Consider the following 144,179-nt stretch of genomic DNA (forward strand, 5'->3'; position numbering starts at 1 on the left):
GTGTGCAATGGCTTTCATTTTGCTTCTTGCGTCTATCACACACGGTTGGCTCTAGCAAACCATTGCCTCCGAAATACTTTGTGGGACAGAAAACCCTCACCACCCAATTCAAAAAAGAAAAAAGAAAGCCCTCGCCATACCCACGTTACAAAAACCCTCACCCCCGCCCGCCACCCCATGCCTCCGGTCCCCATTCACACATGCACAAGCTCCTCCGCGTCTATGCATGGCACCGCCTATCACGGCGGTAACCACTTAGCTTGACGCCTGCCGCCGCCGCCAGGCTACCGGCAAACCCCACCTCATTTCGCCACTTCTGCTTGCCGCCGCCTATCGCCATCGATTTTCTCGACGCTGCTCGCGGTCGACCCAGCTCCGCTCGGTTGGGGAATCTGCCATACTGAGGTTTTTTTTCTCATGGATGACATGGTAACTAATTTAATGAGATATTATCTCATCCCTCATCCTAGTTCATCTGCGTCCTTTAATCACCCGGCGGAAATCACCGTAAATTCATTTTTATTCGTGCTGATTTGAGGGTTTTCTTTCATTCATAGAGTGTACAGTGCGCCGACACTTCAGGACCTTGCGACCTCTGCCAGAGATTCCATCTCACCATACCAGATGACTTGAGCATGTGCGTGGTATGTTCAATCTCACCCTAAATCGGTTTGCATGGCCTACTTTCCTGAAGATATTCTAAATATTTCTACATTTGGATAAAAGGTGCCACATGCACCATATACGTCAAAGGGGATTCCCCCCCTCTTCTTTCTATATTAGGCAAATTAATGATGTATTGTTCTTTTGATTACTCTCATATTTCCATGACATCATGTTTACCCTATCTATTTAATTGTAGATTTTTGTCCTTCGATTTCAACTGCTGTATAGTTCTTTCAATTTGGGCCCATATTTGCATGGTACCATATTTTCTTTAACAATCCTACCATTTTCTACAGCGCATCCTTGCTATGCAACAGATTATGCAGTGCACAATTTTTCCCTTTACATAGATCAAGGCTGCAGGGATGTCATACTGCACACAAACCATGGATTTACAATCGCTGCTACTGTATTACTTGATGAACGTGGTGACTCCTATTTTGGCGCTGGCTTTTGGAAAGAAATTTCTAAGTTTTTTGTACTGAAAGCTGGCACTAAAATTGGACTGCACATAAAGGCCTGGTCATGAGATATATGCTAACTTCCCCGACAAAATCATCCATCTTGAGTTTGTTCGAAGTAAGTTATCTTTTCAACTATCTGCATGTTGACTTACCCAGCAATGTTAAATGAATTGTGTAGTATTTAAGCAACCAATTGTTATTCCCTTTTTTTTTACTATATTCCTACCTAATAACTTCTAGTACCAATACACTTTTCTATTGCCCTGTTTTAACTAAATATTACCTGCACTCTAATTTCTATCAGAAAGCGCCGCTGACAAGGAGACTCCGTAGGTGGAGAACGGGCCTGCCAACAAGCGGAGGCGGGGCAAGCTAGAACCGCAAGCGACTCCAACAGGCATAGACTTCATCAGCAGCCTCCCCGATGATATGTTGACAGTCATCATCTCCCTCCTCCCAATCAAATGTGGGGCGCAGACAACCATCCTTTCCGGGTGGTGGCGCCCCCTATGGAACTTCACCCCTCTCGACCTCATCGACACCCACGAGCTCTGCCATGGCTATCACAAAAGCTTGGATGCATTCTCCAAGATCCTCGACAATCACCCTGGCCCAACCAGAGGCATTGGAATGGGCAAGTTCCGTTCCAACGGTAGGGACCGAGCCAAGCTTGATGACTGGTTCGGATCCCCGCCCTAGATCAGCTCAAAGAGCTCACTTTTGATGATGGGCATATGCGCTCGCTGCCAACGTCCGCGCTCCACCTTTCTCTATAGTTCCCTTCAATAAGTTATTTTCTTGCTCAAGTGTAACTTGGCTAAGAGAATCATTAGTGGAAACAAGAGTAGTGCTAGAAGCAACAACATTGGATTTAACATCATTATTGTTACTACTAGAAGAAGAATCTTTCTTATTCTTGTTGCTAGATTTTACTTGTGGCATGTAAGTAGACAAGAGTAAACGCTTGGCAATGTAAGAAGAACTTTTCTTGCGAAGATCATCATTGATTGCTTTTAAGAACCCATGCTCTTGCTCAAGGTTGAGCTTTTCAAAGCCACTAAAAAAATACACTTCCGTGATGATACGTGTTTGTCATAGTAGGTTGCGTTTTTTGTCATGCATGTACATCCATGACGATTTTATGACAGAATCAAGATAGTCATACCTGTGCTGTCGTAGAAGTGCTCCATGACATTACCAAAATTATCATCACGGAAGTTTCCACTTCCATGATGATAAATCGCGCGTCACAGAAGTGCTTTCGTTAAGGGTGACCGACACGTGGCATCCACCGTAACGGAACGCCGTTAAGCTATCGGGTCGGGTTTTGGATCCGATAACCCGTTAACAGCCCCGACCAATGGGGATTTTCCACGTGTAAAATCATCATTGGCTGGAGGAACCACGTGTCAGGTCCGCGTTGGCGCAGGTGTCATCCACTCATTAGACAGAAGGCGCCTATGATACGTCGACACGTGGCACGGCCCAACCGAGGCCCATTCTTGTGAAAAGGCCGACCCGTTTGACTTGGTCAAAAGGTGGCGGGCCGGCCCATGGAAAGCCTGTTAATGGCCTGTTCACATATAGCCCATTTACAGCCCGCTAACCCAAGGCCCGTTACGCCCTATCCGAATTAGGCCCAGTAGCGTCATCTGGGCCATCCAATATGCTTCCAGCCCGTTTTCACTTCTGGCCCATGTATGGCCCATGGCGTCTTTCGGCCCATATGAGGCCCTATGTAACTCTTGGCCTATTAACGGCCCGTGGTGAAACTGGCCTGTAATGAACAGTGTATCACTTTACACTCATTAACGGCCCGTGGTGAAACTGGCCCGTAATGAACAGTGTATCACTTTATACCCATTAACGGCCTGTTATTCCGTTGGGCCGTTTCCAGCCCATGTTATCTTTTGGCCTTCTCAGAGCCCATTTATTCTTGGGCTCATTTCCAGCATTCGTTTACTTACGGCCCGTTACTGTCATTTTCTGCTTGTGGGCCAAATTTAGCCCGTGCTTACAGTCGGCCCGTTTGTGGTCCGTTAATACGTTGGGCCGTTTTCATAGCGTCATCAAATACGGCCTATTAACGATGGCCCATTATGGCCGGCCCATGAACGGACGATTCCAACTCTAGCCCGTTTACGGTCATAATGCGGCCTGTTATTGGCCCATGTTTGGCCAATCGATCATACGGCCCGTATAAGGCCCATTGATGATACGGCCCATAGAAGGCCCATTGTTTCTACGGCCCGTAGCAGGCCCATTGTTTCTACGGCCCGTAGAAGGCCCACTGTTTCTACGGCCCGTAGAAGGCCCACTGTTTCTACGGCCCGTAGGAGGCCCAGTGTCACTACAATAAATATTAGCCCATGGGTATTATGGCCTAGTTTTAAAAAATAGGTTATTGCAGCCACTAGCAAACCACGGAAAAAGAAATGCACTGACTACAAGCAAACAAATAAACAAGACAACAAGGAAATAAATAAGCAAGCAACTTATGCTAGGCTATCAGGGCTATTACACATATTACATCCACTGGACATCAAAGTTCACCACCAGTTGCACAAGAAAGTACGCATCCGAATTCTGCAGGGACTTCCTCAGTCCTTCGGCTTCTTGCCGCAGCACAGCTGACTGATGCCTTTCAGCTTGTAGCTGAGACTGAAGAAGCCGAAGTGATTCAGACAGCGAGTTCGAAGAGCTTGTGCCAGCGGTACTGGCCAGTAACTCGAACACTACATCAACGCAGGACTGTGGGGTTTTCTCATTGTCTACAAGATCGTTTTTATCACCTTTCTTGGAGACCAATAGGGTTGTCTCACTATCTTGAACCTTATCTGCATTACTTTCTCTACCATTGCATAGTGGGGTGCTCTTCTCCAATATTCTGTTTGCATACTACAAGAGAAACAAGCAGACACATCACAGGTTTAGCTTGTAGTATACTTTGGTAAACCGGTTCAGTAGTAAGGTGGACAGGATAACAGCATGAAACAAACATATATCTATGTACTATGGTCACTGTATTGTCCATATCATTCTAGTTTATGTTCCCTAATCAAGATAGAGACACAGTTCAACTCATATATTTTTAAGACACAGCAGCATAGACAGAATATAAGTGTGAGAAACTACACAGCATTGGCAACACTTGTAATGTGCATCACAGGAGAACATAACTGTTTATACAACTTAAACTAGAATGATACTGCCATCACCCCCTCCAATTCAAATGGCTGATAAACATGAAGAAATTGAACGTACAGACATTGTATGATAGACAGATGTGGTAATTCACATATATGTTGTCTAACCAAACAGGACAACATGACATAATTTCACATATATGATGCCTAACTAAACAGGACAACATGACACAATTTCACATATATGATGCCTAACTAAACAGGATAGCATGACACAGTTTCAGATATATAACAAGATATAATGGCATAATTCAACATATGATGAGTACCTAAACAGGATGAAATGACAAAACTATATGATGTCTTTCTAAAATAGGTTGGGATGAAATAATTCACATACATGTTGTCTAAGTATACAGGATGGCATGATATAATTGACATAATTGATTCATATATTAAGCAGCTGGCACTCGCATGTATGATCTCTAAACTAAGCAGATAGAATTCAATATTGTGCATATGATGTCTAAACTAAGCAATGCAAGACACCATATGCATCATATGAGAAATATAAACATTGCAACTTAGAGCATACACCTCAGGTGGGATATAGGACTGGTCATCTGTCTCTGGATCCTCCTCTGAGGAGCTCCCTGTAACCATCGAGATATATGCTTCAACAGGTACCATTGCCTGCTCTGAACACCTTGTTTTCACTCCAGATTTTTCCATAACCGGCTCAAATGGCTGATACACATGAAGAGTAGTTCAATATACACAGATTGTCGACAAATGGAATATGTAATGAAAAAAAAGATGGCATGAGATAATTCACATATATGATGCCTGGCTCCATGGTGGTGCATAATTCACATATATGATAACTGGCTGAAAAACATGGCATTGCATAATTCACATATTTGATATAGAAAGCAAACATGAGGCATTCACACAAAGCATGTCTAATCTAAGCAGATGGCATGGCAATGCAAGCCACCATATGCATGATATGAGCAATATAACCCAGACAAGTTAGAGCATGCACCTCGGGGGGGGATACGACTGGTCATCTGTCTCTGAATCCTCCTCTGAGGAGCTATCTGTAACCAGCAAGAAATCTGCATTGACAGGTAGCACTGACTGCTCCGAAGACCTTGTTTTCACTCCAGATTTTCCAATGACCGACTCAAATGGCTGATGCACAGGAAGACTAGATGAATGTATAAACATTGTTGACAAATGGAATACATTATGGAAAAAAATATGGCACGATACAATTCACATATACGATGACTGGCTAAATAGGATGGCATTGCATGATTCACGTATATGATGCCTTGCTAAAGAAGATGGCATTGCATAATTCCCATATACTCCCTCCGTTCCTAAATATTTGTCTTTTTAGAGATTTCAAATGGACTACCACATACGGATGTATATAGACATATTTTAGAGTGTAGATTCACTCATTTTGTTCCGTATGTAGTCACTTGTTGAAATCTCTAAAAAGACAAATATTTAGGAATGGTGGGAGTATGATATAGAAACCAAATAGGTGGCATTCACACAAAGCAAATCTAAACTAAGCTGATGACATATAAGATGTATAATGTAAGCAATGCAAGGCGCCATATGCATGATATGACCAACATCAGCATGCCAGGTTAGAGCAAACACCTCAGGTGGTAAACAGGCGTGGTCAGCTCCTTTTGAATCTCCATCTGAACAGTTATCTTCCTCTGGAATACAATCTGGAAATGCAGGAGGGGGGCCCACTTCGCCCACCATGGAGCGACGTCTGCATGACATTATATTCCCACGCAGCGGTCTTCTCTTTTTCTCTACATGTTCAGTACGATTGTGTACAATATCTGACATGCATAATAAAAAAAATAGTTAGATTTTGTAAGGCCTAAGTGGTGCATGCAAAAAACATGACTGATGGTAGCAAACGAGTGGATGGATTCAAAACTAATGATAGCAGGTAGATTATAGCTTCAGTTTAAAAAGATAGACAATGGATCATCTATTGTTTGTTTCCCACCCAACATGAACCACATAGAAGACCCCAGATGAACCAGATAGTAGACAGATACTATTAGTTGCTGGCTCGATATGAGACCTGTGGGCAATTCAAAACTCAAGTTTGAACGATAAAGTAGCAGGTAATAATAACCGATGTATAACGTAAGCAAACACGAAAGACTGCGACCTCTCTTCCGGAACTGTGTAGTCCTCAGGTTCATCTGCTCAGTCGACGATGGTAATGCAGTTGGCGTGGCTGCCGGCAACGGGGAAGATGATCTGAGGCGGCGAAAGAAAGTCTGCAGGGGGATCTCTGCTGCAGTGAACGCTTCTGTCGATGGTGCACCTCAGGTGGGGTGGATGACGGCACGGCAGGAGTAGGACATAACACAAAGAGTTTTCTTTGACGCCTATCTGAAAATGAAGTAAATCTGTAAGGGCTCCTTAGAATTGGAGGATTCTATAAACGCAGGGACAGGAAAAACACATGAATAGGATAGGAATGCACGTGCAAAACAGAGTATTTGGAAACATAGGATTTCAGTCAACCTGGGTGTTTGGCTCACATGAATTGGAAGAACACAGGAATGGAGAAACGTGGTCAAATTAAAGTCAAACCACGTGAAAATGAAAAAAATAAGAATCTTATTATGCCAGTAATGCAATTAGTTCTGTTCTTGGTGCATATTAATTTGAAAAGGACGTCCAAGTGAATAAAATTCCTACGTTTTTTCTTCGAAAGAGATAACAAAGGAAAAAAATCCTCTAGTTTTGCTTTGCTCCACTCCTTCTAACAGATTTGCACGAATAGTAGTTCCATAGCAAAGGATCCCTGAGGGATCGACATGAATTCAGAGTAACAAACTGAAGCGACGAGTGTACAACCTCTTTGGCATAGCCTTGTGGACCTCAACATCATTGGGTTGGACGTGGAGGATGGTGATGAGGCTGGTGTGACTGTCGGAGGTGGGGAAGAAGATACGAGGCCTTTGGAAACGACGCCGAGGGTACTGCTCCGCTGTGATGGACGGTTCCGTCGTTGGAGCAGCTCCGCTAAGGTGTACGGCGACGAGGCTGAAGCTGGACAAGACGGACAACGTTAATCTGAAGTGGGACCCTAATATCATCTGCAATAGATGATCTAAAATACATCACCAAAAAGAGCTAGATGTAAAACGCATCAGCCGCGCCATGGCCGCTCCGACAGATGCTGTAAGTACTATTCACTCTGAACTTAACTGAAGAAAATGAACTTTACAGTCGAAACTGAATTTTACTGTCGAAACTGATTGAACTAGTAACAGAGCATTGCAGGAAGAAATGAGAATGAAATTCAAACATCTGAGCGTAATGACTCGGCCGAGCACATCGAGAAACTTAGATTTCAAATTCATGTAAATCCAAAACTCGCCTAGAAATCATGAAACTTGGCATGGTGTCATGTCTTGGCACTAACATGTTGTGGTAAAAAATTGGGCCGATTTGGAAGCTCGTGGTTCTAAGAGGGAATGTGCCACCTTTGAGTGTGAAACGATATACGCTGCCCCCCCCCTTGAGTTTCTTAACAAAGGCAACATAGAACTACATGAGTGCCCTGTTAAATTTTGGAATCATTCTGGGTTCGTTTGTCGTTTTTTATACATTAATTGAGTTTCTGGTCATTTAATGTGCATAAGTCAAATTGGAACTACAAGCACATGCTCTCGTGCACCAAAGTTGGTTGCAAAATCACATTTGTATCCTCGGGTGAATTTCTAGGTCCCATGCAAGAAATGAGAATAAAATTAAAACATCTGGGCATCGTGGCTCGGCCGAGAACATTGAGAAACTTGGTTTTAAAATTCTTGTAAATCCAAAACACGTCTGAAAATCATGAAACTTGGCATGGGTGTCATGTCATGGTACTACCATGCTGTGGTAAAAAAATTGGCCCAATAGGAACAGATTTTGGTATAAGCTTCTTGCCAACCGAAGCTTCTCTCAAGAAGGCTCGTGGTTCTGAGAGGGAACGCGCCACCTTTGAGTGCGAAACGATATACGATGTCCCCCTTGAGTTTATTTACAAAGGCACCATAGAACTACATGAGTGCCCTGTTAAATTTTGGAATTATTCCGGCTTGTTTGGCCTTATTTACACATTAATTGAGTTTTTGGTCATTTAATGTGCATAATTCAAATTTGAACTACAAGCACATGCTCCCGTGCACCAAAGTTGGTGGAAAAATCACATTTGTGTCCTCGGGTGAATTTTTAGGTCCCGTGCAAAAAATGAGAATAAAATTCAAACATCTGGGCATCGTGGCTCAGTCGAGAACATTGAGAAACTTGGTTTTAAAATCATGAAACTTTGCATGGTGTCATGTCATGGTAGTACCATGCCGTGGTAAAAAAATTTGGCCGAACAGGAACAAATTTTGGTATAAGCTTCTTGCAAATCGGAGCTTCTCTCAAGAAGGCTCGTGGTTCTGGGAGGGAACGTGTCACCTTTGTGTGCATAATTCAAATTTGAAATACAAGCACATGTTCCAATGCACCAAAGTTGGTTGAAAAATCACATGTGTGTCCTCGGGTAAATTTCTAGGTTCCATGCAAGAAATGGGAATGAAATTCAAAATTCTGGGCGTCGTGGCTCGGTTGGAAACATTGAGAAACTTAGTTTTTTAATTCCTATAAATCCAAAAGACACATGAAAATAATGAAACTTGGCTTGGTGCCATGACATGGCACCAACATGCTGTGGTAATTTTGCAGTCCGATTTGCGAAGGCGCACACATTAACAATCAACAAAGTCATTTTGGAACAAGTGCTGTCACGTTACAATCGGAAACACAAGTATTATTGAAACCGTGGGCGTTCTACTTACTAGTACCATTTACGTGCCGCCACGCGTCCCCATTTTTTATTAGCTAGGAGGCGCCGTGCAGGGTAGCTATTTGAGTACGAGAGGCGTGCAATCAGACCCCTGTGCATGCTTATCGGGAGGAGAGCCCTTTGACCTCTATCTGCCGTCCACCTCTCTCCCAAGGTCTCCATTAATGGCGCCCGAGCCTCTGTTTAATGGTGTGGCTATGTCTCACTCGACTGAGATTTAAGAGAGAAAAAAGAAAATCTGAAAGCACGGATCTTGATGTAAGATCCGACGGACCTATATAGCATCTACTGCGACTTTTAGCAAGACTGATGAATATATAAGGACGATTAATTGTCTTACATAATTAGAAAGATAATTAAAAAAGCCACATGCGGCTACGCCCGAAATACACATGGGCAAAAGAAGAAGGAAGACAAGGATCTGGCTCGCTGATCTCTACTTTCTTGATGCGTTGCTGCAGGCCGCGGGAACTAGTCTCCGCGGCGAGCGGCGATGAGCTCTTGCGTGTCCTCAAGACGCTGCTTGAGAACATCCACGGATTCCTCCATCATCCTTTGGCGCTCGTTGCGGAGCATGTCATTCTCGTCCATAAGTTTCTTGACGATGGCGCCGGTCCTCTTCAACAAGGCACTGGTCTCCTCCTGCTGGTCTGTACTTCGGACGATCTTCTCCGTCAGCAGGTCGCGCTCGGCCCGGAGCCTCTCATTGCCCTCCCTTAGTTGCCAGATGACGCCGGTAGCCTGTTCAAACGAGGCTTTCATGTCGTCCTTTAACCTCGCCTAGCCAAAGATCTGATCCATCTGGCTATGGACGATCGCATGCATGCGCCTGTAACAGTCGTCGCTAGCCCGCAAGAAATTTTCCCAGGCCGCCGCGGCACGGCGGGACATCTCTGCTGCATTCGCGGCGCGGCGGGACATCTCTGCTGCTTCCGCGGCGCGGCCGGACCAGTCTGCTCCATCGATGGCGCGGCGGGACCTCTGTGCTGCTACTTCCGCGCGGCGGGACATGTCGGCTGCTCTCGCAACGAGGCGGGACATCTCTTGTGCTTCCGCTTCCATGCTCGCCTCTCCCTGGTGGCAATCTCTCGACCCAGAACTCACGCTGGCCATGGCAGATGCAAGGGAAGGATGCTGAATGTGTTTTTGTGGATGAGGAGTTGAGGAGAAATGTGCAGTCATCTTGGCATACTAGTATTTATAACCGAGTACTAATACGCTCCTAGGTGGGAAACCGTTTAGGTTGTGATCGGTGTGAACATGTTTGCAATTCAATATAGCGTGGTACTAATACGCTCCTAAGTGGGAAACCGTTTAGGTTGTGATCGGTGTGAACAGGTTTGCAATTCAATATAGCATGGAGTAATTTGGAATGTGACGAGACACAAGCTCAAAATTTATTGACGGTTCTACTAGTTTCGAAGTGCGTCACTATTCTCGGATGGAGTAGTTCTTTTTCTACTCCCTCCTTTCCGGTTTTATAGGGCTTATCTCAAAATTTTAGTTTTTCCATTTTATAAGGCTCAATTTGGTTGTTCCCCATCACATGTTCAGATTCCAAGGTGCATTAAATCATTGCATGCAAGTATTAAGAGAAAATTGACCAATGCATGTACTTTATGCATGCATGCATTGCAATTAATGCATTGATAAACATAATTTTTCTAGAAAAACAAGAGCATTAATTAGGTGCTTTTTGCAAACTACAAAAAATATTCCACCACTCACCATCTTGGTTGGTGAGATTTTTGAATTAAGCCCTATAAACCGGAAAGGAGGGAGTACTGCTGTGTACGTGCAATAACTGGCACCGTCATATACATATCTTACGGTTAATGGGGCGTTCGACAGGAATAGCCGCGTGGCGAGCTCTATGCTAGTATTTTTTTCAGATGCATTAAACCTATCTCTCGGGACTTCTCGCACGCACCATCGTGCCACCCACAAAAACTTGTACTCTGAGTTTAGTACGTTATACAGGAAGAGAAGAGGTGCACGCACGCACCCATCCTCTCACACACGCGTTTGTTTTTTCTCGTAAAGGAGGATGATGACCCCCGGCCTCTGCATCTGGGAGTCACACACGCATCTGTAGCTATGAATTGTAGTGTTCTCAACCATCCGATTGGCTCTATCATGGATGTACCTATATACTAAAACATGTCTAGATACATCTATATTTTGAAAAATGGAAGGCATGTATTGTGGAACGGAGGGAGTGCTTGTCATCAAAATGGATAAAAAGGGACGTATCTAGAACTAAAATACGTCTACATACATCTCCTTTTATCCATTTTGATGACAAGTAGTACTTCTTACTCAAAGGAACTTTATATCCAACAGACACAAAATATCCGTTCGACTGTTCGAAATTACTGATCTGATGTCGAAGTAATTCCTGCATCGCCACCAAAACCCACCATTTCTTAAGCTAAAGTAGACCGACGTAATCCCTATATTAGCATATTACTAAGATAAACAGAAGGCACTGTAGAAACATTTAGGACGTGAGCTTGTCAATCTGAATGTGGAGGGACACCAGCTTAGCCCCGGCCAGCAGCTTGGGCGGAACTGTGAAGAAGGTCAGCTCCTGCACGTCGACGTCGCCGGGATCCTTGCTGCTTGTCACCTCCATTTCCACCTTGACGGCGTCGGTCGTGCCTTTGGGCTCCCCCGGCGGGCCGTTCGCCCACAGCTTGGCCACATAGTGCGGCAGTGGGGTGATAACCCACAAGTGTAGGGATCGCAACAGCTTTCGAGGGTAAAGTACTGAACCCAAATTTATTGATTCGACACAAGGGGAGCCAAAGAATATTCTTGAGTATTAGCAGTTGAGTTGTCAATTCAACCACACCTGGATAACTTTGTATCTGTAGCAAAGTATTTAGTAGCAAAGTAATATGGAAATAAAGGTAACAGTAGCAAAAGTAATATTTTTGGCTTTTGTAGTAATTGTAACAGTAGCAACGGAAGAGTAAATAAGCGAAGAACAATATGTGAAAAGCTCGTAGGCAATGGATCAGTGATAGAAAATTATGCCGGATGCGATTCCTCATGTAATAGCTATAACATAGGCTGACACAGAACTAGCTCCAGTTCATCTATGTAATGTAGGCATGTATTCTGAATATAGTCATACGTGCTTATGGAAAAGAACTTGCATGCCATCTTTTGTCCTACCCTCCCGTGGCCGCGGGGTCCTAGCGGAAACTAAGAGATATTAAGGCCTCCTTTTAATAGAGAACCGGAAGAAAGCATTAGCACATAGTGAATACATGAACTCCACAAACTACGGTCATCACCGAGAAGTATCCCGATTATTGTTACTTCGGGGTTGTCGGATCTGAACTCCACATAATAGGTGACTATAGACTTGCAAGATAGGATCAAGAACACACATATATTCATGAAAACATAATAGGTTCAGATCTGAAATCATGGCACTCGGGCCCTAGTGACAAGCATTAAGCATAGCAAAGTCATAGCAACATCAATCTCAGAACATAGTGGATACTAGGGATCAAACCCTAACAAAACTAACTTGATTACATGGGAAATCTCATCCAACCCATCACCGTCCAGCAAGCCTACGATGGAATTACTCACGCACGGCGGTGAGCATCATGAAATTGGTGATGGAGGATGGTTGATGATGACGACGGCGACGAAGCCCCCTCTCCGGAGCCCCGAACGGACTCCAGATCAGCCCTCCAGAGAGAGATTAGGGCTTGGCGGCGGCTCCGTATCGTAAAACGTGATGAAACTTTCTCTCTGATTTTTTTCTCCGTGAAACGTAATATATAGCATTGGAGTTGAGGTCGGCGGAGCTCCAGGGGGCCCACGAGACAGGGGGCGCACCCAGGGGGGGAGGGCGCGCCCCCACCCTCGTGGACAGGGTGTGGGCCCCTGGTCTTGATTCTTTCGCCACTATTTTTTATATTTTCCAAAAAGTGCCTCCGTGGATTTTCAGGACATTCTGAGAACTTTTGTTTTCTACACATGAAACAACATCCTGGCAATTCTGCTGAAAACAGCATTAGTCCGGGTTAGTTTCATTCAAATCATGCAAGTTAGAGTCCAAAACAAGGGCAAAAGTGTTTGGAAAAGTAGATACGTTGGAGACGTATCAACCCCCCCAAGCGTACACCATTGCTTGTTCTCAAGCAATTCAGTTGATAAACTGAAAGTGATAAAGAAAAACTTTTACAAACTCTGTTTGCTCTTGTTGTTGCAAATATAGCCAGCATTCAAGTTTCAGCAAATATTATGAACTAACCATACTCACAATAACACCTAGGTCTCACAATTACTCATATCAATAGCATAATCAGCTAGCGAGCCATAATAATAAAACTCGGATCACAACACTTTCTCAAAATAATCATAACATGATATAACAAAATGGTATCTCGCTAGCCCTTTCTGAGACCGCAAAACATAAATGCAGAGCACCTTTAAAGATCAAGGACTGACTAAACATTGTAATTCATGGTAAAAGAGATCCAGTCAAGTCATACCCAATATAAACCAACAATAATGAATGCAAATGACAGTGTGCTCTCCAGCGGGTGCTTTTAATAAGAAGGTGATGACTCAACATAAAAGTAAATAGATAGGCCCTTCGCAGAGGGAAGCAGGGATTTGTAGAGGTGCCAGAGCTCGATTTTTAAAATAGAGATTGAATAACATTTTGAGCGGCATACTTTCACTGTCAACGCAACAACTATGAGATGGCTGTATCTTCCATTCTACATGCATTATAGGCAGTTCCCAAACAGAATGGTAAAGGTTTATACTCCCCCAACCACCAACAAGCATCAATCCATGGCTTGCTCGAAACAACGAGTGCCTCCAACTAACAACAGCCCTGGGGGAGTTTTGTTTAATTATTTTGATTTGCTTTGATCTTTTTGGATCATGGGACTGGCATCCAGGTTACCGGCCCTTTCTCGTGAATGAGGAGCGGAGTCCACTCCTCTTGAGAATAACCCACCTAGCATGGAAGATATAGGCAGCCCTAGTTGAAACATGAGCTGCTCGAGAATACAAAACAGAATTTCATTTGAAGGTTTGGAGTGTGGCACATACAAATTTACTTGGAACGGCACGTAAATACCGCATATAGGAAGGTATGGTGGACTCATATGGAACAACTTTGGGGTTTAAGGAGTTTGGATGCACAAGCAGTATTCCCGCTTAGTACAGGTGAAGGCTAGCAAAAGACTGGGAAGCGACCAACTGAGAGAGCGACAACAGTCATAAACATGCATTAAAATTAATTTACACCGAGTATAAGCATGAGTAGGATATAATCTACCATGAACATAAATATCATGAAGGCTATGTTGATTTGTTTTCAACTACATGCATGAACATGTGCCAAGTCGAGTCACTCAATTAATTCAAAGGAGGATACCATCCCATCATACCACATCACAATCATTCTAATAGCATGTTGGCACGCAAGGTAAACCATTATAACTCATAGCAAATCAAGCATGGCACAAGCGACTATAATCTCTAAATGTCATTGCAAATATGTTTACTTCATAATAAGCTGAACCAGGAACGATGAAATCATCATATTTACAAAAACAAGAGAGGTCGAGTTCATACCAGCTTCTCTCATCTCAATCAGTCCATCATATATCGTCATTATTGCCTTTCACTTGCGCGACCGAACGATGTGTATAATAATAATAGTGCACGTGCATTGGACTAAGCTGGAATCTGCAAGCATTCAACTCAAGAGAGAAGACAGGATAATACGGGCTCTAAGTTAAATAAACAATCATGCATATGAGAGCCACTAAACATTTTCAATTTGGTCTTCTCGACCCCCAAGGAAAGAAAAGAAAATAAAACTATTTACACGGGAAAGCTCCCAACAAGTAAAAGACGAACGAAAAATCTTTTTGGGTTTTCATTTTAATTTCTACTACAAGCATGGAAATTAAACCAACTAATTTTTTTGGTTTTTCTTAAGGTTTATCAAACACACAAGAAGAAAGCTAGAAAAAGAAAATTAAACTAGCATGGATAATACAATGAAAGAGTATGAGCACCGACAACTAGTGTGTAAACATGAATGTAAAGTCGGTGAGAAATACATACTCCCCCAAGCTTAGACTTTTGGCCTAAGTTGGTCTATGCCCATGGATCACGGCTACTCTCCCCGGTGAAATGAGGAGTGTCATCGTATTGCCACTAACTGGCGATCTCCTCCGGATCCCACTGATAACAGGATGGACGATAAGGGTCCAGCGGGGGTTCCGGCTTAGGCTCTGGAGTGGATGCTTGGCCTCGATGAACGTACACCGCTTTCGGTGTAACAAGAAAATTATCTGCAATCAAATCAAACAACAGAGGCGCAGGCAAAATAATAGTCTCATTGTGGTTCTTATTAAATCTAAGGTTATACAAGAGCATCTTTTCTTTGTTGTCAACAATAAACGCGTGTGCTACCATGCTCTTGTAATCTAAAATGTAAGGAGGCAATTTTATCTCTTCTTTATCATGGTGCCTAATAGGTATCTGAAAATGTCTAACAAGACGTGAAGCATAGATACCTCCAAATATGGGGCCTTTTGTACGATTCAGGCTTAGCCGCTTAGCAATGATGGCACCCATACTAAAACTATTGTCTCCAAACAAAGCATGTTGAAGAATGATAATATCAGGAACACTAAGGTTTCCACTATTTCCACGACCAATCAAGAATCTACTAGCAAATATGGCAAAGTAACGTAAAACAGGAAAGTGTATGCTAGAGATTTTCGCCTCGGAACCCTTCTTGGGCTCCTCTACAGCTATAGTGTTAACAAAGCCATCCACATCTTTACGATGGGGTTCCTCTAATTCTCCCTCATAGGATATCCTACATACCGCGCAAAAATCATGTAAAGACATTTCTCTGAATTCATCATATAAATGAAATGATACTGAAGGCGGGGACTTCTTAGGATAATAATAAAAAATTTGCACGAAAGTATTGGTGAGTAAGAGATACTGATCGATCCGGTCGTGCAGGAAACCGCCGAGGCCTGCTTTCTCGATCAAAGAATAAAAATCTTCATGAATTCCAGCTTCTTTCAAGAAATTATCGCATGGCCATTCACACGGCCTCACTTCCGCTAAGCGAGGAAGATTGTACTTGGCTTTTTCCTTCTCTTTAGCCTGTTTTTCTTGAGAGCCTTGGCTAGAAGAGCCCCTCAAAAGTTTCCTTAACATTTTCTGAAAATTTCTGAAATTTTAGTAACTTCAAAATAAAAGTGAATAAAACTAAACAAGATTGGTAGCAACTACTCCTACAAGTGCCTAGAGCCTATATCATGCATTAGAATTACTTGGGACCTCATAAATTTGACATGCAAGCTCAAGAACATGGTCACCTATGCAGCAAAAATTTGCAATGAATAAAGCACTAGAACAAAAACTAATTGGACCAATGGAGGAGTCACATACCAAGCAACAATCTCCCAAAGCAGTTTTGTGAAAGGAGCTTTGAGCAAGGAGATCGAAAATCGCAGCAAAATGAGCTAGAACTCATGCTTGAGCTGGATGGGGATTTTTTTGGGAAGAAGATGGAGTGTGTGGGTACTGGCATAAGTGTAGGGGGGCCACCAGGGGCCCATGAGACAGGAGGGTGCGCCCAGGTGGGGTGGGCGCGCCCTCCACTCTCGTGGCCTGGTGCTTGCCCCTCCTGTAGTGATTTCAGTGCCTAAAATCCTCAAATATTCCAGAAAAAATCATACTAAATTGGCAGGGCATTTGGAGCACTTTTATTTTCGGGATATTTTTTATTGCATGGATAATTCAGAAAACAGACAGATAATTCTATTTTTGCTTTATTTATTCTAAATAACAGAAAGTAAAAAGAGGGTACATAAGGTTGTGCCTTCTAGTTTCATCCATCTCGTGATCATCAAAATGAATCCACTAACAAGGTTGATCAAGTCTTGTTAACAAACTCATTCCGAATAACACGGAACTAGAGAAATTCGAATAACACTAAGTTACCTCAACGGGGATATGAAAATCCCCAATAATAAGAATAACATACTTTTTCTTGACAGTAGGGAGAGGAAATTCAAAACCTCCAAAAATGATCGTTGGAACTTTTCCAATAGAATTGATGCTATGAACTTGAGATTGTTTCCTCGGAAAATGTACCATATACTCATTACCATTAACATGAAAACGGACATTGCCTTTGTTGCAATCAATAACAGCCCCGAGTATTCAAAAAAGGTCTACCAAGGATAATCAACATACTATCGTCCTCGGGAATATCAAGAATAACAAAGTCCGTTAAGATAGTGAATTTTGCAACTACAACAGGCACATCCTCACAAATACCGACATGTATAGCAGTTGATTTATCAGCCGTTTGCAAAGATATTTCAGTAGGTGTCAACTTATTCAATTCGAGTCTACGATATAAAGAGAGAGGCATAACACTAACACCGACTCCAAGATCACATAAAGGAGTTCTAACATAATTTCTTTTAATGGAGCATGGTATAGTTGGTACCCCCGGATCTCCAAGTTTCTTTGGTATTCCACCCTTAAAAGTGTAATTAGCAAGCATGGTGGAAATTTCAGCTTCCGATATCTATTATTTATTTGTAATGATATCCTTCATATATTTGGCATAAGGATTTACTTTAAGCATATCAGTTAAACGCATACGTAAGAAAATAGGTCTAATCATTTCAGCAGAGCGCTCAAAATCCTCATCATCCTTTTAATTGGATGGTTTGGGAGGAAAGGGCATGGGTTTCTGAACCCATGGTTCTCTTTCTTTACCATGTTTCCTAGCAACAAAATCTCTCTTATCATATCGTTGATTCTTTGATTGTGGGTTATCAAGATCAACAACAGGTTCAATCTCTACTTCATTATTTTTGCTAGGTTGAGCATCGACATGAACATTGTCATTAACATTATCACTAGGTTCATGTTCATCACCTGATTGTGTTTCCGCATCAGAAATAGAAATATCATTGGGATTCTTAGGTGTGTCTACAGTAGGTTCACTAGAAGCATGCAAAGTCCTATCATTTTTCTTTTTCTTCTTTTTGGAAGAACTAGGTGCCTCTAAATTGTTTCTCTGAGAATCTTGCTCGATTCTCTTAGGGTGGCCTTCAGGATACAAAGGTTCCTGAGTCATTTTACCATTTCTAGTAGCCACTCTAACAGCAAAGTCATATTTATTATTTAATTCATCAAGCAAATCATTTTCAGCTTTAAGTACTTGCTCAGCTTGAGTAGCAACCATAGAAGCATATTTGCTAATGAGGTTGAGTTCACCTTTAACTCTAGCCATATTATCGCTCATGCATCCTATCTCGAAAGCATTATTCTTTAACTCTCTACCAACATAAGCATTAAAACTTTCTTGCCTAACCATAAAGTCATCAAATTCAGCTAAACATGGGCTATGAAATTTAGTAGAGGGGATTTCAACTTTATCATATCTATAGAGAGAATTTACCTTTACTACCTGTGTCGAGTTATCAAGATAATGTGGTTCTTCAACAGGTGGTATATTAAGACCATGTATTTCTACAATAGGTGGTAAATTCTTAACATCTTCAGCTTTAATACCTTTTTCTTTCATTGATTTCTTTGCCTCTTGCATATCTTCAGGACTGAGAAATAAAACGCCTCTCTTCTTCGGAGTGGGTTTAGGAATAGGCTCGGGAGCTGGCTCAATTGGTTCAGGAACTGCCTCAGGAATTGGCTCAGGAAGAGTCCAATTATTTTCATTAGTCAACATATTATTCAATAGTAATTCAGCTTCGTCGACTGTTCTTTCCCTGAAAACACAACCAACACAACTATCCAAGTAATCCTTGGAAGCATCGGTTAGTCCATTATAAAAGATATCAAGTATTTCATTTTTCTTGAGAGGATGATCTGGCAAAGCATTAAGTAGTCGGAGAAGCCTCCCCCAATCTTGTGGGAGACTCTCTTCTTTGATTTGCACAAAATTATATATTTCCCGCAAGGCAACTTGTTTCTTATGAGCAGGGAAATATTTAGCAGAGAAGTAATAAATCATATCCTGGGGACTACGCACGCAACTAGGAGCAAGAGAATTATACCAAGTCTTAGCATCACCCTTTAATGAGAATGGGAATATGTTAAGGATATAATAATAGCGAGATTTATCATCATGATTAAACAGGGTAGCTATATCATTCAACTTGGTAAGATGTGTGCCACAACAATTTTAGATTCAAGGCCATAAAAAGGATCAGATTCAACTAAAGTAATAATTTCAGGATCAACAGAGAATTCATAATCCTTATCAGTAACACAGATAGGTGAAGTAGCAAAGGAAGGGTCAGGTCTCATTCTAGCATTAAGAGATTGCTTCTTCCATTTAGCTAATAATTTATTTAGATCATATCTATCATTGCAAGCAAAGATAGCTCTAGCAGCTTCTTCATTCATAATCATTGGGAGGACTTTCATCATCACTATCATCAATAATAGCATCTTCAATAATTTCATTCTCTCTAGCCCTAGCAAGTTGTTCATCAAGAAATTCACCTAATGGCACAGTAGTACCACGCAAAGAAGTAGTTTCATCATAAGCATCATGCATAGCAAAAGTGACATCATCAATAACATGCGACATATCAGAGTTCATAGCAGTAGCAGGTTTAGGTGTCGCAAGCTTACTCAAAACAGAAGGAGAATCTAGTGCAGAGCTAGATGGCAGTTCCTTACCTCCCCTCGTAGTTGAGGGATAAATTTTTGTTTTGTTGTCTTTCAAATTCTTCATAGTGACCAGCAGATATAAATCCCAAGTGACTCAAAGAATAGAGCTATGCTCCCCGGCGACAGTGCCAGAAATTAGTCTTGATAACCCACAAGTGTAGGGGGTCACAATAGCTTTTGAGGGTAAAGTACTCAACCCAAATTTATTGATTCGACACAAGGGGAGCGAAAGAATATTCTTGAGTATTAGCAGTTTAGTTGTCAAATCAACCACACCTGGATAACTTAGTATCTGCAGCAAAGTATTTAGTAGCAAAGTAATATGGAAATAAAGGTAACGGTAGCAAAAGTAATATTTTTGGCTTTTGTAGTAATTGTAACAGTAGCAACGGAAGAGTAAATAAGCGAAGAACAATATGTGAAAAGCTCGTAGGCAATGGATCAGTGATGGATAATTATGCCAGATGCGATTCCTCATGTAATAGCTATAACATAGGGTGACACGGAACTAGCTCGAGTTCATCAATGTAATGTAGGCATGTATTCCGAATATAGTCATACGTGCTTATGGAAAAGAACTTGCATGACATCTTTTGTCCTACCCTCCCGTGGCAGCGGGGTCCTAGCGGAAACTAAGGGATATTAAGGCCTCCTTTTAATAGAGAACCGGAACAAAGCATTAACACATAGTGAATACATGAACTCCTCAAACTACGGTCATCACCGAGAAGTATCCCGATTATTGTCACTTCGGGGTTGTCGGATCATAATACATAATAGGTGACTATAGACTTGCAAGATAGGATCAAGAACACACATATATTCATGAAAACATAATAGGTTCAGATCTGAAATCATGGCACTCGGGCCCTAGTGACAAGCATTAAGCATAGCAAAGTCATAGCAACATCAATCTCAGAACATAGTGTGGATACTAGGGATCAAACCCTAACAATACTAACTTGATTACATGGGAAATCTCATCCAACCCATCACCGTCCAGCAAGCCTACGATGGAATTACTCACGCACGGCGGTGAGCATCATGAAATTGGTGATGGAGGGTGGTTGATGATGACGGCGGCGACGAATCCCCCTCTCCGGAGCCCCGAACGGACTCCAGATCAGCCCTCCCGAGGGAGATTAGGGCTTGGCGGCGGCTCCGTATCATAAAACGCGATGAAACTTTCTCTCTGATTTTTTTCTCCGTGAAACGGAATATATAGCGTTCGAGTTGAGGTCGGCGGAGCTCCAGGGGGCCAACGAGACAGGGGGCGCGCCCAGGGGGGAGGGCGCGCCCCCCACCCTCGTGGACAGGGTGTGGGCCCCCTGGTCTTGATTCTTTCGCCGGTATTTTTTATATTTTCCAAAAAGTGCCTCTGTGGATTTTCAGGACATTCTGAGAACTTTTGTTTTCTACACATGAAACAACATCATGGCATTTCTGCTGAAAACAGCGTTAGCCGGGTTAGTTTCATTCAAATCATGCAAGTTAGAGTCCAAAACAAGGGCAAAAGTGTTTGGAAAAGTAGATACATTGGAGACGTATCATGCGGACGCCCCCGCTCTGATGCAGATGACCGACATGGTGATAGGCGCGCCGATGTCGAGCACGCCGCCGACCAAGAAAAACGCGCGGCCATCCTCCTCCGCGAACAGCAAGAGCCGTGGCTCCGACAGTGGCACTTGCAGCTGGAGCACCTTGCCGTACTGGATCCTGTGCATGGGCATGGGATGCGCGGTGCTGATGTGGTGGTAGAGCGCCGACGGCGGGCCTTCGTAGCCGCAGACGGGCACGGGGCATTTGCAGGGCACGAGCGGACACACGCTCTGGTGATCGGCGAGCTTGTGGTAAGTGACGTAGAGCCCATAGCCTTCGTGCGGGCACTCCACCCTCACCGACGAAAGGACAGAGTCCACCGCCGTGTTCCGCACGTCGAAGCCACCGCCGCGCTCGCACTTCTGGCACTGCCGCTGGTTCCCGGCGCTCTCGACGCGGCAGTCCGCGCAGGCTAGGTGCCCTCCCTTGCACTGCAGAAATCAATCGAACAGCACATCAATCAAGAAACCTGCACCTTGCTCAATCAGCCGAACGGACGAGGTGTATTCGAACCTCATACACTAGAGGCGTCAAGGGGTGGAGGCACAAGGGGCAGTGGAGCACGGTGAGGTCCATCAAGACCTTAGAGAGCTCCATCGTCGGGTCCTGTTCGGTCTGCATGATCTCGCCCTCCTCGTGCACAACCATCTCTCGACTTGGGCTGGGGCATTACAAAGCTTTACCGTCACATATTTTATACTACTTCAAGGTGCATTAAATCAACACATGCAAGTATCAAAAGGAGAGTCACGGCATGCATGCATGCGTTGTAATTAATGCATCGGTAAATGCAAATTATTGAAATATATCGAGTGCAGTGCTTTGATGTGTCGCGTCAACTCGTACATCAATGAGAAGTTTGATTATCCTCTCCCTCGCGGACTTAACTGCACCTGCCATTGGCTGTATGACAAGTTGGCCACACACCTGTCGGGCCCACCTGTCATACACGCAAAGGCAGGAGCGTCCCTCCCTCGCCCATGAGCATGGTGGCTGGCAAGACTAGGAGAAGCTTTCTCTACACGCTCTCCCTCCCGCACGCGGTGGACATGCAGTAGTTCAATCGGTGTCAGATGGCCAGAAGCGTACTGTAGTACTCCTCCAGTGCAATAGTACTCCATCATTGTTCAACTTCCCAAAGAGGCGAAGAGCCAAGCGCAGCCCGGACGCTCGTGTGGCAGTTTCATGTGTAGAGTAGTCTAGGATAGCATGTACCGTGCCTGTAAGCTTAAAATCGTTGGGGTCGGCTCCATGCTTTGTGGCCGTCTCAAAGTTTTAAAAAAAATTAAAATAGTCTTCTGTCCCTACCTGTCACCTTGGTGATTGTAGTTTGCACGCTCATCTGGTTAAGACAGGAATATATATTTTAATTTGTTTTTTTTCAAAAAGGGGGAACTCCCCGGCCTCTGCATCAGAACGATGCATACGACCACATATATTTTAATTTGTGGTGGGTAAATGTTAGAGGTTGCAGCAAATATATTGTACACTACGGGTCTTTCTGCCAAGTTTAGAGGCAAGCATGTGGGGCCAGTGCTATGATGTGTCACGTCAACTCGTACAACGAGGAGAATCTTGATTTTACTACACGCCTTCTCCCTCGCCCATGCACGCGGTTGCTCGCAAACGAGGACAAGCTTTTTCTTAGTAGTACTTCTCCAACAAGCTATCCGTCCCGCTCGCGGTGGACGAACATGCAGCAGTGGATTCGACACTGTAGAAGCAGCAGTAGTAACATCATTGTTCGTCTTCTCGAAGAGGCGAAAAGCCAAGCGCAAACCGAACGTTGAAGTTGCGAACATTGGAGCGCGCATTGGCTCTTGCATGAGACAAAATTGCTATGTGAGCCCACTATTGTACTAGTACGTACAACTACTTGCTAGTATAGCCCTGTAAACCAGAAAGGAGTATTTGCCCTTCTAGAGATTTCAACAAGTGACTAGACTACACCGAGACGGAGTACATATGGAGCAAAATGAGTGAATCTGCACCCTAAATAAATACGTACTAGTTCTATCGTTTTCCTCTTCGAGGTGCACAATATTGAGTATACTGACTAGTCTCTTTTTGACACGCATTTACATTTTTTTTGACATAGTACAGACACAAGTGCTCATATACACGCGCATACACTCACCCCTATGAACGCACACACGCACGGCACTATCATCTTGAAATTTACGAAGTCACCATAGGCACCTCGTCGTCGACGGGTCCATAGGTGCTTGAATGCCAAGGAGGGAGAGGGTAGCGGTTCCCGAGACGTTGAACGGTCAATGATGCATCCTCAATTACATGCAGAGGGAATTAATTGGAGAAGCAAAATAGAGCCAGCACGATGTGAATGCAACAGAGTTTGGACTCTCATATAATAAAGGCGCCGCACCACTCCAATCCATCTACTCCCAAGTCTTTGCGCAACACTGCTCACTCCAATCCAAGACCAAGTGACCAGAAGCCACAAGCACCTATGGAGGCGATGGACGCGAGCGGCAGTCGGCTGTGCCAAATCATCCAAGGCGCCGGCCTGCGGCCCCGCACTGTGCAGCATTTCTAGACGGTGCTGGCGACCGCCGGCATCATAGCCTTCGCCGATGCCGGCTTCGCCTCTCGCATGGATGACATGATGGTCAACTCCATCCGCAAGTTCACCGCCGTCAAGAAGCACGCGGACAACCTTGCCGTACTGCTCCAGCCCGTGCGCCCAGGCTCCTCATTACCTGCCACCCTCATCGGCCTCCATGGTGATGAACTCTTTCAAGCCCTGGTGGCCCTGCAGGTGCCGGAGGTCGCGATGAAGAATGTGCGCCTCGAGGCCGCGCTCGCCGCACAGCGCCTCGCCATGCAAGAAACCATCAACCTGCATCCACGTCTACGAGGAAATCTTCTACATAGGCCACTACAAGGCAAGCGAGGACAGAAAGACGTTAGCCTTCTTCCAGCGGCTAGAATCTTTGGACGCCATTGTTCAGAAGCACGTCGACCTGGCCACGAAAGCCGCTGCTACTTAGGCGCCGTTCGGTGGGCCGGCACCCTGAGTCGAGGAGGTGGGCGTCGTCGATGGATGCATCTATTCTTCTTGCCTCCTGTAACCAGCACTGCACCGCCTCCTGGCCTTAATGTTTTATTAGTATAGTACTCACTCCGTTCCCAAATATAAGTCTTTCTAAAGATTCCAGCAAGTGACTACTACATACGGAGCAAAATGAGTGAATCTACACTCTAAACTATGTCTACATACATCTGTATGCTGTATTCCAGTTGAAATAGTATCTAAAAAGGCTTATATTTAGGAACTGAGGGAGTATATGGCATTTTTATTCCAGTCGTAACGTTTTCACTGTGAGGTGGGGCCGCAGTTGAGCAAACCCACCCCGCCCACCGGGCGTCGGCCGAGTTTAGAATTAGAAGAGAGAAACGAGGGAGAGAGCTAGCTGTAGCACGGACGCTGTTGTTAGATGGGACTCGTGTTTATAGAATAGGAGTATTTTAGCACTCGTGCCTCTTTTTTTTTGAGGGAAAAATTAGTCGTATGTCTAGTACCACTAGTTGGGTGCGTGCGACCTATAGGTGTCATCACTTTAGGTCTCCTTTTCGAACCGCAGCTACCCTTCACAGTACATATTTTTTCATGCATTTATCCTCCTATATGTACTCCTAGGCTATTTCCACGTGTTCCCATTCGCCGACATGTGGGACATAGAGCATCTGGGTCGTAGTGCATGCACGACTCGGAGCATATGCCGGGGTACTTTACATTTCAGACCTCACGAATTACATGCAAACCCCCCGTAGAAGAATAAATAAATGAATGAATTACTACATGAAACCGGATTATTTTCGTGGAAACCGGAGCACGTTCATTAAATTTTGGACATAACACGTTTATAAAAAATGACCGGACCTAAACCAGTCTAAGGGACTCTTTGATTTTTCCCGCAAAAAAAGGGCCTCTTTGATTCGCAGGATACTGAAAACACAGGAATGGGGAAAGTATGATGGCGATGAACCGAGATGAGGAGAACTCTAACACAGTTAGAGGTTAGAGTTAGATTCTAACCCTGAACTAACTCTAAACCAAAGAGGTGTATGGATGGCAGGGTTAGATTGACAATAAATGCTCTTTCTCAATCATTTGACTACTTTGGACCCTTTTCCTGCCGGATTTGGTGTGGCCGGCTCTTTTGTGGCCTCCTCCCGCTCACAATTGACATACACGAACCATCTATACAAATCAAGCATGCAAAACATGATAATTTTTACTTTGTCCATACAAATGAGATATCCCACTTAAACATACAAGTCGTCAATCAAGCTTCACAAAATAAAAAAACACTTCATGAAACAAAGCATGAGCTAACTCATCACGGAAGTCATTCACCATAGGGAGGGAGCCTGGAGCCCCTCACGCACCGAGGGAGGAGCTCGCCATCGTCGCTCTGGAGGAAGGCTCTGTAGAGCCCAAGCCCCGGGAACCCCTCCGACGCCGGCCCTTGCGAGTTGAGGTCGACACCGGCATGGGTAGCAGGGCCGCTTGCCGCTGACTGGGAACTAAATCTTTGGGCCTCTAGAAATAATGCAAGCCTGTAACTAAAATACCTAGAAAGGTGAACTGAATCTTTGGGCCTCTAGAAATAATGCAAGCCTGAAAATGAAATACCTAGAAAGGTGAACTGAATCTTTGGGCCTGTAGAAAAAATGCAAGCCTGAAATTGAAATACCTAGAAAGGTGAACTGAATCTTTGGGCCTCTAGAAAGATTTATTACCTCCTCAAGCAGCATCAAACAATTCCATGCGTGCACCACAAATCTATACCAAGTTTGATCAGGATCTACTTTTCCAAATCAGAATTAGCGCTAGAGCAAGCAAGATCAATGATATGGCCATGAGACAGAGAAGGAACGAACAAACTCACCCCTCTCGCGACCTCCCTGGTAGATGCACCGCCGCCGTGCACGACAGAGGGAGAAAAACGACTGATGAAGGGGGAGCGGGGCGACCTTCGAAGGCCAGAGGGAGAGGGAAGCCGGAGTAGGGCGGCTGAGGCCGGAAGGAGAGGGCGGCCGGAGGAGAGAGAGGGCGAGCGGCGCTTGGGCGGGCGGCCCTATGGGGAACAGAGAGGAGTCGTGCGAGAGGGGGGCGATCTGGTGCGGGCAGGGGAGATTTTTTTAGTTCTCTTTCAGTGGGCCCGAGGATAACTAACCCATTTAGAACCTCTCCACCGGGCTAGTTTTTTAGTTGGGTTAGAGCAAACTAGCTCAAACTAACCCTTCTTGTTTCGATAATTTGAGGCTATTTCAACCCAAACTAGCTCTAACTCAGGGATCCAAACAAAGAGGAGTGTTACTGTACATGCTACTGTGTGGATCGTAGCACATTGGTTTTTTATGGCCATATCACCACATTGTTTTCTACTGCTGGTTCACTGGGCTACCGTGGTTCGCACTGCTGGTTCACTGGGCTGCCGTGTTCGCACTGCTGGTTCACTGGGCTGCTGTGGTTCGCACTCCTCCGACCTGAGTAGCAGTAGTACTAGTATATACCGCATCATTCTTTGCTCCTTCCTACTACTCCGACATGTGGGAGAGCCTGCATCCGGGTCGACATGTCATGCACTAGATTAGAGCGCGGAACGGAAGGGGGGCATCACCCCGGTCGGAGCGCTAGTAATTCATGACTATAGTGAGTGGTCATATCACATGTCTTTCTAGCAGTAACACGCCGTCAAATCGCATAGCCCGACCTTTCCAGCAGTATGTTTGAGAATCCTCCACTCGCTCACCCTCCTCGTCTCTCTGTCAAACCGCCTACCCGAAAACTGCTGCGCGTACTGCCCGGGAAAAGCCCCGCCCTCAACTTTTAACTACGCGAAAATAGTTCGAGCTTGTTCGTTCTATATAAATATAGTACTTACTGTACGTTTATTCACCCGTGGGGTTGTTCAATGAATGGAGGGGCGGGGAGCACAAGTGAAAAATACTGTAGTACTACTAGTAGTAAGTAGGAGTCGTACAGTAGTCACCTTAAATAGAGAGTTTCTTTTCTTTAATGCCACGTACACAAATTGAAACGCTTGTTGTGGAGAGAAAAAAGATAATCACTCCACTATATATGGACGCAGGGTCCTGAGCGCTTGCTTTACTAGGGTTGCTCTCTTCATTCTCTCATCCTCTCCAGATATAAACAAGATAGCGGTAGCGACATTTTCTCTCTGCTCACCGCTGGTCACAGATCCGGCCGGATCCCTTCGGCCGGTGTGTGTAGAGGACTAAAAGGTGCATCGTTCACGCAGTCATCGCCGAGGGAGGGAACCCACAGCTGCCAGAGGGGCCCGATCCTCTGCCCGTGCCGTTCTCTCCGACACAGCGCCGGCTCGGGAGGTCCTCCGACCCTTCTTCCTCCCTGCTGTATTGTCCGCAGATCCGACCTGCCGCCGCCGACATCCCGATGACCCTCAGGTATAAGTTCTACGAAAGCGGCCTTGCTCTACCCCCCCAGCTCCCCACGTGTCTGCATGTGCATCTTTTTCTACTCCCATCAGCTCTTCCAAAGCCACCTAAATATTTAGTATTATTAGAGGTAAAGCTACTTCATGCATTCAAATCTAGGGCTTTGTTCAAACAACGAAGAAAGGGGGAAAGTTGTAGCATGAATCTAGGACTTGATTCAAAGAGGAAATAATATGGTGAAGGTAGTAGAGACCCGATACCCAACCGGTCTCTTGGTTGAAAAGGGAAATAATGGGAAAATGCAGTACAAACTGGATAAGGAACAGATCTATTGTTGATTGAAAAAAGGATAGAAAGTGGCGGCTGGTGGACAAGTCAACAGAGTATGTCCAGGATTAGATTTGCTGCCATCACATAGTAAAAGGTCTCCAGAATTAGATTTGCTGCCCTCACATAGTAAAAGGTCTCAGGATTAGATTTGCTGCCCTCACATAGTAAAAGGTCTCCAGGATTAGATTTGCTGCCCTCACATAGTAAAAGGTCTCCAGGATTAGATTTGCTGCCCTCACATAGTAAAAGGTCTCCAGGATTAGATTTGCTGCCCTCACATAGTACAAGGTCTCCAGGATTAGGTTTGCTGCCCTCACATAACATGAACAAACTCGGCATCACCACTTTATGCCTCCTTGTAGGTACATTGTGCTGATGCGTCCACTGTCGCATGTCTTTATACCAACCTTTTGCTGTTGTTAATGTAAGGGTGCATGTAAAACGAAGCGATCACACTGTTACCTTAGGGACATGTCTAACCAGTGTTATTGTTAATCTAATGCCTCCATTGATAAGATGCAATTAAACTGTGTTACAAATGACACTCCTGTTGTTTTCCCTAGTATGATAAGTAAGTTGCTCGTTTACGCTGCTGAGTGTCCTGGTGTCCCCACGGTCCCATGCCCTTACACCAAGTCTTTAGCTGCTGTTGATTTACTGTGTCTGGTAAACAAGCAATGCCACCATTAAAGTAATCCCATATTTGAGGAATCTCATTGTTGATCGTAATGCTTCTGGTAACATGAAGCATTGCTGACGTTTTAAAATTTCTACTGTCCTTGCGTGATTGCCATGAACATAATTAAGATGCTTCTTTTCATTTTGTATATGTTTCGTATATTCTTATTGACCAGCAACTGTTTACTTTCTATCTTTTTGTGCAGATAGGGATATCCATTTCACCTTGTTGCTATTGTGACCTTTTGGTGAACTGCACAAAACACTTTTTTTGGAATGAGTGCCTTGTGCAGTTCAACTAAAATGTCACGTGGGCAACATCCCTCAATTTTGGTGGAACTGCACATAATGGTGATTGGAGTTTCCAAAATCTCTGTCAAGTTCTGCTGGTAATCTCGTGCAACATTCTATTATCCTTTGCAAGATGGAGCCATCACTGTCACAACAATGGCACTTTATTTTAGTGGAACTGCACAAAAGGATAAGAAAATTATAGTTGCACCTTACATGAGCCAGACAGCCAACCTTAATGTTCCTCAATTTTAGTGCAACTACTAAAGAAGAACCTGCCAGCTCACGAGAGCAAGTACTTCTTGCTAGCTGAATGATGCAATCTTTGCTTCATTTCAGGTGAACTGCAGAAAAAGGCGCATGAATTTAATGATGGAACTCCAGGCAGACCTCATCCTAGTGGAGCTGCAGGTTGAGTTCAAGGAGGCCGCTATTAAAGCGAAATCATGCTCCCCCTCCCCTGTCTCCTTGTTTGTGTTGTGCAAACAGGAATACTCAACTACAGATGTTGTGACGGTCAAGAGCATTCGCCAAGTTCTTCGATTGTATGAGATGGCTAGCCAAGATGGATTTAATCCCGATATTCACTTTATCAAAAGGCTCTAATGGGTTGGTTCTGAATCTTGCAAGATGGGAATCAATGAGATGTGTAGGCATCTTTGTTGTACTTATTATTTGAATCTTATTTGTTGGTTCTGAATCTTGCAAGCTGGGAATCAATGAGATGTGTAGGCATCTTTGTTGTACTTATTATTTGGATCTTATTTGTTGGTTCTGAATCTTGCAAGCTGGGAATCAATGAGATGTGTAGGCATCTTTGTTGTACTTATTATTTGGATCTTATTTGTTGGTTCTGAATCTTGCAAGCTGGGAAACACGACATGATGATGCAGAGGACAACAACCATAACAAACAGTTCAAACTTGGTAGTATTATCTTTGTGAAAGTGCGACAAATGTGCTGATCGTGTGTGTCCTGAGAATAATAATTCTAATTATTGTGCATGTTGATCCTGTGGCACTGATAGAATGAGCCAATGCATTGTTTGTTTTAAGTATAAATTTCTATTAAAGCTAATTAAATTTAAGTAAAGTGACCACTAACTCCTGTTATTACAGTACCAATACAGACCAGCTCGTGAACCGACGTGTGGCCGTAGTAGGTTTCTTAATGGAGGCGTTTGAATGCGCCGAGGGTGCATCTTCTGCCGGGCGTGCAGCGGACGAGGGAGGGGTAGTAACTGTTGTCGCCTGTACACACTCAGCTTATTGTTGAATCCAGTTCCCCAAGAGCTGAAAATGAACAGCTGCCGCCGCCTACACACTCGTTCACTCGAAGAGACTCCAATGGCGATCCGAGGGGTGAGCCTGCTAGATATGGACTTCAGCAAGGAGTTCCCCTTTGAGTTCGCCGTTCAGTCCTATGGCTGCACTAAGTTGAATGTGATGTACACAAACGATACGGACTCGGTGAAGCTCTGCCTCTCCTTAGTCCTATGGTTGCACCAGGTTCTGGAGCATTCGCCCGTTTCATCGGCAGCGCCGACTGCACCTTCGCTACGGTGGAGAGAAGGAAGAACGTGACGATTCGTCCATCTAGTGCAACAAGCTTGTCGACATCCAGAAGCAATACAAGATCATCAGCAACGGGCAGGAGAAGGACTCCGTGGTTGACCTCGCTGAGACCATCATCGACCCCTGATACGCCAACATGAAAGAAGACGACCTGAACACGTGGGAGGTACCTCTGAATCTAGCCTACATAACCTACACGGCCAAGGACGCATACGCATGCTACGACATGTACAGGCAGATCTTGGACATGAGGGCGTGTCTGCTTCCCGTAACCGATGAGTACATGGACAACCGTAGCGTCATGATAAGGCCTGCCAGAAAGGTCTAGATGTTGTACTTTATCTGTTTATAAGCACCTTTATCTTCTGAGTGTTTCATCCATTAGCCTATGTGTCGTAATTATCTGTTTTGTCCGAAATATTTCTTTTAAGAACCCATTAACCTGATTGCTTTTTTAGTGGCTATTTGCTTATGTATGTAACTAGTTCACTTGTCCAATAAAAAAACTAGTTCACTCGGCTGCCGTGCTTTGAATCTCCTTCCTCCCAACATATTCCCCTCCTCAGGTGGACCCAGCAGGTCTCTGAATGTTCTCCCACTTTCTTTTTCGATGTAAACTGAGTTTTCTCCTAGTACTTTTCCCTAGAACCAACTCAACTGTCCCACGTCTAGCCTAAAAAATAATAATACCCCACATACTATTAACTCATCAAATTTAAATGATATTTTATTTCGTAAGTTGAAAGTTCTTACAAAATAATAATAATAATTGTTTATATATAACTTGGCAAGTTAACTCCTAGTGATTGCGTACATAAGCTTGCAAAGATTTTACTGACCAATGCAGTAATAGACGTGCAATCATGTGTTTGTGTTTTTATAGCATTTCTCCATCTAGCCCAACATGATATTTTCACCCAGCCCGGCAAGTCCGCGGATTTCGAGAAAAATGCAAATGGGATTTAAACGGGCTACATAGATGCTACATCATTGTTTCACCCAGCCCACCAAATGGACTAAAAAAACAAATGGACAGGCTGACATGTGGGCTAGTAGGTCGAAGCCTAAGAAGGCGTTGGATTTACATCCAACGGCCGGCATTCTTCTTCAATCTCTCGTCTTCTTCCCCCAGCGTTGCCGGAACCGCCTGCTCTAGCCCTCGGTGTCCAGCGGCGTTGTTTTGCGCTCCTTAGCGAAACGCTACCCCGCCGACGGCCAGGCCATCCCTCCACTCCGCACCTCCTGTTATTCTCTGCCGAGTGTAGGCCCACCCCGCACCCGAACCAGTCAAGTTTCCCACTCCTCTCCGTCTGCGACTCCACTGCCGCGTCTTCCCCATCTCCGGGTCGTCCACTGCCTCAGTGCGCTCAGCGCGGCGTCGTCAACATATGAGAGTCATCGGAAGAGGACTGTACATGGAGAGCGTGACGGCTGGGACCCACGAGGTCCATGGTCGCACGCAAGGAAAGTTCCTCACTGTACGAGGACTGTACGTGGGAAGGGCTTCTGTATTTCATGAAAAAAACATTCCCCCCGCTGACAGGTCGGACCCACCAGCTATATATTCACACGCAAGGAAGTGCCTCCTTATTACATAGAAAAAAATGAATACCCCCTGCTAGCTGGGACCCACCATAGTGGGTGGCTGACTTGTGGGCCTACAAAGTTGACGAGGATGGAGGGCTTTGTCAACTTAGTCAATATGAATGATTCTAGCTCCAGTGACCGTACGATGTCCATCCAACGGCCATAGTTCTTCTTCAACCTCTGGTCTTCTTGCTCCAGCCGCCCAAAGCAGCGTCGGTCGTGCCGCATGCTCCTGCCTCTCGTGGCAGGCTGTGATGCCGCGGAGGCCTCATCGCCCCCTACTACTCCCACCGCTGGCCCAGGGCATCCCTCTACTCACCCACACCCCCTGTTATTCTGCGGCGACGGTAGCCCCATGCCGCAGCCGAACCAGTGAACCCTCGTACTCCTCTCCGCGTGGGCATCCACTGCCGCGTCTTCCCCGGCTCCGCGTCGTCCCCTTCCTAGGCCTCGCCGTCGTCCACCGCCTTCGTGCTCTCGGCGCGGCGTGGTCAATGTGGTCAACGACCGACTTCCATCGGAAGAGTACTATACGTGGAGAGGCTGACAGCTGGGTCCACGGCCGCAGCTGGGTCCACGGCCACAACCCAGTTTTTTTGTGATTTGCCAAGTAAGTCGCTTTGTGAGGCCTGTTGGACTCCAAAACTTTCAAGACGAGGAGAGCTTCATTCGGCTGGCCGAGAAAATGGCCTATCAGTAATGAGAAATGGGCTGTACATTTTTAAAACACATCAAACCGGCAATTAGTTTCAAATATATTTTTTTCATTTCGAGATTTTAAATTGCATTTATTTTTATGCGTGGACAATTTGTTGGATTTTATATTGATATACATTTATTTTTAAAATCATTTTGAGTGTGACTCGAAATTTCGCGATTAAAAACAGTTCGGACCGCACCGAAATATGCAAAATTTCGTATAATTTTTTAACCATGGCCACAATATGGGCTGTAATGCTAACAAAAAGAATATGGGCTCCAAAAAATCCTTAAGAATTAGCAAATGGGCTGTAAATTATTAGAAATAATGGCAGATGGGTTGTATGCTATTTTTCACAGATTTGATTCTTTCCTAGAAAAAAGGTTGACGCACAAGCAGTGACTGTTGGATTTCCATCCAACGGCCGTCGTGCTTCTTCAATCTCTGCTCTTCCTGCTCCAGCCGCTCAAACAAGCGCTGGCGGGACTACCTGCTCCCTCCTCCCCGCAGCCGGCTGTGCTGCCGTGCAGGCCTCACTGCCCCACTGTACTCCCATCGCTGGCCTAGCCATCCCTCTACTCACCCACACCTACTGTTATTCTCCGGCGATGGCAGACGAACCAGTAAACCCTCGTAAAGTCGTACTCCCCTCCGTGTCGTTCCCTTCCTAGGCCTTGCCGTCGTCCACCGCCCTGGTGCTCTCGGCGCGGCATGGTCAACGTGGTCAACGACCGACATGCATCTGAAGTGGACTGTACGTGGAGAGGCTGACAGCTGGGTCCATGGCCGCACGCAAGGAAATGCCTCCTTATTACGCGCAAAATAATGATTCCTCCACCTGACATCTGGGACCCACCAAAAGGGCCTCTGTATTTCGCTAAAAAAACATTACCGCCGCTGACAGCTTGGACCCACCAGCTATATCTTCACACGCAAGGAAGTGCCTCCTTATTACGCAAAAAAATGAATACTCCCCCTGCTAGCTGGGACCCAGTATAGTGGCAGGCTGACTTGTGGGCCTACTAAGTTGACGGGGACGGAGGGCTTTGTCAACTTAGTCAATACTCCAGTGACCGTACGATGTCCATCCAACGGCCGTAGTGCTTCTTCAACCTCTGGTCTTCATTCTCCAGCCGCCCAAAGCAGCATTGGTCGTGCCGCATGCTCCTGCCTCCCATGGCCGGCTGTGATACCGCGGAGGCCTCACCGCCCCCTACTACTCCCACCGCTAGCCAGGCCATCCCTCTACTCACCCACACCCCCTGTTATTCTACGGTGACGACAACCTCACACCGCAGCCGAACCAGTGAACCCTCGTACTCCTCTTCGCGTGGGCATCCACTGCTGCGTCTTCCCTGGCTCCGCGTCGTCCCCTTCCTAGGCCTCGCCGTCGTCCACCGCCGTGGTGCTCTCGGCGCGGCGTGGTCAACGACCGACCTCCATCAGAAGAGTACTGTGCGTGGAGAGGCTGACAGCTGGGTCCACGGCGGCCGCAAGGAAGTGCCTCCTTATTACGCGCAAAATAATTATTCCCCCACCTGACAGCGGGGACCCATCGGACGGGCCACCGTATTTCATGAAAAAACGTTTCCCCCCTGACTGCTGGGACCCACCAGCTACACCTTCGCACGCAAGGAAGTGCGTCCGGGCAAAAAAACACAAAACGATTCGCCCCCCTGACTGCTGGGACCCACCAGCTACATCTTCGAACGAAAGGAAGTGCGTCCGGGCAAAAAAAAAAGATTCGCCCCCTGACTGCTGGGACCCACCAGCTACATCTTTGCACGCAAGGAAGTGCGTCCGGGTAAAAAAAAACGATTCACCCCCCTGACTGCTGGGACCACCAGCTACATCTTCGCACGCAAGGAATTGCCTGACAGTCGGGACCCACCTGGTCGAAGCGTACGTAGCGTTGTCATTCTGGTTGCGAATGTGTACGTACATACTAGTCGACGTAGAGGCGCTCACGTGTTGTAGTAGAGGCACGCACGTGTCGTAGTAGAGGTGCGCACGTAGCATGTACACGTACGTACAGCGGCCAGTGTGCAAGAAAGAAAATACGGCCACGTATGTGTACATACGAGCGGGGTCTCGAACACCTACTCGCGCATACATACGGCCAGGGCTCGTTTACATGGCTGGGTCGGAACGGAGAAACAGCGTCGTCGTCGTGTTCATGGGGAGGCAACGGAATGCGTCGTGTTCATCGAGAGGCAACGGAACGCGTGGGAGCCAACCGGCTGGGTCGGAACGGAATGCGTCGTCGTGTTCATCGAGAGGGCTTGGACGGAACAGGCGATGGAAACGAGGCCTGGCGTACCGCAGAACAGAGGACACGGCCTTGTGTTCGACCGGTCACGTTCGAAACGGGATCCTGTTCATCGGGAGGGGTCTGGCGTACCGCAAAACGGAGGAAACGGACCTCCTACGGTCGAAACGGGGGTCCTGTTGATCGGGAGGGGTGTGGCGTACCGCAAAACTGACGAAACGGACTTGTGTTGGAGCGCTACGGTCGAAACCGGGGTCCTGTTCATAGGGAGGGGTGTGGCGTATCGCAAAACGGGACTCCACGGGCTACCGTCGACCTCCTCCAGCCTCCACGGGCTCCTGTTCATCCAGCCTCCACCGCGCGCTACTCCACCGGCTACTGTTCAACCACCCCTCCACGGGCACCCCTCCACCGTCTACTGTTCATCTAGCCCTCCACGGGGTCGTCCTGTTCATCCAGCCCTCCACACCACGGGGTCCTGTTCATCCAGAGGCAACGCCACCGCTCACTGTTCATCCACCCCCCCCCCCCCCCCGCAACGCTCACTGTTGATCCAGAGAGGCAACATCGATCGGCTTCAGTTAGCAGCAGTAGCGAAGGAATCGCTCGATCGGGTTCAGTTAACAGCCATCGATCAATCGCTCGGGTTCAGTAACGCGTAGCCTGCAGTGCAATCGCTCGGGTTCAGTTAGAGCCCAACGCCTCGCTCGGGTTCTGTTAGAGCCAATGCCTCGCACACACGCGTGTACGTGTACGAGAGAAACGCGCATCGCTCGGCCCCCGACCGCCCACCGTAACCGAGAACTCCCCGAAATTTTCCTCGCCCTCGCTTCTACCACAGTTTTTTCCGTCATGGACGGCCCAAAGAATGTCATGCAGCTGCGTCTCCGGCCCGCCCAGGACGAAAAGCCCATTTTCTGTCATGATTTTTTGTCATAAAAGTAGGAGCCCACCACATCTATGATGATACCGGGTTTTGCCACAATTATCGTCATAGAAGTGTCATATGTATGACAGAAAAAAGTTTCGTTCGGCCCAAAATGTCACGGATGTGTCTTTTTTTTAGTGAGCGTAGCTTCTCATGAGTCTTTAAAAGCTCTCAATGATCTTCCAAGGTAGTTTCATGAGCTAACATAAGAGTGTTTAGTTCTTTAGTTAGACGCTCAATCTCCTTCTTATAATCGTCATTCATTTTATCTTGATTAGCATGATTAATAGCAAGTTCATCATAGTTTTCATCACTAGAGTTGTGAACAGTAAATCATCATCACCTAGCAAATCATCTTCATCACTATTGAAATCAACATACTCGGGTGTGATACCTTTGAGCCTTTAGCCATGAAGCATCTTCCAATTCCTTCATTTGATGAGTCAAATATGTCATAGGAGTTGGTTGACACAAGTGCTAGACCAGCAACACCTTCATCTTGAGTATATTCGGAGTCAGAGTGATAACTTCTCTCGGAGTGATGGTCGGAGTCGGAGCCGGATACCCATTCACCAATGTGAGCTTGATGTCTTCGTTTTGTGTAGCTCCTTGTTGACTTGTCCTTCCTTTCCGAATCCTTGATCTGCGAGAGGTTCTTCGTTCATAACGATCATCTCTACTCCTTCTCTCTCTTGGAGGTGATTCTTCTCTTCTACTTCTCCTTTTGGGTGAATCTTCTCTTCTTTTGTAGGGAACCGTACACTCATTGGAGTAGTGTCTGGGTCTTCCACAATTGTAGCAATTACGCTCACGACTAGAAGATCTTTTGTCATTGTAGGACCTTGACTTGGAACTTCTTTTGCTTCTACTCTTGTAGAACTTGTTGAAGTTCTTCACCTTTAGGCTCAATTCCTCATTGAAGGATTGTTTCTCACTTGATGATGTAGGAGCATCACATGAGGCTTTGTAAGCACCACTTGACTTGTTGTGAAGCTCTTTGTCCTTGAGTGACATCTCATGAGCAACAATTCTTCCAATTACTTCGGTTGGCTTGAGATCTCTGTAGTTGGGCATCATTTGGATCAATGTGCACACGGTATCATATTTTCCATCTAAGGCTCTTAGGATCTTCTTGATGATGAATCTATCGGTCATCTCTTCACTTCCTAAGCCGGCAATCTCATTTGTGATGAGAGCAAGATTAGAGTACATTTCAGCGAAACCTTCACCATCCTTCATTTTGAACTTGTCAAGCTGACTTTGGAGCACATCCAATTTGGATTCCTTGACGGAGTCGGTACCTTCGTGCATATCAATCAAAGTATCCCAAATATCCTTTGCATTCTCAAGACGGCTGATTTTGTTGAATTCTTCGGGGCACAATCCGTTGAAGAGGATATCGCAAGCTTGAGCATTGTATTGCAGCATCTTCAACTCTTCCGCGGTAGCTTCACGGTTCAGTTCTCTTCCATCAAAGAATTCACCTTACAAGCCAATACACACAATAGCCCAAACGGCGGGGTTATGTCCAAGAATATGCACATTTTCATCTTATGCTTCCAACTAGCAAAATTAGTACCATCAAAGTAAGGACCTCTATGGTGGTAATTTCCCTCGCTAGACGCCATACTCTCCTAGGTTGTGAAACCAAGCCTATGATCACCAAAGCTATGGAAATCAAGGCAAATGGAGACCAAAGCTCTGATACCACTTGTAGGATCAAAAGTATGTCTAGAGGGGGGTGATTAGACTACTTGACCAAATAAAAACCTAGCCTTTTCCCAATTTTAAGTCTTGGCAGACTTTAGCAACTTATCACAAGTCAAGCAATCAACCTACACATGCAAAACTAAGAGTATAGCAGCGGAATGTAAATCATTGCACATGAAGGTAAAGGGAGCAGTTTAGAGGGAGCAAACACAATGTAGACACGGAGATTTTTGTCGTGGTTCCGATAGGTGGTGCTATCGTACATCCACGTTGATGGAGACTTCAACCCACGAAGGGTAACAGTTGCGCGAGTCCACGGAGGTCTCCACCCATGAAGGGTCCATTAAGAAGCAACCTTGTCTATCCCACCATGGCCATCGCCCATGAAGGACTTGCCTCACTTGGGTAGATCTTCACGAAGTAGGCGATCTCCTTGCCCTTACAAACTCCTTGGTTCAACTCTACAATCTTGTTGGAGGCTCCCAAGTGACACCTAACCAATCTAGGAGGCACCACTCTCCAAAAGGTAATAGATGGTGTGTTGATGATGAAGTCCTTGCTCTTGTGCTTAAAATGATAGTCTCCCCAACGCTCAACTCTCTCTCACTGATCTGGATTTGGTGGAAAGATGATTTGAGTGGAAAGCAACTTGGGGAAGGCTAGAGATCAAGATTCTTGTGGTTGGATTGGAATATCTTGGTCTCAACACATGAGTAGGTGGTTCTCTCTTAGAAAATGAATGGTGGAAGTGTAGGCACGTTCTGAAGGCTCTCTCCATGAATGGAGGTTGGGTGGAGGGGTATATATAGCCTCCACACAAAATCTAACCGTTACACTCAATTCACCAAACTCGGTGAGACCGAATCATGAAACTCAGTCAGACCGATTCAGTTCAAAATGTGAATGTTAGGATTTTCGGTGGGACCGACATGTCAACTCGGTAGGAGCGATTTCATTAGGGTTAGGGCATAACATAATCTCTATGAGACCAATTACATAAACTCGGTGAGACCGATTTCTATAATAGGCAAACAGAGAGTTGGTCAGGCAAACTCAGTGGGACTGATCGCTCATTTCGGTGAGACCGAAACGTTACGAAAAGGAAACAGAGAGTTTGCATTGCGAACTCGGTGGGACCGATCACTCATCTCAGTTAGACCGAAACGCTATGAAGGGAAATAGAGAGTTCGCAATCCCATCTCGGTGAGACCGATATCCCTATAGGTGAGACGGAACTGATTAGGGTTTCTGGCAGTGGCTATGTGAAATGAACTCGGTGGCGCCGGATAGATCAAATCGGTGGGGCCGAGTTTGAATTTTGTTTGGGACATATGTGTATATGAGAAAGTGGTTGAGGGCTTTTGGAGCATATCACTAAGCATTTTGAGCAAGCAAGCCATTATGCAACACCTCATCCCCTTTTAATAGTATTGGCTTTTCCTATGGACTGAATGTGATCTTGGATCACTAAAATGAAAATGTAGAGTCTTGAGCTTTTGCCAATATGTGTCCTTAGCATTTTGAGGTGTCCACATTCCTAGTCCATGCAAGCCAATCATTGAACTTTCTGAAATGATCATCTTGAAAGAGCACTAGTTCAATGAGCTATATGTTGTTAGGAATTACCAAAACCACCCAGGGATAGTTGCACTTACACTAGCTTTTCCCGTAACCCTCTAAGCTTTTTAGCACATGCTATGTGGGTCAAATGATGATACCATGACAACTTTCAACCTTTTCAGAGTTCATTTGTAGTGCTTTTCAATTTCAGGGTCATTTAGCTCAAAAAATCAGTAAATGCATGAAAAATACCAAATGAAGTCAGAAAGGGTTGAAAATTGATAATGTGGCTTTGAATGGTGCATTTTGAACACACAAAAAGTCTAGAGTTCAAATAAGTTCAAAAAATGAAATCCCTTTCGTAATAGATGAGTTTTTGTATGGAACCTTGATACTTCGAAAGAGATTGTCCATTTTGTACACCAAGTGCATCCAGCTTTTGCCGTAACCCTCTAAACTTTTTAGCACATGCTCTGTGGGTCAAATGATGATACCATGCCAACTTTCAACCTTTTCAGAGTTCATTTGTAGTGCTTTTCAATTTTAGGGTCATTTAGCTCAAAAAAATTAGTAAATGCATGAAAAATACCAAATAAAGTCAGAAAGGGTTGAAAATTGATGATGTGGCTTTGAATGGTGCATTTTCAACACACAAAAAGTCTGGAGTTCAAATAAGTTCAAAAAAATGAAATCCCTTTGTAACAAATGAGTTTTCGTATGAAACCCTCATACTTCGAAAGAGATTGTCCATTTTGTACACCAAGTGCATCCAGCTTTTATCGTAACCCTCTAAACATCTTAGCACATTCTATGTGGGTCAAATGAGGATACCATGCCAACTTGCAACCTTTTCGGAGTTCATTTGTAGTGCTTTTCAATTACATGGTCATTTAGCTCCAAAAAATCAGTAAATGCATGAAAAATACCAAATGAAGTCAGAAAGGGTTGAAAATTGATGATGTGGCTTTGAATGGTGCATTTTCAACACACAAAAAGTCTGGAGTTCAAATAAGTTCAAAAAAATGAAATACCTTTGTAACAGATGAGCTTTCCTACGAAACCCTGATACTTCGAAAGAGATTGTCCATTTTGTACACGAAGTGCATCCAGCTTTTGTCGTAACCCTCTCAACTTTTTAGCACATGCTATGTGGGTCAAATGATGATACATTCCCAACTTTCAACCTTTTCAGAGTTCATTTCAAGTGTTTTTCAATTTCAGGGCCATTTAGCTCAAAGAATGAACTAATAGCAAAAAGAATGAACTAGAAAACTTTTATGAAACTCTAATAGAAAAAATAATGAACTAAAAATAATCAATTAAAATATTCTATTATGACCAACTAAAACAAAACTATAATGTTTTTCAATAGCAAAAAGAATCAACTAAAAAGTTTTTATGAAACTCTAATAGCAAAAGGAATCAACTAAAAAGATTTTATAAACCTCTAGTATTTTTGAAACTAATTATTTATAAAACTTACGCAACTGAAATTATCAAAGTATTTTTTGTTCAAAACATTAATAAAAAAATAATTTTCATAAAGAATTTTTTGTTAGAACTTTAATAGCAAACTAAAATAACAAAATATGTTCTTGATTAAAATATACATTTAAAATAACCTAAAATTACCAAATTGAATATAATGATAAAACACAGTAATATTAAATAGCAGGAAAAAGAATCACTCAAAAATCTACTTTTATAGTAAAGTTATTCACAAACTAGTGATTCACACAAGTTTAAAAGAATTCAAATTTGAAAACTAATGGCACTAACAGAAAGGTTATAATTTTTGTGACCTAAAAGCAAAAAGAATCAATGAAAACTGTAAGTATTTAGCTGTAAGTAGAAACAAAAGAAAATAAATAAAGCATAACAAAAAACAAAAAAACAAGAAAAAAATTAAAAAAATGCCGCCTACTGGGCCACCACGGCCTGAATACGACTAGAAACCCATTGGGCCAGGATTCAGGACCGCAGCAGGCCCAGTAGGCCCACATGCAGAGGATTGTGACAATAGGCCCGCAAGCCTGCAGTTGAGAGGAGCTCGAGAGGGACGGCGCAGCTGCGCTAATAAACAAGTCCCGATCCCTCTAAGCTAGCGAGGTGGGAGTAAACTTTTGACACCGGGGAACACCAACCTTTAGTCCCGGTTGGTGGCACCAACCGGGACCAATACCCACCTTTGGTCCCGGTTAGTGGCACGAACCGGGACCAATGGGTAGCATTGGTCCCGGTTGGTGCCACAAACCGGGATCAATGGTGTGGGTATATAAGCCCACACTTAAAAATTTCATAGTTTCATCGCCACTTCCCCCGACGAGGCCGACCTCCTCGACGCCACCATGCTGCCCCAACGCCGTCCGCCGCCCACGCCGTCGCCGTCGCCGTGCCCCTGCCCCATCGTCGCCGTTGTCGTCCCCAAGCCCGCAGCCCTGCTCCACCCCCGAGCCCACGCCAACGTCGTCCGCCGCCCACACCGTCGCCGTCCGCCACCCCCGAGCGCGCCCCTGCCCCGGCCTGCCCCCATCGTCGCTGTCGCCGGCGCCCTCGCCGCCCCTGCCGTCGCCCTCGCCGGTCGCCCCCGCTGTGAGCCGTCGCCGCCTCAGCTCTGTGCATAGTTCATATATATATATGTTATATGATGAATTTTGTGTTCATATATAATGTATATATGTATGTGGCTATATGTATGTATGTATGTATGTATGTATATATGATGTTTTTTCCTATATGTGGCTATATGTATTTCTTTGTTCATAGCATTTTTTCCATGTATGTATGTGGCCGGCTATGTATGTATGGATGGATAGCATTTTCTTACATGTATGTATGTATGGATGTCCTTGTCGATCTACCCCCTCCCGATAACTTTGACATGAGGGGGGACGTCGGACATGCATGAGGAGGGAGAGAGAGATGTTAATAGAAAGTTTCCTCTCGAAACATTACTAAGTTAAAATGTTACTAAGTTACTAAGTTTTCTCTCGAAACATTACTAAGTTACTAAGTTAAAATGATGTTAATAGAAAGTTTTCTCTCGAAACGTTAATATGTTACTAAGTTAAAATGTTCATATATATTCGAAACATATCAAGTGTTCTATTTTCTCTCGAAACCTATCCCCGATAACTTCGACATGAGGAGGGACGTTGATCAACCCCCTCTCGCCCGACCAACTCTCGAGTCCACCCAAACCGGGACTGAGATGTGATAGGTAGTATTTTTTTGTTCATAGAAAACTCCGGTAACTCTTCAACATGAGTGGGAACGTCGATCAACCCCGTCTCACCTGACCAAACTCTCGAGTCCACCCAAACCGGGAGTGAGATGTGATAGGTAGTATTTTTTTGTTCGTAGAAAACTCAGGTAACTCTTCAACATGAGGGGGGACGTCGACTGATCAACCCCCTCTCGCCAAACCGGGACTGAAAAAGTGTTGTTGAGGCCACCCCAAACCCTAGAAGTGTTGTCGAGGCCACCCCAAACCCTAGAAGCATTGTCGAGGCCACGCCAAACCCTAGAAGTATCGTGGCCACCCAAATTTACCAAGTTAAAACAGCGTTCTCGAGTCCACCCCAAACCCTAGAAGCGTTATCGAGGCCACCCCAAACAGTAGAAGCGTCGAGGCCACTAATATGATCCCTTGTTGTGATATTAGCTAGGTCTATGTTTGCCACTAATATATCCATCTCTCATGTTTGTATATTGCCATGTTGTAATATTTGGATAAACTATGGATCAAAGAGACTTGGAACAAAAACAGTTGTTGGGGGATATAATCCTCGGCGGAGGTGATCCCTTTTCGTTTCTCAACGACACCGATGGTCAGGAAGGAGAGGATGATGGCTCCGGTGACTGAACAATGGAGGAGGAAGGACATTATCATGATGGCTCCAGTGACCGAATGGCGGAGGAAGAAGGAGACCATGATGACGGCCCCGGTGACCGAACGGAGGAGGGAGCTGTTGCAAAGTCCGGTGAGGTATATATATACATATTAATTAAGCATGTGCTGACTAATTGATGCATTAATTGTTTTGGTATGTACATATATTAACGCTTCTTTCTTCTTTTATAGCCCTCCGGATCGAGCCAAACTTCCGTAACGAGACGAGGCCTGAAGAAAAGGTTGCGCCAGGATGAAAGGTTCACGATCACAGAACTCGCAGACGATGGCCAACTGATTGAACCCAAGTGGACCAAGGACGCATTTTGTTGCTCAGTGCAGAGCTATTGTTAGGTACAACATCCCGATCAGTATCCAGAAATGGAATAGCCTAAGGATGACCCTGAAGTTTCTTATGTCAACGATAGACAGAAAGATGATCTTTGGACCTCACAGAAGGCAAATTTCACCCTAACACCAGAGGAGGATCTGAATAAGCCAGTTATAGAGCCAAAGGTCAAGGCGTGTGCACTTAAGAAGATGGCAGATCTATTCAGGAGGCGGAAGAAAGAGTTGAACACAAAGTTTGTCGACAAAGGGAAGACTCCAGAGTTCACTGGCCAATATGAGAAGATAAGAGATCACTGGCCCGCATTTGTGGCCTATAAGACATCGGAGAAGGGTAAGAAAATGCTGACAAGAAGAACTATCACCATCACGCGGGGTCAGGTGGCTACCAGAAAGCTTGGCCGTTGTGGGACAAAGTTGAGCAAGACCTGCTTGCTAAAGGGGTCCAACCAGCGACATTGAACTGGCCAGACCATTCAAGGACTTAGTTCTTCGGGTTGGGGGAACTTTGGACCCAGAAACATGGGAGTGTTGTTGGACAGACGAGCAACTTGCAATACCCAACAAGAAGCTTTAGAAATATATCAGCGCAGAGCAGAAAGGGACGTTCATTCCCGACAGAGAGAAGGACGAGCTGACTGAGGCCCTCGGGAATCCTGAGCACCCTGGACGAACACGAGGCACACCAGGCTCCGTTTCGTGGGTGGTTGGGTTTTCCGGCGCAGGCGGTTACAGAAGCCGAGAGAGAAAGAGAAAAGCGGAGCTGTGCGAAATGCAGAAGCTCAATGCAAGAATAGCGAAGGTAGAGGAACTTGCAGCTGTCGGCCAACCATCTCAGCGGCACGAAGATCCTGCCCCAGAAGCTACCCCACCATCTCAGCGGAGAAGCAGCATGGCTTCCACGGGGCTCGTTCATCCTGATTTCATGGCTCCTTGCTACCCCGTGGATGATATGTCTCCAACGTATCTACTTTTCCTAACACTTTTCCTCTTGTTTTGGACTCTAATTTGCATGATTTGAATGAAACTAACCCCGGACTGACGTTGTTTTCAGCAGAACTACCATGGTGTTGTTTTTGTGCAGAAATAAAAGTTCTCGGAATGGAACGAAACTTTGCGAGACATTTTTATATAATATATAAGAATTTCTAGAGCCAAGACCTACCGGAGAGGGGCCCCGGGTGGGCACAACCCACCAGGGAACGCCCCCCTCTCCTGGCGCGCCCCCCTCTCCTGGCATGCCCAGGTGGGTTGTCCCCACCTAGTGGCCGCGCAGACCCTGAAACCGACACTATAAAATCCTATTTTTGGAGAAAAAATCAGGGAGAAAGATTTATCGCGATCCACGAGACGGAGCCGCCGCCAAGCCCTGTTCTTCCTTGGGAGGCCAGATCTGGAGTCCATTTGGGGCTCCGGAGAGGGGGATCTTCGTTCTTCGTCATCGCCAACCCTTCTCCATCGCCACTTCCATGATGCTCCCCACTGGGAGTGAGTAATTCCTTCATAGGCTCGCTAGTCGGTGAGGAGTTGGATGAGATTCATCATGTAATCGAGTTAGTTTTGTTAGGGCTTGATCCCTAGTATCCACTATGTTCTTAGATTGATGTTGCTATGACTTTGCCATGGTTAATGCTTGTCACTTTGGGCCCGGGCGCCATGATTTCAAATGAACCGTTTATGTTATCACCATTATATCCATGCTCTAGATCCGATCTTGCAAGTTATAGTCACCTACTATGTGTTATGATCCGGTAATCCTGGAGTGACAATTACCGGGACTTCTTCCGGTGATTACCATAGTTTGAGGAGTTCATGTATTCACTATGTGTTAATGCTTTGTTCCGGTTCTCTTTTAAAAGGAGGCCTTAATATCCCTTAGTTTCCAATATGGACCCTGCTGCCACGGGAGGGTAGGACAAAAGATGTCATGCAAGTTCTTTTAATAAAGCATGTATGACTATTTATGGAATACATGCCTACATTATATCGATGAAATGGAGCTAGTGCCGTATCTCCCTAGGTTATAGCTGTCACATGATGAATATCATCCAACAAGTCACCGATCCAATGCCTACGAACTTTTCCATATTGTTTCTGCTAAGTACTACTGCTATCATCATTGTTACACTTGCTACAAAATTACTGCTATCACTGTTACTGTTACTATTGCTGCTGTCACTACTATCAGAACTATCATATTATTGTGCTACTGATCACTTTGCTAAAGATAATTAATCTCAAGGTGTGGTTGAATTAACAACTCAGCTGCTAATACCTTCAAATATTCTTTGGCTCCCCTTGTGTCGAATCTATAAATTTGGGTTGAATACTCTACCCTCGAAAACTGTTGTGATCCCCTATACTGTGGGTTATCAAGACCTTTTTTCTGCGCTGTTGCCGGGGAGCATAGCGATATTTGTTGAGTCACTTGGGATTATTATCATATTATCACTATGAAGAATCTGAAGGATCCTAAGACTAAGATATTTCCCTCAAAGACGAGGGGAGGTAAGGAATTGCCATCCAGTTCTGCTTTAGATTCACCTTCTGTTATGAGTAAACTTGAAACACCACCACATGCTATCAATTCTAATATGTCACAAGTTATTGATGTTGCTACTTCTACTATGAATGATGCTTATGATGATGCTAGTACCTTGCTTAATGATGATGTGCCACTTGGTGAATTTCTTGATGAACAAATTTCTAGAGTTATACAACATGATGTTGTTGAATCTAATGATGAGCTTGAAACAGAATCTCCTGAAACACCTACTAGAACTATCCCTCTGATAATCCCCAAGTGTAGGGAATCATCATAGCAATTTCCAAAGGTGGAAGTGATAAGCTTGGAGTGTCGAACCCACAAGGAGCTAAAGGAAAGATCAATATTCCCTCAAGTCCTATCTGCCACTGATATGACTCTACGTACACCGAACGTTTGCTTCCAACTACAAACGAGAAATAAAACTACATTGTGGGTATGAAGAAGATAACTTTGTATGATATCGAAGGGCTAAAATATAAAAGTAGGTGCTGTTATCGTAAAGTTAGAATATATTACTAAATATTATAAATAGCGAGTGTGGAATAATGATGGGTTGGTGTGCGGAATTATCCTAGGCAATTGTTAACAAAATCGGTAATCACTATTGCAATTTCATATGAGGGAGAGGCATAAGCTAACATACTTTCTCCTCTTGGATCATATGCACTTATGATTGGAACTCTAGCAAGCATCCGCAACTACTAAAGATCATTAAGGTAAAACCCAACCATAGCATTAACATATCAAGTCCCCTTTATTCCCATACGCCGTGACCCACTTATACATGTTTATGCTTCTGTCATGCAAGCAACGCAAACAATAAGTAAACCATGGACATATTACAACACCCTACAGCGGGAATCTTTCACGCTTGCGCGACACGGAGGGCACAATAGGACAGCACCAAAATAAATCATACAACTCATACCAATCTAGATCATCAATCAACCCAAAGACAAAGGATATCTACTCAAAACATCATAAGATGGCAACACATCATTGGATCATAATATGTGACATAAAGCACCATGTTCAAGTAGGGATTACAGTGGGGTGCAGGAGAGTGGACCGCGTAAAAGAGATGAGGGTGGTGATGATGATGGTGATGTTGATGAAGACGATCACCGCGGCGGTGATTCCCCTCCCGATGGCACTCCGGCGCCACCGAGAGAGAGGAGGAGAAGTTCTGCTCCTTGTGCTTCCTCCTCCATGGCCTCCCCCCTGGATGGGGAGAGGTTCTCCCTCTGGTCCTTGGCCTTCATGGCGATGATGGCCCCTCCGGGATCCTTCTGTATGGCCTCCGGTGATGATGGCCCCCTCCGACAGGGTGCGAGGGAGGGCCTAGATTGATTTCTCATGGCTACAAAGGCTTGCGGTGGCGGAACTTCCGATCCAGGTTATTTTCTGGAGGTTTCTATATTTATAGGAATTTTTGGCGTCAGTCTCACATCAGAGGGGGGGGGGGGTTGATAACGCACAAGTATAGGCGATCGCAACAGTTTTTGAGGGTAGAGTATTCAACCCAAATTTATTGATTCGACACAAGGGGAGCCAAAGAATATTCTCAAGTATTAGCAGTTGAGTTGTCAATTCAACCACACCTGGATAAGTTAGTATCTCCAGCAAAGTATTTAGTAGCAAAGTAGTATGATAGTAATGGTAACGGTGGCAAAAGTAAAGATAGCAGTTTTGTAGTAATTGTAACAGTAGCAACGGAAAAGTAAATAAGCAAAGCACAATATGTGAAAAGCTCGTAGGCATTGGAATCAGTGATGGATAATTATGTCGGATGCGATTCCTCATGTAATAGCTATAACATAGGGTGACACAGAACTAGCTCCAGTTCATCAATGTAATGTAGGCATGTATTCCAAATATAGTCATACGTGCTTATGGAAAAGAATTGCATGACATCTTTTGTCCTACCCTCCCGTAGCAGTGGGGTCCTAGTCGAAACTAAGGGATATTAAGGCCTCCTTTTAATAGATTACCGGACCAAAGCATTAACACATAGTGAATACATGAACTCCTCAAACTACGGTCATCACCGACAAGTATCCCGATTATTGTCACTTTGGGGTTGTCGGATCATAACACATAGTAGGTGACTATAGACTTGCAAGATAGGATCAAGAACTCACATATATTCATGAAAACATAATAGGTTCAGATCTGAAATCATGGCACTCGGGCCCTAGTGATTAGCATTAAGCATAGCAAAGTCATAGCAACATCAATCTCAGAACATAGTGGATACTAGGGATCAAACCCTAACAAAACTAACTTGATTACATGGTAAATCTCATCCAACCCATCACCGTCCAGCAAGCCTAGGATCGAATTACTCACGCACGGCGGTGAGCATCATGAATTTGGTTATGGAGGATGGTTGATGATGACGACGGCGACGAATCCCCCTCTCTGGAGCCCCGAACGGACTCCAGATCAGCCAGCCCGAGAGAGATTAGGGCTTGGCGGTGGCTCCGTATCATAAAACGCGATGAAACTTTCTCTCTGATTTTTTCTCCGCGAAACCAAATATATAGAGTTGGAGTTGAGGTCGGTGGAGCTCCAGGGGACCCACGAGGAAGGGGGCGTGCCCCCCACCCTCGTGGACAGGGTGTGGGCCCCCTGGCCTTGATTCTTCCACCAATATTTTTTATATTTTCCAAAAGTTATCTCCATGGATTTTTAGATCATTCCGAGAAATTTTGTTTTCTGCACAATAAATAACACCATGGCAGTTTTGCTGAAAACAGCGTCAATCCGGGTTAGTTTCATTCAAATCATGCAAGTTAGAGTCCAAAACAAGGGCAGAAGTGTTTGGAAAAGTAGATACGTTGGAGACGTATCAACTCCCCCAAGCTTAAACCTTTGCTTGTCCTCAACCAATTCAGTTGACAAACTGAAAGTGATAAAGAAAAACTTTTACAAACTCTGTTTGCTCTTGTTGTTGTAAATATGTAAAGCCAGCATTCAAGTTTCAGCAAAGATTATAAACTAACCATATTCACAATAACACTTAGGTCATGTTTACTCATATCAATGGCATAATCAACTAGCGAGCAATAATAATAAAACTTGGATGACAACACTTTCTCAAAACAATCATAATATGATATAACAAGATGGTATCTCGCTAGCCCTTTCTGAGACCGCAAAACATAAATGCAGAGCACCTTTAAAGATCAAGGACTGACTAAACATTGTAATACATGGTAAAAGATATCCAGTCAAGTCATACCCAATATACACTAATAATAATGCATGCAAATGACAGTGTGCTCTCTAGCGGGTGCTTTTTAATAAGAGGATGATGACTCATCATAAAAGTAAATAGATAGGCCCTTCGCAGAGGGAAGTAGGGATTTGTAGAGGTGCCAGAGCTCACTTTTGAAATAGAGATGAATAACATTTTGAGCAGTATACTTTCACTGTCAAAGCAACAACTATGAGATCTCGATATCTTCCATGCTACATACATTATAGGCGGTTCCCAAACAGAATGGTAAAGTTTATACTCCCCCACCACCAACAAGCATCAATCCATGGCTTGCTCGAAACAACGAGTGCCTCCAACTAGCAACAACCCTGGGGGAGTTTTGTTTAATTATATCGATTTGCTTTGATCATTTTGATCATGGGACTGGGCATCCCGGTTACCAGCCATTTTCTCGTGAATGAGGAGCGGAGTCCACTCCCCTTGAGAATAACCCACCTAGCATGGAAGATACAGACAACCCTAGTTGAAACATGAGCTGCTCGAGCATACAAAATAGAATTTCATTTGAAGGTTGGGAGTTTGGCACATACAAATTTACTTGGAACGGCAGGTAAATACCGCATATAGGAAGGTATGGTGGACTCTTATGGAATAACTTTGGGGCTTATGGAGTTTGGATGCACAAGCAGTATTCCCGCTTAGTACAGGTGAAGGTTAGCAAAAGACTGGGAAGCGACTAACTGAGAGAGCGACAACAGTCATGAACATGCATTAAAATTAATCAACACTGAGTTCAAGCATGAGTAGGATATAATCCACCATGAACATAAATATCGTGAAGGCTATGTTGATTTGTTTTCAACTACATGCGTGAACATGTGCCAAGTCAAGTCACTCGAATCATTCAAAGGAGGATACCACCCTATCATACCACATCACAACCATTTTAATAGCATGTTGGCACGCAAGGTAAATCATTATAAGCTCCTAGCTAATTAAGCATGGCATAAGCAACTATAATCTCTAATTGTCATTGCAAACATGTTTATTCATAATAGGCTGAATCAGGAACGATGAACTCATCATATTTACAAAAACAAGAGAGGTCAAGTTCATACCAGCTTCTCTCATCTCAATGAGTCCATCATATATCGTCATTATTGCCTTTCACTTGCACGACCGAACGGTGTGGATAATAATAATAGTGCATGTGCATTGGACTAAGCTGGAATCTGCAAGCATTTAATTCAAGGGAGGAGACAAGGTAATATGGGCTCTTGGTTAAATCAACAATCATGCATATAAGAGCCACTAAACATTTTCATTATTGTCTTCTCCTCTCGACCCCCAAAGGAAAGGAAAGAAATAAAACTATTTACACGGGAAAGCTCCCAACAAGTAAAAGAAGAACGAGAAATCTTTTTGGGTTTTCATTTTAATACAAGCATGGAAATTAAACTAACTAATTTTTTTGGTTTTTCTTAAGGTTTATCAAACACACAAGAAGAAATCTAGAAAAAGAAATTAAACTAGCATGGATAGTACAATGAAAGAGTATGAGCACCGACAACTAGAATGAGTGTGTGAACATGAATGTAATGTCGGTGAGAAATACGTACTCCCCCAAGCTTAAGCTTTTGGCCTGAGTTGGTCTATTGCCAGGGATAGCCTGGCTGATATTCGAAGTTATAACTGGGGTCGTATTGAGATGCGGCAGCTATTGCCTCCTGAGCTGCGGCATGTTGGCGAGCTGCCTCCGCTCTCCTCTCATGTTCGGTTACCTCCTCCCTGGTGACAACATATCTTCGTTTTGCCTGGTAATCAAAAAGGGAAGGAGCAGGAAGAGTAACATGGACAGCGCGACGTCTGTCAAAGATTAGTCGATACTGGAGGAATTGTTCATTCCTCAGAAGAAAATAATGACTGACCATAGCGTCATAATCTAAATAAGCGGGAAGCAACTCCTTATCACCCTCACGTGGAGGTATACCAAGATAATTAGCAACACGGGTCGCATAAATCCCTCAAAACAAATCTCCAACTAAACCATTATTACGCAACCTATGTGCAACAATTGCCCCCAAGTTGTAATCTTTATTACCTAATACAGCACTCTTAAGAACGCAAAGATCAGGGACACACATGTGACATGCACTACTAGGGAAAAGCCTAGCAGCAGCGCGGGTTTTAGGCCTATCAGTAGCGCGGGCTGGTGCGCTACTAGTACGGCGCTACAGCTAAAGCTTAGCAGTAGCGTGCCTCAACCCACGCTAGTGCTAAATCGACTTAGTAGTAGAGATTTCCCAGAGGAGCGCTACTGGTAATTAGTAGTAGCGCTTCTCCCTGCCCGCGCTACTACTATTATTTCGTATTTTATTTCTTTTTTATTTCATGTTGTATTCATACACCTTTACACAAGTTTTCATACAACAGGAATTTAGAGATTGTTTTTACAACATAATGAGTTATTACATCACGGGGTGAAAGAACCGTGGACTAGTTTCAAGTGGATGTACATCCACTAGAAACTAATCCGCGGTTCTTTCACCCAATGATATAATAAATATCATCATCATCATCATATCATTAATAACTTATCATCATAATACATCATTGTCACATAACACCTCCTCAAGATCATCGTTTTCATCAATGAGACATCACATAGCAAATTGGTCACTAGTCGTAATCACAAGTACTCCTCATCATCAACTCTAACACATTGTACCACATAATAAACCTATTGTACCTCATAGGACCTACTACATTCTCTTAGGACCTACCATATTCTCTAAGGTAAAATAGCAAAAAACAAGATAGCCCCTGACTCTCCATTATGGAGAATGGAGATTATCCTGTCTCCAATTCTTGCCTTTCACTTAATGTTACTTCCAAGAACCTCCTTGCGAATGTCCAAACATTTTTTTCATTCTGTGATTAGCACGTGTTCACCGGTTTTAGAAATCCGGTATGCACAGGTGAGCTCCTTAGATTGACCTGGCTGTATGTTCAGAACTGCAAGGCGACCATTCTGATACATCAGATGAGGCACACAATCCATCGGGATTTTCTGTTGAAAAACATAGTAATAACTTCGTAGTTAGCAATGATGTACTAGTTTTAGAATTATGCAAAAGATGCACGGATGTCGTAATAGTAAAAAATCTTACCAGGGTATCTCCATAAAAGTTACTGTGGTTCAACACGTGCACTAGTGGCACGTATTCACCATAATTTGGAGGAGTTCGATAATAGGTATTGTAATTCTCAAGATAAGTACAATAAGCGATCAGATGACTTTTCTCCTTATAAGTTAATTCGGAGCCATCAGTGTAGTGGGTTTTGTCTACCATCTTCCGCACATTCTTTGAAGAATCAAAATAAGCTGACAATGGAAATAAGCTGTCAACTATTTTGAAATAAAAATATAAATTAGTTAATAACTATGTTTGAGAACCTCACATTGCGGTAGAATCGGAAGCGTATCAACAAGGACCCAAATGTCCATATTGTCTTGCTCGATGTCAGGATCACCAAGATCCATGGTGACAATCATACCCTCATAAAAACCATACATTTTGCAAAGTGCTTCCCAATTTTGGCAGCCAAAATGGGTTACGCTCTGAGAATTGTACAGATTTACTTCAAAATCCATATCATGATGGGTCCTTAGGTGTATTTTATTTGTTTGAAAATTTTCATGGTCTTCAAAACCCATCCTCTCCAAGACATAGCGTCTTGCATGGCATGGGATAAGCTAGTCGAATTGTAAAAGATGAAAATTAGACGTTGAAATAGTTGAAGTCATGCTTAATTATGAAAAAACACTTGTCGTTGTTGCGTACCGTTTCAACATCGAAGGTCTCCTTGAGCTTAATGTTGAAGCGTCGATCTTCGTCCAGCTCAAGGAACCTGTCGCACATACCTCGATCATCGTGGCACCAGCTGCACTCCCCCGGGAGACTGTTGTCGTCCGAGTACGACATTTCCTACGTTCATAATTCAAATATTAAACTTGTACAATTAAATATATGTACTACAAAACCTAAATTAGATCATTATTTTTCAAGAAAATCCAAGCCACTCGATATTTCCTACATATTCTAGCACAAGTCATGCCAGAATTCACGGAAAAATCCGGCATGACCTTTGCTAAAAAAGGACATATCGAGCGCCTGAAATTTGCTGGAACGAAAATTAATCAACACTCCGGCAAAACATAGGCCACTCGGAGGTGTAACCTGAACATGACCGGCCACTTGGGCAACCACATATCCTATTTGAGCAACACAAGATATACATGGAGATTTGGCTGGTCTCACCTCGAGGTCGGAGGGGGTCGGTGACGGGGACGACGGCGGGGATGATGGAGGGGCTCCTTGATTTCTGCAAAAGCAAAAACCCTATAAGTTATCACTAATACATCCCGAATAATTGTTTAACTAAAAAATAACAACAAATATGACATGTTCAACTAGTTCTATTAATTCAACTAGTTCTTACTAAATATAAACTTACTATAAATATATAAAAAACTAGTTCTTTCTAAAAATAAAGTAGTTCAACTAGTTATATTAATTATCTTACTAAAAATACATTAGTTTTATTAATTCAACTAGTTCAACTAGTTTATTAATTTACTTACTAAACTAGTTCAACTAAAACTAAACTAGTTCAACTAGTTTATTAATTTACTTACTAATTATTTTAAACACTTACTAAAAACAGTAAAAATAAACTACATTATAAAGTAGTAAAAAACATCTACTATTAACCATACTGCCCTAGTTAACTAGTACCATCACTACTACTAATTAACATCTACTACTACTAAAAATCATTATCTATGAACCCTAAATTAACATCTACTACTACTAAAAATCATTATCTATGAACCCTAAATTAACATCTACTACTACTAAAAAACATCTAATACTAACTAAGCAGAGAGAAAGGGGGTGGGGGAGGGGTGGGGGGCTTACAGAGAGGGGAGAGACGGTGGCGGCTAGGTGCTCGGCGACGGAGAAGTAGGGGCGGCGAGGGCGGGCTCGGGATCGGGAGGCGGCGGCGGGGTTGGGGGAGGAGGCGGCGACGGTGAGGTCGAGAGCGGCAGTGAGGTCGAGAGCGGAGGGGGTGAGGTAGGTGGCGGCGACGGTGAGGTCGAGAGCGGCGGCGGGCGGCGGCGGTGAGGGCAGGCTCGGGCTCGGGCGGCGGCGATAGAGGAGTAGGCGAACAGGGGGGAAAGGAGGGCTTAGCAAAATTTTGAGCCCGCGGGTGGTTAAGTCGAACTAGCAGTAGCGCACTTTAGGAAACGCGCTATAGCTAAAGTAGCTATAGCGTGTTTTACAGAAAAATGCTACTGCTAAGTCTAAGCACGCATCAAAAATATACATTGGTCATCATTGATCTTTTTGTGTAGAATCTAAATAGTCAACATGAATCCTCACAGTACCTGTATAGGCACTGGTGAAGATTCATATTGCAGCCACAAATCCTACACATATAGTTCAATGAAGACCAAGTGCTCGAGGTAGTTTGAGAAGTAACATATTTAAGGTGGTAAACACCTTGTTCGCTTAGAAGTATGGGACTAAACTTAATTAGGTGCAATACTTAGCAGCAACGAGTTTTGCAGAAAAACGCTGCTACTAAGTACTTTAGCAGCAGCGCGTCCAGGGAAGGGCGCTACTACTATATCTAGCCTGGAGGCAACGCCATGGCAATTATAGTAGTAGCGCTTGTTTCACCTAGAGCGCTACTGCTACCTGGTTATTAGTAGCGCGGTTTCTTTAAGCTCGCTACTGCTAATTAGCAGTAGCGCCTGTTTTTAAACCGCGCTGCTGCTAAGATTCTGTGTATAAGGTTTTCCCTAGTAGTGATGCTTCATCTTTACCATTATGCATCTACCAATGAAGAGAGCAAAATAATGTATAGCAGGAAAATGAATGCTCCCTATGGTGGCTTGTGCTATATCTCTAGATTCTCCCACAGTGATACTACCAAGAAAGTCTTTATATTCAGATTTGCGGGGTTCATTAACATTGCCCCACTGCGGGAGTTTGCACGGAGTAGTAAAATCTTCTAGGTCCATGGTATAAGATTGATCATAAATATCAAACAGGACATTCTGAGAATTGCGCGAAGATGTAAATTTAAACCTTCTCATGAATGAATCAGTCAATTGGTAGTACTGAGGACACTTATCTTGCATGAAGTCCTCAAGATTGGCATTACGCACATATGCGTCAAATTCATCCTTGATGCCTGCATTGACCATAAACTCTTCTGACGGCCATTCACAAGCCGCACATCAGCTTCCCTTGGTGGTTCATCGTCTTGCTCATGCATAGCATGCCTGGGTCCTCTCTTTGGTGAGGAACCACCTTGGTACATTTTCCTAGACATATTTCTTCCTCTGAAAAATTTCTGAAATTTTTAGTAACTTCCAAATAAAAGTGAATCAAACTCAACAAAACTGCTAGTAACTACTCCCACAAGTGCCTAGAGCTTATATCATGCATTAGAATTACTTGGGACCTCATAAATTTGACATGCAAGCTCAAGAACAGGGTCACCTAGGCAGCAAAAATTTGCAATGAATAAAGCACTAGAACAAAAACTAATTGGACCATTGGAGGAGTCACATACCAAGCAACAATCTCCCGAAGCAGTTTTGTGAATGGAGCTTTGAGAAAGTAGATCAAAAATCGCAGCAAAATGAGCTAGAACTCGTGCTTGAGCTAGATGGGGATTGGGAGGAAGATGGAGTGTGTGGGTGCAGGAATAAGTGGAGGGGGCCACCATGGGCCCACGAGGCAGGGGCGCGCCCAGTAAGAGTGGGCGCGCCCTGGACCCTCGTGGCCAGGTGCTTGCCCCCTGCTGTGTTCTCAGTGCCTAAAATCCTCAAATATCCATAAAAAATCATACTAAATTTGCAGGGCATTTGGAGCACTTTTATTTTCAGGATAATTTGTATTGCATGGATAATTCAGAAAACAGACAAAGTAATACGATTTTTGCTTTATTTATTCTAAATAACAGAAGGTAGAAAGAGGGTACAGAAGGTTGTGCCTTCTAGTTTCATCCATCTCATGATCATCAAAAGGAATCCACTAATAAGGTTGATCAAGTCTTGTTAACAAACTCATTCCGAATAACATGGAACCGGAGAAATTTTGAATAACACTAGGTTACCTCAACGGGGATATGAACATCCCCATTAATAAGAGTATCATATTTCTTCTTAACAGTAGGAAAAGGAAATTCAAAACCTCCAATAATGATAGTTGGAATTTTTCCAATAGAATTGATGCTATGAACTTGAGGTTGTTTCCTTGGAAAGTGTACCATATGCTCATTACCATTAACATGAAAAGTGACATTGCCTTTGTTGCAATCAATAAGTGCCCCTGCAGTATTCAAAAAGGGTCTACCAAGGATAATCGGCATACTATCGTCCTCGGGAATATCAAGAATAACAAAGTCCATTAAGATAGTGACATTTGCAACCACAACAGGCACATCCTCACAAATACCGACAGGTATAGCAGTTGATTTATCAGCCATTTGCAAAGATATTTCAGTAGGTGTCAACTTATTCAATTCAAGTCTACGATATAAAGAGAGAGGCATAACACTAAAACCGGCTCCAAGATCACATAAAGTAGTTTTAGCATAGTTTCTTTTAATGGAGCATGGTATAGTTGGTACTCCTGGATCTCCAAGTTTCTTAGGTATTCCACCCCTAAAAGTGTAATTAGCAAGCATGGTGGAAATTTCAGCTTCTCGTATCTTTCTTTTATTTGTAATAATATCCTTCATGTATTTAGCATAAGGATTAACTTTAAGCATACAATTAAGCGCATACGTAAGAAGATAGGTCTAATCATTTCAGCAAAGCGCTCAAAATCCTCATCATCCTTTGTCTTGGATGGTTTAGGAGGAAAAGGCATGGGTTTCTGAACCCATGGTTCTCTTTCTTTATCGTGCTTCCTAGCAACAAAATCTCTCTTACCATAACGTTGATTCTTTGATTGTGGGTTATCAAGATCAACAGCAGGTTCAATCTCTACATCATTGTTATTGCTAGGTTGAGCATCCACATGAACATTATCATTAACATTATAACTAGGTTCATGTTCATCACCTGATTGTGTTTCAGCATCGGAAATAGAAATATCATTGGGATTCTCAGGTGTGTCTATAACATGTTCACCAGAAGCATGCAAAGTCCTATCATTTTTCTTCTTTTTAGAAGAACTAGGTGCATCTAAATTATTTCTCTGAGAATCCTGCTCGATTCTCTTAGGGTGGCCTTCAGGATACAAAGGTTCCTGAGTCATTCTACTAGTTCTAGTAGCCACTCTAACAGCAAAATCATTTTTATTATTTAATTCAACGAGTAAATCACTTTGAGCTTTAAGTACTTGTTCAGCTTGAGTGGTAACCATAGAAGAATATTTGCTAATGAGTTTAAGTTCACCTTTAACTCTTGGCATATAATCACTCAAGCATCCAATCATGTGAGCATTACTCTTTAGTTCTCTACCAACATAAGCATTAAAACTTTCTTGCCTAGCCATAAAGTCATCAAATTCAAATAAACATTGGCTAGGAAACTTAGTAGACGGGATTTCAACTTTATCATATCTACAGAGAGAATTTACCTTTACTACATATGTTGGGTTATCAAGACAATGTGTTTCTTCGACAGGCAGTATATTAAGACCATGTATTTCTTCAATAGGAGGTAAATTCTTAACATCTTAGGCTTTAATACCTTTTTCTTTCATAGATTTCTTTGCCTCTTGCATATCTTCAGGACTGAGAAATAGAACACCCCTCTTCTTCGGAGTTGGTTCAGGAATAGGCTCAGGAAGAGTCCAATTATTTTCATTAGTCAACATATTATTCAATAACAATTCAGCTTGATCCACTGTTCTTTCCCTGAAAACACAACCAGCACAACTATCCAAGTGGTCCTTGGAAGCATCGGTATAAAAGATATCAAGTATTTCATTTTTCTTAAGAGGATGATCAGGCAAAGCATTAAGTAATCAGAGATGCCTCCCCCAAGCTTGTGGGAGACTCTCTTCTTTGATTTGCACAAAATTATATATTTCTCGCAAGGCAGCTTGTTTCTTATGAGCAGGGAAATATATAGCAGAGAAGTAATAAATCATATCCCGGGGACTACGCACACAACCAGGATCAAGAGAATTAAACCAAGTTTTAGCATGACCCTTTAATGAGAACGGAAATATCTTAAGGATATAATAGTAGCGAGATTTCTCATCATTAGTGAACAGGGTGGCTATATCATTTAACTTAGTAAGATGTGCCACAACAGTTTCAGATTCATAGCCATAAAAAGGATCAGATTCAACCAAACTAATTATCTTAGGATCAACAGAGAATTCATAATCCTTATCAGTAACAAAGATAGGTGAAGTAGCAAAAGCAGGTTCATATTTCATTCTAGCATTTAAAGGTTGTTGCTTCCATTTAGCTAATAACTTCTTAAGATCATATCTATCATTGCAAGCAAGAATAGCTCTAGCAGCTTCTTCATCCATAACATAACCCTCAGGAACAACAGGCAATTCATACTTAGGGGGAGAACCTTCATCATCACTATCATCAATAATTTCATTCTCTCTAACCCTAGCAAGTTGTTCATCTAGAAATTCACCTAATGGAAAAGTAGTATCAAGCATAGAAGTAGTTTCATCATAAGTATCATGCATAGCAGAAGTGGCATCATCAATAACATGCGACATATTAGAATTCATAGCAGTAGCAGGTTTAGGTGTCACAAGCTTACTCAAAATAGAAGGAGAATCTAGTGCTTAGCTAGATGGCAGTTCCTTACCTCGCCTTATAGTTGAGGTAAAAATCTTTGTTCTTTCATCTTTCAAGTTCCTCATAGTGATCAGAATAGAGCTATGCTCCCCGACAACGGCGCCAGAAAATAGTATTGATAACCCACAAGTATAGGGGATCGCACAGTTTTCGAGGGTAGAGTATTCAACCCAAATTTATTGATTCGACACAAGGGGAGCCAAAGAATATTCTCAAGTATTAGCAGTTGAGTTGTCAATTCAACCACACCTGGATAACTTAGTATCTGCAGCAAAGTATTTAGTAGCAAAGTAGTATGATAGTAATGGTAACGGTGGCAAAAGTAAAGATAACAGTTTTGTAGTAATTGTAACAGCAGCAACGGAAAAGTAAATAAGCAAAGCACAATATGTGAAAAGCTCGTAGGCATTGGATCAGTGATGGATAATTATGACAGATGCGATTCCTCATGTAATAGCTATAACATAGGGTGACACAGAACTATCTCTAGTTCATCAATGTAATGTAGGCATGTATTCCAAATATAGTCATACGTGCTTATGGAAAAGAACTTGCATGACATCTTTTGTCCTACCCTCCCGTGGCAGCGGGGTCCTAGGGGAAACTAAGGGATATTAAGGCCTCCTTTTAATAGAGTACCGGACCAAAGCATTAACACATAGTGAATACATGAACTCCTCAAACTACGGTCATCACCGAGAAGTATCCCGATTATTGTCACTTCTGGGTTGTCGGATCATAACACATAATAGGTGACTATAGACTTGCAAGATAGGATTAAGAACTCACATATATTCATGAAAACATAATAGGTTCAGATCAAATCATGGCACTCGGGCCCTAGTGACAAGCATTAAGCATAGCAAAGTCATAGCAACATCAATCTCAGAACATAGTGGATACTAGGGATCAAACCCTAACAAAACTAACTTGATTACATGGTAAATCTCATCCAACCCATCACCGTCCAGCAAGCCTACGATGGAATTACTCATGCACGGCGGTGAGCATCGTGAAATTGGTGATTGAGGATGGTTAATGATGATGACGGCGACGAATCTCCCTCTCCGGAGCCCCGAACGGACTCCAGATCAGCCCTCCCGAGAGAGATTAGGGCTTGGCGGCGGCTCCGTATCGTAAAACGCGATGAAACTTTCTCTCTGATTTTTTTCTCCGCGAAACCAAATATATAGAGTTGGAGTTGAGGTCGGTGGAGCTCCAGGGGTCCTACAAGGCAGGGGGCGCGCCCAGGGGGAGGGGGCGCCCCCACCCTTGTGGACAGGGTGTGGGCCCCCTGGCCTTGATTCTTTCGCCAGTATTTTTTATATTTTCCAAAAGTTATCTCCGTGGATTTTCAGTCATTCCGAGAACTTTTGTTTTCTACACAGTAAATAACACCATGGCAGTTCTACTGAAAACAGCGTCAGTACGGGTTAGTTTCATTCAAATCATGCAAGTTAGAGTCCAAAACAAGGGCAAAAGTGTTTGGAAAAGTAGATATGTTGGAGACGTATCAGGGGGTCTCCGAATCGTCCACGAGATAGGGGCCCACGCCCAGCGGCTCTTCTGGCCCAACTCTTTTACTCCAGGGGCTTCTTTTGGTCAATAATAAATCATCAAAAATTGGCACGTCAATTGGACTCCGTTTGGTATTCCTTTTCTGTAAAACTCGAAAACAAGGAAAAACAGAAACTGGCACTGGGCTCTAGGTAATAGGTTAGTCCCAAAAATCATATAAAATAGCATATAAATGCATATAAAACATCTACAATGGATAATATAATAGCATGAATACTTCATAAATTATAGATACGTTGGAGACGTATCACCAACCTAGATACGAATTGCCTAAGGTACCGGAAGGTTATGTTATGAGTGAAGAAACAACTAGAGATATTCTTGCTTGTAATATAGAGATGATCTAGAGAAATTACTACACAAGTATAAAGAAAAATCTCTGAATGCTAGAATGAAATGTGATCCTAAGTTTGTTACTTCACCTATCTTTATTGATGATAAGGATTATGAATTCTTTGTCGACCCACAGTTAATCACTTCGGTTGAATCTGATCCTTTCCATGGTTATGAAACTGAAACTGTTGTGGCACATCTTACTAAGTTGAATGATATAGCCACCCTTTTTACTCATGATGAGAAAACTCGCTATTACTTTATTCTCATGATGAGAATTGCTTGATGAAATGAATAATAATATGCATAACTTTGTTGTTAGAGTTGCAACTAGAGGAGGTAAAATTACTCAGGAACCACTTTATCCTGAGGGACACCCAAAAAGAATTGAACAAGACTCACAAAGAAATAACACTAGTGCACCTAGTCCTTCTAAAAGGAAAAAGAAAAAGAAAAATGATAGGACTTTGCATACTTCTAGTGAACCTGAAATAGAGAAACCTCCTGATAATGATAATGAAACTTCTATCTCCGATGCTGAAACTCAACCTGGTAATGAACACTCACATACTGATAATGAAAAAGATAATGATGATGTTCATGAAGACTCCCAACCAAACAATGAAACAGAACCAGATAATGATGTTGAGATAGAACCACCTGTTGATCTTGAACCCACAAGCTAAGAATAAAAGGTATGATAAAAGAGATTTTATGGCTAGAAAACATGGTAAGGAAAGAGAACCGTGGGTTCAAAAACCTATGCCTTTTCCACCTAAGCCATCTAAAAAGAATGATGATGAAGAATTTGAACGCTTTACTGAAATGCTGAGGCCAGTCTTTTTGCGTACTCGTTTGACTGATATCCTAAAAATGCCTCCTTATGCAAAGTATATGAAAGACATCATCACAAATAAAATAAAAATACCGGAAGAGGAAATCTGCACTATGCTTGCTAATTACACTTTTAAAGATGGAGTACCTATAAAACTTGGAGATCTGGGAATACCAACTATACATTTCTCTATCAAAAAGAATTATGTGAAAACTGCTTTGTGTGATTTAGGAGCTGGTGTTAGTGTTATGCCTTTCTCTTTATATAAAAGACTTGACACTACTAGGGTAAAGCCTATACACAGAATCTTACCTGCAGCGCTCTTTAAAATAAGGCGCTGCTACTAACTAGCAGTAGCGCATGCGCACGAAACTCGCTGCTGAAATAAATGTATCAGTAGCGCGCCCGGTATAAGACGCGCTACTACTATAATTGCCACGACGCCGCCGCGAGGCTAGTTCTAGCAGCAGCACATTAATATGAAGATCGCTACTGCTACGGGTCATAGCAGTAGCGCATTTGCACAATAACCGCTACTTCTAAGTTTACTAAAAAAATTAGTCCCACCTCGCTCCGTGAAGAGAGTTTGTACCACCTTAAATATGTTACTTCTCAAACTTTCTCAAGCACTTGGTCTTCACTGAACTCTATGTGTAGAATTTGTGGCCGCAATATGAGTCTTCACCAGTTCCTAAACTAGTGAGGACTCATATTGACAAATCAGATTGTACACAAAAAGATCATTGATGATCAATGTATTTTTGATGTCTATTTTTACATGCTGACACATAGCAGTAGCGCGTTCTTTATGAAAGGCACTACTGCTAGGTCACTTAGCAGTAGCGCCTTTTGCTATAGCGCGCAACTGCTAAGCCATTCCATCTCCCCCTAGATCTATCTGATCCACTCACACTCACACTCACTCGATCTCCCCCTCAACCCCCATGCCGGTCCTCCCCCATCGCCCCTCCTCCGATCTGCGCCGTCATCACCTCCTCCTCCTCGCTGGACTCGGTATCGGCCTCCTCCTCCGTCCTCCCTCCAGTCGCCGCTGGCCGGTCCCTCCTGGCTCCGGCTTCCTCCTCGGTCCTCCCTCCACTCTCCGCCGGCCGGCCCCTCCTCGCTCCGTCTTCCTCCTCCGTCCTACTCTCTTCTCCCTCCTCGAGTCGCCCCTCCTTCTCCCTCCTCCCTCCTCCATCCACAACCCCTCCTCCCTGCTACATTTTGATTTAGTAGGCTAGTTGATTTAGTACGTTAGTTCATTTAGTTGATTTAGAACATTTTGATTTAGTTGATTTAGAACATTTTGATTTAGTTGATTTAGAACATTTTGATTTAGTTGATTTAGTATGCTAGTGGATTTAGTGGGCTAGTTGATTTAGTTGATTTAGTATGCACCATTTTATTGTTATTTTTTCTATACATGGATAGGTAGATGCTTTTGTTTTTTTGTAATAAGTTATTTTTTGGAAAAATGTAGGTGCCAATTTAGTTAAATTTGCCACTTGTTTTTTTAATCAATTATCTTAGGGAATAGGGGCCAAATGAGATGAAATGTCTTGGTGGGTGGTACCCTTATTTGGTAGATATTTGTGAAAAGTGATATTTGTGAAAAGTTTTTTCGGGAATAGGTGCCACCGAAATGCTTTGTCCATAAAATTGCTTCTCGCGGAAGAACCAAAAATATCACATGCTACTGTTTTTCTTTACTGTGAAGTGAATCGTTAATCCTTTGCTCATATTGCTTTAGGAAAATTGCGCCACCACCACCACCACTATGTCGACTGTGCAAGTCAAGGTGCGCCAGCAGCCTTGCAACTGGCAAGCTGTTCGGCATCTACTTCCAGCCGAGTTTTCATCATGCGGCGGTAAGAAATTAGATGAAATGTAACAACTATTTTATTTTTAGTGTTGGCATTACTGCATTGTGTCATTTTGCTTTTTTTTACACAGATCGTCCCATGCAATGTGAGGTTGAAATTCAACAAGCTGACAGGAGACACTGTGACATTTGAGGCTCCTGGGCGGCTGTACACTACGGAGGTCGAGAAAGGACACAATATGTCGCAGATTGGAGGAGATGGATGGGCCCGTTTCCTTGCCCGCATGCGTCTTACTGGTGGTGAGTTGATCAGCTTCTCCTTCAGAGAAGAAAGACCCAAGCTAGCTGTCATTTATCTCAACCTGGTGGAAGATGATGAAGATGACGAAGATGATGAAGATAATGAGGACCCACTCGATGAAGATGATGAGAACCCACTTCATGAAGCCATCGTAGCTCAAAGAATGAGGCTGGGCGAGGAGGAGGTGTGCAACCTATGGGACATAATTTTGCCACGTGATGACTTTGTCGGGGTGCCATTCGTGACCCGCCTGACAAGTACCATGGTCGATCGGCATGAAATGGTATGTTATACGTACTGACTGTAGTAATTTGATGATATATATATGCTTTATTGTTATACTTACAAATGCAAATTATCCGATGATATGCTTAGTGAATCCGATGATATGCTTAGTGTAGAGTCCAATGATATGCTTTGTGGAATCTAGTCGATGATATGCTTTAGTGTAGGGTCTGATCACATGCTTATTAGTGTAGAATCCAAGGAACTATTACTAGTGTAGATAATCCATATATACTTATTAGTAGAATTCATGATTAGTTAGTACAAATGCGCAGTACTGTGTCTTTTGATAGTGTAGAAATCTAGACTTAATAGAAATATATTTGCAAGAGTATGTGCGAGGCTATTTATTAATTGATATGTTTTTCTTATTCAGAAATTGCCAAAGAACCTATCTGTGAGTTGTGGTATCGAGCCTGATGAAGAAGGCTCAGCTGGACTACGCCTTACCGCAAGGGGCTCCGTCACCACCTGTACTTACCGCATGGACACAGACGGTCGCACACACTTAAACTCGGTTGGGCGGAAGAGATTCCGCGTTGGCAAGAATCTTTGTGATGGACAGGCCATCCTAATTACTATCAGGAACACCCACCGCCCAGGCTTGAGGATGATGATCGTCGTCGATATCATCTAGAACTACATATGTGTGTGTGGCTATATCATCTAGAACTACATATGATGATCGTCGTCGATATCATGTAGAACTACATATGATGATCGTCATCGATATCATCTAGAACTACATATGATGATCACCTTGTACTGCTTGAGGATGCATGTTGAGTATATATATGAAATTGTTATCTAGTACTCCCTCCGTTCCAAATTACTCGTCGTGGTTTTAGTTCAAATTTGAACTAAAACCATGACGAGTAATTTGGAACCGAGGGAGTACTACCTAGTACCTATAATCCTTTATGAAATTGATATCTAGTAGTACCTAGTATCTAGAAATTGCAGTTTATTGAAGCTGAAACGGGGTAGGAAGGGGGGAAATGATGGAAGATATAGCAGTAGCGCGGGGCCAGGAAATCGCTACAGCTAATTAATAGTAGCGCGCTACGGAAACGCGCTACTGATATAGTACATAGTAGTAGCGCGGGTGCAGACCGCGCTACTACTAACAGTTAGCTGTAGCGCCTTATTGGTAGCGCGGCTGCCGCGCTGCTGATAGCCTCAAAACCCGCGCTACTACTAGGGTTTTCCCTATTAGTGTGATTTTAATAAACTCACACGTACTGAAATATCTATACAAATGGCTGACAAATCAACTGGCATACCAGTTGGTATCTGTGAGGATGTGCCCGTTTTTGTTGCTAATGTTACTATTTTGACTGACTTTGTTATACTTGAGATGCCCGAGGACGACAACATGTCGATTATCCTTGGTAGACCCTTCTTGAATACTGCAAGGGCTGTTATTGATTGCAATAAAAGCAAGGTCACTTTTCATATTAATGGTAATGAACATAAACTGCACTTTCCAAAGAAACAATTCCAAGTGAATGGTATTAATGTTCTTGAAAAATCTCCGACAATCACTATTGGAAGTTTTCAAATACCTCTACCTACTGTCTAAAAGAAATATGAAATGCTTATTGTTAGGGACATGCATATCCCCATTGAGGTAACTTAGTGATTTACGAAAGTTCTTCGGTTTCATGCTAATCGAAAGTGGTTGTTAATAAGACTTAATCAACCTTATTAATGGATCATTTTTTAGCGGTATGAATTTGATGAATTTAGTAAGCACTACTTTCTCTCCGTACTTTTCATTTTCTGTTTTTATTAGTTAAATAAAATAAAATGCCATGTTTTGTCTGTTTTCTGAATTTCCTGTGCAACAAAAAATGACCCAAAAATAAAAGTTCTCAGAATGCCCAGAAAATTTTATACGATTTTTTCTGAATATTTAAGAATTTTTTGTGCAAATAATACCAGAGGGAGGTGCACCAGATGGGCACAACCCACCTGGGCGAGCCAGCCCCCCCTGGCGCGCCCTGGTGGGTTGTGGTCCCCACATGGGCCCTCTCACTTATCTCTTTATACCACATCATCACCTACCTCCAGAAAATATCTCCGTTGCCCTCTCTCCCGTGTTCTTGAGCTCAAACCCGCGGATTTCAATCTCTTTGCTCGAAGCTCCGTTTCCGAAACTATTTTGGGGGATTGTTTCTTCGTATGTGACTCCACCATTTATCCAATGAGTTTTTCTTTTAGTGGTTTATATTTTAAATAATTAGCTACTCTGGGTGCTGCTGTAGATGTGCTTGCATGTTAAATTCTTAGTGTCCTAAGTAGTTTCAATGCTTGCTTTGGCCTCTATGCATCCTATGAGTAGTTGCTATCAATATTAGAAAGTTTTGTTGACAAATTTTTTTGTCACTCCAAAATTTTATTTTCAGAAAATTGTACGCGGACATGATGAACCAATTCTGAAGGAGTTCTTCAAGGAGACGATCCTCGGGGGCATCTTCTAGTGATAGTTCTGCTCGTCGTTTTTATGTTGAACCAAGTGAAAGTTCCATGCGAGATGCCACCACCAAAACATGCTTATGGCCCCACGATGAGTATATGGTGCGTGTGGGCACTAAGGAGGAATTTGAGCAATATGTTCACAATGCAGGTCTCGGACCCTAGCTTTCAGATAAGTGTGAACAACACCAACTTCTCACTGAATCATTTGTTAAAGGATTTAAATATTTTCCACGTGAGTCTAGGGTGTCGTTTATGCTTTATAATAGTCCTTATATCATCTCACTAGAGAATTTTTCTTATCATTGCCAGCTTCCATTTTGGGGTTTGCTTGACGAACCACCAAAGGCTGAGTTCAAAATATTCTTGACTTTGTTACGGTGAAAGGAGGGGAGTGACACAAGGTAGAATAAAGAGCATTCATTTTCCCGCAATTTAGTACTTTGCATTATTCAACGAGAAATGTGTAGTAGGCAAGCAAGACTGTAGTATGCTCTGTGCTCCAGACTTGAGCCTCTTATGCGCTGCTCTCACTAGTGAAAGGAATTATAACCTTGAAGCAATTGTTGCACGCAGACTGCAGCATAACGCTAACAGTGGTTGGTTCTATGGTGGAATTTATGCCACACGTTTAGCACGAGGGCTAGGTGTTTCACCTTTGCCCTTTGATCCTGTCCTACCCACGCAATATTTAGATTTTGACGCCTTAAACGAGCATAAATCCTTAAAGGAAAGATTCATGACTTCACTTACAATTTGTTGTTTAACAAAACATCTGTTGTGCACACCTATTTTCCTGCGCTTGCTCTTTTTCACTATCGCAGCAAGGGGAGATATTTTGTTCTTGAGAGCAAGGCCCGAGCTCACAATGCAGCAGTGGTGGCAGCACGACAGGTCAAGACATCTGCACCAAGAGCCTCTGTGAGCTACCACGCTGACTACTACCCTCCAGGCTACTGGTCGACTACCAAGTTAGGCCAAAAGCCTAAGCTTGGGGGAGTACGTGTTTCTCACCCACATTACATTCATGTCAATTTATTCCATTTGTCGGTGCTCACACTTTTTCATTGTATCATCCATGCTTAGATTTATTTTTCTTGCCTTCTCTTCTTGTGTGTTTGAAAAAGCTTTAGAAAAACCAAAAAAATTAGTTGTAGCTAGTTTACTTTCTATGCATGCTTATTAGTAATATCAAAAAGAAAATCCAAAAATATTTCCTTGTTCTTCTTTTGCTTGTTGGGAGCTTTCCCGTGTAAATATTTTTTTTTCTCATTTTTGCTTTTCTCTTTTATTTGCTTGTTCAAGAAAACCAAAAACTCCAAAAATATTTCAGTGTCATTCTCTGAATTTCTTTTCCTTTTATTCGAGTTGTACCGAGGACAAGACCACGTTGAAAATGTTGAGTGGCTCTCATATGAATAATTGTTGAACTAATAAAGAGCCCATTTTACCTTGTCTTCTCCTATATATTGAATGAAATGTTTTACAGATTCCAGCTTAGTCCATGGCACTCTTGCACTATTATTATTTTCACATCGTTCGGTCGTGCAAGTGAAAGGCAATAATGACGATATTCGATGAACTGGCCATGGCAGAGAGAAACTGGTATGAACTCGACTTGTTCTTTTTGCGTAAATATGTGTAACCTAGTACCCATGATTCAGCCCATTATGATTAAACATGTTTGCAATGAAAATTAGAGATTATAGTTTCTCATGCCATGCATAAGTAGCTGGGAGTTGATAATGATTTATCTTGGATATCAACATTGCGTTAAAATGATTGTGATGTAGTATGATGATATGGCACCCTCCTCTGAATGTTCAAGTGACTTGACTTGGTACATGTTCATGCATGTAGTCGAATCAAAACCAACATAGCCTCTATGAAATTTATGTTCATATCCTACTCATGCTAGTGTCCAATGTTACTTATGCATAATGCATGATCATGATCGTTGTTGCTCTCCTGTACTAAGTGGGGATTCTGTTTGTACATCAAAAACCTTGAACCCAAAGTTATTCCAGATGAGTCCACCATACCTACCTATATGCGGTATTTTCCTGCCGTCCTAAGTAAATTTGCATGTGCCACCTCTAAAAACTTCTAAAAAAATTATTCGTTTAGTGTGCCTGGATAATTCATGGAACGACAGGAGGTGGTCGGTATCTTCCATGCTAAGCGGGTTATCCTCAGGTCGAGTGTTTATTCACTTGCCATTCCACGAGAAAAGGGCGGTAATAGGGATGCCCAGTCCCAAACTGCAAAATACAAAAAGAGTTAACAGCTCGAATTACTTTTATCGCTTGGGAACCGCCACTAGCCTGTTTAGCATGGGAGATATTGATAACCGATGGTCGTGAAGTAAATGAGAAGGGTGCATGTCTCAAAATATCATTTATCTCTGTTTAAAAATCTTGAACTCTGGCACCTCTGCAAATCACTGCTTCCCTCTGCGAACGGACTTTCTATTTACCTTTATGTTGTGTCATCACCTTCTAAAACAAGCGCTACAAACTAAGAAGAGCACAACTGTCATGACTTATGCATTGTGTGTAGCTAATATTGGGTGCATCATGACTATATCTTTTCTACCATGAATTACAATGTTTAGTCGCTGCTTGGACTGTGGAGGTGCTCTGCATTTATGTTTTGCAGTCTCAGAAAGGGCTAGCGAGATACCACTATTGTCATATTATATCATGGTTGTTTCGACAACGTGTTGCCATTTGAGATATCTTATTATTGCTCGCTAGCTCATTATGTCACTGATATGAGTAATTATAATCTTTAAGAGTTATTGTCAGCATGGTTAGTTATAATGTTGGCTGAAAACCTGGGTGCTATTTAAGCTTATTTATGCAAACAAGAGCAAAAGAGTTCATAAAAGTTTTTCTTTTTCACTTTCAGTTTATCAACTGAATTGCTTGAGGACAAGCAAAGGTTTAAGCTTGGGTGAGTTGATACGTCTCCAACGTATCTACTTTTCCTAATGCTTTCCTCTTGTTATGGACGCTAATTTGCATGATTTGAATGAAACTAACCCCGGACTGACGTTGTTTTCAGCAGAACTACCATGGTGTTGTTTTTGTGCAGAAATAAAAGTTCTCGGAATGGAACGAAACTTTGCGAGGAATTTTTATATAATATATAAGAATTTCTGGAGCCAAGATCTAAGGAGAGGGGCCCCTGGGTGGGCGCGCCCCCCTCTCCTAGCGCACCCAGGTGGGTTGTCCCCACCTGGTGGCCCCGCAGACCCGGAAACCAACGCTATAAAATCCTATTTTTGGAGAAAAAATCAGGGAGAAAGATTTATCGTGATCCAGGAGAAGGAGCCGACGCCAAGCCCTGTTCTTCCTCGGGAGGGCAGATCTGGAGTCCGTTTGGGGCTCCAAAGAGGGGGATCTTCGTTCTTCGTCATCACCAACCCTTCTCCATCACCAATTCCATGATGCTCCCCACCGGGAGTAAGTAATTCCTTTGTAGGCTCGCTGGTCGGTGAGGAGTTGGATGAGACTCATCATGTAATCAAGTTAGTTTTTTAGGGCTTGATCCCAAGTATCCACTATGTTCTTAGATTGATGTTGCTATGACTTTGCCATGCTTAATGCTTGTCACTTTGGGCCTGGGTGCCATGATTCAAGATCTGAACCGTTTATGTTATCACCATTATATCCATGTTCTAGATCCAATCTTGCAAGTTATAGTCACCTACTACATGTTATGATCCGATAACCCCGGAGTGACAATAATCGGGACTTCTTCTAGTGATTACCGTAGTTTAAGGAGTTCTTGTATTCACTATGTGTTAATGGTTTGTTCTAGTTCTCTATTAAAAGGAGGCCTTAATATCCCTGAGTTTCCAATATGGACCCCGCTGCCACGGGAGGGTAGGACAAAAGATGTCATGCAAGTTCTTTTAATAAAGCATGTGTGACTATTTACGGAATACATGCCTACATTATATCTATGAACTAGAGCTAGTGTCGTATCGCCCTAGGTTATAACTATCACATGATGAATATCATCCAACAAGTCACCGATCCAATGCCTATGAACTTTTCCATATTGCTTCTGCTAAGTACTACTGCTATCATCACTGTTACACTTGCTACAAAATTACTGCTATCACTGTTACTATTACTATTGATGTTGTCACTACTATCAAAACTATCATATTACTGTGCTACTGATCACTTTGCTGCAGATAATTAATCTCCAAGTGTGGTTGAATTGACAACTCAGCTGCTAATACCTTCAAATATTCTTTGGCTCCCCTTGTGTCGAATCTATAAATTTGGGTTGAATACTCTACCCTCGAAAATTGTTGTGATCCCCTATACTTGTGGGTTATCAGTGGATACTATCATGGAGGCTCAACATTGTGAGCTTATGATGAAATGGCAGAACCTGACTTTGATGGTGGCTGTCGACTCTGTTGCACCTCCTCTAGCTGACGGAACTTTTCACTTCCGTCCGATTCCACATGGCTATGTTGTTTTGACGGTGGATGAAATAATGGAGGGATTTGAGGAGCTGGAGCTTGACCACCCTACAGGTGAAGGGGATAATCAACTGGTTTATGCTTTGAGGAGTACATGTCTATGGAGGAAGGAGTACATCTAGCTTCCAAACTGGATGCCTCCTCCTCCAACGAGTCAGGGCACTCCCCCTCCTCCTCCGCCTCCTCCTCCGGCGAGTGATCAGGGCACTCCGCCTCCTCCTCCAACTCCTCCGACGCGTGATGGAACTCTGGCTCCTCCTCCGCCTCCTTCGACGAGCACTCCGCCTCCTCCGGCGCGTGAGGGCACTCCGGCTCCTCCTCCGCCTCCTTCGGCGCGTCGGAACAATCCGCCTCCTCCGGCGTGTCAGTGGACTCCACCGCGTCAGCAACAGCGGAAGAGAGATGCCGCCGCTTCGGCGGCTAGCAGTACAAGCAGAGGCGGGAACTAATTCAAATACGGTCCATCTCTCAAGGCTTCGGAAAATTTACCATATGAGGAGGACCGACAAGGAAAACGAGGACATCTGTCGTGCCCAAGTGAGGGACTTTTTTGCAAAGAAACCTCCACCTCCGAAGGAAACGGTAGATCTGGTGAAAGTGAAGCGCACTATCGATGCCCTAAAGCAACCACCACCGCCTCCACCGCAATCTAACTATGAGCGCATTATTGAAAGGACATATAAGGAAGCAGAGCGGTCGGGAAGTACTTGCAGTGATGCAAGGTTAGTAGAATGAAGAAGTGGGGAAATTTTCCCTAGCTCGGAGAACAGGTGAACCAATCGTGCCCCCCACTCAAGGTGTCTTGCTATATCGCCGATAATCATCCGGGAATGGTGCCCGGTAACAATCCTACTGATTACCTGAGCGATGATGTAGAGTTTGAAATAATGGAGGTGGACGAATTCATATACCAGTACGGGCAGCCTCTCATCAACCTGATCCTCCTCCTCTAACAACAATGATGCGAAGATTGCATGAATGGTACATGAAAACCTGCAGCGAGTTTGGGAAGGATATTTTGATGCTGAGAATTAAAGAGGAGCACGACCTTGTTGGAACTGAGCTGTTGCATGTTGAATTTGTCGAGTTATTCCAGTTAAACAATCAAATGGCCCTCGACAAACAACTCGTGACTTGCTACTGTCTGTAAGTACTACTTCTGTAAATAAGTCTATATATATATAGCTCAGCTATTTCATTGCATGTATATATAATTATCCTCACTATATTATGCAGATTAAAGATCGTCGAATGCAGAAAAGCACAAATCTATGACATTGGGTTCATTAACCCAAATATCATACATGAATGGACGGTTAAAAACAGAGTCACAGATACCGAGGAAAACTTGCTACAACCCTTCCTTAAAAATCAAACAAAGAGAAAATACTCTTTCCTTACAACTTTAGGTGAGTGTTACTGTCTTGTGCATATTCAGTTTCCGTTTACTCGAGGTTATAGTAATGTAATTGATGAGTGATACGTCTCCAACGTATCTACTTTTTCTCACGCTTTTCCTCTTGTTTTGGACTCTAATTTGCATGATTTGAATGAAACTAACCCCGGACTGACGCTGCTTTCATAGAACTACCATGGTGTTTTTTTTTGTGCAGAAATAAAAGTTCTCGGAATGGAATGAAACTTTGCGAGGATTTTTTATATCAATAATTAATAAGAATTTCTGGAGCCAAGACCTCCAGGAGAGGGGCACCTGGGTGGGCACAACCCACCAGCGTGCGCCCCCCCTCCTGGCACGCCCAGGTGGATTGTACCCACCTGGTGGCCCTACAGACGGCCGCCCTGATACTATAAAATCACATTTTTCCAAAAAAATCAAGGAGAAAGAATTATCGCGATCCACGAGACAGTGCCGCCGCCAAGCCCTGTTCTTCCTTGGGAGGGCATATCTGGAGTCCATTTGGGGCTTTGGAGAGGGGGATCTTCGTTCTTCGCCACCACCAACCCATCTCCATCGCCAATTCCACGATGCTCCCCACCAGGAGTGAGTAATTCCTTCATATGCTCACTGGTGGGTGAGGAGTTGGATGAGATTCATCATGTAATCGAGTTAGTTTTGTTAGGGCCTGATCCCTAGTATCCACTATGTTCTTAGATTGATGTTGCTATGACTTTGCTATGCTTAATGCTTGTCACTTTGGGCCCGGGTGCCATGAAGTCAGATCTGAACCGTTTATGAATTCATCATCATATCCATGTTTTAGATCTGATCTTGCAAGTTATAGTCACCTACTACGGTTATGATCCGACAACCCCGGAGTGACAACAACCGGGCCCACTCTCGGTGATGACCGTAGTTTGAGGAGTTCATGTATTCACTAGGTGTTAATGCTTTGTTCCGGTTCTCTATTAAAACGAGGCCTTAATATCCCTTAGTTTCCAATATGGACCCCGCTGCCACGGGAGGGTAGGACAAAAGATGTCATGCAAGTTCTTTTAATAAAGCACGTATGACTATTTACGGAAAAGATGCCTACATTATATCGATGAACTAGAGCTAGTGCTGTATCGCCCTAGGTTATAGCTGTCACATGATGAATATCATCCAACAAGTCACCGATCCAATGCCTACAAATTTATCTTATATTGTTTCTACTAAGTTACTGCTGCTGCTGCTGCTACTGTCACACTTGCTACAAAATACTGCTATCAATGTTACTCTTACTATTGCTGCTGTCGCTACTATCAAAACTATCATATTACTGTGCTACTGATCACTTTGCTGCAGATAATAAATCTCCAGGTGTGATGAATTGACAACTCAGCTGCTAATACCTTCAAATATTCTTTGGCTCCCCTTGTGTCGAATCTATAAATTTGGGTTAAATACTTACCCTCGAAAACTGTTGCGATCCCCTATACTTGTGGGTTATCAAGACCTTTTTCTGGCGCCGTTGCTGGGGAGCATAGCTATATTTGTTGAGTCACTTGGGATTATTATCAATTTATCACTATGAAGTATCGGAAGGATCCAAAGACTAAGATATTTCCTTCAAGTACGAGGGGAGGTAAGAAACTGCCATCCAGTTCTACTTTAGATTCACCTTCTGTTATGAGTAAACTTGCAACACCATCCCACGTGCTATTAATTCTGATATGTCGCAAGTTATTGATGATGCTACTTCTACTATGAATGATGCTTATCATGATGCTAGTACCATGCTCGATAATGATGTTGTGCCACTTGGTGAATTTCTTGATGAACAAATTGCTAGAGTAATACAACATGATGTTGTTGAATCTGATGATGAGCTTGAAACTGAAACTCCTGAAACACTTGCTAGAGCTAGCTCTCCTAGATATGAATTGCCTAAGGTACCGGAAGGCTATGTTATGAGTGAAGAGGCAACTAGAGATATTCTTGCTTGTAAGGATAGAGATGATCTAGAGAAATTATTACACAAGTATAAAGAAAAATCTCTGAATGCTAGAATGAAATGTGATCCTAAGTGTGCTACTTCGCCTATCTTTATTGATGATAAGGATTACGAATTCTCTGTAGACCCAGAGTTAATTACTTTGGTTGAATCTGATCCTTTCCATGGTTATGAAACTGAAACTGTTGTGGCACATCTTACTAAGTTGAATGATATAGCCACCCTTTTTACTCATGATGAGAAAACTTGATACTACTTTATTATCAAATTATTTCCTTTCTCATTAAAGGGTGATGCTAAGGCTTGGTACAATACTCTTGCTCCTGGTTGTGTGCATAGTCCCCAGGATATGATTTACTACTTCTCTGAAAAATATTTTCCTGCTCATAAGAAACAAGCTGCCTTACAGGAAATATTTAACTTTGTTCAAACTAAAGAAGAGAGTCTCCCACAAGCTTGGGGGAGGCTTTGCCAGTTACTTAATGCTTTGCCTGATCATTCTCTTAAGAAAAATGAAATAATTGATATCTTCTATAATGGACTAACCTATGCTTCTAGGGACTTCCTAGATAGTTGTGCTGGTTGTGTTTTCAGGGAACGAACTATTGGACAAGATGAAGAATTGTTGAATAATATATTGAAAAATTATGATGATTGGACTCTTCCTGAACCACCGCCTAAACCCGCTCTGAAGAAGAGGGGTATATTATATCTCAGTCCTGAAGATATGCAAGAGGCAAAGAAATCTATGAAGGAAAAAGGTATTAAAGTTGAGGATGTTAAAAATTTACCTCCTATTGAAGAAATACATGGGATTGATACACCACCACTGCCTAAGTTGGTAGAGGTAAATTCTCTTATGAAGTTCAATGAAAATGATAATCCTCACAATATGCATCCTAGCCAATGCCTTTATGAGTTTGAAAACTACATTAGAAAACAAGACCACTTCAATGCAAACGTTACGAAACAATTGAAATATAATTCTGATATGATTGCTCGCTTTAGTGACTTGTTATTTAGAATCTCAAATGATGTTAGAGGTGTTGGAAAACATGCTTCTATGGTTCAAACCCAGTTAGAACAAGTTGCTAAATGACAAAGAGACTTACTTGATGAAATGAATCATAATATACATGACTTTGTTGTTAGAGTTGCAACTAGAGGAGGTAAAATGACTCAGGAACCACTTTATCCTGAGGGACACCCAAAAAGAATTGAACAAGATTCGCAAAGAAATAACACTAGTGCACCTAGTCCTTCTAAAAAGAAAAAGAAAAAGAAAAATGATAGGACTTTGCATGCTTCTAGTGAACCTAAAATAGACAAACCTCCTGATAATGAAAAGGAAACTTCTATCTCTGATGCTGAAACTCAATATGGTAATGAACATCCACCTAGTGATAATGAAAAACACAATGATGAGGTTCACGAAGACACTCAACCAAATGATGATAAAGAACCAGATAATGATGTTGAGATAGAACCACCTGTTGATCTTGATAACCCACAGCCTAAGAATAAAAGATATGATAAAAGAGACTTTGTTGCTAGAAAACACGGTAAAGAAAGAGAGGGTTCAAAAACCTATGTATTTTCCACCCAAGTCAACTAAAAAGAAAGATGATGAAGAATTTGAACGCTTTGTTGAAATGCTGAGGCCAGTCTTTTTGCGTACTCGGTTGACTGACATCCTTAAAATGCCTCCTTATGCAAAGTATATGAAAGATATCATCACAAATAAGAGAAAAATACCGGAAGCTGAAATCTCCACTATGCTTGCTAACTATACTTTTAAAAATGAAGTACCTAAAAAACTTGGAGATCCGGGTATACCAACTATACCTTGCTCTATCAAAAGGAATTATGTGAAAACTGCTTTGTGTGATTTAGGAGCTGGTGTTACTATTATGCATTTCTCTTTATATAAAAGACTTGACTTGAATAAACTCAAACCTACTGAAATATCTTTGCAAATGGCTGACAAATCAACTGCCATACCTATCGGTATCTGTGAGGATGTGCCCGTTGTTGTTGCTAATCTTACTATTTTGACTGACTTTGTTATACTTGAGATGCCCGAGGACGACAACATGTCGATTATCCTTGGTAGACCCTTCTTGAATACTGCAGGGGCTGTTATTGATTGAAATAAAAGCAAGGTCACTTTTCATATTAATGGTAATGAGCATACGGTGCACTTTCCGAAGAAACAATTCCAAGTGAATGGTATTGATGTTATTGAAAAATCTTCGACAATCTCTATTGGAAGTTTTCAAATACCTCTACCTACTGTCAAAAAGAAATATGAAATGCTTATTGTTGGGGAAATGCATATCCCCATTGAGGCAACTTAGTGATTTACGAAAGTTCTTCGGTTTCATGCTAATCGAAAGTGGTTGTTAATAAGACCTGATCAACCTTATTAATGAATCATTTTTGAACGGTATGAAGTTGATGAATTTACTAAGCACTACCTTCTGTCCCTACCTTCTGTTTTATGTTTTTATGAGTTAAATAAAATAAAATGCCATGTTTTGTCTGTTTTTTGAATTTCCCGTGCATAAAAATGAACCAAAAATAAAAGTTCTCAGAATGCTCTGAAAACCTGATACGAATTTTTTCTGAATATTTATGAATTTTTGGTGCAAATAATACCAGAGGGAGGTGCACCAGGTCGGCACAACCCACCTGGGCGCGCCAGGACCCCCAGGCGCGCCCTGGTGGGTTGTGGTCCCCACGTGGGCCCCCTCGCTTATCTCTTTAGCCCACATCATCACTTACCTCCAGAAAAATACTCCATTGCTCTCTCTCTCTCGTGTTCTTGAGCTCAAACCCGCGGATTTCGATCTCTTTGCTAGAAGCTCTATTTCCGAAACTGTTTCGGGGGATTGTTGCTTGGTATGTGACTCCACCGTTTGTCCCATTAGTTTTTGTTTTAGTGGTTTATACTTTGAATAATTGGTTACTCTTGGTGCTGCTGTAGAGGAGCTTGCAAGTTGAATTCTTAGTTTTCTAAGTAGTTTGAATGCTTGCTATGGCCTCTATGTATCCCTATGAGTAGCTGCTATCAATTTTATAAAGTTTTGCTGACAAATTTTTGTCACCTCAAAAATTTTCATTTTCAGAAAATTGTACGCGAACATGAATATCTTTAGGAAGTTTGGCTCTAAGAAGAACTCCAAGGGTGTTATTGGGGAGTCTTATGACAGTGATCTCCACCCTCGGAGGTTGGCGGAAGTACGGCCATGCGAATGGACGCACACCCCTTTCCTACAAGAGCCTGGAATTCTTGAGGAGTTCATGCAATATATTGCTAATGCCGGCCTCACCGACTTCATCACAGATGAGTGTGACCAGCACCAAATCCTCACAAACATCTTTGTTCAAAGTTTTACTTTCCTGCCTAGGAATAATCCTCCTGAAGTGAGCTTTGATTTATATGCTGAAAACCATCAGATAACACTTACTGAATTTTGTGACATATGCATGATCCCTTCTGATGGGAGCTTGGCTGAGCCTAGGCCGGCGGGGTTTGAGGCCTTTTATCGCACTTTGACAGTGGGAGATGAGAGAGGGGCAGCTACCATTGCCGCTAGCATACACTTTCCTGCTGTACACTATTTTGCTTTATTTGTTGCTAAGTGTCTGCTTGCTAGAAAGAAAGTAGGCGCGCTCAGTGCACCAGCCTTTGTTGTTTTACACCGGGCACTGGAGGGTGACAACACTTATAGCTTGGGAGCTATTGTGGCTCGTCGCATGCATCTTAATAAATCTCAGGGTGAAATACATGGTGGGATTTTTGCTACTCGTTTGGCAGCTCACTTCGAGGTTGAGATATGCCCTCATGACTACCCTCTGACCAAGGTTTACCTAGACCGAGTAGCCATGGATCATCACCCTTTCACTAATAATAACTCTCTCCTGACATCCTCATTCCTTATAACTTGGTCTTTAGCGTTAAAACTCGTGATATTATCCCCTTGCCTGCACCTGGTTTGTTTGATTCTGCTGCCAGGGGCGGATATAGGATTATGCCTAAGGACATCATCGCCTATCGGAACGCTCAGGCTGCTGCGGAGGCAGCACAGGAGGAGCCTCAGCAGTGGGATGAGTGGATGCCCGCTCCTCAGCACCCCTACTACCCTCCAGACTACTGATCGACTACCAAGTTAGGCCAAAAGCCTATGCTTGGGGGCGTACGTGCCTCTCACCGACATTATATTCATGTCTACTTATCATTCTATTTGTCGGTGTTCACACTTTTTCATTGTATCATCCATGCTTAGATTTATTTTCTTGCTTTCTTCTTGTGTGTTTGAAATACTTTAGAAAAACCAAAAAAGATTAGTTGTAGCTAGTTTACTTTCTATGCATGCTTAGTAGTAGTATTAAAAAGAAAATCCAAAAAGATTTCCTTGTTCTTCTTTTGCTTGTTGGGAGCTTTCCCGTGTAAATAGTTTTTCTCATTTTTGCCTTTCAATTTTATTTGCCCGTTCTAGAAAATCAAAAACTCCAGAAATATTTCAGTGTGTTTCTCTGAACATCTTTTCTTTTTATTCGAGTCTTACCAAGGAGAAGACCACGATGAAAATGTTGAGTGGCTCTCATATGAATCATTGTTGAACTAATAAGAGCACATTTTACCTTGTCTTCTCCCGTTGAATAAAATGTCTTGCAGATTCCAGCTTAGTCCATGGCACTCTTGCACTATTATTGTTTTCTTATCATTCGGTCGTGCAAGTGAAAGGCAATAATGACGACATTCGATGAACTAACCGTGGCAGGGAGAAACTGGTATGAACTCGACTTGTTCTGTTTTGTAAATATGTTTAACCTAGTATCCATGATTCAGCCCATTATGATTAAACATGTTTGCAGTGACAATTAGAGATTATAGTTTCTCATGCCATGCATAAGTAGCTGGGAGTGAATAATGATTTATCTTGGATATCAACATAGCGTTAAAATGATTATGATGTAGTATGATGATATGGTATCCTCCTCTGAATGTTCGAGTGGCTTGACTTGGCACATGTTCATGCATGTAGTTGAAAAAAAACATAGCCTCTATGATATTTATGTTCATGGTGTCCATATCCTACTCATGCTAGTGTCCAATATTACTTACGCATAATGCATGGTTATCATCGTTGTTGCTCTCTAGTTGGCTGCTTCTCAATCTAAATTACTAGCCTTCGCCTGTACTAAGTGGGAATTCTGCTTGTACATCAAAAACCTTGAACCCAAAGTTATTCCAGATGATTCCACCATACCTACCTATATGCGGTATTACCGTGCCGTCCTAAATAAATTTGCATGTGCCACCTCTAAAAAACTTCTAAAAATTATCCTTTTTGTGTGCTTGGATCGTTCATGGAACGACAGGAGGTGGTCGGTATCTTCCATGCTAAGCGGTTTATTCTCAGGTCGAGTATTTATTCACTCGCCATCGCACGAGAAAATGGGCTGTAATAGGGATGCCCAGTCCCAAACTGCAAACATGAAAAGGAGTTCATCTCTCAAATAATCAAACAAAAACTCCCAATGGAGTCAAAACCTTTACATTTCCGCTTGGGAACCGCCACTAGTGTGCTTAGCATGGAAGATGTTGATAATTGATGGTCGTGAAGTGAATAAGAAGGGTGCATGTCTGATTTATCTCTGTTTTAAAAATTGAGCTCTGGCACCTCTGCAAATCACTGCTTCCCTCTGCGAAGGGACTATCTATTTAATTTTATGTTGTGTCACCACCTTCTAAAACAAGCGCCAGAAACTGAGTAGAGCACAACTGTCATGATTTATGCATTATGTGTAGCTAATGTTGGGTGCATCGTGACTGGATCTTTTCTACCATGAATTACAATGTTTAGTCGCTGCTTGAACTTTGGAGGTGCTCTACATTTATGTTTTGCGGTCACAGAAAGGGCTAGCAAGATACCACCATTGTCATATCATATGATATCATGGCTGTTTTGACAACGTGTTGTTGTTTGAGATATTTTATTATTGCTCGCTAGTTGATTATGTCATTGATATGAGTCATTATAATCTTTAAATGTTATTGTTGACATGGTTAGTTATAATGTTGGCTGAAAACATGGGTGTTGTTTAAGCTTATTTATGCAAACAAGAGCAAAAGAGTTCGTAAAAGTTTTTCTTTCTCACTTTCAGTTTATCAACTGAATTGCTTGAGGACAAGAAAAGGTTTAATCTTGGGGGAGTTGATACGTCTCCAACGTATCTACTTTTTCTCACACTTTTTCCTCTTCTTTTGGACTCTAATTTGCATGATTTGAATGATACTAACCCCGGACTGACGCTATTTTCAGCAGAACTACCATGGTGTTGTTTTTCTGCAGAAATAAAAGTTCTCGAAATGAAATGAAACTTTGCGAGGATTTTTTATATCAATAATAAGAATTCTGGAGCCAAGACCTGCAGGAGAGGGGCACCTGGGTGGGCACAACCCACCAGGGCGCGCCCCCCTCTCCTGGCGCGCCCAGGTGGGTTGTACCCACCTTGTGGCCCCGCAGACGACCCCCCTGATAATATAAAATCACATTCTTCCAAAAAAATCAGGGAGAAACCATTATCACGATCCATGAGACGGAGCCGCCGCCAAGCCCTGTTCTTCCTCGGGAGGGAAGATCTGGAGTCCGTTTGGGGCTTCGGAGAGGGGGATCTTCGTTCTTCGCCATCACCAACCCATCTCCATCGCCAATTCCATGATGCTCCCCACAGGGAGTGAGTAATTCCTTCGTAGGCTCGCTGGTCGGTGAGGAGTTGGATGAGATTCATCATGTAATCGAGTTAGTTTCGTTAGGGCCTGATCCCTAGTATCCACTATGTTCTTAGGTTGATGTTGATATGACTTTGCTATGCTTAATGCTTGTCACTTTGGTCCGGGGTGCCATGAACTCAGATCTGAACCATTTATGAATTCATTATTATATCCATGTTTGTCGCTACTATCAAAACTATCATATTACTGTGCTACTAATCACTTTGCTGCAGATAATTAATCTCCAGGTGTGGTTGAATTGACAACTCAACTGCTAATACCTTCAAATATTCTTTGCCTCCCCTTGTGTCGAATCTATAAATTTCGGTTAAATACTTAGCCTCGAAAACTGTTACGATCCCCTATACTTGTGGGTTATCAATGAGTTATGCATGTGTGCGCAACTTCCACTTTATTATGCTAGAGATTAAGCTTGATCAGGGAGTAGTAAATGTCTTAGACTCGAGACGAAAAGATCCCCAGGACTATGCGGACATGACTGAAATGCTCCAGAAGTAAATTCAATCGATCATATTGCACCATATCAACAACTTTGTTCATTTCCTGATATCAAGTAATTATTTTCGAGTGACAGTAGGGGCAGCAAGGCACGTATTGTATTGTTGCCATCGAGGATAAAAAGATGGGGTTTATATCATATTGCATGAGTTTATCCCTCTACATCATGTCGTCTTTCTTAATGTATTACTCTGTTCTTCATGAACTTAATACTCTAGATGCAGGTAGGAGTCGGTCAATGTGTGGAGTAATAGTAGTAGATGCAGAATCGTTTCGATCTACTTGTTGCGGACGTGATGCCTATATACATGATCATGCCTAGATATTCTCATAACTATGCACTTTTCTATCAATTGCTCGACAGTAATTTGTTCACCCACCGTAATACTTATGCTATCTTGAGAGAAGCCACTAATGAAACCTATGGCCCCTGGGTCTATTTTTATCATATAAGTTTTCCATCTACTTTTATTTGCATCTTTTATTTTCCAATCTATATCATAAAAATACCAAAAATATTTATCTTATCATATTATCTCTATCAGATCTCACTTTTTGCATGTTACCGTGAAGGGATTGACAACCCCTTTATTGCGTTGGTTGCGAGGTTCTTGTTTGTTTGTATAGGTGCGTGGGACTTTTGAGGAGCCTCCTACTGGATTGATACCTTGGTTCTCAAAAACTGAGGGAAATACTTACGCTACTTTGCTGCATCACCCTTTCCTCTTCAAGGAAAACCAATGCAGTGCTCAAGAGATAGCAAGAAGGATTTCTGGCGCCGTTTCCGGGGAGTTCTTCACTCAAGTCAAGACATACCGAGTACCCATCACAAACTTATCTCCCTCGCATTACATTATTTGCCATTTGTCTCTCATTTTCCTCTCCCCCACTTCACCCTTGCCGTTTTATTCGCCCTCTCTTTCCCAATCTCCTCTCTCTTTCGCTTGCCTTTTTGTGTGCTTGTGTGTTGGATTGTTTGTCACAATGGCGCAAGATAATACCAAATTGTGTGACTTTTCCAATACCAATAATAATGATTTCCTTAGCACTCCGATTGCTCCTCTTAATGATGTTGAATCTTGTGAAATCAATGATGCTTTGGTGAATCTTGTTATGAAAGATCAATTCTCTGGCCTTCCTAGTGAATATGCCGCTACTCATCTAAACAACTTTGTTGATTTATGTGATATGCAAAAGAAGAAAGATACGGATAATGATATTGTTAAATTGGAGTTATTTCCGTTTTCACTTAGAGATCGTGCTAAAACTTGGTTTTCGTCTTTGCCTAAGAATAGTATTGATTCATGGAATAAGTGCAAAGATGCTTTTATCTCTAAGTATTTTCCTCCCACTAATATCATCTCTCTTAGGAACGATATTATGAATTTTAAACAACTTGATCATGAGCATGTTGCCCAATCTCGGGAAAGAATGAAATTGATGATTCTCAATTGCCCTACTCATGGTTTGAACTTATGGATGATCATACAAAACTTTTATGCCAGATTGAATTTTGCTTCTAGAAATCTTTTAGATTCGGCCGCGGGAGGCACTTTTATGGAAATCACCTTAGGAGAAGCTACTAAACTCCTTGATAACATTATGGCTAATTATTCTCAATGGCACACCGAAAGATCTACTAGTAAAAAAGTGCATCTTATATAAGAAATTAATGTTTTGAGTGGAAAGATGGATGAACTTATGAAATTGTTTGCTACTAAGAGTGCTCCTATTGATCCTAATGATATGCCTTTGTCTACTTTGATTGAGAATAATAATGAATCTATGGATGTGAATTTTGTTGGTAGGAATAATTTTGGTAACAATGCTTATAGAGGAAACTTTAATACTAGATCGTTTCCTAGTAATTCCTCTAATAATTATGGTAATTCCTACAACAACTCTTATGGAAGTTTTAATAAGATGCCCTCTGATTTTGAGAATAGCGTTAAAGAATTTATGATCTCTCAAAAGAATTTTAATGCTTTGCTTGAAGAAAAATTGCTTAAAGTTGATGAGTTGGCTAGGAACATTGATAGACTTTCGCTTGATGTTGATTCTTTGAAACTTATATCTATTCCTCCTAAGCATGATAACAATGAGTCTCTCAAAGCTATGAGAATTTTCATTGATGAGTGCAAAGAAAGAACCGCTAGGTTCCGTGCTAAGAAAGATTGCTTTGTAAAAGCGTGTTCTTCTAGTTTTCATGAAAACAATGATGAAGATCTAAAAGTTATTGATGTGTCCCCTATTAAATCTTTGTTTTGCAATATGAATCTTGATAATGATGGGACTGGAGATGACTCAACTTTAGTTAAAAGGCGTCCCAATGGTTCGGAGTTTTTAGATCTTGATGCTAAATTTGGTAAAAGTGGGATTGGAGAGGTCAAGACTTTACATAGCATTGAACCCACTATTATGGATTTCAAGGAATTTAATTATGATAATTGTTCCTTAATAGATTGTATTTCCTTGTTGCAATCCGTGTTGAATTCTCCTCATGCTTATAGTCAAAATAAAGCTTTTACCAAACATATTGTCGATGCCTTGATGCAATCTTATGAGGAAAAACTTAATTTGGAAGTTTCTATACCTAGAAAACTTTATGATGAGTGGGAACCTACTATAAAGATTAAAATTAAAGATCATGAGTGCTATGCTTTGTGTGATTTGGGTGCTAGTGTTTCCACGATTTTTAAAATTTTATGTGATGTGCTAGGTTTCCATGATTTAGATGATTGCCCTTTAAACTTGCACCTTGCGGACTCCACTATTAAGAAACCTATGTGAAGGATCAATGATGTCCTTATTGCTGCAAATAGGAATTATGTGCCCGTAGATTTTATCGTTCTTGATATAGATTGCAATCTTTCATGCCCTGTTATTCTTGGTAGACCTTTCCTTAGAACGATTGGTGCAATTATTGATATAAAGGAAGGGAATATTAGATTCCAATTTCCATTAAGGAAAGGCATGGAACACTTTCCAAGAAAGAAAGTTAAATTACCTTATGAATCTATCATGCGAGCTACTTATGAATTGAATGCCAAAGATGGCACTACTTAGATCTATTCTCGCTTTTATGCCTAGCTAGGGGCGTTAAATGATAGCGCTAGTTGGGAGGCAACCCAATTTTATTTTTGTTTCTTGCTTTTTGCTTCTGTTTAGTAATAAATATTTCATCTAGCTTCTGTTTAGATGTGTTTTCATGTTTTAATTAGTGTTTGTGCCAAGTAGAACCTATAGGATAACCTACGGTGATAGTTAATTTGATTCTGCTGAAAAACAGAAACTTTTGCGCGCACGAAAATAATTTTAGTAAATCACAGAAACGTGATTTTGCGTTGATTATTTTTTCTGTACATCAATAGACAAATTTACCAGGACTTCCTATTTTGGTAGGAGTTTTAGAGTTCCATAAGCATTCGAAAGTTACAGATTGCTACAGACTATTCTGTTTTTGACAGATTCTGTTTTTGTGTGTTGTTTGCTTATTTTGATGCATCTATGGCTAGTATCGGGGGGTATGAACCATAGATAAGTTGGAATACAGTAGGTTTAACACCAATATAAATAAAGAATGAGTTCATTACAGTACCTTATGTGGTGGTTTTTCTTTCTTGCACTAACGGAGCTTATGAGATTTCCTGTTGAGTTTTGTGTTGTGAAGTTTTCAAGTTTTGGGAAAAGATTTGATGGACTATGGAATAAGGAGTGGCAAGAGCCTAAGCTTGGGTATGCCCATGGCACCCCAAGATATTCAAGGACAACCAAAATCCTAAGCTAGGGGATGCCCCGGAAGGCATCCCCTCTTTCGTCTTCGTCTATCGGTAACTTTACTTGGAGCTATATTTTTATTCGCCACATGATATGTGTTTTGCTTGGAGCGTCTTGTATGATATGAGTCTTTTCTTTTTATATTACCACAATCATCCTTGCTGTACACACCTTTTGGTAGAGACACACTTGATTTGGAATTTATTAGAATACTCTATGTGTTTCACTTATATCTTTTGAGCTAGATAGTTTTGCTCTAGTGCTTCACTTATATCTTTTAGAGCACGGCGGTGGCTTTATTTTGTAGAAATTGTTGATCTCTCATGCTTCACTTATATCATTTTGGGAGTCTTTTATAACAGAATAGTATTTGCTATGGTTATAAATTTGGTCCTAGAATGATGAGCATCCAAGTTGGATATAATAAAAACTATCATAGAAAGTGCATTAAACACTATAATCAGTTTGATGCTTGATAATTGTTTTGAGATATAAAGGTGGTAATGTTAGAGTCATGCTAGTTGGGTAATTATGAAATTGAGAAATACTTGTGTTGGAGTTGGCATGTCCCGTAGCATGCATGTATGGTAAAAGTTATGTGACAAATTTGTTGCATGGGGTGCTCTTTTAATTGTCTTCCTTATGAGTAGAGGTCGGGATCGCGCGATGGTTAATCCTACCAACCCTTCCCCTAGGAGCATGCTTAGTAGTACATTGCTTCGAGGGCAAGTAGACTTTTGCAATAAGTATATGAGTTCTTTATGACTAATGTGAGTCCATGGATTATACGCACTCTCACCCTTCCACCATTGCTAGCCTCTATTATACCGCGCAACTTTCGCTGGTATCATGCACCCACCATTTACCTTCCTCAAAACAGCCACCATACCTACCTATTATGGCATTTCCATAGCCATTCCAAGATATATTGCCATGCAACTTTCCACCGTTCCGTTTATTATGACACGCCTCATCATTGTCATATTGCTCTTTGCATGATCATGTAGTTGACATCGTATTTGTGGCAAGGGCACCTTCATAATTTTTCATACATGTCACTCTTGATTCATTGCATATCCCGGTACACCGCCGGAGGCATTCACGTATAGTCATATTTTGTTCTAAGTTTTGAGTTGTAATTCTTGAGTTGTATATCCCGGCCCCTCCGCGAATCAGGAGCCGCCACATGTCCCCACGCCTCTCCCTCCGCCGCGGCCCGCGGCAGCCCGCAGTCGGCCCGCCCGGGCTAGCTCTGGGCCGCATGCGCCCGCGTCGCCGCCGCCGAAGCGCTCGCCCGCTCCGCCTCTGACCTCGCCGGACCCAGCCGCCTTGCCTCTCCACCGCCGCCTCGCGCCTCCCGCCAGCGACCCCGGCAGCCGCGCCGGCGAGCGCCACCGCCAGGCCGGAGCCCAGCCTCCTCCTCTCTACCTTCTCCTCCTCCACTTCTCCCACTCACCCCGCCGGCCCCTTCCTCCTGCAGGTGACCACCGCCGCCAAAGGAGCGCCGCCGCCCGCGGGACCTCGACCCCGACGCCTAGTCACCGGATCCGGCCTCCCCACCATCGGATCCGGAAGCCCCGCCGCCGATCCGCCCGTTCCCGGCCTCGGTGGCTGTCCCGGCCTCGCCCTGCTCCCCGCCGGCGTTCGCCTCCGGCCGCCGCCGTCGTCCCTGCCTCCCTGATCGGGTCGGGATAAGGAGGACGGGATCCCCTCGCGTGGGCCCCGTCCGGCCCAGGCCACGCCCCGGCCCGATCCCTCCTCGGCCTGCTTCCCCTCCAGCTGGTCCTCGGCCCACATGGTGAGCCAACTGCTAGATCCCGCCCGTGCGCTATTTAATATATCGCGCCCGCTCATTTTTTTCCAGAAAGCTGCCGTCCCAGATTTTGCATATTATGTGTTCATATTGTGTGCCTTGTAACTTCATGCATACTGCTCCGCTTTATGTGTATAATATGTCAAAATCTTCATTGTGAGATGCTCTACATTTCATTCCACTGAGACATGCTTGGTTGAGTTCATCTTGAGGCCTTAATCATCGTTGCAAGTGTGCTATATGATGTTAACTGCTGTCTGTTAACAGAACTTGGTGATTTGTCTTTTTCATTGCATTTAGTGTGTGCGGATGAGCTTGATGTCTACATGGATTTTGAGCTACATCATGCCATCTTTAGAGTGGTGCAAGTATTGTATTTTTAGGAGCTCTGTGATGATTAGAACAAGCATGCAAACTAGGCTCCATGATGTTGCTGTTTTCAGACTGTTTTTGCCAAGTCCTTTTCCTATTACATTTTGTTGCTATGTTGCCATGCTGCTACCATGAGTTCCATGCATGATCTGGAGATGTTCAGTAAAGATGTTTTGTTCTACATGTCGTACTCTATCCATCCATGCCCTTGCTTGAAATTATGGCTTGCTGTAGATAGTTGTTATCATGTTCCAAAGTTGCTAAATAATGTTGCTGTCAGCCTATTAACATGAAGTTCAGTTTTGCCATGTGTTTTGCTAGTGATGCATGCACCCCATGACTATGTTATTTCCATGTTTAGCTCCATAAATGTGTCTTCTTACTTTTGGTCACCTTTTCATGCCATGTCTTGCTCTATGGTGAGCTGTACAAGCTCACCAGTATGCCTACTTATCGTTATTTTCACCAAGTCTGAATCGGTCATCTTACTTGCCATGTTTGCATGGATGCTAACATGTTTTCTGTTGATCTTCGGAATAAGTTTAGTAAGGAAGTGTTGTTTAGTGCTTTTAGTAATAGCATGCCATGCTTAAGTTTGCCATGATATCTTGCTGTAACTTGTAGTTTGCTAGCTCTAAACATTGCAACCTGATGTTATTTCTGTCATGTCCAGTAAATTTCTACTAAGTCTGTGAAACTGTTATTATTTGCAATCTTGCCATGTCCTTTTGAGCATGTTCTATTGGTTTATGGAGATATCTCAGTGTTCATGTTTTGTTAAGCTTCATTTTTACATCACGCCCATGCCTTTTGTCGTGGATTAGTCACGGCAGATGCCCTTGTGAAAGGACTTAGTCGTGGAGCCATCGCAACTAGGAAGCTTAAAGGGGTTAAAGCGGGACAAAGGACACGAGGGTTATACTGGTTCGGCCCCTTACGGTGAAGGTAAAAGCTTACTCCAGTTGAGGTGGAATTACTAGGGTTTCGATGATCAGGGAGCGAATCCGCTATGCCTGGCTACCGATTTGATGTTACTTGCCTTAAGCCGCCGGCGGGTCATCCCCTTATATACACGGGTTGACGCCCCGCGGCCTACAGAGTCCCGGCCGGCTTATAAACAGTATCCGGCTCGGTAACTAGTTAATCTTGCCTTACAACACAAGTCATGCCATTACGGCGGTTTATCACTACGGGCCTTAAGTCGCCTACGGGCTTCAGGCCCTTTATTGAACCGCCATCTTCAAGCTTGATATTGGGCTTCATATAATGAATTGCTATAGCGTAACCCGGCCCCTCCGGGGCGGGTTACACCAGTAGTTACATCCCCAACATTAGGCCCCAGATTGATTTGAACCGGTTCATGTCAATCTTCAATACTTTAAGAAAAACCTTCTGGCTTCTGTCTATGCAAAAGTTATAACCCGCCACGACGTCATCTTCCGGATTCATGATAACCCGCCATGACATCATCTTCCATTAAATTCATTTTTATTCTTTCATATCTCAATGGATCATTATCTTAATGACCATCCCGAAAATCGAGGCGTCGGAGTAGCTGGATATCCCTGTCTGGCCTCCTCGTTTCTCGCGCCCTCTTTGTCAGTCTTTCCTTATAAATAAGCACGACCTTTAGGTCTTTCTTCATTCTCCCCCTTTCTGTCATCTTCTTCCTCTCACAACTCCGCTGCTGCTCGAGCTCCGCCGCTGCAGCCGCAGCAGAGCACCTCATCTTCGTCGATCTTAGCCGCTGCATCAGCCGGAATCGACCAGAGAACGGCGGCGATCCTCCGCAGTAGATCTACAGCCGTAAGTCTTCACCTTCCCGCACTTCAGATCTGCATTTAGGGTTTTCAAGTTCTTCCGTGTTCTTCATGGTCCAATACAGTTTCTTTGTAGTTCCTCCAGCGCGGCTTTATTTGATCCAAAAGTAGTATGGAACTCATGCGGTAGTTGCTTCGCATCCATTTTCAATACTAGCAGATCCCTTTTGCTTGTAAAAAGACCTCATTAGAGCTCACGAACTCATCTGTACTAGTTTTTAGGTCTAGAATATTTTCTTTTCTGAACCACCGTTTGATCCGAAATAGCAACTACAACCTATGAAACCTGCTTGTGCGATACTTAGGCAAAAAATTGTATCCATTACCCATGACGGCTCTTACCGCCGGCTTAACGAGGCAATGCTCAATGAATGATCCTGATCACTCATAGTGGATTTAAATAATTTAATTGCTACTGTTTCCCATGGCGGCTTAAACAATCTGACACAATTAGCCATATATCATTAGGCCCCTTCGTAAGCCACCATCTTGAATATGAATTGAAGTATTTTCTCCGGCTTAAATTTGAACCGGAAATTTTTATTTTGTCATAGGCTTCCATCCTTCATAATGCCGGCCAAGGCTCCCAAAGCACCCATCACATGCAACTGGGTTAAATCCACCGTCACTGATAGCATCTTAGACGGTTTTGTGAAGAGTGGTCATCTGCCGAAGAAAGAGATGTTGTCTTATCGAGCTCCTGACCCGTCAGAAGAAAAACCTCAACCCAAGGATGGGGAAGTTGTCATTTTTACTGATCACATGAGCCGGGGCTTTGCTCCACCCGGCTCAAAAAATTTCAGAGACGTCTTACACTTTTTTGACCTGCGGCCTCAAGACATCGGACCCAATTCCGTGTCAAACATCTGCAATTTCCAAGTATTCTGTGAGGTGTACCTTGGAGAAGAACCCAGCATACTACTCTTTAGAGAGTTATTTTATCTAAACCGTCAAAACGAATGTGCCCACGGGCCCAGTTTGGAACTTGGCGGGATCTCAATCCAGCGACATAGAGACTGCCTCTTCCCTTATGCCGAGCCGCCGAGTCACCCTAAAGATTGGAACCAGACTTGGTTCTACTGTCAAGACACTTCTCTGGCTGATGAGAACCCCTTGCCCGGCTTTCGCGCCCTGCTCCTGGAGTCAACTCACCCTTTACCAGATAAATTATCTCTGGCTGAACGTCAAACACTTGCTCCCACTATCAACAAGATCAAAGCTCTTCTGCGAACGGCCTAAACGGCATTGACTTGCTCCTGGTTTGGATTTCCTGGCGGGTGATTCCCTTGAGCCGCCGCCCCGGCTTGATGTGTGATTACACAGGCCAGAAAAATGATCCTCTACGGCACAGTCCTGACGACTTACCTGAGGATGTCGTTGATGACATGACCAAGTCCCTTCTGAATGAGAGCCTCGCAGATTGCGGGAAAGCGGGCTTAAGTCCTTTCTGCAAGGCTAACCCGGCTCCAGCGGTAAACCATTAACTTGAGCATCTTACTTTCCATTTTCACAATTTCATCTTTACTCAAAAACTCTTGCTATATTTTACAGGCTGGTGATAAATTCTGGAAGGTCAAGTATGACCATGAGGCTGTAAAGAAGGCCAGAAAGGCCAAGAAAGCCGCCCGAAAAGCCACTGCCCGTAAGAAGGGGAACAAACCTAGCGCCTCGGAAATGTTTCATCTGGATGATACCTCCGAATCAGAGGTAAATCTTGACTCTTTAGGCTCCTTCTTTAACCATCTTATTGACACTGATTATCAGCAGGAGGATACAGGAGCAAGTCATGCAGTAACTGAAGAGGTAACTATAATTTCCTCCGACTCCGAGCCTTTGCCGAGACAGGAAGTCTGAAGGGTAACCCGGAAAGTAAGATTTTCACATCCTTTAGCTTATCAAGATCCTCAATTTCTTTTGAAGCAACAGATTCACGAGAGTCGGAGGCAGACCCGGACCAGTAAAGATGCGGACCTCTCCTCTGGCTTACCCGATGCAACAAGAAAACGTCGGGCTGAGGTTATCTCTGATTTATATTCTTTGTATCGTTTGGCGGGTTTCACTCGTCAACCACTCAATTCTTCTGACTCAAACTATCAGGGAACTTCACCTTCCTCCGACGAATCAATGCAGTCCAGCATGCAGGCTTTCAAAACCGCTCCAGGGTAATGATAATCTGTTTATCTTGTGCTTATCTTACTCATTTTTTTGTACTAACCCTTTAATTTTCAGTGTACAAGTAAAGCCCAACAAGAGGATGAAGAAAAGTAAGCCGGCCGAAGAGCCAGTCTTTGCTGAACCGGAGCTCAGAGCGGCTGCTCCTGATACTTCCGCTCATGAGCCACCGCCTGAACCAGCCCATGACACTCCAACTCTCACCACTGATCCGCTCGTCGAACAAGCCATGGAAGATTCTGAAAATCCGGAGAACCCTAGCCCGGCCAAGGCGGATGACCCGGACGCCAAAATCATCCGGACTGACTTCGTTGAACCGGGAAGACCCACCGCGCTGGCCAAGTGCTCCGCCAAAGAAGAACTTCTGGAACGTCGCAAAACCCGGCTGGATGTCACTGATTATGCTCATCTGGGTATTGGAGAAATCGTCTCTGGTTATGTTAACCAAGTGCGCAACAGCCGGGATCTGGAAGTTGATATGGTGAAACAAATACACCAAAAATCTGAGGTATAACTCTTGTTGCTTGTTCCTTAGTTATCCTTACTAGGCCAGCCCCCAAGTCTATTATGATGAAATATGTTATAGACTTTTCATCAGCTTAATAATCACTGTAAGAAAACCGGCTTATCCGGTAGCACCCAAGGGCCGGCTTAGACAGCATAGTTGAACCGGTCTTCACCGTATTTTAACCAAGTACTTGAACAGCAATATGCATTAGCCCCCAAGTGACAAGTATCTTTGCTTGCAAAGTGCTTGGGACTTTATTTCCATGAACCGCCACTGTAATTAGAGCTCTTTAGCATACATTAGCCCCCAGGTGCCAACTATCTTTGCTTGCAAAGTGCTTGGGACTTAATGTTGCATTATGATAATCCTAACTGTAACCTGGAATTTATACAGGCCGCCATTAAGCAATTTGAATCGGAGATCTCCGACTTGAAGAATCGCCTGAAAACTCAAGAAATTGAAACCCAAAAGGCGAATTCCAAGTTTGAAGTCAGTATATCCGCACAAGAGAAATTGAAAAAGAAGTTTGAGGCAGAAAGAAAGGCCTGGGCGGATGAAAAGACCGCTTTACTCAACCGGGCTGAACAAGCGGAGGCCACTCTTGCAGAAACAACCGCCGAGCTATCCGGCTTAAAACGCCATATATCTCAGATGGTCTCAGCAATCTTTGGTAAGTTATTCTATAAGTGTTAGCTAGCTTGAATCTTTTTCAACAAACATCTCAATTGTCCTTAGCTCACCTGACCTTGTAATCGAGGCTCCAGGAGTGCCAATCTCAACCAGAACATCCTGACAAAACTGAAGGCCGTTTATACCCTGGTGGAACAACTCTACACTGGGTCACAACGCGCCTTAGCCATCGTGGCTCTGTCAAATGAAGTTCCCACTCATCTGGCGGATGTGCTAAGGCGGCTTGCCGTGCTACCTCAACGTTTCCAGGAATTGAGACGAGCTTCTGCGAGAGCCGGAGCCATAGCTGCTTTAAGCCGGGCCAAGGCGTGGCTACCGGAGCTAGACCCGGCCGACATCGCCCTTGGGTATCCCAGTTTGAAGGAGGACGGCACCCCATTTGACCAGAAGGATTTCGCCGCTTGCGTGAAGGACGTACATCCTGTGGCCACTCTAATCGGTAATGATACGGATCTTACCAAATACCAACCGGGTTATGACGCCGATAATCAGAGAATTCCAACACCACATTATGAGGCAATCAGTCTGATCCCTCCCCCTCGTAAGCATACTTTCGCCCCTGAAGTTGATCCGGCCAGGTTAATTGATGATGAAGCTGAATTTGAAGCCTTGAGTGGCATTGACTGGAAATCATCAACTTTCCAGGACAGGGAAATAGCCGGAGGAGTGGAAAGGGATGAACCGGAAGCGTCAGCCCAACAACACCTTTGATCCCTCAGGCGGCTCATATTTATGTCTTGATAAAAAACAATGCTTCACTATTTGGACTTGGGGAGTCATGTAATAGAGTAGGAAAACACTTATTTTTGCCGTGCCATCGCGCACCTGTGTGGCGCTCAACACTGCTTAAGCCACCATCTTATATTCCCCTGTTTTATGCTGATCCTCTTCTTTCGTTATGTTTAAAGGTCTGCCTTTAACTGTCCTGCATAGAGAACAAATTACAAGTCCCTTGGCGGCTTACCGCATAGAGGGTCATATATTTTACATATAACCCGGAGTCAAAATCATAAAAAGCCGGTTCTCAATTATATCTTTGAGACAACCACAACAGCATACCTGTGACCCTTCGATTATACTTCCGGCTTATGTGACCCGAACAATGAGGGTGAGAACCCAACTCTGTAATACGATGTTTATTATATGCGATCATCTTTATTGATCAAGGTTAAGCCGGTGGAATAGGAACCACCCTTGAACACTTTAGACATGATCAAAAGAACTTCAAATGGAATCCAAAAATTGTTTACAAGAAAAGACTTCAATAAATTTGGAGGCTTCCGATTCGAATACGACCAGAAAACCATCCCAAAGGGGTTAAGCTAAGATTTGAATACGATCATATAGCCCCCAATGGCTTTGGCATTGCCGATCAAGAGGGTACCGACAGCTATGTTCTCTTTGGTTCGAATACGACCTATGTTTGAACAGGAAGCCCCCAAATGACCTTGAGAGTTGTTTAACGACGCTGATTCGGATACGATCCACGTCAGTTCTCAAAGGTGGTTGAGCTATGGTTCAAATATGACCAAGAAACTCCCCAATGAGCTCGGCAGTGTGCCGATCAAAAGGGTATCGACAGCTATGTTCTCTTTGGTTTGAATACGACCTATGTTTGAACAGGAAGCCCCCTAGTGATCATAATTTTTAGCGGCTAGATTCGAATACGATCGTAAGCCGGATCAGCCCCCAAGTGATCATGTGATATCATAATGAAAATAACAATGATACATTTAGCTTTGAGGGGAAAAAGGACAGAGGTCCTTCTTTATTATTTATCATAATATATACATTGTCACGGAAGTATGTACATTATGAGAGCCGGTGGCTCAAGTGTAATAAGGCTGAAGCTGAGCTATATTCCACGGCCGGCGGGTCTCCTCCTTCGACTTACGTGAATCTTTGTGTTCTCGAACATCGATGAGGTAGTATGACCCGTTGTGCAAGTTCTTGCTGACCACAAAGGGCCCTTCCCAAGGTGGGGATAACTTGTGTGCATCTGTTTGATCCTGGATGAGCCAGAGCACCAAGTCACCTTCCTGAAAGGTTCTGGACTTAACCCGGGGGCTGTGATAGCGGCGCAGGTCTTGTTGGTAAATCGCCGAGCGATCTGCTGCTATGTCACGCTGTTCATCCAACAAGTCAAGAGCATCCTGACGCGCTTGTTCATTGTCCGTCTCAACATAAGCCGCCACACGAGGTGAGTCATGACGGATGTCGCTAGGGAGAACCGCCTCTGCTCCGTAAACCATGAAGATAGGCGTATAACCCGTAGACCTATTAGGAGTAGTATTCATGCTCCATATCACAGAGGGTAACTCCTCCACCCAACAACCCGGCGTCTGCTGCAAAGGGACCAAAAGTCGGGGCTTGATGCCTTTCAAGATTTCCTAATTGGCTCTCTCAACTTGACCATTGGATTGGGGGTGAGCCACTGATGAAACATCAAGTCGAATATGCTCTCGTTGACAAAATTCTTCCATGGCGCCTTTAGACAGATTGGTACCATTGTCAGTTATAATGCTGTGTGGAAAACCAAAGCGAAATATCAACTTTTTCATGAACTGAACCGCCGTGGCTGCATCACACTTACGAACTGGCTCTGCCTCAACCCACTTTGTGAACTTGTCAACCGCCACCAAGAGGTGGGTCTTCTTATCCTTGGACCTTTTGAATGGTCCAACCATATCAAGCCCCCAGTCTGCAAACGGCCAGGTGATTGGAATCATCCTCAACTCTTGAGCCGGCACGTGAGCACGTTTTGAGAACTTCTGACAACCGTCACATTTACTGACTAAATCCTCTGCATCAGCATGAGCCGTCAGCCAATAAAAACCGTGACGAAAAGCTTTGGCCACAAGGGATTTTGAGCCGGCATGATGGCCACAATCCTCCTCGTGAATCTCTCGTAAAATTTCTTGCCCTTCCTCAGGGGAAACACAACGCTGAAAAGCCCCAACGACACTGCGATGATGCAACTCGCCATTGGCAATGATCATTGACTTAGACCGCCGGGTTATTTGTCCGGCCAAAATTTCATCCTCAGGCAATTCTCCCCGGGTCATGTAAGCCAAGTATGGCACTGTCCAATCTGGGTTAACATGAAGAGCTGCCACCAACTGTGCTTCAGGGTCCGGAATAGCCAAGTCATCCTCTGTAGGTAACTTGACAGAAGGGTTATGCAGAATACCCAAGAAAGTATTAGGCGGCACCGGCTTTTACTGAGAGCCCAGCCGGCTTAAGGCATCAGCCGCCTCGTTCTTTCTGTGGTCAATGTGCTCTACTTGGTAACCCTGAAAATGTCCGGCAATGGCATCAACTTCACGGTGATAAGCCGCCATGAGGGGGTCCTTGGAATCCCACTTGCCTAATACTTGTTGGGCCACCAAATCTGAGTCGCCAAAGCACCTTACCCAGCATAAGCTCATCTCCTTAGCCATCCGAAGACCATGGAGCAAGGCCTCGTACTCAGCTGCATTGTTAGTACAGGGAAACATCAACCGTAGTACATAACAAAATTTGTCACCTCGAGGGGAAGCTAACACGACTCCAGCCCCCGAGCCCTCCAATTGCCTGGACCCGTCGAAGTGAATAGTCCAGTATGTGTTATCCGGTTTCTCTTCAGGCATCTGTAGCTCTGTCCAATCGTTGATGAAATCTACCAATGCTTGTGATTTGATAGCCGTGTGTGGCACATACTTTAGACCATGAGGCCCAAGTTCAATGGCCCACTTAGCGACTCTTCCTGTGGCTTGTCTGTTTTGGATGATATCTCCTAAAGGAGCAGAACTAACCACAGTGATAGGCTGGCCCTGGAAATATTGTTAAGCTTCCGGCTTGCCATGAATACCCCATAAACAAGCTTCTGCCAATGTGGATACCGTTGCCTGGACTCAATAAGTACTTCGTTGACGTAGTAAACCGGCCGCTGAACCGGATGTTCCTTACCCGCCTCCATGCGCTCCACCACGATGGCCACATTGACGGCTCGTGTGTTAGCGGCTACATACAATAATAAGGGCTCCTTATCAACAGGAGTAGCAAGAACTGGCGGTTCAGCTAACTGCCTTTTCAAATCTTCAAAGGCGGTGTTGGCAGCATCACTCCAGACAAAGTCATCTGTTTTCTTCATCATCTGATACAACGGTATGGCCTTTTCACCGAACCGGCTTATAAATCGACTTAAAGCAGCGATCCGACCCGCCAGACGCTGGACGCCATTTATACACGCCGGCTTAGCCAGAGAGGTGATTGCCTTGATCTTCTCCGGGTTAGCTTCAATGCCTCTATGAGAAACCAGAAAACCCAAGAGCTTGCCTACAGGAACACCAATAACACACTTGGCCGGGTTAAGCATCATCTTGTAGACCCGGAGATTACCAAAGGTCTCCCTCAGATCGTCTATCAAGGTCTCCTTCTCTCTGGATTTTACCACAATATCATCCACATAGGCATGAACGTTGCGCCCAATCTGATTATGAAGACAATTCTGTACGCACCGCCGGTAAGTCGCCTGGGCGCTCTTGAGCCCAAACGGCATAGACACATAACAGAAGGCTCCAAAAGGGGTAATGAACACCGTCTTCTCTTGGTCCTTAACTGCCATTTTGGTCTGATGGTATCCAGAGTAAGCATCCAAAAAACTCAAACGGGGGAGAGCAAAAGGATCAGCCAGACAAGCCTTGTTTAAATCCGTATAATCCAAACACAGACGCCAGGTGTCGTTCTTCTTGAGCACGAGCACCGAGTTAGCTAGCCATTCTGGATGAAAGACTTCAACGACGAACCCGGCCGCCAAGAGCCGGGCTACTTCCTCACCAATGGCTTTCCGCCTCTCCTCATTAAACCGCCGGAGAAATTGCTTGATTTGCTTAAATTTTGGATCAATATTAAGAGTGTGCTCAGCGAGTTCTCTCGGTACACCCGGCATGTCAGAAGGTTTCCATGCAAAGATGTCCCGGTTCTCACGGATGAACTCGATGAGCGTGCTTTCCTATTTAGGATCCAGATTGGCACTGATGCTGAACTGCTTAGATGAGTCGCCTGGCACAAAGTCAATAAGCTTAGTCTCATCAGACGACTTAAATTTCATTACCGGCTCATGCTCCGTGGTCGGCTTTTTCAAAGACGTCATATCTGCCGGGTCAACATTATCCTTGTAAAACTTTAATTCCTCTGTCGCACAAATAGATTCAGCGTAAGCAGCGTCACCTTCCTCGCACTCCAAGGCTATCTTTCGGCTGCCATGAACCGTAATGGTCCCATTGTGACCCGGCATCTTGAGCTGCAAATATACGTAACACGGCCGTGCCATAAACTTTGCGTAAGCCGGCCGCCCAAATAAAGCATGGTACGGGCTTCTGATTTTGACCACCTCAAAAGTCAGTTTTTCCGCCATGTAGTTGTACTCATCTCCAAAGGCTACTTCCAGCTCGATCTTACCAACTGGATACGCCGACTTACCGGGCACCGCACCATGGAAAACAGTATTGGACTGGTTGAGGCTTTTATCAGTTAATCCCATACGACGGAAGGTCTCATAATAGAGGATGTTGATGCTACTACCTCCGTCCATGAGTACCTTAGTGAATTTATACCCACCGACTTGAGGAGCCACCACCAAGGCCAGGTGACCTGGATTATCAACCCGGGGAGGGTGATCTTCCCTACTCCATACAATCGGCTGCTCAGACCATCGCAAGTAACGTGGAACTGCCGGATCAACAGCGTTCACAGCCCTCTTATGAAGCTTCTGGTCTCGCTTGCACAAACTGGTAGTAAACACATGATACTGTCCACTGTTGAGCTGCTTTGGATGGGTCTGGTATCCCCCCTGCTGCTGCTGCTGATAACCTGGCCAGATTGCTGGTTAAAACCGCCTTGATTACCTTGAGAATTATGAAAATTGGAATTTGAACCGCCGCCCGGGACATGCAAGCCGCCGCCACCTCAGCCGCTGCCCTGCCCATTGTTACCGTTGAACATGTTGGAATTCTTGAAAGCTTTCATGATCGCGCAGTCTTTCCATAGATGAGTGGCCAGCTTCTCCCTAGAGCCATGCCTTGGGCAGGGCTCATTTAACAACTGCTCAAGCGTCGGGCCTGACCCGCCAGACCGGGGAGGTTGTCTCCCCTTACGTCGGTGATTGTTACCCTGCGTGTTGGTGTTGGCCACAAACTCCATACCATCATCAGCCTTACGCTTATTACCTCCTTGACTCGCCGGGTTATGCTGAGGGCCCTTGCCGTTGCCATTCTTCTTTCCCTTCCCTGTCTTTTCCTCATCAGACGTGGGATCCTTGGTACTAAAACAGTCGGCGTACTTGACCAGAGCCTCCATCAGCGTACCCATATCGTTGCAATCGCGCTTGAGCCGCCCAAGCTTCATCTTCAGGGGCGCAAAACGACAATTTTGCTCCAACATTAAGACCGCAGAGCCGGCATCCATCTTATCAGGCGAATGTATTATTTTCTTGACCCGGCGTACCCAATGGGTTGTAGACTCGCCTTCTTGCTTCTTGCAGGTAGTCAAATCCACAATTGACATTGATTGCCTACATGTATCTTTGAAGTTTTGGATGAACCGGGCTTTCAGCTCTGCCCATGACCCGATGGAATTAGGTGGCAGTCCCTTCAATCAAGTGCGGGCAGTCCCATCCAACATCATGGTGAAGTATTTGGCCATCGCCGCTTCGCTGACCTTCAGCAACTCAATAGCCATCTCGTAGCTTTCAATCCATGCTCCGGGCTGTAAATCAGCCGTGTAATTAGGTACCTTCCTAGGTCCTTTGAAATCTGTGGGCAGACGTTCGTTATGGAGAGCCGGCACCAGACAAGGGACACCTCCGGTCCTCGTAGCTATGCCTGCCTCGATAGAAGCCGTCGGATAAACCGGGAAGGGCTGGTAATTTGTCAGCTGAGCCGCCTGCTCCGCCTCTTGACGTGCTCTGTCTTGGCCTACCGCGTTAAAGGCTCCATTATGCGCCGGGCCATGGCCAGCTGGCAAGTCACGGCACCGGACGTTGCTTGAGCCGGCCGCTGAAACCATGTGTTTGCTATAACTTGGGCTCCGGCTTGGACGAGGGGTTGAATGAATCCTGTCCCGGCTATATGAATATGCCTCCTGTTGTGCCAAAGCCGTCCGAAGAAGTTCCCTGACCCTGCGGGTTTCGACCGCCGTTGGAGAGTCACCCTCGACTGGGAGAGCCGCCAGTCGTGCCGCTACAGCGATCATGTTTTCCAACGGATTAGAATAATGACCCGGTGGTATTGGCACATATTGAGGTGGGGCAGTATTCACACGGGGAGGCCCCATCACTTGCGGCTGAACCGGCGTTCCAGCCCCGGGTGCCGTGATTTCTGGCGGGTTACTGGGCCCTGCACCGGGCGTGTTGAAGAGGTTTCGAGGATCATAAGCCAGAGGGAGCCGAGATTGAGCCTTCTGATGCCTCCTTCTCATGACCTCATTGGATGCGTTCTGATCCATCGTGAGGCGGAAAGACTACGCCTGAATCAGCTAAGTCTGGGCGTCCAGAGCCGCCCGTTTTGCAGCCATCCTGATTCCTTCCGCTGCCAGATCTTCCTTGGCTCGTGCTATATCCAGCTTTAACTGTGCCACCTCCGCATCATGTTGAGCTTGATCCGCTGGGACGAACGTGGCGGTTAACAGGGCAGTCATCTTATCCGTGAGATCCATCAGCACATGAGCCGGCGAGTGCACAGGGCCTCCTGCCCCAGCGGCGGAGTTTTGAACAGGTTGTGTGCCGGCCATGAAGATTCCAACCCGGCTTGGCGGCTCAAAAGGGTCCGGAATACTGTCGCCATCGGAACAACCCCCGAGCCTGCCGTCTAGAAGTTGATACAACGAGTCCGTCTCACTTGTGGATGATTCATCATCAGAGCAGATGGCCGTCTCGTCGCTAGATCTAGATCCTTCAGAGAGTCCTCCGTGGATGCATCCCACTAAAGCACGCTTCATGGCGGGCAGAGTCTGGGCGGGTCTCGCACGCTGAGCCGTCTCGATGAGGTCGGTGTAGATGTCCGGCTCAGGGCCCGGCTTGCCGATCTTGCCAATGAAAACGTGGATTCCGCCGAAGGGGACCCGGTACCCGTACTCAATTGAGCCGGCGTCGGGCCCCCAGCCTGCGTCGTCGATGTAGAGCTTGCCGCGACGAGTCTTGGGTCATCCGGCCCACATCGTATCCCTTGAGCCCTTCGAAGCTGCCCTTCAAGAACTCAAATCAACCGTGCGCTGGCCCCACGGTGGGCGCCAACTGTCGTGGAATAGTCACGGCAGATGCCCTTGTGAAAGGACTTAGTCGTGGAGCCATCGCAACTAGGAAGCTTAAAGGGGTTAAAGCGGGACAAAGGACACGAGGGTTATACTGGTTTGGCCCCTTACGGTGAAGGTAAAAGCCTACTCCAGTTGAGGTGGAATTACTAGGGTTTCGATGACCAGGGAGCGAATCCGCTATGCCTGGCTACCGATTTGATGTTACTTGCCTTAAGCCGCTGGCAGGTCATCCCCCTTATATACACGGGTTGACGCCCCGCGGCCTACAGAGTCCGGGCAGGCTTATAAACAGTATCCGGTTCGGTAACTAGTTAATCTGGCCTTACAACACAACTCATGCCATTACGGCGGTTTATCACTACGGGCCTTAAGTCGCCTACGGGCTTCAGGCCCTTTATTGAACCGCCATCTTCAAGCTTGATATTGGGCTTCATATAATGAATTGCTATAGCGTAACCCGGCCCCTCCTGGGCGGGTTACACCAGTAGTTATATCCCCAACACCTTTTGTTTTCATGTTGGTGTGATGTAGAATATTTTCATGATGCTTGCAAGATGCCTAGTTGCTGTTTTGGACAGCTTGTCCTTTAAACTTGTTTTGTGTGTATGTGTTGAACCGTTGGTCTGTTTTGAGTGTGCTCTATATGAAACTTGCTTAGTTTTGCATGTAGTTTGATGTTGCCCTGTTGCAACCATGTTTTGAGAGTGTTTTCTTGATATTTGAATGCATTTTGCATCAATGTCTTGTTTAACTTGTTTTGCTCATATCTTCTAGGCCGTAGCTCCGAACTAAATGAACATTATATGAAACTTGACTAGAATTTCATGTAGATCATCTTGGTGCATCTTAACTTGCTATCTAATAACTTGAACATAAGGTTTATTCAGATCTGGACCAATTTCGAAATTTGCATATGAGGACTTACCGGATTTGTATATGTTGTTTCCGGCCTCATTTAAACTTGCTTTGATGTGTTGCTCTTGTATTCATCATCTTTTGCCATGAGTAGCATCATATAGCCTTGTCATGCATCATGGTTGGTTGTGCATCATGTCATGTTTATGTGTTGTGTGTTTACCTTGTTGTTTGCTTCTTTTCGGTTGTGCTCCTTCTCGTTAGTTCCTGTTTCGTTGCGATCGTGAGGATTCGTTCGTCTACGCTTGGTTCGTCTTCGTGGCTTCATCTTCTTCATGGACTCATTCTTCTTCCTAGCGGGATTTCAGGCAAGATGGCCGTTACCCTGGATCTCACTACTATCATTTCTATGCTAGTTCCTTTGTTCTATCGCTATGATGCGCTACCTATCACTTGTTTATCAAGCCTCCCAAATTTCCATGATAGCCTCTAACCTTTTTCACCCTTCCTAGAAAACCGTTGTTTGGCTATGTTACCGCTTTTGCTCAGCCCCTCTTATAGCGTTGCTAGTTGCAGCTGAAGATGAAGTTTGTTCCATGTTGGGACATGGATATTGTTGGGATATCACAATATATCTTATTTTAATTAATGCATCTATATACTTGGTAAAGGGTGGAAGGCTCGGCCTTATGCCTGGTGTTTTGTTCCACTCTTGCCGCCCTAGTTTCCGTCATACCGGTGTTATGTTCCTTGATTTTGCGTTCCTTACGCGGTTGGGTGTTATGGGAACCCCTTGACAGTTCGCCTTGAATAAAACTCCTCCAGCAAGGCCCAACCTTAGTTTTAGCATTTGCCTACCTAAGCCTTTTTCCCTTGGGTTCCGCGGACTCAAGGGTCATCTTTATTTTAAACACCTGAGACAGTGCTCCTCCGAGTGCTGGTCCAAACCGAGCGATGACCGGCGCCCCCTGGGCAACCAGGGCCTATGCCAACCCGACGTCTGGCTCGTCCGGTGTGCCCTGAGAATGAGATATGTGTAGATCCTATCAGGATTTGCCGGCACAGCGGGCGGTCTTGCTGGTCTTGTTTTACCATTGTCGAAATGTCTTGTAACCGGGATTCCGAGGCTGACCGGGTCTTCCCGGGAGAAGGAATATCCTTCGTTGACCGTGAGAGCTTGTGATGGGCTAAGTTGGGACACCCCTGCAGGGTATAAACTTTCGAAAGCCGTGCCCGCAGTTATGTGGCAGACGGGAATTTTTTAATGTCCGGTTGTAGAGAACTTGACACTTGACTTAATTAAAACGCATCAACCGCGTGTGTAGCCATGATGGTCTCTTTTCGGTGGAGTCCGGGAAGTGAACACAGTTTGGGTTATGTTTGAACGTAAGTAGTTTCAGGATCACTTCTAGCTTCTCGTCCATTGCATTGCTTCTCTTCTCGCTCTTATTTGCGTATGTTAGCCACCATATATGCATAGTCGCAGCTGCAACATCACCACTTATCCTTTCATTTCCCATTAAGCTTTGCTAGTCTTGATACCCATGGTAATGGGATTGCTGAGTCCTCGTGGCTCACAGATTACTACAACAACAGTTGCAGGTACAGGTTTTTGCGATGATCATGACGCGAGAGCGTTGTTTGCTTGTTTTGGAGTTCTCCTTCTACTTCTTCTTTGATCAGGGGATAGGTTCCAGGTCGGCAGCCTGGGCTAGCAGGGTGGATGTCGTTGAGTTTCTGTTTGTGTTTCATCCGTAGTCGGATGTTGCTCTTATGTATTGTGTTGATGTACTCTTGTGGCATTTGTATGCCTTGTATGTATCCCCATCTATTATGTAATGTTGATGTAATTATACCCACCTTGCAAAAGCGTATCAATATGCGGTTCAATCCTTGGTGGGACCTTCGAGTTCCTTTAGGATGGTATCGCATATTGGGCGTGATAACTTGGTATTAGAGCCCCGACCGACCATAGGAGCCCCCTTGATTGATCGTAGTTGGCCGTTGTCGAGTCTAGAAGAAAACTATTTCTGAGTCTAGTTATATCGGAGAGTAGGAATTCTTTTTTTTACTTCTCAGCCCCTTCATCGCTCTGGTGAGGAATCTTGACGTAGGTGTTTTGAATTACTTCTCTTCCCCTTCAAATTTTCTTTAGGATCACGCAGTTGGTTTTTCGATCGTGGGTTCTCAGCTCTTTTCATCCGGTGCATTTCTCGTCAAGTTGACTCGAGCCTTTTTACCTTTGCCAAGTTCAATCCTCAGTTGTTTTCTTTTCCACCCGCCCACCTTTTTCTTCTCGGAGCCGGAGCCCGTAATCGAGTATCCATCCTACTCGTGCGAAGTCTTTGCATACTTTCCTCAATTATTTCAACTCTTCAAGTTATTCGTCGGTTCTACCTTCCAAGTTGCCTTTATTTCCCGCCCTCCCACCCTCTTCTTCCCGGAGCTTGAGTCTCTTTCGATCATTAATTTCATTCATGTGGAGCCTCTTCAATCTTCTCTCAATTATTTCAACCGGTGAATTCTCGCCTCGTTTGACATTCTTCATCTCTTTTTCTTCTCCGGTGGACTCAATTCAAGTTTTTCAGGTTGATCATATTCTTTTCCTTGGATCAAGTGTTTTCCCTATTCGTTCGCCTCTCGCCAGTTTATCCTTCTGGGGTGCTCAAGACATCTCAGGAGATTTTTTTGTGTTCGAATTAATTCGAGGTTGTCACCTCATTCAAATATTTCAATCATTCCGGTGCATCTTCTCTTCTTCAATCCTTCTCAACGATGTTTTCTTTTCAGTGGGCCCTAACCCACAGGTCTTTTCCCACGATCTTACCTGACTCTTCTAATTTCCCGAAGCTATTCTCAAATCCTTTTCGAAGTTTGACGTAAGTATGAATTTCATCAGTCAGATCTTTTTCCAAGATCAATTTCAAGTCATTTTCATTGTTGTCTCAACCTCTTCGCTTTTTGTTCCCCCGGAGTGCCTTAACAATTTTGATGGTGTTTCTCGTTGTCATTCCCATCATTTGAAGACCAAAGAAGAAAGATTCCTCTTAAATCTTGTCCATTCCCCCGAAGATTCATGGTTCTCGCTTCATGTTATCCTCTCAAATTATTCCGTTTGTCAGATATTCTTCTAATTCTACCCTGTGATTCATTGTCTTTCATCAATCGTTTTTGAATTCTTACGGTGGTTTGTTCAAAATTGTTGTCCGTTGTTATCATATCAATTCATTCGTTCTTTCAAATCCTACCGGTGGTTCATGAAGACTTTCTCAAGTTTTGTGCTATATCCCCCGTAATCCTTTTCCAATAAGAATAAGTAGTATATGCAAAAATCATTGCTTGTCATCAATTTAATTTGATGAAGGAAAAGCATACAATAAATCTTATTCTTATTTCTTCCAAGTGATTATCCCTTCCTTCGGAGTTTGTTCTTGATGAATAAACTCTAGTTCCAAGTGTTTTCATCTTTTCTTTTCCGGAGTTCAAAATTACTCGGCCATTTCATCGGAACCTCCATCTAAATCACCGCAAGGCTCATCTTATCATTTCATTCTTCATTTTATCTCATGATCCTTTTGTCACTGGAGTTCTTCATGGCGGTTCTTCATGATTTATTTCATTCTTCAAGAGTTCATCAAGATTTTGTTGGAGGAGTTCAAGTATCTTTTCTTCTCGCGTCTCAAAGTGCAAATGATTCTCCATTTCCTTCTGAAGTGGAGTTTTGCATTTCTTCGTTCTTCTCAGCTATTCGGACATTTAGTTGTGGTATAATTTCACCTCAAGTTTTGAGTTGTTTTTGATAAGTCCACAACAAGCTTATTCATTCGTTGTTGATTTTTTTCTCAACAACTCCGTCCAATCCTTCCTACTAATGATGCTTTCGAACTCATTCGTGGTGGAAGTTGTTGTTCTCGTATCCGGTCATTTCGTTCCTCTATTCTTCCGGAGGCATTGCTTTGTTTATCTCGTCAAGTGTCATCCCATCTTGTGAAGTTCATGTTCTATTCCTTCCATTTTCAGCCAGAGTGCTGCCGGAATTCTTTCACTCCTATTCCTTTTGACCTTGTTCAAACCGGAGTGGTTTCAGAGTCTATATTGTTTCCTTGAGCATTTGGTTCTCCTCATATTCGCCTTTCCTCTTTCTACCCGACTGCTCTTGACTTGATTCATCTTTTCTCTTGCCCTCTTACTTCACCTCTTCCCCTTTCTCTTCCGTCTCGTTCCTAAGATCTCGGGACGAGATCTCTTGTTAGTGGAGGAGAGTTGTAATGCCCCGAATCCGAAGCGCCAGGTGTCCTCCAGCCATTCGTCGTCGTTGCCATGTCATTTGCTTGCGTGTTGCATTTTGCCATGTCATCATCTGCATTTCATCTGCATGTTTTTCAAAACTTGCATCTCTCGGGTTCCCCCGGTTCTCTCCGTTGTCCATTCTGAGCCCAACCATACTCGCACGCACCCGTCGCCCCTCTCGGACCTTGTTTTGTGAGCCACTGAAAAACGTTCTCGGAATGGGCCGAGATTTGCCGAGTGGCCTTGGTATATCACCGGTAGACCACCCGTCAAATTCCGTTCCATTTGGAGGTCGTTTGATGACCCAACGGTTAACCGAGTTAACCGAAACCCCCGCTTTCTCTTGCAGGCCACCTTCCCTCCACACCGCCGGACATGTCCGATCTCGTCGGAAAAAACCGCGCCGCCGCCCCTGCGCGAATCAGGAGCCGCCACGTGTCCCCGCCCCTCTCCCTCCGCTGCGGCCCGCGGGAGCCCGCAGTCGGCCCGCCCGGGCTGGATCTGGGCCACAGGCGCCCGCGTCGCCCGCCGCCGAAGCGCTCGCCCGCCCCGCCTCTGACCTCGCCGGACCCCGCCACCTTGCCTCTCCACCGCCGCCTCGCGCCTCCCGCCGGCGACGCCGGCAGCCGCGCCGGCGAGCGCCAACGACAGGCCGGAGCCCCGCCTCCTCCTCTCTACCTTCTCCTCGTCCACTTCTCCTGCTTACCCTGTCGGCCCCTTCCTCCCGCAGGTGACCAGCGCCGCCAAAGGAGCGCCGCTGCCCGCGGGACCTCGACCCCGACGCCTAGTCGCCGGATCCGGCCTCCCCACCATCGGATCCGGAGGCCCCGCCACCGATTCGCCCGTTAACGGCCTCGGTGGCCGTCCCGGCCTCGCCTTGCTCCCCGCCGGCGTTCGCCTCCGGCCGCTGCCATCGTCCCTGCCTCCCCAATCGGGTCGGGATCTGTCACGACCGGTTTTCCAATAAAAATATTTATTGAGAAACCGATCCCTTTTACGGACCAGTAGAGAAGAATTCCTTCTCACGGGTAGACAATTTCTTGATCACAGATGAAAAACCAGGAGTACTGAATATAATACAAGGTTGAGCGGATACTACTCAACAATTTATTACAAACACGCCAATGACACATAAAGGCGGATAGGGTGACATAACTACTAACTCACGATAAAAGCGGTGGTGGATATGTCACAGAGAAGTGGGTGACATGACTCCTGAATCTAACAACCCTTCGAGCGTCGGAGTGAGGCTCGAGGATACTTATTGTAGGTGGCAGAAGCGTATATAATACAAGTGACCAATATCCAGGATCGCACGGAACTGACTGGGATTCCTCTAGGCGTCAGACTCACTATCAAACTCTTAAGCCATGAGATCGCCTTCGTCAACATCTGGCCAAATCAACAAGCCAGGTGAGTACTATGTAAGTACTCGCAAGACAGTTCGGACATAAGATATAACAAATGTGAACATGATGCATATGAACAGATTAACAAGCGCACTCAGACAATGAGATAATAATGCATGGGAAAAATAAAGGGAAGTCGGGCGGTAGTCCTCCCGAAATCCCAAAGTAATACTGAGGACCAATCGAGTGTCTAAATGACTCCTCGAAAGGATACAAATGAAATAACAATGCCGCAGTCGGGCGTCAAGGCGACACCACATAAAGGGCTTATAAAGGAATAATAAATAACGGTGCATGCCACAGTCGGACGTCTGAAGCGACATCACATAAAGGGCTTATATCAAAAGTAAACAGTGGGCGTGCCACAGTCGGACGTCTGAGCGACATCACATAAAGGGCTTATATTGAAAGTAAATGACAAGAGTGCCACAGTCGGACGTCTGAGCGACATCACATAAAGGGCTTATATTGAAAGTAAATGACAAGAGTGCCACAGTCGGATGTCTGAGCGACATCACATAAAGGGCTTACATTTCACAACTTAAAATCTCAGTAGCTCATGAATTTAAATCATTTCAAAGGAATATTCAGGTACGAGATAAATAAAAGGTTAGTCCATCCACAGGAACAACAATCCAAATGGGTATACTACTCAAGCTTGATCACCGGGGAATTTACCACGAGGACTGACATAGATATGGATAGACTGGCCATGGTCCTTGACCATAGACACGATGACTCGGAAGGATTTGACTTTGCAGAGTTTGTACTTTAACCACAGCCAACGGATTTCAGTAGTCACTAGGACTAGTTCCGTTTATGGTGTTTTAGGAGAAACACATCTAACCAGTACACACCCATTCAACATTCCGATGCCAGGAATCACCCTCGGCAACATTCAAGAAAAACCTTGAGACGGGGAGGCTACAACCTCGCGTAGCATGGGATCAAATTTATATACGCGCGCTCTAAGGGGTGCCCCCCTTTCGGTCCCAACCGGAAACACCCATGCCCCCTGACCGGATGACTGGCTTTAATCCAGGGCCATGGAACCCTCATCCCGGCCCCTCTATTTGGTGTGTACACGGAAAGAGGTTAACAACTTACTAAACCGTATTCCTTGCAGAAAACATGTGGCAGCACGAAAGGGGAAGAACAGTAACGTGACTCAGTCCACGTTAACGTCGGAGTTTATCGGATGTCGCAAGGCTGGCATGCTACAACAATACCACCTTACTGCCTTTCATGTCACCACATGACTAGGCCATCTCTCATCAGAGATCACAGTAACTTCGGAACACACGGATAGTTGCCTTACATGCAACGAGATACTCACCGATGCTCATATGCCATGCACAAACCATTCAAGCAAACATGCAAAACACCTATCATATCGAAGGTTCAAACATGCTTGCCTGGTTCGAAGAAGTCGGAGTCTAGCTCGGCGAAGTTCGCGGCTCCGTCACCTCCTCCGGAACCTACGGTATAATCGAAACCGTACACTATCGTAAAAATCATCGCGTGCATAAAAATTGTTCCAAACATTTTCAAAATAAATACTATAAAAAACTAGACAAAAATATAAGACTGACAGAAAAAGAATCAATCAAAAATCATCTTTTATTAAAAAGATATAAGGGTTTTAGTCCAGGGACTAATCTGTGATGAAACAGAAAAGATCCAGGGACTTAACTGAGAAAACAGAAAACGGTCCGGAAAGAAATGCGCCAGCCCAAAGAGAAAACGCATTCTGCCCGAAGGCGCCATCAGAAAACGGTTTGAGGGAAATAGAAGAGAGGCTGACGGGGGGGTCCACACGTCAGGTTTAAAAACGGCCAACGGAGCTCGCCGGCGCCCGAAGGCTGCGGTGGTCGCTGGCGTTGAACCACGGCGAGGCAGAGAGATCCGAGGGTACCAAGAGGTTCAGTGTGTTCTTCCGCGTCGGTGGGTGGTGGACTTGACCGACGGAGAGCACCACGTCGACGTCGACACTTTCTCCGGCGGACTGTGGCTCGGGCGATGGTGGAGAACTCCGGTGGGTGCTGCAAACTCCAAATTGAAGCGCGGGTCAGCAGAGTGGATGCACTAGAAGGCTACTGGCAAGAGCTGAGGGGTAGGGGTGCACGCACGGGAGCGAATCGAGCTGGGTCCCGTAGCGGGTCGAGGCGGCCGGAGTTGGGGAAGAAGGCTCCCTCGGGGCTCTTCCAGTGGCTTGGCGTGGTATTGGTGGGGTGCAGAGGTGGTGTGGATTCGAGTTCGAGCTCGGGGCCTCTATTTATAGGCGATCCGAGGGGGTGGCCGTGAACGGGATATCTCCGGCGAGCGATTACGGCGAGGCAGGGGTTGGGCAGAGGGTTTAGGAGGCTAGGCACCATCAGGGAGAATCACTGGTCCCGTTCCACTGCTAAACCTCGGTCGGGCCGATCCTCACCGGGGCGGCCGTACGGGCACGGCGGCGGCAGAGAGCGCGCTCCGCGCCTAGCAGCTCACGACGATGGATGGCAGCGTGCACGGCGAGTCGGTGGCCACGCGGCGGCCTCCGCTGGCTTGGGCGGCGCTGGACGGCGCCGTGCACGCCGCGCCTCTCTCTGGCAGCCGCAAAGCCGCTGCTGCCGTCGCTCACGGGTGGCGCACCTCCTCCTGCTCGTCGCCGACGCCCGCAAACCTCCTGGCGATCGTGCGGCGCAGGGATAAGAAGGAAAGAACAGGGAGCAAGGCGCCACCGCGGTACTGGCGAGATCGAGAACGGACTCTGAAGAAAACGACAGCAGTTCCTGAAACTGTTAACTGAATTTTCTGAACATGACAGAAACAGTGCCCTTCAAGTGCTCGAAGAAATGATTTGGCATGAAGAAAAAACTTTCTGGAGCTGGGACTTGGTGAGGTGACCTCTCAATGCACCCAGAGGCTGCCTGAATTTTCTCAGATTTTTAGGAGAAGAATTCAAATGAATTTCATCAAAATTGGCAAATATGGTCCAAACTTGCAGCAAGCACAATTTGAAATATTTGAACTGGAGACCAGTGGATCTTCATGGATCTAGGTTGAGGGCTCTAAGGACTAGCTAGGGAAATTTTTTTGGAGGCAAAACTCAAAGTAGAAATGGTAGCTCCTTTGAAAACCTCCAAGGATCAAAATAGACGGCAGAAATTATTTTTGATAAGAATTAAATGGAAACAAATACATGGAGAGGTTCAACTTGCTGGATTTGAAGTATAACTTGGCACAAAGATGGGGAATGGCTTTTGGGAGGGGATTTCCACTCATGTCATGGCAAGAGGGATTTTTTAAAAGGGGAGAAGATCACTCCAAATGCCATAGGGCTATTTAAAAGATTCTTTCAAAGGAATTTTTCCAAATGAAAAGCATTTGGTTTTTTGAGTCCAAATAAGAAGGGAAAACCTCCAAGACCAAAAATCAAGTCTTGGGTGAATCCAAACCAAACACTTGGCATAAAAGAAAATTTTTGAGAGGGAGAGTTCTTCAGAAAATTTTAAATAACATCCCTTAATTCAAGTAAAGATTTTTGATGAAAACCAAAATAAAAATTTTGGGTGTCACAACACCTACCCCCTTAGGAAAAATCTCGTCCCCGAGATTTTTGTTGATCCTCAAATAGGTATGGGTACTCTGCCTAAAGGAAATCTTCTCTTTCCCATGTATCTTCATCCTCGGTGTGATTGCTCCACTGGACCTTGAAGAATTTAGTTGTTTTCTGACGGGTCCCCCTTTCAGACTCTTCCAAGATCTTTACTGGCCGCTCTCTGTAGGTGAGGTCTGGTTGCACATCAATGATTTCATGAGATACATGCTTCTCCGGGTTGTTCACACATTTCCTCAACTGTGAGACGTGAAACACGTCGTGGACGTCTGACAGCTCTTTGGGTAGGTCTAGCTGGTAGGCTACTGTGCCTCTTCGTGCAACTATGCAGAAGGGTCCAATAAATCTCGGGGCTAGCTTCCCCTTAATTTTGAACCGTTGCAGGCCCCTCATAGGAGACACTCGTAGGTATACGAAATCACCGGGTTCAAAGCTGACCTCACGATGTTTTTTATCGTAATAGCTCTTTTGTCGGCTTTGAGCTGTCTTGAGTCTATCCCTGATCTGTTTAACTTTCTCCTCGGCCTCCTTGAGCATGTCTGGGCCGAAGATACGACTGTCACCTGTCTCTGACCAATTTAGTGGGGTACGACACCTCCGTCCGTACAATGCTTCAAAGGGTGCCATTTGTAGGCTGGCTTGGTAACTGTTGTTGTAAGCAAAATCGGCATACGGCAAACTTTCTTCCCAACTGGATCCATAGGTGAGCACACAGGCTCTCAGCATGTCCTCTAGGATTTGGTTCACGCGTTCCGTCTGTCCATCAGTCTGAGGGTGGTACGCTGTACTGAATGCTAGTTGAGTGCCCAGAGCTTGTTGTAAGTGATCCCAGAATTTAGAGACAAATTGAGTGCCTCGGTCGGATATTATAGTCTTTGGGACTCCATGCAAACAAACTATACGGGAGAGATAAAGCTTGGCTAGCCTTTGAGTGGAGTAGGTCGTCTTCACGGGAATGAAATGTGCTACCTTGGTTAGCCTATCTGTGATGACCCATATGGCATCATTTCCGCGTTGCGATCGAGGTAGTCCGACGATGAAGTCCATTCCAATTTCATTTCATTTCCACTCAGGTATCCTGTTTGGCTGGAGTAGCCCTGCTGGCTTTTGATGCTCGGCTTTAATGTGTTGACAAGAATCGCAACAAGCAATGAATGCGGCTATATCACTTTTCATACCGTGCCACCAAAATCTTTCCTGAATGTCTTTGTACATTTTGGTTCCTCCAGGGTGGATCGAGTATGGAGCGGTGTGGCTTTCGGTTAGGATTTGTTGCTTGAGTTCCTCAATGTTTGGTACGCAAAGTCTGTCCCCGTACCATAATATTCCTTCATTGTCTGTGACGAACTCTGAAGCCTTGCCAAGGCTCATCTTCCTCTTTATACCTTCGATGCTGGGATGTCCGTGCTGAGCCTTCTTAATTTGTCCCATTAGGGTGGGATGTATCTCCAGATTTGATACGTTGCCCTCAGAGACTAACACCATGTTGAGTCTAGCGAACTACTGCTGCAACTCAGGCCTCAAGTTTTGTGGACCGTCGTTGCCCGGGCTGGGATTTCGACTAAGAGCATCTGCCACTACATTTGCTTTCCCTGGATGGTAGTGAATGCCGACATCATAGTCCTTGACCAATCCAACCAGCGTCGTTGGCGTAAATTTAGTTCTGGTTGTGTGAAAATATATTTAAGGCTCTTATGGTCCGTATATATTTCACAATGATTTCCCAACAGAAAGTGCCTCCACTCCTTGAGTGCATGGACGACCGCTGCTAGCTCCAAGTCATGAGTTAGATAATTTTCCTCATGCTTCCTTAGTTGCCTGGAAGCATACGCGACAACTTTGCCATCCTGCATCACCACACATCCGAGGCCCTTCCGAGATGCGTCACAATACACTTCAAAACTCTTGTGTATGTCTGGCACAGTTAAGACCGGTGCGGTTGTTAGTTTCTTCTTGAGTTCTTGGAAGCTTTTCTCGCATGCTTCCGTCCATACAAATTTCTTGTCTTTCTTGAGCAACTGTGTCATCGGTTTTGCCACAGTGGAGAATCCTTCAATAAATCTTCTCTAATATCCGGCCATTCCTAGGAAACTTCGCACATCTGTCACGTTGGCTGGTGGTTTCCAGTCAAGTATGGCTTTGACTTTTTATGGGTCTACGGCCACGCCTTCTTGGGTTAATATATGGCCTAGGAAACCAAATTGCCTTAGCCAAAATTCACACTTGCTAAATTTGGCGTACAATTGATGTTTCCTTAATTCTCCCAAAACAATTCTGAGATGCTCAGCATGCTCTTCTGGTGTCCTTGAGTATACCAGAATATCATCAATGAATACCACAACAAATTTGTCCATGAATTTCATAAACACTTTGTTCATGAGGTGGACGAAATATGCGGGGGCGTTCATCAGTCCAAACTGCATTACTGTGAACTCATATAATCCGTATCTGGAGGTGAATGCTATCTTAGGGATATCTTCTGTCCGTACTTTTAATTGATGATATCCCGATCTTAAATCAATTTTTGAGAACACCTTGGCTTGAGCGAGCTGGTCAAACAAATCATTTATCCGTGGCATCGGATATTTGTTTTTGATGGTGACCATATTGAGAGCTCGATAGTCTATACACAATCTTAGTGTCCCATCCTTTTTCTTGGCGAATAATACTGGCGAACCCCAAGGTGAGGAGCTGGCTCGAATAAATCCTTTCTCCAGTAATTCCTTTATCTGCTTCTTCAATTCTACCAATTCTGAGGGTGCCATCCTATATGGTTTCTTATAGATGGGAGTGGTGTCAGGTGCTAGTTCAATGCTGAACTCTATCTCTCGGTCTGGTGGCATGCCTGGTAGTTCTTCAGGAAATACGTCAGGAAACTCGCACACCACTAGAACTTTTCTCAGTTCTGAAATGTCCACTCTGTTCAATTTTGGTTACCGTGACCGTGGTCTCTCTTGAGCGGTAACTTTTATTGTCTTGCCGTGATGGTGAGTGAGAATCACGGTCCGATTGAAACAGTCAATAAATCCCTTGTTGGTGGTCAACCAGTCCATCCCTAGGATGACATCCAGTCCTTTATTTTCCAACACGATGAGATTAGCCTGAAACTTTAGTCCTTCGAATTCAATAATCACTCCTTGGCAGTAACTCTGAGTGATCTGCTTATTCCCGGGGGACTTGATGATCATAGATTTTCCCAAGGGAAGTATCGGAAAACCATGTTGTAAAACAAAACTCTTCAAAACGAACAAGTGAGAAGCTCCAGAATCAAACAAAACCGTGGCAGGTACTGTGTTGACAGGGAACGTACCGAGTACGATGTCTGGGGCATTCTGGGCTTCTTCCCTGGTCGCATGGTTCAGGTGACCCTTCCTGTGATTGTTGCTGGGATTGAAATTGTTGCGCTTGGGGGCTGGATTGTTCCCACCATTCTTCAGCTTGGGGGCCGAGTTCCTTGGTTTTGGGCACTGTTTGGCATAGTGCCCTTCTTCACCACAAGCATAGCAAGTGACCCCTGGATGGTACATGAAGTCCTTGTCCCTGGAATGAAACTGTCTGGTTGGCCTTAGATCAGTAGTCGTGGATTTTCTTGCTTCAATCCTCTGAACATCAGTCTTGCTTCGGTTGTTGCGAGCAAGAGTCGTCTTGTCCCTCTTTTGCTTACGAATATCTTCCAGACTGCGGCGCTCATTCTCCAAGGTAATGGCCTTGTCAACCAGAGTTTTAAAATCTGGGAAAGTGTGTACGACCAGTTGGCATCTTAATGCTGGCGCCAGGCCGTCCAAAAACTTTTCCATCCTTTTGTTCTCAGTCATATGCTCATCGTAGGCATAACGAGATAGCTGGGTAAACTGACCGTTGTATTCTGTCACTGACATGCCTCTTTGCTTGAGGTCATCAAATTCTCTTTTCTTGATTTTTATGATGCTCCTGGGGATGTGTGCCCCGCGAAAGCCTTCCTTAAACTCTTCCCAGGTGATGTTGTGTTCACTGGGATGCATGTGTAGGAAGTTTTCCCACCATGCTGTAGCTGCTCCAGTGAGGTAGTGAGGTGCATAGAGCACCTTCTCATGATCTGAACACTGAGCAATAATCAGCTTTCTTTCGATGTCACGAAGCCAATCATCGGCTTCAAGTGGCCTATCAGTGTGAGCAAACGTTGGAGGGCATGTCTTCTACAGTTCAGGCAACTTGGAGAGTGGTTGGTATGGCTCTCGGTGATTCCCCATATTGATGACGTGATTCATCATTTCTTGGTGTTGCTGTTGGCTTTGTTCGAAAAGGCGGCATACTTGAGATAAGGCCGCTTCGCTGTCCTGTTCACTAGACTGTCCCTGAGTGAAGTTGTTGCTTGTCTGTGTTCCATAAACTTCTTCTGGGGGATTTGGCATGGATCGAGTCCACGGACGAGACATTTTCCACTTTGGGGTATTATTTTGCAAAATTTATGAGAAAAACTGTGTGGCACAAGGAAAATCTTGCAAAGGCAAAAATTTAAAAGACCTCAAGATTTTTTTTCAAGAAAACATAAACGATTTTGCCCGGAGAATGACTGCTTAACACATATCTTACACGCGATACGCAAACATACGATACATCACTCAGGATGTGCGCATACACTCCTGACATGTTAATTAGGCTAGCATACTCCTCCGGGACCCTACATGAAGCGCACACAAAAACTACAAACTAACATACAAATAAAACATATCATACATGCAGACACAACACGCGGCTACTCGGCGCACTCAGTCGGAGATGGTGAAGATGTCCTTCCCCTTGCCGAGGGTAAGACCCAGCGGTGCAGGAGACTCAACCTCCACCTCCTCTCTAATATGCTCCAGGCGTGTAGCACTGCGCTGAGGTGATGGCGCGGGTGCGACAGGCGGTAGTGCGGGTGCGGCAGGCGGTGCAGCTCTGACTGGAGTAGGAGCAATGACCTGGTCGAACTCCTCAGTGGTAGGCAGACGGCGAGCGGTGGCCAAAATGGCCGGTGAATAAGATGCTGAGGACGAGACGCAAGTCAGTGGCGGTGCCATGTGGAGAAGCTCCTTCCTGCTGGCAGGACCGCCCCGAACTAAGTCCATGCAGGCAGCCACAAGATCGTCCATGAGGTTGTCGAAAGATTCCTCCAGAGCTTTGAGATACTCCACAATCATCTCGACGGCTTCATCTCACTCTCCCCTATGGCAGGCGAATGCATAGTGACAAGTATATGGCACATGGCATGGGAGGTAGCAGTAGCGACGAGTCTTCATCGAAGGAAGAAAGTCCCGAAGGCGAGCTATCGCCTCACGGGCAGCCATCTGCATGGCATGCCTCTCCGTAGGCATGGCCCTTCCCACAATACGGAAGTGGCGAGACGCAGAACGTCCTCCCTTGAATTGCACCACGGCCTGGTGCATAGACACGTCGTCGTTGAGCTTGTGCTCGTAAAGCGTGAACTCCGGACGAGTCGCTGGCCCGATCGCGAGCTTGGTGATGGAGACGAGGAGTTTGACAAACCCCTCGGGCACATTAGTGAACACCCAAGTCTCGCAGTCGTTGCCAGCCATCTACAAAAGTAGTCAAAAATTCTGAGTAGTTAAATCATAAATTTATGATGACCAACAGAAAATAGCTACATTTGCAAACTGCTGAAAAAGCACTAAAGACGCTAATAACCGATTAGCGACCACACCTAGTGGCTTCCTACAGTCAGCCTGGCTCTGATACCAAGCTTGTCACGACTGGTTTTCCAATAAAAATATTTATTGAGAAACCGATCCCTTTTATGGACCAGTAGAGAAGAATTCCTTCTCACGGGTAGACAATTTCTTGATCACAGAAGAAAAACCAGGAGTACTGAATATAATACAATTGTTGAGCAGTCTCCACTCAACCTTGTATTATATTCAGTACTCCTGGTTTTTCTTCTGTGATCAAGAAATTGTCTACCCGTGAGAAGGAATTCTTCTCTACTCGTCCGTAAAAGGGATCGGTTTCTCAATAAATATTTTTATTGGAAAACCGGTCGTGACAGGATCGGGAGGAGGACGAGATCCCCTCGTGTTGGCCCCGTCCGGCCCAGGCCACGCCCCGGACCGATCCCTCCTCGGCCTGCTTCCACTCCAGCTGGGCTTCGGCCCGCATGGTGAGCCAACTGCTAGATCCCGCCCGTGCGCTATTTAGTATATCGCGGCCGCTCGTTTTTTTCCAGAAAACTGCGAAGTCCCAGATTTTGCATATTATGTTCTCATATTGTGTGCCTTGTAACTTCATGCATACTTCTCCATTTTATGTGTATAATATGTCAAAATGTTTATTGTGAGATGCTATACACTTCATTCCACTGATACATGCTTGGTTGAGTTCATCTTGAGGTCTTAATCATCGTTGCAAGAGTGCTATATGATGTTTACTGCTGTCTGTTAACAGAACTTGGTGATTTGTCTCTTTCATTGCATTTCATGTTTGCATCCTATGAGCTTGATGTCTACATGGATTTTGAGCTACATCATGCCATCTTTACAGTGGTGCAAGTATTGTATTTTTAGGAGCTCTGTGATGATTAGCACAAGCATGCAAAGTAGGCTCCATGATGTTGATGTTTTCAGACACTTGGTGTTTTTGCATTTTGTTGCTATGTTGCCATGTTGCTACCATGAGTTCCATGCATGATCTGGAGATGTTTAGTAAAGATGTTTTGTTCTACATGTCGTACTCTATCCATCCATGCCCTTGGTTGAAATTATGGCTTGCTGTAGATTGTTGTTGTCATGCTCCAAAGTTGCTAATAATGTTGCTGTCAACCTGTTAACATGAAGTTCAGTTTTGCCATGTGTTTTGCTAGTGATCCATACACCCCATGACTATGTTATTGCCATGTTTAGCTCCATAAATGTGTCTTCTTACTTTTGGTCACCTTTTCTTGCCATGTGTTGCTCTATGGTGAGTTGTACAAGCTCACCAGCATGCCTACTTATCGTTGTTTCTGCCATGTACTGTTATTTTCACCAAGTCTGAATCGGTCATCTTACTCGCCATGTTTGCATGGATGCTAACATGTTTTTTGTTGATCTTTGGAGTACGTTCAGTAAGGAAGTGTTGTTAAGTGCTTTTAGTACTAGCATTCCGTGCTTAAGTTTTCCATGATAGCTTGGTGTAACTTGTAGTTTGTTAGCTCTAAACATTGCAACCTGATGTTATTTCTGTCATGTCCAGTGAATTTCTGCTAAGTCTGTGAAACTGTTATTATTTGCAATCTTGCCATGTCCTTTTGAGCATGTTCTAGTGGTTTCTGGAGATAGCTCACTGTTCATGTTTTGTTAAGCTTCATTTGTACATCACGCCCATGCCTTTTGTTTTCATGTTGGGGTGCTGTAGAATATTTTCATGATGCATGCAAGATGCCTAGTTGCTGTTTTGGACAGCTTGTCCTTTAAACTTGTTTTGTGTGTTTGTGTTGAACCGTTGGTCCGTCTAATAACTTGAACATAAGGTTTATTCAGAACTGGACCAATTTCGAAATTTGCATATGAGGACTTACCGGATTTGTATATGTTATTTTCGGCCTCATTTAAACTTGCTTTGATGTGTTGCTCTTGTATGCATCATCTTTTGGCATGAGTAGCATCATATAGCCTTGTCATGCATCATGCTTGGTTGTGCATCATGTCATGTTTATGTGTTGTGTTGGGGATATAACTACTGGTGTCACCCGCCCAGGAGGGGCCGGGTTACATTGAGACGATCATCGCATGAAGCCCAGAGTCAAGCTCGAAGATGGCGGGTCAGTAATGGGCTTAAGGCCCAAAGGCGGCTTAAGGCCCGTAGTGGTAAACCGCCGTGAGGCGTGACTTGTAGTGTAAGGCAAGAATAGTTAAGAGTCCGAGCCGGACGCTGTTTATAAGCCAGCCGGGACTCTGAGAGCCGCTGGGCGCTAACCTCTCTATATAAAGGGACGACCCGGTGGCGGTTCACGACAAGTAAGATCAGATCGATAGCCAGGCAGAGCGGTTTAGCTCCTGGTCATCGAAACCCTAAGCAATACCACCTCAACTGGAAGTAGGCTTTTACCTTCAACATAAGGGGCCGAACCAGTATAATCTTCGTGTCCTTTGTCCCGTTTAACCCCTTTAAGCTTCCTAGCGGCGATGGCTCCACGACTAAGTCCTTGCTCGAGGACATCTGCCGTGACAATTCCACGATAATTGGCGCCCACCGTGGGGCCAGCGCACGGTGGATTTGAGTTCTTCAAGGGCAGCTTCGAAGGGCTCAAGGGATACGCTGTAGGCCGGATGACCAAGAGTCGTCGCGGCAAGCTCTATATCGACGATGCAAGCTGGGGCCCCGACGCCGGCTCAATCGAGTACGGGTACCGGGTCCCCTTCGGCAGAATCCACATTTTCATTGGCAAGATTGGCGAGCCGGACCTCTGCGCCGACCTCATCGAGATGGCTCAGCGTGCAAGACCCGCCCGGACTCGGCCTGCCTTGAAGCGTGCTTTCGTGGGATGTGTCCATGGAGGACTCTCTGAAGGATCTGGATCTGGCGATGAGACGGCCGCTCGCTCTGACGGCGAGTCATCCACAGATGAAGTCAACTCGTTATATCAACTTCAAGATGGCAGGCTCAGGGGTTGTTCCGATGGCGACAGTATTCCGGACCCCTTTGAGCCGCCCAGCCGGGTTGGAATCTTCATGGCCGGCGCACAACCTGTTCAAAACCCCGCCGCTAGGGCAGGGGGCCTTGCGCACTCGCCGGCTCAGGTGCTAATGGATCTCACAGATAAGATGACGGCCCTGTTAACCGCTACGGTCGTCCCAGCAGATCAAGCTCAGCATGATGCGGAGGTGGCACAGTTAAATCTGGATATAGCAAGAGCCAAGGAAGATCTGGCAGCGGAAGGGATCAGGATGGCGGCAGAGCGGGCGGCTCTCGACGCCCAGACTCAGCTGATTCAGGCGCAGTCTTTCCGGCTCACGATGGATCAGAACGCATCCAATGAGATCATGAGAAGGAGGCATCAGAAGGCTCAATCTCGACTCCCTCCAGTTTACGATCCTCGAAACCTTTTCAACATTCCTGGTGCAGGGCCCAGTAACCCACCAGAGATCACGACACCTGGGGCTGGAACACCGACTCAGCCGCAAGTGATGGGGCCTCCCCGTGTGAACACTACCCCGTCTCAGTACGTGCCAATACCACCGGGTCATTATGCCAACCCGTTGGAAAACATGGTCGCCGCGGCGGCGCGACTGGCGGCTCTCCCAATCGAGGGTGACTCTCCAACGGTGGTCGAAACCCGCCGGGTCAGAGAACTTCTTCAGACGGCTCTGGCACAACACGAGGCATATTCGTATAGCTGGGACAGGATTCATTCAACCCCTCGTCCAGGCCGGAGCCCAAGTTATAGCAGACACATGGTTTCAGCGACCGGCTCAAGCAACGTCCGGCGCCGTGACTTGCCAGCTGGCCACGGCCCGGCTCATAATGGAGCCTTTAACGCGGCAGACCCAGACAGAGCACGGCAAGAGGCGGAGCAGATGCCTCAGTTGACGGCTTACCAGCCCCTCCCGGTTTATCCGACGGCTTCTATCGAGGCGGGTATGCCTGCGAGGACCGGAGGTGTCCCTTGTCTGGTGCCGGTTCTCCATAATGAACGTCTGCCCAAGGATTTCAAAGGATCTAGGAAGGTACCTAATTATACGGCTGATTTACAACCCGGAGCATGGATCTAGAGCTACGAGATGGCTATGGAGTTGCTAGAGGTCAGTGAAGCGGCAATGGCCAAATACTCCACCATGATGTTGGATGGGACCGCCCGCACTTGGTTGAAAGGACTGCCGCCTATTTCTACCGGGTCATGGGCAGAGCTAAAAGCCCGGTTCATCCAAAACTTCAAAGATACATGCAGGCAATCTATGTCAGTTGTGGATTTGACTAACTGCAAGAAGCAGGTGGGCGAGTCTACAACCCATTGGGTTCGTCGGGTCAAAGAGATAATACATTCGTCTGATAAGATGGATGCCGGCTCTGCAGTTTTAATGTTGGAGCAAAATTGTCGTTTTGCGCCCCCGAAGATGAAGCTCGGGCGGCTCAAGCGCGATTGCAATGATATGGGTACGCTGATGGCGGCTCTGGTCAAGTACGCCGACTCTAATAGTACCAAGGATCCTGCGTCGGATGATGAAAGGACAGGGAAGGGAAAGAAGAACAGCAATGGCAAGGGCCCTCAGCATAACCCGGCGAACTAGGGAGGTAACAAACGTAAGGCTGATGGCAGTATGGAGTTTGTGGCCAACGCCAAAATGCACAGGGTAACAACCACCGACGTAAGGGGAGACCACCTCCCCGAGCCGGCGGGTCAGGCCCGACGCTTGAGCAATTATTGAATGAGCCTTGTCCAAGGCATGGCTCTAGGGAGAAGCCGGCCACTCATCTATGGAAAGACTGCGCAATCATGAAAGCCTTCAAAAATTCCAACGCTTTTAATCGCAACAATGGGCAGGGCGGCGGCTCAGGCGCCGGCGGCTTTCATGGCCCGGGCGGCAGCTCAAATTCCAATTCTCAGAATTTTCAAGGGAGTTTTAATCAACAATCTGGCCAGGGTAATCAGCAGTAGCAGCAGGGGGGATACCAGACCAATCCAAAGCAGCTCAATGGTGGATAGTATCATGTGTTCACTACCAGTCTGTGCAAGCGAGACCAAAAGCTTCATAAGAGGGCTGTAAATGCTGTTGAGCCGGCGGTTCCCCGCTATTTAAGATGGTCTGAGCAGCCTATTATATGGAGTAGGGAAGATCATCCTCCCCGGGTTGATAATCCTGGTCACCTGGCCTTGGTTGTGGCTCCTCAGGTTGGTGGTATAAATTCACTAAAGTGCTCATGGACGGAGGCAGCAGCATCAACATCCTCTATTATGAGACCTTCCGTCGTATGGGGTTAACTGATAAAAACCTGAGCCAGTCCAACACCGTTTTCCATGGGGTGGTGCCCGGTAAGTCGGCGTATCCAGTCGGTAAGATCGAGCTGGAAGTAGCCTTCGGAGATGAGTACAACTACAGGGCGGAAAAACTAACCTTTGAGGTGGTGAAAATAAGAAGACCGTACCATGCTTTATTTGGGCGGCCGGCTTACGCCAAGTTCATGGCACAGCCGTGTTACGTGTACTTGCAGCTCAAGATGCCGGGTCACAATGGGACCATTATGGTTCATGGCAGCGGAAAGATAGCCTTGGAGTGTGAGGAATGTGACGCTGCTTACGCTGAATCTGTTTGTGCAACAGAGGAGTTGAAGTTTTACAAGGATAATGTTGACCCGGTAGATATGACGTCTTTGAAAAAGCCAACCGCGGAGCATGAGCCGGTAATGAAATTTAAGTCGGCCGATGAGACTAAACTTGTTGACTTCGTTCCGGGTGACTCATCTAAGCAGTTCAGCATCAGTGCCAATCTAGATCCGAAATAGGAAGGCGCGCTCATCGAGTTCATCCGTGAGAACAGGGACATCTTTGCATGGAAACCTTCTGACATGCCGGGTGTACCAAGAGAACTCGCTGAGCACACTCTCAATATTGATCCGAAATTTAAGCCAGTCAGGCAATTCCTCCGGCGGTTTAACGAGGAGAGGCGGAAAGCCATTGGTGAGGAAGTAGCCCGGCTCTTGGCGGCTGGGTTTATCGTTGAAGTCTTTCATCCAGAATGGTTAGCTAACCCGGTGCTCGTGCTCAAGAAGAACGGCACCTGGCGTATGTGCGTGGATTATACGGATTTAAACAAGGCTTGTCCGGCTGATCCTTTTGCTCTCCCTCGTATTGATCAAATCATTGATGCTACGGCGGGTTGTGAGCGTTTGAGTTTTTTGGATGCGTATTCTTGTTACCATCAGATAAAAATGGCTGTTAAGGACCAAGAGAAGACGGCGTTCATTACTCCTTTTGGAGCCTTCTGTTATGTGTCTATGCCTTTTGGGCTTAAGAGTGCACAGGCGACTTACTAGCGTTGCGTGCAGAATTGTCTTCATAATCAGATTGGGCGCAACGTTCATGCCTATGTGGATGATATCGTGGTCAAATCCAGAAAGAAGGAGACCTTGATAGATGATCTGAGAGAGACCTTTGATAATCTCCGGGTCTACAAGATGATGCTTAACCCGGCGAAGTGTGTTTTTGGTGTTCCTGCAGGCAAGCTCTTGGGTTTTCTGGTTTCTCACAGAGGCATTGAAGCTAACCCGGAGAAGATCAAGGCAATCACCTCTGTGGCTAAACCAGCGTGCATAAATGACGTCCAGCGTCTAGCGGGTCGGATCGCTGCTTTGAGTCGGTTTATAAGCCGGTTGGGGGAAAAGGCCATGCCACTGTATCAGATGATGAAGAAAACAGATGACTTTGTCTGGAATGATGCTGCTAATGCTGCTTTTGAGGATTTGAAAAGACAGCTAGCTGAGCCGCCAGTCCTTGCTGCTCCTGTCGACAAGGAGCCTTTGTTGTTGTATGTAGCTGCTAACACAGGAGCCGTCAGTGTGGCTGTGGTGGTGGAGCGTAAGGAAGCGGGTAAGGAACATCCGGTTCAGCGGCCGGTTTACTACGTCAGCGAAGTACTCATTGAGTCCAAGCAACGGTATCCCCATTGGCAGAATCTTGTTTATGGGGTGTTCATGGCAAGCCGGAAGCTTAAGCATTATTTGCAGGGCCACCCTATCACTGTGGTCAGTAATGCTCCCCTAGGAGATATCATCCAAAATAGAGAAGCCACAGGAAGAGTTGCCAAGTGGGCTATAGTACTTGGGCCTCATGGTCTGAAATACGTGCCACGCACTGCTATCAAATCTCAAGCATTGGTGGATTTCATCAACGATTGGACAGAGCTGCAGGTGCCTGAAGAGAAACTGGATAATACATACTGGACTATTCACTTTGATGGGTCCAGGCAATTGGAGGGCTCGGGGGCTGGAGTTGTGTTAGCTTCCCCTCGAGGTGACAAGTTTCGTTATGTACTACGGTTGATGTTTCCCTGTACTAACAATGCAGCTGAGTACGAGGCCTTGCTCCATGGTCTTCGGATGGCTAAGGAGACGAGCTTAAGCCGGGTAAGGTGCTTTGGCGACTCAAATTTAGTGGCCCAACAAGTGTCAGGCAAGTGGGATTCCAAGGATCCCCTCATGGCGGCTTATCGCCGCGAAGTTGATGCCATTGCTGGACACTTTCAGGGTTACCATGTAGAGCACATCGATCGCAGAAAGAACGAGGCGGCTGATGCATTAAGCCGGCTGGGCTCTCAGCGAAAGCCGGTGCCGCCTAATACTTTCTTGGATATTCTACATAACCCTTCTGTCAAGTTGCCTATAGAGGAAGACTTGGATATTCCTGACCCAGAAGCACAGTTGGTGGCGGCTCTCCATGTTATCCCAGATTGGACAGTGCCATACTTAGCTTACATGAGAATTGCCTGAGGATGAAACTTTGGCCAGACAAATAACCCGGCGGTCTAAGTCAATGATAATTGTCAATGGCGAGTTGCATCATCGCAGTGTCACTGGAACTTTTCAGTGTTGTGTTTCCTCTGAGGAAGGTCAAGCAATTTTACGTGAGATTCATGAGGGGGGTTGTGGCCATCATGCCGGCTCAAAATCCCTTGTGGCCAAGGCTTTTCGTCATGGTTTTTATTGGCTGACGGCTCATGCTGACGGAGAGGACTTAGTCAGTAAATGTGACGGTTGTCAGAAGTTCTTAAGACGTGCTCACGTGCCGGCTCAAGAGTTGAGGATGATTCCAATCACTTGGTCGTTTGCAGTCTGGGGGCTTGATATGGTTGGGCCTTTCAAAAGGTCCAAAGATAAGAAGACCCACCTCTTGGTGGCGGTTGACAAGTTCACAAAGTGGGTTGAGGCAGAGCCCGTTAGTAAGTGTGACGCAGCCACGGCGGTTCAGTTCATCAAAAAGGTGATATTTCGTTTTTGGTTTTCCACACAGCATTATAACTGACAATGGTACCAATCTGTCTAAAGGCATCATGGAGGAGTTTTGTCAACGAGAGCATATTCGGCTTGATGTTTCATCAGTGGCTCACCCTCAATCCAATGGTCAAGCTGAGAGAGCCAATCAGGAAATCTTGAAGGGCATCAAGCCCCGGCTTTTGGTCCCTTTGCAACGGACGCCGGGTTGTTGGGTGGAGGAGTTACCCTCCGTGTTATGGAGTATCAATGCTACTCCTAACAGGTCTACGGGTTACACGCCTTTCTTCATGGTTTATGGAGTGGAGGCGGTCCTCCCTAGTGGCATCCGTCATGACTCGCCTCAAGTGGCGGCTTATGTCGAGGCGGATAATGAGCAGGCGCGTCAAGATGCTCTTGACTTGTTGGACGAACAACGTGACGTAGCAGCAGCTCGCTCGGCGATTTACCAACAAGACCTGCACCGCTATCACAGCCGCCGGGTTAAGTCCAGGGTCTTTCAGGAAGGTGATCTGGTGCTCCGGCTCATCCAGGATCAAGCAGACGCACACAAGTTATCCCCGCCTTGGGAAGGGCCCTTTGTGGTCAGCAAGAACTTGCACAACGGGTCATACTACCTTATCGCTGTTCGGGAGCACAAAGATTCACATAAGTCGGAGGAGGAGACCCGCCGGCCGTGGAACATAGCTCAGCTTCGGCCTTATTACACTTGAGCCACCGGCTCTCATAATGTACATATTCCTATAGCCACCTCTGTCCTTTTTCCTCCAAAGGTAAATGTACCATTGTTATTTTCATTGTAATATTACATGGTCACTTGGAGGTTGATCCGGCTTATGATCGTATTCGAATCTTGCCGTTAAAAATATGATCATTTGGGGGCTTCCTGTTCAAACATAGGTCGTATATGAACCAAAGAGAACATAGCTGTCGATACCCACTTGATTGGCATATTGCCGAGCTCATTGGGGAGTTTTTTGATCATATTTGAATCATAGCTTAACCCCCTTTGGGAACCGACATGGATCGTATTCGAATCAGCGTCGTTAAACAACTCTCGAGGTTATTTGGGGGCTTCCTGTTCAAACATAGTTCGTATTCGAACAAAGAGAACATAGCTGTCGATACCCTATTGATCGGCAACGCCAAAGCCACTGGGGGCTATATGATCGTATTCGAATCTTAGCTTAACCCCTTTGGGACGGTTCCCTGGTCGTATTCGAATCAGAAGCCTCCAAATTTTTGACATCTTTTTGTTGCAAACAAGTTCTTTTGATCATATCAAAAGTATTCAAGGGTGGTTCTAATTCCACCGGCTTAACCTTGATTAATAATGTTGATGGCATACAATAAGTATTATAAGTGCTGGTGAGCCGGAGTTCTCAACCTCATTATTCGGGTTACATAAACCGGAAGTGTATTTGAAGGCTCGCAGGTATGCTATTATGGTATCTCGAAGATATAATTGAGAGCCGGTTTATTATGACTTTGATTCATATTCCCGGTTATATGACTCTCCGTGCGGTAAGCCGCCTAGAGACTTGTGACTTGTTTTCTATGCAGGACTATTAAAGACAGCTATTTAAAACTTAAGGAAAGCAGAGGATCAAACATAACCCGGAAGAATATAAAGGAGCAGTTTAAATGGAGTTAAGCACTACACACGTCCATGATGGCACGACAAAATTAAGTGTTCATCCTACTCTATTACATGACTCCCCAAGTCTGAAAGGTGAGGCATCGTTTTTTAAGACATCATATGAGCCGCCTGCGAGATCAAGGGCGTTGTTGGCCTGAGGTTTCCGGGTCATCCGTCTTCGCTCCTCCGGCTGTGTCCATGACCTGGAAGGTTCATGATTTCCAGTCAATGCCACTTAAGGCTTCAAATTGAGCCTCATCATCAATTAACCTGTCCGGGTCAACTTCAGGGGCGAAGGTATGCTTACGAGTCGGAGGAATCAGGTGGACTGCTTCATAGCGTGGTGTTGGGATCCTCTGATTCTCCGCGTCATAGCCCGGTTGATACTAGGTAAGGTCTGTATCATTACCAATCAAGGTGGCCACCGGGCGCATGCTCTTCACACAGGCGGCGAAGTCTTTCTGGTCAAAGGGGGTGCCGTCTTCCTTCAAGCTGGGGTATCCAAGAGCAATGTCAGCCGGGTCTAGCTCCAGTAGAAACGCCTTGGCCCGGCTCAGAGCACCTATAGCTCCGGCTCTTGCAGAAGCCCGTCTCAACTCTTGGAAGCGTTGAGGAAGTACGGCAAGCCGCATGAGTACATCTGCCAGGTGAGTGGGAACCTCATTTGACAGAGCCACAACGTCTAAGGCACGCTGTGACCTGGTGTATAGTTGCTCTACCAAGGTATAAACCGCCTTCAATTTGGTCAGCACATTTTTATTAAGATTGGAGCTCCTGGGGCCTGCATGACAAAGTCAGGTGAGCTGATGGCAATGGTGATACTCATGAGAAATGAACGATGTAAACTAGTTAGAAACTTACAGAGTAACTTACCGAAGATTGCGGAGACCATCTGAGATACATGGCGTTTTAAGCCGGAAAGCTCGGCGGTCCTTTCAGTTAGAGCGGCCTCCGCTTGTTCGGCCCGGGTGAGCAAGGCAGTTTTCTCCTCCGCCCAGGCTTTTCTTTCTGCTTCAAACTTTTTCTTCAGTTTCTCTTGTGCAGATACACTGAATTCAAATTTTGCATTGGCCTTTTGGGTCTCACTTTCCTGAATCTTCAGGCGGTTCTTTAGATCAGAGATTTCTGATTTAAATTTCTTACAGGCGGCCTGTAGAAATTCCGGGTTACAGTTAGGGTGATTATAATGCAACATTAAGTCCCAAGCACTTTGCAAGCAATGACACTTGGCACTTGGGGGCTAATGTATGCTGAAAAGCTCTATTTACAGTGCCACTTCATGAAAATAAGTCCCAAGCACTTTGTAGGCAACAGTACTTGGCATTTGGGGGCTAATGTGTAAAGTTGCTCAACTACTTGATTAAAGTAAGGAAAGAACCGGGTCAACTATGACTGTTTAAGTCGGCCCTTGAGTGTTACCAGGTAAGCCGGTTTTCTTGCAGTGATTATTAAGCCGGTATTAAGTCTACAACATATTTTATCATAAGTCATAGACTTGGGGGCTGGCATGGTAAGGATAACTATGGAGTAACCAAGAGAGTCATACCTCAGATTTTTGTTGTATTTGCTTCTCCATGTCGATTTCCAGGTCTCGACTGTTGTGCACTTGATTAACATAGCCAGAGACAATATCTCCAATGCTCAGATTGGCATAGTCAGTGATGTCCAGCCTGGCCCTGCGACGTTCCAGAAGCTCTTCCTTGGCAGAGCATCTAGCTAACACGGTGGGTCTTCCTGGTTCGACAAACTCTGTCCGGGTGATTACAACGTCCGGATCATCTGGATGAGCCGGGCTGGGGATCTCCAGGTTATCCGAACCTTCCATAACTTGTTCATCAGACGGAGCAGTGGTGGTTTCAGGAGATGGTGCAGACGGCGGCTCATGAGCAGAAGCTTCAGGTTCAGTCAAGACCGGCTCTTCGGCCGGCTTATTTTTCTTCGCCCTCTTGCTGGGCTTTACTTGTACACTAAAAGTCAAAGAGTTAGTGCAAAAACATGAGTAAGATAAGCACAAGGTAAGCTGATCATCATTACCCGGGTGCGGTCTTGAAGGCCGGCAAGCTAGACTGCATTGAGTTGCCGGAGGAAGGTGAAGTTCCCTGGTAGTTTGAATCAGAAGAATTGAGTGGTTGACGAGTGACGCCCGCCAAAGGATGAAAAGGATATAAGTCGGAGATAACCTCAGTCCGGCGCTTCCTTGTTGCTTCGGGTAAGCCGGAGGAGAGTTCTGCATCTTTGCTGGTCCGGGTCTGCCTCCGGCTCTCATAATTCTGTCGCTTCAAAAGAAATTGAGGATCTTGATAAGCTAAAGGATGTGAAAATCTTACTTTCCGGGTTACTCTTCAAACTTTCCGTCTCGGCAAAGGCTCGGAGTCGGATGAAATTATAGTTACCTCTTCATTCACTTCATGACTTGTTCCAGTGTCCTCCTGCTGATAATCCGTGTCAATAAGATGGTTAAAAAAGGAGCCTAAATAGTCAAGATCTACCTCTGACTCGGAGGTGTCTTCCAGACGAAGCAGGTCCGAGGCGCTAGGTTTACTGCCCTTCTTACGGGGAGCGGCTTTCCTGGCGGCTTTTTTAACTTTTTTGGCTTTCTTGGCAGCTTCGTGGTCATACTTGACCTCAGAACTTATCATTAGCCTGTAAAATACAACAAAGGTTAGTAAGTTAAGACAAAATCGTTAAAATGGAAGGAGAAGCATTCAGGTCAATGGTTTACCGCTGGAGCCGGGTTAGTCTTGCAGAAAGGGCTTAAGCCCACTCTCCCACAATCTGCCAGGCTTTCGTTCAGAAGCGACTTGGTTGTGTCATCAATGACGTCCTCAGGTACGTCGTCTGGGGTGTGTCGTAGAGGATCATCTTTCTGGCATGTGTAATCACACATCAAGCCGGGGCGGCGGCTTAAAGGAATCACCCGCCAGGCAACCCAGACCCGGACCAGATCAATACCATTCAAGTCGTTCCCCAGAAGAGCTTTGATTTTGTTGATGGTGGGTGTAAGTGGTTGACATTCAGCTTGAGATAATTTGTCTGGCAAGGGGTGATTTGATTCCAGACGCACGGCGCAAAAGCCGGGCAGAGGGTTCTCGTCAGCCGGAGAAGTGTCCTGGCAGTAGAACCATGTCTAGTTCCAATCTTTCGGGTGGCTTGGCGGCTCAGCATAAGGAAAGAGACAATCTCTCCGTCGTTGGATTGAAATTCCGCCAAGTTCCAAGCTAGGCCCGTTGGCACATTCATTCTGGCGGTTCAGGTAGAATAACTCCCTAAAGAGCAGCAAGCTGGGTTCTTCTCTGAGGTACACCTCACAGAACACTTGGATGTTGCAGATGTTTGACACGGAATTGGGTCCGATTTCTTGAGGTCACAGGTCAAAGAAGTGCAGGACATCTCTGAAGAATTTTGAGCCGGGAGGAGCAAAGCCCCGGTTCATGTGATCAGTAAAAATGACAACTTCCCCATCCTTGGGTTGAGGCCTCTCTTCTGACGGGTCAGGAGCACGATAGGACATGACCTCTTTCTTTGGCAGATAACCCGATTTCACGAAGTTAGCTAAGATGTTGTCGGTGACGTTGGATCTAACCTAGTTGCAGGTGATGGGTGCTTTGGGAGACTTAGGTGGCATTGTGAAAGATGGAAGCCTATAACAAAATAAAGTTTCCGGTTCAAATTTAAGCCGGTGGAAAATTTCAGTTCAGTATTCAAGATGGCGTCTTATGAAAGGGCCTAATCATATATGGTTAATTGTGTCAGGTTATTTAAGCCGCCGTGGATATCATGAGCAATTAAGTTATTTAACTCCATTATGAACGATCCAGAAATTTCACAAAGCATGACTTCTTTTAAGCCGGCGATATGACCCGCCACGGTTAATAGATGCAATTTTTGCCTAAGTGTTGCACAAACAAGTTTCACAGATTACAGGGATTATTTTGGATCAAACGATCGTCCAGAAAAGAAAAATTTCTAGACCCAAGAACTGATACGGAGAAGTTCATAAGCTCTAAATGAGGTCTTTTTGCAAGCAAAAGGGGTCTGCTAATATTGAAAATGGGCGTGAAACGACTACCACCGGAGTTGTGCATTACTCTTGGATCAAAGGGAGTCATTGTGGAAGAACTGCGAAGGAATCGCGAAGAACCACGGAGAACACAGAAGAACTTGCGAACCCTAATGTGGATCTAGTATACGGGACGGTGAGGACTTACTGGTGCTGACGAGCAGCGGAGATGCGTCGCGGTTCTCTGGTCAAGACAGGTCGATGCAGCGGCCTTGGTTGGTGCAGACGGGATGCGCGGTGGCGGCGGCGGAGCTCGGGCTCTAGGGTGTCGAGAGGAGGAAGACGATGGAAAGGGAAGAGTGACGAAGACCGGAGGGCCGGGACTATTTATAAGGGACAGCTGATGAGTGGGCATGAGAAACGAGGAGGCTGAAGACATGATTATCCAGCTGCAGAGGCGCCTCGATTTTCGGGATAGTTATTAAGATAAGGATCCGTTGAGATACGTTGGACGGAACGTGCATTAATGGAGTGTCGGAGTAAATAGCCACGGGTAGCCTAACCGACTGCTCCTGGCTATTCCAAAATTTATCAGGCAATTTGGGCCTTCAAGTATTTCAAGCATTGGGCCGCCTTCCCCGACCGGCTACCTCTGAAGCCGACTCTCAGAAGGCGACCCAGCCTCAGCAACCTCCCCCCAAGATAACCACGGGATGGCCGACTCCGGGACGCCGGCCATAGAGGATACCGACTCCCCAAAGTCGGCCATGAAGAACGCCGACTCCACGGAGCCGGCCGAGAAGAGCGCCGCCTCCAAGAAGCCGGCCAAGACCGCACCCACCAAAACTACACCCACATAACGGTGACAAGACGGGGTGTGGCCACAGTGCAGCCCACTACCCCCGAAGCCCGAGGCAGGCATGGCCACAGGACGCCGTACGGGACGGCCACCTCCCGCCCGGCTCGGCACTGTAGCCCTGCTGGCCTCAACGTCACCCACGACAGACGTCAGTACGGCCCACGGGCGGCGGGCCCCTTCAGCCAGAGAGAGGCGCGAAGGCGGCCCGGCCTCCCCCAGTCGGCCAAGGGCGTAGCCGGCTCCCAGAAGCTGGCCACCCCTCCCTCGAAGCATGTGCCACATTAAGGAGACAAGACGAGGTAAGGCTACAGTGAGAGCCCTCGAGGCGGCACACTGTAGCCACGCTTACCTCGACAGAGCCCTTGTCATCAGGGGCGAGGCTACAGTAAGCAGCCGCCGACAAGACCCTAGGCGGTGGGGTCGGCCTGTCGACCAAGAGGCCGACAGCCGGTGGGACCCACCAGTCGGCGGGCCCCAACGGCCGGCGGAGAAGCCGGCGAGCGTAGACACTGACGGCTGGGACCAGCGCCCAGCCGGATTACAATTGTACCCCCGGGGGTAGGCCTATATAAACCCCCCGGGACACCCATGCAAGAGGTTGGCTTCTTAGAGTTACACACACACCATAGAGAGAGGGAAGCAAGAGCTAGCCTTGCTCTTCTTCTCCCTTGAACCGAGCAGCTCTAGGAGCATTTGTGGCTACTCTTTCTGATCTAGTGATCCTGCGGAGACCCCGCAGAGCAGGACTAGGGGTGTTATCTCCTCGGAGAGCCCCGAACCTAGGTAAGATTCGCCGGCATGCATGTCTTCGCCTCATCCCGTTTCCAGGCACCGGCGACGTCTTACTGGCACCCACTATGATAAGCCATCCGTTGGCATATGTCGCACCTACCACCCGACATTTGGCGCCCACCGTGGGGCCAGGTGCACCGTCATCCGGAGACCTGTTCTGGACGGGAACCCTCTTCCTCCCCCGCGAGTGCAGCCAGCCTGCTGCGCCCGATGGCGTTTGCCTCGACGCGCTGCAAGGCGTCGACGACGCCTGCGCGGCGAGCTGCCTCGCCGATCTCCTCGGCGAGAGTCGCATCTCCGACGAGCCTGCGTCCGACGCAGGCACGGACTACCCTGAGAGCCGCCTCGTCAGCCTCCTCGACCAGCTTCACGTCTCCAGCGATCCTGCTGTAGATGTGGAGTCGGTCGGCTCCACCGACCCGATGCTCGTCGACTCCGACACAGCATCGCTCGATGCCTACCCCTCCGACGTGGTGGTCTTCGACGATCCTCTCCCTCGAGCTGACAGTGGCAGCAGCGCTGTCACCGAAGTGTTGGTCATCAGCCACGTCGCCAACTCGGGCGAGAACGCCCACGACTTCCTGCAAGTGGCAATGCACAACCTCTCCATCCCCATCCCGACCGACGCCGACGCCGAGACCCTGGAGGCACACCGCCTCGCCCTCATTGCGGAAGGCCAGAAGATAGCCTCCATGAGACGCCTCACCGAGGCCCACCAGCACGAAGTCGACCGCGCTGCCTTCGGTACGCCGCCGCCTAGCGGACCGAGCCGAGCCGGCTTCGTTTAGAAGCGCGGCGCGGCTATTGCCAGCATGCTGGGGGCAGATCGCCCCGTCTACGCCACCCCGCTCGAGAATCTGCGAGCCGCTTAGGCGGCCGTCGAAGAGCTAAATGGGCTGGGAGCCGACGAGCTCCCCTACATGACAAGACGGAGCCAGCAGCTGATCGACGCGGCTGCAGAACGGCATGAAGCCGGCGCCCGCGCTGATAGTCATCCCCCGCGCCGAGAGCACGCCGCGACGTCCCGCTCGCCGACTATGAGCGGCGCCCGCCAGAAGAAAGACAAGGAGCCGGCTGCTAGCCGCAGCCGGACTCGTATCACCATCGAGAGCGACGCGGAAGGCCGTCCTCGAGCGGTGGAGCGCCAAGGAAACCTGCCTCCTCCCCCGCCTCGAAGAGAGAGACGCCTCACCCCGCCACCCGTCACGCACCCGACTCTTGGCGACCGACTCGGCCGCCAAGAAGGAGTCGGTGAGAACGACGCCCGCCACCGGATCGACCGCCTTGCTCGATCCTTGGCGTTAGAAGAAGAACACGATGTCGGCCCGCCATGCTTTGGCCCCCGCATCCGCGACGAGCCCTTCCCCAAAGGGTTCTCGCTCCCCAGAGACACGCCCAAGTACAACGGCTCAGTGAAGCTGGAAGATTGGCTCATCGACTACTCCACTGCTGTCAGCATAGCCAACGGCAATCGGCGCGTCGCCGTGAAGTACGTCCCCCTCATGCTGCAAGGCACGGCGCGCACATGGCTCAACAGCCTCAAGCCCTACAGCATCAACAGCTGGCTGGACTTCACAGAAGTCTTCGTCCGCAACTTCACCAGCACGTACAAGCGGCCTCCCAAGCCTCGCCAGCTCTCCCTGTGCGTCCAAGGGCCCAACGAGTCGACCCGCGACTACCTCACGCGGTGGGCCGAGCTCCGCAACTCCTGCGATGGGGTGCACGAGGTTCAGGCCATCGAGTACTTCACCGCCGGGTGCCGAGAGGGCACCCTCCTCAAGCACCGACTCCTCTGCGACGAGCCGGCGACCCTCGACGAACTGCTGGTCATCGCGGACAAGTACGCCACGGCCGACTCCTCGATGAAGACCAAGCTTCGAGTAGACGCCTCTGGGAAGGTAATTGCTCCGGCTCCCAAGACGCCGGCCGGCGACTCCAATCGGCGCCCCTACCAGAACGATCACAAGCGCAAGGCCCCCATACCGACTTACACCAGTCGGCAGGTGGCCACAGTTGAAGATGAGCAGCCCGAAGAGCAGCCCGCTCCCAAGAAGAAGGGTGGCAGGCCGGCTTGGCAGCCGGCTTTCTCTTACGAGCAGACTCTCGACTCCCCCTGCAAGTTCCACAGCGGCGCGAAGCCGTCCAACCACACGACCCGAAAATGCCACTGGCTCACGCGAATCTCCAAGGGCGAAGGGTTGTTGCCGCCTCCGCCTCCCGGCCCGCCGCCTCCAGCCCCCCAGCAGCCGGCGGCTCGGCCGGCAGTCGGAGCCATCCAAGATGAGTTCCCTGAAGAACAAGCCGCCTACGTCGTCTTCACCAGCCAAGCCGATGACAAGCGTAGTCGGCGCCGTCAGCATCAAGAGGTCAATGCAGTCGCCTCTAGCGCTCCCGAGTTCATGCACTGGTCAGATAAGCCAATCAGCTGGAGCCAGGCCGACCACCCAGAGGTGATGCCATCTCCTGGCTCCTATGCACTGGTCTTGGATGTCACCCTCGCGACGGAGAGGCGAGCTGCCCGATTCTTGTGACACCCAAAATTTCATTTGGATTTTTCAAAAATTTTACTTGACTTGAGGGAGGTGATTTAAAATTTTTCTTCAAAAGAACCCTCCCTTTCAAAATATATATTTTTATGGCAAGAGTTTTATTTGGATTCACCCAAGACTTGTTTTTGGTCTTGGAGGTTCTTGCTTTTTATTTTGGACTCAAGCCAAAATGCTTTTCACTTGGAAAAAAATGTCTTTTGAAAATTTCTTTGAAAATGCCCTATAGCTTTTGGAATGATCCTTTACCACTTTCAACAAATCTCTCTTGCCATGACCTTAGTACAAATCCACTCTCATAAACCTTTCTCATCTTTGGATCATGTTTTACTTCAAATCCAGCAAGTTGAACCTCTCCATATAAAATTTCCCATTTATTTCTTATCAATAACAATTTCTGCCATATATCTTGATCCTTGGAGGTTTACAAAGGAACTACTCCTGCTGCTTTGATTCTTGCCCCCAAACCTTTTTCCCTTCGTAGTCCTTTGAACCCTCAACCAAGATCCATGAAGATCCACTGGTCTCCAGTTCAAAATTTTCAAACTAGACTTGCTGCAAGTTTGGACCAGATTTGCCAAATTTGATGAAATTCATTCAAATCCTTCTCCAAAAATTCTGAGTAAAATCAGGCAGCCTCTGGGTGCATTGAGTGGTCACCTCACCAAGCCCCAGCTCCAGGAAAAATTTTCTTCATACCTAATCATTTCATCGAACACCTTCAGAGCACTGTCAATATCAGGTTCAGTCAAATTCAGTTAACAGTGTTTGAACCACTGTCGTTTCTTCAGTGTCTGTTGTCGATCACACCAGTGCCCCGGCGTCGCCGTGTTCCCTGTCCCCTCCTCCTTGTCCTCTGCACCGCACGAGCGCCTGGAAGCTTGCGGACGTCGGCGACGAGCAGCAGAAGGTGCGCGGCCCCGTGACCGACGCCAGCGGTGGCTTTGCGGCCGTCAGAAGAGTGGCGCAGCACAGACGGTGCCGTCCGGCGCCGCCCAATCCACCGGAGGTCGCCGCGTGGCCTTCCACTCCCCAGTGCGCGCTGCCACCCTCATCGTGAACCGCTGGGCGCGGAGCGCGCTCTCTGCCGTCGTCGTGCCAGTATGGCGACCCCGACGAGGACCGGCGCCATTACGCCAACGGGACCAGTAACTCCCACTGATGTTGCCTGGCCACCTAATACCCCTGCCAATCCACTGCCTCACCGTAATTGCTCGCCGGAGATTCTCCGTTCACGGCCACCCCCTCGAGCCGCGTATAAATAGAGGCCCCGAGCTCCAGCTAGTACCCACACCACCTCTACACTCCACCAAGACCCCGCCTAGCCACTAGAAGAGCCCCGAGGGAGTCTCCTTCCTCGACTCCGGCCGCCGCGACCCGCCGCGGGATCCAGCTCGATTCACTCCCGTGCGTGCACCTCTAACCCCCATGTCTTGCCAGAAGCTCTCTAGTGCATCCCTCCTTCTGACCCGCGCTTCAATTCGAAGTTTGCAGCACACCACCGGAGTTCCCCACCATCGCCCGAGCCGCCGTCCGCCGGAGAAAGTGTCGTCGTCGACGTGGTGCTCCCCGACGCCCAAGTCCACCACCCACCGACGCGGAAGGACACGCTGATACTCTTGGTACACTCTGATCTCCCTGACTCACCGTGGTTCGACGCCAGCGACCACCGCAGCCTTCGGGCGCCGGCGAGGTTTTTCAAACCTGACATGTGGACCCCCACGTCAGCCTCTCTTCTTTCACCCCCGAAGCATTTTCTTGTTGGCGCCTTCGGGAAGAGTACGTTTTCTCTGTGGGCTTGCGCGTTTCTATTCGAACCGTTTTCTGTTTTCTCAGTTAAACCCCTGGAACTTTTCTGTTTCATTACAGATGAGTCCCTGGCCAGAAACCCTTATAACTTTTTAATAAAAAGTGATTTTTGAGTGATTCTTTTTCTGACAGTCTTATAATTTTGTCTAGTTTTTTATGGGATTTATTTGAAAAAAAATTGGAACAACTTTATGCACGCGTTGGTTTTCACGTTAGTATGCATTTTTCGCTATACCGTAGGTTCCGGGAGAGGTGACGGAGCCGCGAACTTCGCCGAGCTAGACTCCGACTTCTCCGAACCAGGCAAGCATGTTTGAACCTTTGATATTATTAGTGTTTTACATGTTTGCTCGAATGGTTGTGCATGGCATATGAGCTTCGATGACTATCTCATTGCATGAAAGGCAACTACCCGCGTGTTCCGAGGTTACTGTGATCTCTATTGAGAGAAGGCCTTGTCATGTGGTGACATGATGGGCAGTAAGGTGGTACTATTCTAGCATGCCAGCCTTACATCATCCGTTAAATTCCGACGTTAACGTGGACGGAGTCACGTTATCGTTCTTCCCCCTTCCATGCCGCCACATGTTTTCTGCCAGAATGCGGTTTAGTAAGTTGGTAACCTCTTTCCGTGTACACACCAAATAGAGGGGCCGGGATGAAGGTTCCATGGCCCTGGATTAAAGCCAGTATTCCGGTCAGGGGGCATGGGTGTTTCCGGTTGGGACCGAGAGGGGGGCACCGCTTAGAGCGCGCGTATATAAATTTGATCCCATGCTACGCGAGGTTGTAGCCTCCCCGTCTCAAGGTTTTTCTTGAACGTTGCCGAGGGTGATTCCTGTCTTCGGAATGTTGAATGGGTGTGTACTGGTTAGATGGGTTTCTTCCAAAACACCGTAAACGGAACTAGTCCCCGTGACTACAGAAATCCGTTGGCTATAGTTAAAGTACAAACTCTGCAGAGTCAAATCCTTCCGAGTCATCGTATCCAGGGTCAAGTATAGTGATCAGTGTATCCCTATCTACGTCAAGCCCTCGTGGTTTATTCTTCTTTCTGGTAAGCGAGCATGAGTAGTAAACTGGGCTGAACGTTACTCCTATGGATGGACTAACCCTGTTGTTTATCTCATGCCTGATTATTCTCTGGATATGATTTAAATTCTTGAGCTACTAAGATGTTAAGTTATGAAGCCCTTTACGTGATGTCGCTCAGACGTCCGATTGTGGCATGTTGTGTTATTTACTTTTGTATGAGCCCTTTACGTGATGTCGCTCAAACGTCCGACTGTGGCATGTTGGTTATTTACTTTTGATATAAGCCCTTTCTGTGATGTCGCTCAGACGTCCGAGTGTGGCATGTTGGTTATTTACTTTTGATATAAGCCCTTTCTGCGATGTCGCTCTGACGTCCGACTGTGGCACGCACTATCTTTTACTTTCTATTATAACCCCTTTATGTGGTGTCGCCCCGACGCCCGACTGCGGCATTGTTATTCCTGCATTTTCCTCTCGAGGAGTAATTCAGACCCTCGTTTGGCACCCAGTATTTAATTTGGGATTTCGGGAGGACTACCGCCCGACTTCTCTTTTATTCCCCATGCATTATTGTCTCTATGTCCGAATGCACTTGTTAATCTGTTCATATGCTTCATGTTTACATTTGTTATATCTTATGTCCGAACTGTCTTGCGAGTACTTTCATAGTACTCACCTGGCTTGTTGATTTGGCCAGATGTTGACGAAGACGATCTCTTGGATGAAGAGTTTGATAGTACGTCCGACGCCTAGAGGAGTCCCAGTCAGTCCCGTGCGATCCTGGATATTGGTCACTTGTATTATATACGCTTCCGCCACCCACAATAAGTCTCCTCGAGCCTCACTCCGACGCTCGAAGAGCTGTAGTTTTCAGGAGTCATATCACCCACTTCGCGGTGATATTTCCACCACCGTTGTTATCGTGAGTTAGTAGTTATGCCACCCTATCCGCCGCTATGTTTTATCGGCATTCATGTAATAAATTGTTGAGCAGTCTCCGCTCAACCTTGTATTATATTCAGTACTCCTGGTATTTTTCTTCTGTGACCAAGATATTGTCTACCAGTGAGAAGGAATTCTTCTTTACTGGTCCGTAAAAGGGATTGGTCTCTCAATAAATATTTTATTGAAAAACCGGTCGTGACAAGCATGGTATCAGAGCCAGGCTGACTGTAGGAAGCCACTAGGTGCGATCGCTAATCGGTTATTAGCGTCTTTTGTGCTTTTTCAGCATTTTGCAATTGTAGCTATTTTCTGTTGGTCATCATAAATTTATGACTTGACTACTCATAATTTTTGCCTACTTTTGTAGATGGCTGGCAGCAACTGCGAGACTCGAGTGTTCACGAACGTGACCGAGGGGTTTGTCAAACTCCTCGTCTCCATCACCAAGCTCGCGATCGGGCCAGCAACTCGTCCGGAGTTCACGCTTTACCAGCACAAGCTCAGTGACGACGTGTCTATGCACCAAGCTATGGTGCAATTCAAGGGAGGACGTTCTGCATCTCGCCACTTCCGTTTTGTGGGAAGGGCCATGCCTACGGAGAGGCATGCCATCCAGATGGCTGCCCGTGAGGCGATAGCTCGTCTTCGGGACATCCTGCCTATGATGAAGACTCGTCGCTACCGCTACCTCCCATGCCATGTGCCATATACCTGTCACTATGCTTTTGCCTGCCATCGGGGAGAGCGAGATGAAGCCATCGAGATGGTCGTGGAGTACCTCAAGGCTCTGGAGGAATCCTTCGACAACCTCGTGGATGATCTTGTGGCTGCCCGCATGGACTTAGTCTGGGGCGGTCCTTCCTGCAGGAAGGAGCTTCTCCACACGGCACCGCCTCTGACATTCGTCTCGTCTTCAGCCTCTTATGCACCGGCCATTTTGGCCACTGCTCGCCGTCTGCTAACCACTGAGGAGTTTGACAGAGTCATCGCTCCTACTCCAGTCAGAGCTGCACCGCCTGCCGCACCCGCACTACCGCCTGTCGCCCCCGCGCCATCACCGCAGCGCAGTGTTACGCGCCAGGAGCCAGCTAGAGAGGAGGTGGAGGTTGAATCTCCTGCACCACTGAGTCTTGCCCTCGGCAAGGGAAAGGACATCGTCACCATCTCCGACTGAGAGTGCCGAGTAGCCGCGCGTTATGTCTGCTTGTATGGTGTGTTTTATCTGTACGCTAGTTTGTATTAGTGTGTTCGCTGCTTTCCGGAGGAGTATGCTAGTCTAAATAACATGTCAGGAATGTGTACGCACATCCTGAGTGATGTATCGTGTGTTTGCTTTTCGCGTGTAAGATATATGCTAAGCGGTTCTTCTCGGTGCGAAATCGTTTATGTTTTCTTGAAAAATCTTGAGGTCTTTTAAATTGTTGCCTTTGCAAGATTTTCCTTGTGCCACACCGTTCTTCTCATGAGTTTTGCAAAATAATACCCGAGACTGGAAAAATGTCTCGTCCGTGGACTCGCTCCATGCCCAATCAACCAGAAGAAGTTTATGGGACACAGACTAGCAACAACTTCACTCAGGGACAGTCCAGTCAACAGGACAGCGAAGCAGCCCTGTCTCAAGTATGCCGTCTCTTCGAACAAAGCCAGCAACAGCACCAAGAGATGATGAATCACGTCATCAATATGGGAAACCACCGTGAGCCGTACCAACCCCACTCCAAGTTATCTGAGTTACAGAAGACTCGCCCTTCAACCTTTGCTCACACTGATAGGCCGCTGGAAGCCGATGACTGGCTTCGTGATATCGAGAGGAAGCTGATTATTGCTCAGTGCTCAGATAATGAGAAGGTGCTTTATGCACCACACTACCTTACTGGAGCAGCTGCAGCATGGTGGGAGAACTTCTTACACATGCATCCCAGTGAACACAACATCACCTGGGAGGAATTCAAGGAAGGCTTTCGTGGGGCACACATCCCCAGGAGCATCATAAAAATCAAGAAGAGAGAATTTGATGACCTCAAGCAAAGAGGCATGTCAGTGACCGAATACAACGGTCAGTTTACCCAGCTATCTCGTTATTCCTACGACGAGCACATGACAGAGAACAAGAGGATGGAAAAGTTCTTGGACGGTCTGGCACCGGCACTAAAATGCCAACTGGTTGTACACACTTTCCCGGATTTTAAAACTCTGGTTGACAAGGCCATTACCTTGGAGAATGAGCGCAGTAGTCTGGAAGATATCCGTAAGCGAAAAAGGGATAAGACGAGCCTCGCTCGCAACAACCGAAGCAAGACAGATGTTCAGAGGACTGAAGCAAGGAAATCCACAACTACTGCTGTAAGGCCAACCAGACAATTTCATTCCAGGGACAAGGACTTCTCATATCATCTAGGGGTCACATGCTATGCTTGTGGTGAAGAAGGGCACTATGCTAAACAATGCCCAAAGCCGAGGAACTCGGCCCCCAAGCCGAACAATGGTGGAAACAATCCAGCCCCCAAGCGCAACAATTTCAATCCCAACAACAACCACAGGAAGGGTCACCTAAACCATGTGACCAGGGAAGAAGCGCAGAATGCCCCAGACATCGTGCTCGGTACGTTCCCTATCAACACAGTGCCTGCCACGGTTTTGTTTGATTCTGGAGCTTCCCATTCGTTCGTTTCGAAGAATTTTGTTTTGCAACATGGTTTTCCGATACTTCCCTTGGAAAAATCTATGATCATCAAGTCCCCCGGAAATAAACAAATCGCTCAAAGTTACTGCCAAGGAGTGATCATTGAGTTTGAAGGACTACAGTTTCAAGCTAATCTCATCGTGTTGGAAAACAAAGGACTAGATGTCATTTTAGGGATGGACTGGTTGACCACCAACAAAGGATTCATTGACTGTTTCAATCGGACCGTGATTCTCACTCACCATCGCGGCAAGACAATAAAGGTTACAGCTCAAGAAAGGCCACGGTCACAGCAACCAAAGCTGAACAAAGTGGACGTGTCAGAACTGAGAAAAGTTCCAGTGATATGCGAGTTTCCTGACGTATTTCCTGAAGAACTACCAGGCATGCCACCAGACCGAGAGATAGAATTCAGCATCGAACTAGCGCCTGACACCGCTCCCATCTATAAGAAACCTTATAGAATGGCACCCTCAGAATTGGTGGAGTTGAAGAAGCATATAAAGGAATTATTGGACAAAGGATTTATTCGAGCCAACTCCTCACCATGGGGATCGCCAGTATTATTCGCCAAGAAAAAGGATGGGACACTGAGACTGTGTATAGACTATCGAGCTCTCAATATGGTCACCATCAAAAACAAATATCCGATGCCATGGATAAATGATTTGTTTGACCAGCTCGCACAAGCCAAGGTGTTCTCAAAAATTTATTTGAGATCGGGATATCATCAATTGAAAGTACGGACAGAAGATATCCCTAAAACAGCATTCACCTCCAGATACGGATTATATGAGTTCACAGTGATGCCTTTTGGTCTAACAAACGCCCCCACATATTTCGTCCACCTCATGAACAAAGTGTTCATGAAATTCATGGACAAATTTGTTGTGGTGTTCATCGACGATATTCTGGTATATTCAAGGACACCAGAAGAGCATGCTGAGCATCTCCGAATTGTATTGGGGAATTAAGGAAACATCAGTTGTACGCCAAATTTAGCAAGTGTGAGTTTTGGCTAAGGCAAGTTGGTTTCCTAGGCCACATATTAAACCGAGAAGGCATGGCCGTAGACCCAGAAAAAGTCAAAGCCTTACTTGACTGGAAGCCACCCGCCAACGTTACTGATATGCGGAGTTTCCTGGGAATGGCCGGATATTACAGAAGACTTATTGAAGGATTCTCCACTGTGTCGAAACCAATGACCCAGTTGCTCAAGAAAGACAAGAAGTTTGTATGGACGGAAGCATGCGAGAGAAGCTTCCAAGAGCTTAAGAAGAAGCTAACAACCGCACTGGTATTAACCATGCCAGACATACACAAGAGTTTTGAAGTATATTGTGACGCGTCCCGAAAGGGCCTCGGATGTGTACTAATGCAGGATGGCAAAGTTGTCGCGTATGCCTCCAGGCAGCTGCGAAAACATGAGGAAAATTACCCAACACATGACTTGGAGCTAGCAGTAGTCATACATGCAGTCAAGGAGTGGAGGCACTTTCTGTTGGGAAATCGCTGTAAAATATATACGGACCATAAGAGCCTTAAATATATTTTCACACAACCAGAGCTAAATTTACGCCAACGGCGCTGGTTGGAATTGGTCAAGGACTATGATGTCGGCATTCACTACCATCCAGGAAAAGCAAATGTAGTGGCTGATGCCCTTAGTCGAAACCCCATCCCGGACAACGACGGTCCGCAAAACTTGAGGCCTGAGTTTCAGCAAGAGTTCGCTAGGCTCAACATGGTGTTAGTCTCTGAGGGCACCGTATCAAATCTGGAAATACAACCCACCCTAGTAGAACAAATTAAGAAGGCTCAACAGGGACATCCCAGCATCGAAGGAATAAAGAAGAAAATGAACTTGGGTAAGACTTCAGAGTTCGTCACAGACAGTGAAGGAATATTATGGTACGGAGACAGACTTTGCGTACCTAACATTGAGGAACTCAAGCAACAAATCCTAACCGAAAACCACAACGCTCCATACTCGATCCATCCTGGAGGAACCAAAATGTACAAAGACATTCAGGAAAGATTTTGGTGGCACG

Source organism: Aegilops tauschii, chromosome 7, assembly GCF_002575655.3.
Source record: "Aegilops tauschii subsp. strangulata cultivar AL8/78 chromosome 7, Aet v6.0, whole genome shotgun sequence".
Classification (NCBI taxonomy): Eukaryota; Viridiplantae; Streptophyta; class Magnoliopsida; order Poales; family Poaceae; genus Aegilops; species Aegilops tauschii.